The sequence below is a fragment of the Patella vulgata genome, chromosome 1, assembly GCF_932274485.2.
Source record: "Patella vulgata chromosome 1, xgPatVulg1.2, whole genome shotgun sequence".
In the NCBI taxonomy this organism is placed as follows: domain Eukaryota; kingdom Metazoa; phylum Mollusca; class Gastropoda; family Patellidae; genus Patella; species Patella vulgata.
This window is the reverse complement of record NC_065879.2, coordinates 78,412,527-78,534,422: the sequence shown is the minus strand read 5'-3', so window position 1 is coordinate 78,534,422 and position 121,896 is coordinate 78,412,527. Positions and strand designations below refer to the sequence as shown.

At 36.9% G+C, this 121,896-nt stretch overlaps 9 protein-coding genes across 11 annotated transcripts in view; 5 read left to right on the top strand and 4 right to left on the bottom strand.

Annotated features, from left to right (window-relative positions):
* Positions 1–16,678: 16,678 nt before the first annotated feature.
* On the top strand, positions 16,679–19,909 carry LOC126810839 (zinc finger protein 436). The gene is made up of 2 exons (XM_050536146.1): positions 16,679–18,438; positions 18,616–19,909. Exons 1-2 carry the CDS (start codon positions 17,251–17,253, stop codon positions 19,501–19,503), a joined length of 2,076 nt encoding a protein of 691 aa, XP_050392103.1. The 5' UTR covers positions 16,679–17,250; the 3' UTR covers positions 19,504–19,909.
* A 5,297-nt stretch (positions 19,910–25,206) lies between these two features.
* On the top strand, positions 25,207–29,977 carry LOC126810766 (zinc finger protein 236). Its single transcript, XM_050536027.2, has 2 exons — positions 25,207–27,755; positions 28,962–29,977. Exons 1-2 carry the CDS (start codon positions 25,920–25,922, stop codon positions 29,964–29,966), a joined length of 2,841 nt encoding a protein of 946 aa, XP_050391984.1. The 5' UTR covers positions 25,207–25,919; the 3' UTR covers positions 29,967–29,977.
* Positions 29,978–36,614: 6,637 nt separating this feature from the next.
* On the top strand, positions 36,615–57,184 carry LOC126810758 (uncharacterized). 2 transcript variants are annotated; one of them, XM_050536014.2, is made up of 8 exons: positions 36,615–37,250; positions 38,875–39,294; positions 43,716–43,850; positions 45,565–45,858; positions 49,238–49,504; positions 50,416–50,658; positions 51,326–51,595; positions 52,540–57,184. In XM_050536014.2, exons 2-8 carry the CDS (start codon positions 38,962–38,964, stop codon positions 53,950–53,952), a joined length of 2,955 nt encoding a protein of 984 aa, XP_050391971.1. In that variant the 5' UTR covers positions 36,615–37,250; positions 38,875–38,961; the 3' UTR covers positions 53,953–57,184. The 2 variants fall into 2 exon arrangements, with proteins under 2 accessions (XP_050391971.1, XP_050391962.1); XM_050536005.2 differs by lacking the exon at positions 36,615–37,250 and having other exon boundaries at positions 37,987–39,294.
* A 2,727-nt stretch (positions 57,185–59,911) lies between these two features.
* On the top strand, positions 59,912–78,307 carry LOC126810731 (uncharacterized). 2 transcript variants are annotated; one of them, XM_050535960.1, is made up of 9 exons: positions 59,912–60,037; positions 60,871–61,255; positions 62,153–62,389; positions 63,337–63,606; positions 66,397–67,185; positions 68,159–68,593; positions 70,215–70,475; positions 72,460–72,759; positions 74,020–78,307. In XM_050535960.1, exons 2-9 carry the CDS (start codon positions 60,875–60,877, stop codon positions 75,925–75,927), a joined length of 4,581 nt encoding a protein of 1,526 aa, XP_050391917.1. In that variant the 5' UTR covers positions 59,912–60,037; positions 60,871–60,874; the 3' UTR covers positions 75,928–78,307. The 2 variants fall into 2 exon arrangements, with proteins under 2 accessions (XP_050391917.1, XP_050391925.1); XM_050535968.1 differs by lacking the exon at positions 59,912–60,037 and adding an exon at positions 60,180–60,237.
* A 2,461-nt stretch (positions 78,308–80,768) lies between these two features.
* Positions 80,769–85,341, bottom strand: LOC126811021 (zinc finger protein 260). Its single transcript, XM_050536488.2, has 2 exons — positions 85,230–85,341; positions 80,769–84,479 (listed from the first exon to the last, which is right to left on the bottom strand). Exon 2 carries the CDS (start codon positions 84,106–84,108, stop codon positions 82,735–82,737), a length of 1,374 nt encoding a protein of 457 aa, XP_050392445.1. The 5' UTR covers positions 84,109–84,479; positions 85,230–85,341; the 3' UTR covers positions 80,769–82,734.
* A 4,533-nt stretch (positions 85,342–89,874) lies between these two features.
* Positions 89,875–93,960, bottom strand: LOC126810895 (zinc finger protein 260). The gene is made up of 2 exons (XM_050536243.2): positions 93,677–93,960; positions 89,875–92,103 (listed from the first exon to the last, which is right to left on the bottom strand). Exons 1-2 carry the CDS (start codon positions 93,677–93,679, stop codon positions 90,334–90,336), a joined length of 1,773 nt encoding a protein of 590 aa, XP_050392200.1. The 5' UTR covers positions 93,680–93,960; the 3' UTR covers positions 89,875–90,333.
* Positions 93,961–95,205: 1,245 nt separating this feature from the next.
* Positions 95,206–101,210, top strand: LOC126810804 (zinc finger protein 260). Its single transcript, XM_050536087.2, has 2 exons — positions 95,206–95,368; positions 96,821–101,210. Exons 1-2 carry the CDS (start codon positions 95,366–95,368, stop codon positions 98,939–98,941), a joined length of 2,124 nt encoding a protein of 707 aa, XP_050392044.1. The 5' UTR covers positions 95,206–95,365; the 3' UTR covers positions 98,942–101,210.
* Positions 101,211–112,241: 11,031 nt separating this feature from the next.
* Positions 112,242–117,836, bottom strand: LOC126808694 (gastrula zinc finger protein XlCGF57.1). The gene is made up of 2 exons (XM_050533616.2): positions 117,704–117,836; positions 112,242–114,837 (listed from the first exon to the last, which is right to left on the bottom strand). The coding sequence occupies exons 1-2, from the start codon at positions 117,704–117,706 to the stop codon at positions 113,392–113,394; spliced, it is 1,449 nt and encodes a 482-aa protein (XP_050389573.2). The 5' UTR covers positions 117,707–117,836; the 3' UTR covers positions 112,242–113,391.
* Positions 117,837–119,830: 1,994 nt separating this feature from the next.
* Positions 119,831–121,896, bottom strand: part of LOC126811065 (zinc finger protein 239) — a 3,589-nt gene continuing 1,523 nt past the window's right edge. Inside the window, exon 2 of the mRNA XM_050536542.2 lies at positions 119,831–121,896. This exon is cut by the window's right edge and continues 3 nt beyond it. Coding sequence (XP_050392499.1) covers positions 120,874–121,896 — 1,023 coding nt within the window. The 3' untranslated portion in view covers positions 119,831–120,873.

Here is a 121,896-nt window from a genome sequence, read left to right as displayed (position 1 = left end):
TAACCGAATGTCATTAGATAAGAGAACACGAGGAAAATAGAAACAGTCCGTACATTCCCTTGTTTTTATTCATTCTATACTTTTTCTATTTTTCTTTCGTGTTCTTATCTGAAATGAAATGAAATGAAATGGGGTTTAACGTACTACTGTTCTGCTCCTATACTGGGCTAAATGAAGACGGGCATACGCCATGCAGTGTGCGATGAGGGAAATTTTGCCCGGGCAGCGGCACTATCACCTACTATTATATCGAATTCCAACTGCCAAGGGATCTGTTACGTGCATTCCAATGTATACACGGGACCTCGGTCCTGTGTTCTCTTATCTAGTGACAGCCAATTCTTTTAATGAATTGTCAGATATCCCCCCACGGTGTCACACAACAACTTTTAGTCTTCCAAGAAATTATTAGTGAACAGACATTCGCCCGTATGTCTGTTACACTCGTTACTTCAGTCAGTTATATAGAGGGAGAACTCGTATTTTCCTTTTGCGTTCGTCACTTCCGATTGTCTATTGTTGAAACCTGCATTACGCATTTATCGTAGCCATGATCTTTGCGCTAAAATTATAATTATTTTGAACGTGTTTAACCAGTTCTTTCACATATTTCACATATGTGATAATGACTGACACCAGTATTGTCCTTTAATTGATCATGGCCATGCAGCCATTACTACACCAGTTTGGATGAAACTAAATGGTTAAACGTCCTACTAGAAAAGTGATTTCAATATAAATTTCAACAGCATGTTCATTTGTTAGAATATAAATTTCAGTTAATGAGAAAGGTGATCCGATGGTAAGGCTTTGTGTAAAAATTTAATATTAATATTTTATTCTGCAGATATTTGATGTCAAACTATCCAATATATTGGGAAATAAAAGGAAAGGGAATGAGGTATGACATTCTAATTCTATGCCCTAGATCGGCTATCGAAGACGGACATCCATTATGATATGCAAAACATGTGCCCGGAGAGCGGTGGGTCCGCCATGCTATAAAGGAGATCTTCATCCGAATGTAATTACGGAGGATTTGGACACTTAACGTCGTACGTTACTCACGTTCAAAAACTAAATAGTAGCTATAGCTGCAGGCAGGTTGGGTCTGGTGTTTACGTAACGTGGTTTATATTTTCCCCTTTCTCAATCTAAATATATATCTCCGAACAGCAGTATTCTTCCAATTCTAATTACCAAGATTCTACGCTAGTGTGTAAACAGGAACTATGCGCTTCTCGTCCCATCCCAGTTACCAAGCAGATAAGCAAGAGGGACGCAATGACGACCGTTGCGTCATGTTTTTGAGTTTTTGCGCCCCTTGAGTTTTGGCGGCCTTCTCAAACGGCAAAAAGTCACGAGGTTTCAATGCAGTTTTCGACATTATAATTCTAATCATAATGCTCAACCAGTTCCAAACATATACGTGGGCGAGATATGCTACAAATCGACTCTAGCATGTTCTACACAGTCTAATATTACCCGGTGGCACAGGGAGGGACTGCCACCCCACCCCTTCCCCCGCACGTACATATGAATATTATTTTGGGGGGGGGGGTCCGGACGGGATCTTGTTCTTATGCAAAATAATGGTCACCACGCCCCTGCAGCTACCGGACACTGTACATAACGTGGTTTATAATTTCCTCTTTCTCAACAATAGTGGAGGAGGGCAGACGCAGTGAATGTGTGTGGGGGCGGATGGGGGGGGGGGGGTGAAATCGCGCCGTTGCGGCGAAAGGAATCGGTCAGAATTCGCGAAGATATCGCGATGAATTTTCGCTTGATTCCGCAGATATTTTCGCTAAGATTCGCTTGGAGGTCATCGTGTTTCCCTCGGAATCAACAGTGTTCCGTTAAGAAACCACCGTGTTTCGCCATCATGCTTCCCACAAGGAATTCCCGAGCCTTTTATTGGCTTTTCCCGTCGGGTTTTATACGGTAACTATAGTGTTATTATTTCTCGAAGTATTACTGAATGTTTTATTTATCGAAATATTCGTGCTGGGCGTTATTCACGCTAGGGAATAGCTAATGTTTCGTCTAATTTTTCTGTGGTGTATTTGTTTCTCGAAGCTTTTCACTTATTTGTATTTTCCGATGGCCGTGTGGGTCTTTTTACGGCATTTATACGGACTACTTTACTACGTAAAGAAGCAAGTAAAGGAACGTTCGAATATTTTATAATCAGCAATAGATCTACATGAACACACAAACTACACAATCTACCTGTTTTGCCCAAATTAAGGAAGTGTATATGCAGCACATTGTGTGATTGTGAAATTCTACACACAACACAGTAAATTCGCATGACTCGGTGATCTTGAAATGTTCAATGCCTTAAACGGAACTTATTTAATTTTAGAGCGAAACTCAAATACAATCTAATGGTTACACCTTTAAAAAATATATTGGCAAAGAACAATAGCGTAAGAATAAACTTGTATTCACCAAGCTGATTCATTGGCTAGTTTTGGCGAGTAATATGACACGTGACATAATATGATTTAATATGCGTGGAATGTTTGAATTAAGACTGTAATTTAGTATCATGTTAAAGCCCATCGAATGTAATTTATTTATTTTAATCAATAAAACATTGTGATGTATTCGTGAAAGGTGGCCAAGCCATAATATTTTTTAAAAATATATGAAATATAATGTTTATGTTGAATTATATTTGCTCTTGACTAATATGGAACGTGCCGTATCGGTCCCCCGTGATTTATAAAATGAAATGAAATGGGGTTTAACGTCTTACTGTTCTGCTGCTATACTAGGCTAATGAAGACGGGCACAATACATACAGTGTGCTATGAGGGAAATTTTTCCCGGGCAGCGGCACTTTGACCAACTCTTATATCGAATTCCAACTGCCAAGGGATCTTTTACGTGCACGTCAATGTATACACAGGAACTCGGTTTTTTGTCCCATCCGAACGACTAGACAACTGTCCTTGTCAGCCCCCCCCCCCCGTCTTGCATCACTGAAAAGGGAGAAATTAAACCACGTGTGAAGAATAATGTAGTATTATATTCAAGTCCATCGCATTCAATTAATTTATTTTAATTTAAAGCATTGTGATGTGTTCATGCAAAGTTACTCAGTCATACAATTCTTACTCAATTATGAAATAATAAAGTTTGTGTTTAATTATATTTACTCTTGATTAATATGAAAAAAATATATATATTTTCTTAGAGACGGAGATAATGTTTTTATAGAGAATTAGTTTGCTTAACATTCATATTGTGTACGATAATAGAAGATTACGTTGTATTCATAACCTTAATTGGTTAGAGGGAAATGGGTTCCTGTAGATTTATCAAAAGCCTTTGTCTGTTAGCTTGGTAGTTGAGAAGTGTTAACGTTGTTTTTAATATAACATAATTGGGGTAATTGGAATCAAAGAACATTTACCGATAATTTGTACTCGTATGTATTTTAAAATTGGTAGGGGCAAGTATAAATAACAGGTTAGTGTTAAGCGGTTATATTTGGACAGGCGGCGGGGCCCTTGGGCCCGGCTGACAGTCCCACCTACCCCTACCCACCCAAAACAACGATCGAAATATTTATGGCCAAGCGGACCAGACTGCGCCCGCTCGCCACCCCTTTTCTACCCCAAACCTTTCTCCGCTCCTTTCGATGAGATTTTTAACTTGGGCATTCCCTGCTAAGACACTATGTCTCAAATTAAACTGGACCAAAGCATAATCCATACGGCTTCCTCCAGTAAGTTTCTTAGGAAACATCCTTGTCTACGATATCACCTTAGGTGGAAGTGGACGTAAAACCCCAGAAACGAACGAACGACGAAGCGGTTATCATTCAGGACAACATCATTTAAAGAGATAAGACTAAAGAATATTCCCAATACCAGGTAAAGTTTGACGACAGTGGTTTATTGTTTGTGCCCAGGTGCAGAATTTTGAAAGAGGGCAGGATAAGATAAACTGTGAAATACAGGTGCAGTACGATAACCCGGAAGATATATCAGAAGCTATGGTGATACTAACAGGCGATTACCCGACCATGTCAAGGGTGCAGAGGGAGAGGACACAGAAGAAAAACGAGTCGAATATAAAGATCCCCAGCAATGACACCGTTTCCATAATCCAGACACCAAAACGGACATTGTCTACAAGTCGGTTACCCCAACCTAAAAGAAAGGTAAATATTTTTCACAAAAAACAACGTAACAAAATAGTTATGATAAGACAATAATTTAATCTTTGACATTATTGTAGGCGTTTCCTAACAAGAGGATGTCTTCTTAGTTTTTCATTGAAATGTTTTATATGCTTCTCGAACGTTCGGCGGCTCTCCCACCAATCGCCAACTCAACAGGAACAACCCTGTACATGGTCTATGAACCTATTTCATATGTCACGCGTAAGAAAGGACATTATTACTATACAAACAGTAGTACTTTTGTAGTAGGGTTGTTTTTAGACACGTGACGCTTCAACGTGCTCCACACCATGTCGATGGGATTCAAGCCGGAGCTTTCGGGAGGAGTATACCACCAGTTAATACTGATGGCTTCCGTGAATTCTTTTTGATTGTTTAGCGGGAAGTATTTTTAGGGTCATTAGCCAACTTTCCTTTGTGATTAATATTTACTCCAACATTTCATTTGACCCCACCCAATGTATTCTATTGTTTTGTATTTTCAGAAAATGGCCCCTACAGTTATCCGCCGAACGACACTGGCCAGTATAAGTTCCAATAGTCCACAAGATCCGTCCATTTCAAGTATATCTCTTAGCACTTGCTCGTCTCGCTCAACACCATCTCCCGTGTCCCAGGCATCCAGAATACCAGTACCGGTACGTGTACCACGCTGTGTGGAATGGCCCCCAACTACTGAGAGATTCATACACACAGTGATTAACCAACAACATGAGCTGCTCCAAGAAATTAAAGAGGTGAAAAATCTGGTACTTTTACTGATACAGAGATTTCCTCCACTTGATGATTTGATGATGCACAAGACCCACACATGTAGATCGTATCTCGATGAAGAGTAATTTTATCCAAGTGGACATAACGTTCATGTCACATTACGATTGTTATTGATTTTGTTGTTCATTTTTGTCAACCTTAGAGAAGTGACTATAAAACCGAGCAACCTGCAGGGACGCGGGGATATTCACTATAACTGTGAATATGATAATGACCAGAGAGTATAAGACCACATATCAGGAGCCAACAGCTACGTATAATATTTATGTAACCGATTTATGTAAATTCCATGTAATTTGTGGCAGGGTTTGAGGGGACTTTGTCACACGGAGGCGCTTGTTTTCTTCCCCGCCCCCTCTAAATCCGCGCCTGTTCCCAAATCTAGGTCTATCAAAATATATAACACTTGGTGGAAACGCTGTTGACGTATTGATTTACCTATAAATAAACATAACTAGAAATTCCACATCCTCAGTTTGCATCAAATATTTTTGTATGGTTGGATATCAGATCCGATAAAATGAATAATATAATATTCTGTATACATGAAACATGACAACATGGGTTTTATTTATTTAAGTTAATGAGGTATAAGACCTGAACAATATTAGATGTCTCCAAAATAGTTGTTTACAAATAAATATTAAAGTTTTTATATTCCTAAAGAGGCATTTAACAATTGATTTATGAATGGTACTAGAATACCTAGTGATTATATCCATACGAAGTGTTCAAATATTATATTAAAGTATTTATATATTGCATTATAAATGAAATTGGGTTTGTTTTATAAATTCATCGGATCATCGTTTTCTTTAAATAAAATCTGATAATAACATGCTGTTTATCAGCCACAACTTCTACATTCATTGAAATAAATGTTTAACGTGCCAAGCATCCCCTTCGTTTTCGTCTCATTCTACAACAATGATATACACGTATGCAACTAAATGAGCAAAAGTCAGATCTTGTGATTTTATAAAATTCTCGGCTAATCCCCGAGACCTCATACAAAACTCCATGCTGCCGTTAGCCTGGACCCCCTACTGCTAAAGTTTAAGAGCACCTCCACCCCAGTTTATTTTTGTCTCATCCCTATAGGACGATAAACGCCGTCTTCGTTGACATTTCGAACACTCTGAGAATTACCTGCCAACTAAAATGGGGTTCATGTTTTCTTTCCTTAAATGACAATATTGATTGGTGTCAGTCATTATCACACATGTGATAGAACTGGTTAAACACATTCCAAATATAATTTTAACACAGAGATTATTGCTACGATAAATGCGTAATACAGGTGTCTTGAATCGGAAGTGACTAACGCCAAAGGAAAACACGAGTTATCCCTCTATATAACTGACTGAAGTGACAAGTGGTAACAGATATACGGCCGAATTTCTGCTCACTAATAATTCCTTCGAAGACCAAAAGTTGTTATTTTGGGCTGTAAGAGGATATCTGACAATTCAATAAAGTAAATGAATGTCATTATATATATATATATATGTGTGTGTGTATAGATTGTTGTATTTTGTCCATCTGTTTGAAATGACATCATTATGGAACAGTCCCAAGACAGACGAAAAAAAATATTTTCAAAATGTTATTAAACAAGTGTTGAAATCAGGTTGTGTCGGCATACCTTTTATCTTTTCATTGTTTACCGTGAAAAAAAAGCAGTGCAGCTTTACGGTTGTGCTAATATTTCTGGAAAGAAAGGGGGGGAGGGTAACGTCCATTCAACACAGACTGGGTCATTTCGGCACTAACATATGGTTTAATTTTATTTCAATAATTCGCTGTATAATTCGAGGTGTATAATATGGTTATCTTAGGAATAATCCTCTCGTCTTATTTATTCGTCGGATAGCAAGGGTAAATCTTTTTCAATTCCTTAATGGCTTCCCGAAACAAAGAAGATTCGTACTACATTATGTCGATCGAGGATTTGGAACCTTTACCAAACAAAACATCCCGAATCTGGCCTTGATTGCTTAAACTCACACTGGTCCAAAAGCGTCCAGAAAATGAGAAACGATACTCTGTTAGTGGACTGTGCTACCGAATTACATGTTACTTCATTATAATTATTGATACACAACTTTAGCCAACATTTGGATCAAAGTTGACAATGGCAGCTGTCTAGTCGTTCGGATGGGACGAAAAACCGAGGTCCCGTGTATACATTGCCATGCACGTTAAATAATCTTAGCAGTTGGAATTCGATATCAGAGTGGGCCATAGTGCCGCTACCCGGGCATACATTATTGGGGGTATATCTCGATATCAACACAAACTTCAAATTTTGGTTTCATACACTTCTTTCATTTTTTATTTTCTCATGGCGCCGTCTCCCGGCTTTCTTTACAAATCAATAGTCACTGACCTCATTACTAATGTATACAACATCCGCCCCCTCAAACAAAATTGGATGGAATTTAATTTAAATTTCTGACAATTTTTATGAGTTCAGTGAAAAGCAGCACAAATCAATAAAACTAAAAACATTCTTAATATGTAACTTAACATAAAACATAAGATATGAAAAAAAATCTCTCTTTGAGACACCAGTTTACTTTAATCTAAAGTCAAAACAATGGACTACTAGCTGCTAAACCAATTCTCAAATGGTACCACTAAAATACTAATCACTAATAGTATAGAATAAAACATTTGACACTGTATTCATAGTTAGTATAGTGGCAATCTTAGTCTAATCAAATGTAATACTATGTTGGTACCAAACAGTGTTAGCATACACTGATATAACAGGTGAAAAACCTATATAACCTCATGAATAATATACCAAAATGTATTCACAACATATAAAGAAACTCTTAGCTTTAAACTCACAAATACCACATTTTACAAACTACTTAAAAGTAAGAGATTGTATAGCTCAAATAAATTAAAATAAACGAAATCAAAGATGTCATCAACCAAGACTAACGTATGTGACATACAATGTTCATAAGATTATTTAGTTACTATGAAACTATGCAAAATTTGCTCAACTCAGAACATAATTATCAAACTATTAACATATATTATAGGTTTCAAACAAATCAAAATATAAACTAGTAAAAAAACCCAAATATAACAGACTTAATCCTGGTAAACACTTAAAGGGACAGTTTATCGGAGTGAATGAGGGCGAACAGACGCAGGGGTCGGGTTTAAAGGAATAAGGGATTCGTTTCCCTTCAAAGGGAGCACATTTGAAGGACCAGGATTTGACCCGTTATCAGGTGATTTGAAGGAATCTGCAGTTTGTGTACCTGCTGAATGGAATGTTTTAGGAACAACACGATGAATAGCTTTAAAAAAAGTTTGTGGGAGTAGGTTGACGAATATGTGCAGGCTTTAATCGATCAACATGAATGGGTTTGGGTAATTCCTTATTGGTCACCGGATCAGCAAGAATTACCATATGCGAGGTAGGTGCATCAGTAACAACAAATGGTCCATTATACTGATGTTTTAGTTTTTTTTCCTTGCTTATTTGTGTTGTCTGCTATATAAACATAATCACCCGCAGATAAATTCACAACTTTTTTTATCACGATTATCAGATGTAAGCATAGTCTCTTGGGAAACTTGTAGATTGTCGCGAACATTTTTTCGGATTTCATCCAAAAGTAACTGTTTACTCCTAAGATATTCACTCACATCAGTGGGAACTTTATCCAAAACAACATTTGAGTTAACAAGAGGAAACTTTGGTCTTTGGGAAAATAAAATCTCATATGGAGAATATCCAAGACTAGAATTAACCGAGTTATTCATCGCAAACACAACACACGGGAGATAAAATCCAAATTAGTACACATCCTGTTCATATAGGGAGTTAAACGTGATGTCAATGTAGAATGTGCCCTTTCACATGCTTCGAAAACATGTCCACAGCAGTAAAAATATATATACTATTCAAAAAAAGTAGGGGATATTTGATTTTTAAGTGTTATTAAAGTCACCTAATGAAACTGACGAAGAAACAAATGACAAAATGAAATGAAGTTCACATTCATCGATTTATTCCAAATGATCGTTAGACTAAGTAAGGCACAGACTGACCATTATAAGGGTAAAATGATACCCGGGGTCAAACAGCAAAGTTACCACAGCATCACAACCAAGTCAGTAACGGGTAAATCCTCCTCTGTTTGCCAAACAAGCATTGATCCGACGTGTCATTCTCCTAATGAGACGTCTAAGGTCATTTTGGTCCAGATTGTCCCATTCCTGTTGCAACGCAGCAGCAAGTTCTTGGACATTGGCAGGACGTTGTTGACGTTGACGTAACCTCTGTCCAAGCATGTCCCAGACATGCTCGATGGGGGAGAGGTCGGGACTCAGTGCTGGCCAAGGTAATGTGGTGATGTTCTGTTGTTGGAGGTAACCTGTAACGATCCTGGCCCTGTGACATCTTGCGTTGTCATCCTGGAAGATGAAACGGCGGCCATGACGTCGTGCGAACGGCACAACATGGACTGCCAAGATGTTGTCCCGGTAGTACTGGCCTGTAACACGCCCTGCAACAACATGTAAAGCCGTTCTTCCAGCAACAGTGATGCCTCCCCACACCATAACAGAACCACCCCCAAATCGATCATGTCTGATGACGTTAACGTCTTGGAAGCGCTCGTTTCGACGACGCCACACCCTCCTACGTCTGTCAAAAAAATCAACAGTGAACCTTGACTCATCTGAAAACATCACATTGCTCCAGCGTCGATTATCCCAGTGTTGACGATCCCTACACCACCGACGTCTTGCCTGAATGTGATGATCTCTCAAACAAGGGATCACGCGAGGACGTCGGGCGCGAAGGTGACCCCTATGCAGTCGATTCCGAATCGTCTGGCCACTCACTCTCACACCAGTGTCTGTTTGAAGACGAGCGCTGATCTGATTTGCTGTGATGACACGATTTCTCAAGGCCAAGGTACGGATAAATCGATCCTGGGCTTGAGTTGTCGCCCTTGGTCGACCTGAGCGTGGTCTGTCCTGTACAGATTGTGTATCACGGTATCTGGACCATAGCCTGCTTATGACAGACTGAGAAACATTCATCGTCCGCGCCACAACCGCCTGTGTTGCGCCGATCTGTAGCATGCCAAGGGCACGTAACCTTTCATTTTGGGTAAGCCGACGCATATCAAAATTTGTTTTCTGGTCACTAAAACAATTAAACTGACGTTTCCATCCTGGAATTCAATGCCACAATGACTGTAACATTCAAAGTCAGAGTCGTGCAAATCTTGGGTTGGACCCCCATGATGATCCCAAGCATCACCTGCATTCCATGCGGTAGCTATTGGTGCGTTTGGGCGTCACATGTAACTGGAAATGTTTCTTCTGTTAGGTTCTATGGTGACTTTTTTCGTAGTCATTTGCATATTTTAGTATTATGCCCCCAAAATCAAATATTCCCTACTTTTTTTGAATAGTATATGTTATTTTTATCACTACGAGTTAAAGGACAAACAAATCGATTTGCCACACCAAAAAGGGTTTAGCTGGTGTTGGATATGCGGTAATGTTATTTTTAAAATGAACCTTGGTAATCTTCCGAGCTTGACACTCATGACAAGAGCGAACATAATCACTGACAATTGATGCTAAACGTGGGAAATAGTAGTGTTCCTTTATTCTGTCAATTGTGTCTTGAATGCCACCATGAGCTCCTAAGGGTGAATCATGAAAAAGTTTTAACACATGTGGAATCAAAATGTCTGGAAGAGCTATTTGGTAATTCGTAAGATATTTGGTTCGTTTCGCTTTGGCTACGCGTGAGTGATACAAGATGCCCTCAATAATGACAAATTGTTGTTGATGTAAAATTAGTTTTGATTGTTGGTCCGAAACAGGCAATGTTCCACTTTCCAAGTACTCGATAAGATGCTGAAAATTGGAATCTTGTCTTTGAGTTTCCTTAAGGCACTGAGGGGTCATGTCAATATGTTCAAGAGCTGGAGGCATACAATTATTGTTCTTTGATTGATCGGAATCGCTAGAATCGGGTGGATTGGAGTGATCTGTGTCACTATTATGATTAGATTGGTTAGTGGAAAGACCTGGAACTAACGCAGATACCTGGTGTATGGGTTTACAACTGGTAGGATGGTGTGGTTGGTGTTTACCAGGGTATATAATCTTACTCGGAGCACGATACCTGCAACGGAACTTGCGTTTTCTTGGTAAATCGGTTGAAAGACCATCTTCAGTATCAGCGTCGTATTCAAAAATATCATCATTAGCCAATGGTATACCAGGTTGAAGATTGTGTACTACAGGCAAAATTGTATCAACTTTATCATCGTGAAGGAATCGAACAAAAGTGGGCTTTTCAGGTACCTAAGGGAAAAAAGGGTCATCTTCTGTAGGACTTCCAGATAAGTTCTCTTGAAAATCATCCATGCGAGACAAAGCATCTGGAACACACATCTGCACACCTGGTTTATGTACGACATCATACTCAAAAGATTGTAAAATTGTTAACCATCTCTCATAGATAGCGCCTTTAAATTGTTTTTGGTGTAAGGATTTCAAAGCTTGGTGATCCGTTTCAATAATAAAGTGTCTACCCCTTAAATAAGAACTACAATCAATTACACTTGTGACAACACCAAGAAGTTCTAACTTAGTTGGTCCATAAGAGCGTTGCCACTTAGTTAACCCTTTTGATCCGAACCGAACAACGCGCTCTCTGTCATCTTCATGTTTCTGTAGTAGCATGTATCCAATACCCTTACAGCTGGTATCAACTGACAATTTAAAGTCTAAATCAAAACGAGGGAATGCTAAAGCATCAGATGACTTTAATGTATATTTTAGATTTGTAAACGCAATGTCCTACTCATCTGTCCACTGATATGGTACTCCTTGCTTAAGGAGATGATATAAAGGTGAAGCTATAGCACTATAGTTACAAATAAATTTTCTAAACCAGTTAAATAGTCCTAAAGCCCGTTGTAATGTCTTTCGAGATTTGGGAACACTATAATTCATAATTATATCTAACCGATCACTGGGTGGTCGAATTTCATCTTTAGTTATCTCATGTCCCAAAAAAATACATTTGTTTTGAGCAAAATGACACTTTTACCTATTAAAAACATTCTTAATATCCTGTAAATGTTGTTCAAATGTACTAGAAATTATACAAATATCATCTAAATAGCATAACACTGAAATAAATGTATGGCCAGACAAAACTTTGTCCATTAATAATTGGAATGAATTTGATAGGTAATCTGAGAAACTTAAAAGTCCCAAAACATGTGTTAAATGCAGTATATTTAGCTGACTGCTCTGATATAGGCATCTGAAAAAATCCCGAGGATAAATCAAGGGAGGTAATATAATTAGGCGTATTCTTGCCAAACGATTCTGTCAAATCCTGTAAATCAGGAATAGTATACCGAAATTCCTTAGTCTGTGAATTAAGGTATCTGAAATCAACGCAGAATCTAAATGATGACAAACTTGACTCGCGGGTTATGTTATTCGGATCTAATTTTGGCTTATTACGTTTGGCTACTAAAACAATAGGACTAGTGATAGGCACATCCTCTGACTCCGAAACAGGGATAATAATCCCCTGATCTAATAATTGATCTAATTGGTGGCGCAAAACCTCTTTTTGTCAGGAGTCAATCTATAAGGCCGTTGATGTTTTGAAACAAAGTTTGACTTTAGATGAATTTCATGTTGAACAAGTTGAGTCAAGCCCAGTTTTGGATTTTCCCCAGTAACAAATAAATCACTAAATTCAGACAAACAACTTTTGAGCTTGTCACTCTCATTATCAGACAACTCAGGATTAATATTAAAAAGAGACCAGTCTAACTCAACCCGTTCAGCATGTGAGCTGTCTGAACAATCAGATATTAACTTACTATTTACTAGATCAGAATTAGGTGTACTGATAGGACTATAACGTGGCTTTATGTCTAAATGAGAACAGGAAATAAAATCAAAATAATTATCAGCCAGTTTAAAACAACCTAAAATATCGCCACTTTTAATAGTGACTTTTGTATTACCAGGATTCAAAATTTGAATAGGCACAATGGAATCTAAATTGCAAGTTACAGCTGCTTTTGCAACAAATAATCCTTTATGCAATATTTCAGAATGTCCTTTACACACACCTTGAATACCTATCGGTACACCTTCACATATTTTACCGGGAATTATACTTTCTGATCGTGGCTTAATGTCAATACATACATTACTTTTGACATTAAACTGTGATTTTACACTATTAAACTGAGCTGCTTTCCTAAAATTAATACTTATATTATTAGCCTTCATATATTCTGTACCTAGCAGTAATGGATGCAAAGAACTTTCAAATATATACACAAAAATAAAAACATTATTAGAACCTTTAACTAATATCTCAATCTCGGCAGTACCATACACAGAAATAGTTTGACTATTGGCCAACAAAATATTCTCATTGCAAAATTGAAAATTGCGAACAGCTGACTCAGGTAAACAATCATAAAAATTCTTCGACATTACATTTACAGAACTGCCACTATCTAAAAGTGCAGCAACGTGATAGGTTGCAATAAAAACATTTAGATACATAAAATTAGTTGTTCTATCATAACTAATAGATTTCTCATAGTCACATACATTGCGCTCTAAGTGATTAACCGAGCCTGAGAGTGGCGCTGTAGGCTCAGGCTTATTTAGTTTAAATAGGACAAGTCTGAGCATTATGCGAGGGATTGCCACATATTTGACAGTTAACTTTGGTTTTTTTTCCTGTGTTCTAAAACAAGACAGTCTTTTGCAATATGTCCATACTGTAAACAAAGCTGACATTGTATATCGGATTGGGGTTGATTCGCACCATTCCAGACAGTCATAATGAAAAACAACCAATAGTAAACAAAGCATGGAAATGGTAAAACATTAGATTTAACTAATTAAATAAAGCTGATATGAGTCTTTGGCCATACTTATCTCGGTGCATATCTATTGCACAATAACACCTCGCTAAAATCTTAAATGTATAGGCCTACACGCATACTAAACGTAGTAACCTGTCTACAGTTAGCTCCGCTTGAGAAGAGACACTAAGCTAGTTGAAAGACATTTTAAGTCCTATATCGACGATTTTAGTCGAAAACACTAAGCATACTTCGAAAATTTTGAAATATATTTAATGGAATTGAATAGGTTTATTTAGTCTGTGTGTGTATGCTATAAACGGAGTACAACCGAATGACAAAACAATACTAAATTTTGTATATGACGGCCATTCAAGACAGATTCATTCTCGAAGTATTAGTCCGGGAGCTAGATGGGTTTTGTTCAACATGGAAGGTGCGGAAGGTTTGGGTTGCTAGTGATGTATGGCTAGGTTAGGAGACCCCAGAAACCCAATTCTTAAGTTGCGGCAGTGGTGGGTGTGGTAGATGGAGCCACCCATAGTACCCCCCAAAATTGGTTTATTCAACATGGAAGATGCAAGTTCCACTTCAGTGGCATTTGATAGAGGAATGTGCTCTGAATTAAGAAATATAACTTAAGAATGGGATTTGTGGTGGAAAGGCCACTTAAGAAGAGGTCAAAGGTCATCAATTAGCAATTTTTCGATTTTATTCTGAACGTTTTTCCCGTTATCTGGTGACCTATTCCAGGTATGTTACACAGAACTACATGGACATGTTTCATACTGCTAGGAGGACAAATATGAGATATAAAATTAATGACCTAATCTCCAAATTAACGAGAATATCACTTGACCCCCCCCCCCCCCATCGATAATTAAAATTTAAATAACATGAAAGGTGCGAGTATGAAACCAAGCCTAAATTGTGCGGAATAATATCAGAAATCATTATCATCAACTTAAGAATGAAATTCCTAGTGGTCGGTGTAATTAAGGAGAGAATAATGCTGGTTTGCCCCGAGTGACCCCTTAGAAATTTAATTAACATGAAAGGTCGCACCCCAATCTGTTTTACAGAGTATGACGAAAGCCTTCCAATATCTCTGTAAAAGATGACTGCCTTCAACACATGACGTCATATCACGCAGCGTCAATCATTGGCTCAATGGCGCGTGCATTGTTTACATAAGACGTTTCTGATTCGAGCAGAATGGGGCCTTTTACTCATTTTAATACCCATTTACACTAACATAGGAAATAATTTTTTACCTACAAAAACTTCAAACGTCTTTATTTATTTTTCTAATACATAAAAAAATGTTTTGGAATTTAATTTGTCGGAGGAAAAAAGTTAATATTTGTGGCTCATTAAGTCGCATCGATGTCATCCTTATCAGTGATTGCCGTGGCCTAGCGAATATTCACTGCGGGTCAGTGTGGTTTGCCCCAAGATACAAGTATACGGCCTAATACTGATAAATGCAAGAAAGGGAGAGATTAGATATGTAAAAATGGACAAAATTAACTCTTTATTCAAATTAAAGGTCGACCATAAAAAAACCCAGATCCAGATATACAGTGTCCGTCAATTTTATAGCAACCTTGAAAACACTTCCCCTCCCCCTCGTTGCTCTGAGCTAGTTATAATGGCCTTGGGTTTAACATCCTACTGTTCTGCTCCGAACTGGGCTAATGAAGACGGGCATACTACAGCCTACTCTTATATCAAATTCCAACTGTCAAGGGATCTTTTACGTGCACGCCAATGTGTACACGGGAATTCTGTTTTTCGTCTCATCCGAATGACTAGACAGCTGTCCTTGCCAGGTCCTCCGTCCTGTACCACTCACAAGGGGAATCTACGTCGGAAAATCCTGATGAACTTTCTCGGCCAATATAAATCTGAAAGTATCGCTTTAAAAGTTACATGTCTCTATTCTTTGGAACTTTAAAATAGACAGAAATGGGTTTAAAAGCACATATTAATGTAATGTGTATGTACAAATGACATAATTTATAATACATGAACAGTCAAAATTGAATGAGTCATTGAAATGGACCTGTTTAGTCCATTCTACACATTTTTTGTTATTATTTTGAGGTCCGTGAATCAGTCATTACCAATTACTTCCGGATTTGTCTTGTAGGATAGGCCTATGTTTTTCTTTGTTCATTACAAACAGCGCCCCAAACCATTGAATACATGACTCATGTACTGATACGTGATACAGTTTTCATTGTGTCTTAAATATTGCATGGATCCTATATTTTCAAGATAACATCAATATTTTTTTAAATGTACCAATATTGCATTCTAATTCGTGTTTTTTAATTTCAAATTTATGGAAAATATATTGAGTTAGAGGTTTAATTAGCTGCTTTAACCAACCAAACAGCCCAGTATGTTTGAACAAATCAAAGGTTTCAGTGACAGGGATTTTATGTAGTTTAGCTTAACTACGGCATGTGGTTTGAAAAATCGTTTGTTAATGTTTATGTTTTTTTTTTGTTTTTTTTCTTTTTTTCACATTTTTGGCTTACAATCGACGAAATGTGTTCAGATAGTCAAATTTTCTGCTGGTCAATGGCGAATTCAATAGTGACCTGGGGGCCCGTGGTAGGCATACATCAATAACGGCTTGATCTAAACACTATGTCATTATTAATTATTTATGAAAACCATCTCGTACAGTTTTCTGCGATTGTGAGTTACTCGCGTTAGTGGGATTCGCATCATAATTTATTTATTAAAACCGGATGTGACATTATTTGTAAAGATGGCTACCGTTTTCTATAGGGAATAAATTGTGCAATAAATACTGCATAATTACTTGAATATAAATTGAGGCCAAATGCATGTTATTGTGGCAAGTAAAACTCCACGACTGTTTTTTTTTTAAGAAAGAATGCAGAACATTCCTGCTTGCAACTGAAAAGAACACGAAATGAATCAGAAAAAGCCGCCTTTCAATAATCAATTCAACCATTCAATGACAGTTCAGTGAGAGTTTTGCGAGCAGCTGAAATAGGTGTACATTGACTACAAATAATTTGATAAATAAACATTAATATTTATGTAGTTTGGAATTCGGTTTGAAGTTAGTTGGCATCGTTTTCCAATGTTTTGTGTTTTTGTTTTTTGTCTGTTATTTTTTTTATGTTTTACTCCCTGGTAAAGTCGATTGAAACAAACTCAGTTCTTGTTTTTGTATGGCCAATGGGCTGCTCAGTACAAGAAATGTCTTATCTTGCCATAACAAAGAATAGGGCATTTGAGTCTGCAGATACATATGTCATAATACAGTTTTTTAGTAGATAGTAGAGGATATTATATTGCATAAAGAGAAAGAATTAAGAAAATATGGCGACACCCATAGCAAAATACTGTGATGTATGTCATGGCATTTTAGGAAGTAAATCCTACAGAATTCTAACCTCTTCCATGGTCAATGAATTTGATGAAGTCATGATAGAGATTGGAATGACACCCACACGAGAAAGGACCAATGCTTGTACCCAGTGCAGCTACAAAATGAAAAGACTTCAACAGTATGACCACATTTTGAAAACAAGGTTGGATGTGATTAAAAAGAAAAGATCGGAATTGTGTGAAGATTTGAGACGCATGCATGCCGAGAATAAGAGGAAAACTTTGGAGGAACACATGATAACTGTTCAACGACCAAACACCTTTGCACAATCTCAAGTTAAAGGTTTCCGATCTATTTTACCTGCGTCAAATTCACCCATTCTGATGAAGAGTAATCCTGTGCCTGTTACTGTCAACTTCGATAATAATTTAAATACTGTACCAAGTTCATCATCTGTCAAGCGCAGAAAATCAGCGAAAATATCAAAGGTTAATAAACCGTTAATACATAATATTCGACCAGCTCCGGTACCTGTGAATTTAACCATACAAAATGATTTGGATTCTTCAAGTTTTGAAATATCAGTACCAGTTCCCAAAGGACAACCAAATTTAGAAAGTGGCATAAAGAAAGAATTGCCAACACAAACAACTACTACTCAAGGATATCATATTTCTAGTCTAGAAACCAATCATCAACCAAATTTCGAACCCGACATATATGTAAAGGAGGATATCACATATGAAGAAGACGATATACTAACGCCAACAGATCAGTTGAGTCATTTGGCAAAGAATACATTGTCTGTCAGTCCAACTGACTCGCGCTCTATTATGTTACAAGTGACCGAAAGATCCCAGAGTAAGTTAAGACAATCTATCTCATCTCAAACTCATTTTCTGTTACCAATGACATTAGCAGCTTCAACTGCTGTAGTACAACCAAGTATAGAAAGCACTCCAGAACATTCTGGTACAACAGAAGTGTTGACTCAAGGACAATTGGTTGTACGATCAAACATAAAAGAAGGTCTGTTAATACCGTTGACTCAAGGACAATCAGATACAGGAATTGACATACATGTAAAGGAAGAAATGAAAGTAGAAGACGATGATATTCTAATGCCTAAAGTTTATTTCAGTGAATCCAGTGATAATAAAATAACTGGTCAAGTCCAGGTAAATAGAAATCAAATTTATGGGGATACATGTATGGTCACATGCTTAAACAGGCAACTAATCATGTTATAACTGTTATTTGTTACAACATTTATATATTATAGAAATCTTATAATGCTATAACTTTTATATATTACAGGAAACTAATAATTATGTTTTAAATTTTATATATTACAGGAAAGTAATAATGCAATAACATTTCACCAGTGTGCAATATGTAACAAGATTTTTCAACAGTATGCTGATTTAGTAGACCACAATAAAATACATGTTAAAGAAGAGAAAACTGATGACACAGATGAAGAGTGCGATACAGTGGAGAAATCTAATATTGATACATTACAGCAGTGTAATTTTTGTGACAAAAACTTCCAATCTTGCACAGATTTAGAGAAACACCTTGAAGTCCATGTACAGGATAAAGCTTTGCAACCTGATGGTGGTTTTCCTAAAGATAATGGACAGACAATAGAAGAAGATATACTTTATAAATGTGATGTTTGTGGTAAATCATTTAGTAAGCGTAGGTATAGATATAATCACATGAAAATCCATACTGGGGGAAAACCTTTTAAATGTGATGTTTGTGGTAAGTCATTTACACACAAATACAATCTAGAGGCACACAAGAAAATTCATACTGGTGAAAAACCCTATAAATGTGATATTTGTGGTAAATCTTTTACCCATAAAGGCAGTCTTCAGAGACACACCCCATCACATACTGGACAAAAACCTTTCAAATGTGATGTTTGCGGCAAATCATTTACCCGAAATACGATTCTTCAGGACCACATGAGAACACATACCGGAGAAAGACAATTTAGATGTGATGTTTGTGGTAAATCATTCTATGACAACAATGGTTTAAAACGACACTTCAGAATTCATACCGGAGAGAAACGTTACGTATGTGATGTTTGTGGCAAGGCATTTATTCAAAGCGGCGCTCTTCGTGTCCATCAGAAAACACATTCAGATTTGAAATCACATGAATGTGATATTTGTGGTACAGTATTCCGGATGAAAGGAAATCTGGAGAGACACATGAAATCACATACTTAGTGCTGGATATTTATAATGATGATAATAAGTGATATCTTTAAAGGGCATTTAGTGAAAGTGATATACAATAACAGATAGCATTATGGATAACATTCACTAGGTTTATTAATGGTGAGATTATCCTCATTGAAACTGTGCAGTTAAACACACATTATGTAAGAGCTAAATCTGCCTATTGTAGGTCTTTCTTTAGGCCTGAAATTTTGTATAAATTATTAGACATTAACTCATTTCTCAATGCCATTGGATGCCTGTGATATTTAGTGGGTTCAAATACGTTTTGTGGTGGATGAAATAATCATACGGCCGTGTAAAATTGATACCTTGTTTCTTCTCCCCTTGCTCAGGGTAAACCTAAGAGGGTGTGCAATAAAGACAAACTTTTTCAAGGCCTTTACACTATGAATTTGGTATGCTTTCTCATGTATGATTTTTCACTTGAGTTATTTTCATGCAAACAACTACAATTTATAAAAGACTTAAACATACATTATGCAAGTGATAAATCTGCCTATTGCTGCAATAGTATTGTAGGTCTTTCTTTAGGCCTGAAATGTTTTCTAAATTATTAATTAGACATTAATTAACTGATCAAAAACACACTTTTATGGATAACAATTACTATGGTTTATTTCACTGCGACGTTTCAACAAGGTTTCACAAGTCGTTATCAAGCATATATGCTTGATAACGACTTGTGAAACCTTGTTGAATATGCTTGATAACGACTTGTGAAACCTTGTTGAAACGTCGCAGTGAAATAAACCATAGTAATTGTTATCCATAAAAGTGTGTTTTTGATTATGTTCCAATTACTAAATGCCATTCAAAGAGAATAAATTAATTAACTGATCCAGGCCATTAGCCTCGAACAATCAGTACGGTGGTTGAAATTATTGCACACGTCTTGTCAAACCTTCACAGACTAATATCTTCGCTCGCAATAGAGTAATTTGAATGAAATTTTCAAATTATTCATGTTACATAATCTTTTTTTGAACTATTATAGCAAGAATAGCTAGCTCTTTATCTAAATCTTACATAATGTATCTTTAATAAAGTAAAATGCATCTAAATTTATGTCTTTTATTTTGGCTTAAATAAATTTTACGCAATCTGAGAGATATTTTGATCTACCTTTGATTTTCCTACGAAAAATTTATGGCAACAATGGGCTGCTGGCAAATCTGTTTTAAACCAGTTTTGGGGTGCTATATATCATAATTTTGCTGAATGTCGACTCGGCAATGTCATCAAAAGTAAAATTATACGGCACACTACTGATTATCCAGTCAAGAAATACAGTTGCTTTCTTACAGATATTGTGTGAAACTGTCGGTCCATATCCACCATGATGATTTTTCGCAAGCCATGACTGACATGAGAGTCACTTTGTCATTGGTTAATATCGATGAGATTACCTGTTTCGTGCCACTTTCATCCAATAAAAGGTATTCTTATACTTTACAATGTAGACGTTAGCATGCCGACATTGATTTAAGATCTGAATTTTCATTGGACGATATTATCAAAAACACACGTCTCTGGCTAATGAAAGGTATTGTTACATTATCTATGGTATACCAAAGCCGTAACTATGTATGGCTATCGGCAAAATATGAACTTGTAAACATTCAGAGATAGCTTATTCGGTTAAAAATTCATATTTTTTTGTATATTTTATTTTGTGTTGAGAAGCTGTGCAGGTGATTTTCATTGAACTGAAATTACACAAGACAAGACAATTAATGTTTTGCTTGTGGACGCTCTAGAGGGTTAAGTTAATATTCAATTGACACTGTGTTTAAGGCCATGAGACGAAGATGCCTGTTCATTTTCAACGAATTCCAATAACTATCGACAGAAACGAAACAAATTCTAATGATTACCTTCTGGGTAGTTACTGGTAATCAGATTTTAGTGTGTTGTCAATGTTTTCATTACTGACAAAAGAAAAAATATGCAACAATCATTGTTGACTGCCCAGACGACTTAGCTGCTGTGGGCGTATGTTTCAATGCCTGGCAACCTATCTTAAAATTACTGAGCAACTTTACCGCTTTGATTCTCCAATACCCCCCCCCCCCTCCCCCCTACAATGTTTTTTTTAAGACTCTATGCATGATTTTAGAGCTATAGAATCCCTTGCAAACTACAATGTTGTGAACACTGATTATCTTATACGAATATCAGTCCAAATATGATTCTGATTCAATTCCGTTCAGTATATACAAAGATTTGACGAATTGAAAATTTGATCAATCCATGCTGCTCCCATATTTGACGTGAACCAAACTGTTAATTTTGGTATACAAATGTGGAAATACGACAACAAATGAAGAAATAAGAATTGAGGACTATGAAGAGCTGTTTGGTGTTCCATATAAATATAAACCCTCGACAATTGGAATTTGAAATAAGAGTAGGATGTAGAACAGCAATTGGTGCGAATGTTCCCTCATAGCACACTGTATGTCATATGTTAAATGAAATGAAATTGAAATGAAATGGGGTTTAACGTCCTACTGTTCTGCTCCTACCCTGGGCTAATGAAGACGGGCATACGCCATACAGTGTGCTATGAGGGAAATTTTGTCCGGGCTGCGGCGCTACAGCCTACTCTTATATCGAATTCCAACTGCCAAGAGATCTTTTACGTGCACGCCAATGTGTACACAGGACCTTGGTTTTTTGTTCCATCCGAACGACTAGACAGCTGTCCTTGTCAGGCCCTCCATCCTGCATCACTGACAAGGGGAAACCACGCTGGAAAATCTGAATGAACTTTCTCTGCCAATGCAGGGATCGAACACCCGACCTCCAGGCTAGCGAGCCAGCGTCTTACCCACTTAGCCACGTGATCCCCAGGATGTTAAACCCTATTTCATTTCATTTCACATCTGACACATTTGAGGATAAACCTTGACGTGGATATTTGGCAGAATGTGGTTAGCTCACACCCGACAGTTGCTGGTTTACTTTCAAAAAATTTCATAATCCTGTCTTGTCATTATTATAAATGAAATGAAATAGGGTTTAATGTCCTACTATTCTGCCCTGACAGATCATTATAATATCTGTTGGATGGCTAAACTTAATCCATATACCACACCTATTTGAAATAGCTGTATTTCTTCTTCTGCCATGGATTCGGCATCCTTGGTTACCCAGTGTACTCATTCCGTTCTACTCCACTATACCCAGGGTTAATCCATAGGGTTTCCACGATTTCAAATTATCTGCCCTGGCCTAGAATGTAGCTACAGTCTACGAAGCAATCAGAAAACAGTTTACAAACCAATCGTTTCGCCTTCGTTTTTATAAGGGTAGATAACCATATTCATGCCCATTTACTGAATGATTTATGTAATAATGTATATATTTATAATTTATTTATATTTAATTGTATTATCAAAATCTGTAGTATGTGTTGTTGATTTTTTAAATATGTATAACATCTATATGTTTGACTTTTGTTACTATTATTACTATTCGTTCTTTGTCTGAAATATGTTTATTATTATTGAACTTATTCTTGGCAATTTGATTCACAATAACTTGTCTACAATATCACGTGGACATAAAATTCCGGGAAAGAACGAACGATTCTAAAAAACTAATGACCCTACATTATTAAATGAACTTCTGGTCTTCATTAACATAATATATAATTGGTTGTTAATAATTACGCATTTAGAATAGGCCAACTCCTAACATTGTCCGATGAGATTTACTTACCTTTTCCAACTTCCTTTTCAAATAACAATTTATGGGATTGGTCGATAAAAATAGCACGATCATCAAGGGCGGATAACTTGAAAACGTGTCTCCCACATAGATTAACCCAGGGTGTAGTGGAGTAGAACGGAATGAGTACACTGGGTAACCGAGGATGTGGATTCGGGTGCTGGCATCTATGGTGGTTTGGGTGGCCTAATGGTTAATATGTGCGGGTTTGATCGTAAGGTCTGTCATTGAGTCAAGTGGTGTGGTTTTGATTCCAACCTTGTATGTGACAAGGAGTAGAGCTGAGTGGCCTGTCCAACCATGTGGGTTTTCTCTGGTTCCTCTGGTTTCCTCACACTGCCACAGCTATAAAGACCCCTAAGAACAAGCAAATTATTGAAATGAAATTGATCCATGTTAGTCCCAAAATGACTCTCTCTCTCTCTGCGAAATATTATGGGTCTCTTATACATGTATATGAAATTAAAAACAAGCGGTTGCTATGCAATACACACCCACATTTTTCAAGAGGTGGGCTAAAAATTTGATTTTACATACAATCAGGGGCCATGATCAAGGATGCTATGGTCCGACATGTGTTGATATGGAAAGGAACTGAGATCATAAACATATCTTTTGAGTTTCATCAAAATCGGATAAATATTATTGCCTCTAGGGGGCCATGTGATTTTTCGTACAATCAGGGGCTGTAATCTGTGAACTTACGGTCCGATACATTCCAATATCGAAAGGTACCAAGATTTTGGGGGATATTAACCTATATTTCAAGTTTTGTCAAAATCGGATAAAAATGGTAACGCCTGTAGAGTGTCTACAAACAAATTGTGAATGGATGGACAGAAAGGGGCAACAACATTATACTTGAAATTGTATATACATTGTAAGCATAGCTCATTCATCAGTGATTTTTGGTTCTATTTCAGGAGTTTGATGAAACATGTCTATATTATTGTAAATGTAATCAACAAAAAAGTTGTATTGAGACAAAAACAAAAACATAAATTTATAAATATTTCTATAATAATCTTCTAATATATTTATTTTCTGTGGTGGGTTCAGGACTTGTGGTTTAATGTCTATTTTATTTTCTTAATTACATTAGCAAAGTCTATTTATCATTATTGAGCGTGGTCTCGATTCCATTAAGATTGTACGTGACAAGGAGTAGAGTTGTCTGTCCAACCTCGGGTTTTCCCCAGGTAATCTTTCCTCCCATTGTAAAAGACCCCTACTCGCAAACAAATTATTTAAATAAAATTGAACCATGTTAGTCTCAAAATGACCTAGTTTGTGTCAAGTGGAGTTAAACCTCATTCTTGTAAATTTTATACACACAAATTCCCTGAAAAGTCATTTGTTAGGTAACTGATTTATTCAAAGTATGCCGATATCCTGCAGGTCATACTCTACCTAACCTTTTTAAATTGTTCAAGCAACATCCACTTATTTATGGTTTTAAGTGACTTTAATGGAATTCAATGTGTTGTAATGATATATTATTAGAAATGACCCTTTTTGTTGAATTTATTTCACAATTTTTAAAGTGTAAATAGGCCTAGGCCCTATTCTGATATTTTGTAATGTGTTTTGGAATATGATGCTATATTTCGGTCTACTTCTCGATCACCCCCATCAAGATTTTGATTGTTTAATTGTTCACTAATTGTTTTTAAAAAATACTGCAGGTTCAGATGGCATCAACCAGTCCTGGATGCAGACTGTATCCCAGTTTAAGATAAAACAGTGACCTTTTGGCCTATCAGTTTTTCTACACAGAGATTCATAATACTTATTAGTGCCTTAGTATTGTTATTTATTTATTACCCCCCCCACTTAATACTTTGTGACGTCCAACGGTTTTATATAAACATGAGTTACTCGCGTTGGTGTGATTCGCATCAATTTATATTACACGTTGATACCGGATATGTCAGATTTTCTAAAGATGGTTGCCGTTCTTTGACTGGGTCTAAAATGAAAGACGGTATTTACTTGGTATTCATCCAAAATAAAGTAACAAGCAATGTATAAAACGGTAAGAAAAAAACCCCTGCGACTGCGTTGTTGAAGAAAGGATATGTAACTTATATCAATGTGTAACTAGGATCTAACGTCTACCCGAAGCATACATTTCACATCGATCAACGTTTTTGTTTGTCATTATTTAATTGTCGACAGTAAATATTCCAGACTACGATATGAACATTAACATTGAGTATAAATACAGTGTTTTGCTGAGGTTTTTTAATCTTAAACTGTACAAGAACCAGAATATTAATTCTTCAAAGTAGATATTTAAGACTTAAGACAAAACTCTGAATTTAGTGTTGAATCCTAATGACTGGAAGTGGAAGTGCACTTACCACTGGATTATATATTTCATGTATTAAATATTTTGTTCTGCAGTTTCCTTCCATTCCTGAGTTGTACCACCATACAATAACAAATGATAGATAGTCCTACAGTGTGTACTGCCACACAATAAACAATAAAACGTATAGCAAATATAGATAGGCCTATACTGTGTAGCCTACTACTCTACAATAAGAAACAATAGATAGGCCTACAATATTTACCATTGTACATTAATAGATAGGCCTACGTGTGCCACCATATACCATAACACAGTTTACATAACAAAACATAGCTTAATTATATAAAATAAAAGAATGGACACGCTCACTCACACAACAAGATACTGTGATGTGTGTTATGGCGGTTTAGGAGACAGATCATACAGAATAATAACCTCATCCATGGTCAATGAATTTGATGAAGTTATAATTGCGATTGGAATGACGCCCACACGGGAAAAAAACACTTATGCTTGTCAACATTGTAGCTACAAAATAAAAAGAATCAAACATTATGATCAAGTTTTGAAAACCAGGTTGGTTGAGATAAGAAAAAAGAGATCAGAAATATGTGAAGATCTCAGACGCATACATGTAGAGAATAAGGGAAAAACGCCAGAAAACCAAATAATTACTGTTCAGCGACCAAATACCTTTGCACAATCTCAAGTTAAAGGTTTCCGTTGTATTTTACCTGCGTCAAATTCGCCCATTCTGATGAAGAGTAATCCTGTGCCTGTTACTGTGAACTTGAACAATAATTTAAATACCATACCATGTTCATCGCCTGTCAAAAGTACAAAATCCGCAAATATATCAAAGCTAGGTGAAGAGTCACAGCGCGAAGTCAGTCCAGGCTCAATAAAAAATTTGAATTCATCAGGTTTGGAAATACCAACATCGTTGCAGTCTCAAGAACATTCCAGTTCAAAAATTGGCATACAGAAAGAGGTAACATTTCGGTCAAAAGCTACTCAAGGACAATCAAACCTAAAAACAGGAATAAATGAAGCAATGACATTACCAACACAAACTGTTCCAGGACATCAAAATCTAGGAATTGGTATAAAGGAAGCAATGACATTACCAACATATCTAAAAATGGGTATAAAGAAAGGGATGACATTACCAACACAAACTAAACCAAGACAACAAAATCTTGAAATTGGTACAAATGAAGGAATGACATTACCAGCACAAACTACACAAGGAAAACCAAATCCAAAAATGGACATAAAGAAAGGAATGACATTACCACCTCAAACTAAACCAGGACAACAAATTCTAGAAATTGCTATGAATAAAGGAATGACATTAACAACACCAGCTACTCAAGGACAACAAAATCTTGGAATTGGTTCAAATGAAGGAATGACATTACCAACACAAACTACTAAAGGACAACAAATTTGTGGAATTGGTACGAATGAAGGAATGGCATTACCAACACAAACTACATGTGCTCCGGGACAACCAAATCCAGGAATTGGTATAAAGGAAGATACGGATATGGAATGTGAAGAGGATGATATCATAATGCCAAAGAGTATTATACATGTACCTGTGTTGGCATCAAGCTCAATTAGCAGGATGCAGAATATTTTACCCTTCTCTCCACCTGATCCCCAAAACACAACTAAGAATAAAACAGTACATTCAGTTACTATGAACCTCAAAAACAGTTCAAATCAGCCTTTACCAATTTCTCCACCCACGAAAGGCTTAGAATCTTCAAACCAAATGCCCATGAATTTTGCTATAAACAAAATTTTGAACTCATCAAATTCATCTGCAGTTGTGTTTCAAGTGACAGAAAGAACACAGACAGAAAATGGACAATCTACATGTATTTCATCTCAAACTCATTTTCTATTACCAATGACATTACCAGCGTCAAGTGCTGTAGGACAACCAAGTATAGAAGAAAGCACCCCAGAAAATTCTGGTATAACAGAAGAGATGATTCCAGGACAACCGGTTGTAGGATCAAACACGAAAGAAGGTCTGGTAATACCGTTGACTCAAGGACACTCAGATACAGGAAGTGACATACACATAAAGGAAGAAATGAAAGTAGAAGAGGATGATATTCTAATGCCTAAAGTTTGTTTTAGTGAATCCAATGACAGTAAAATATATAGCCAGGCTGAGGTGAGTAAAACTGAAAACACATAATTAAACAGTTTAAGGAATTCTCACAATTCCGAAAAAATAGAATCTCCAACATTCTATTAGAAATGCCATGGGGTTTAACATCCTACATGTACTTGTCTGTGCTAACCAATACCGAAATGTGCTATTAGGGGGATTTTGCCTGGTTAGTGTCATTTCTATACTCTTGCATAGGCCATGGGTTCCTTAATGTGCATGCAGTTGGGTTATGTGGCCAAATGGTTAATGTGTGCGTGTTGTATCAGAAGATCTGTCATTGATACAATGAGTAGGGTCACCTAGCTGTTAACCTCGTGGATTTTATCCATGTCCTCCGGAGACACTTACACGCAAACAAATTATTTGAAATAAAATTGAACCATGTTAGTCCCGAAATGACCTAGTTTTTGTTGAGTAGGCGTTAAAACCCCATCTCTCCATTCCTCTCTTTATGTGAACTCTCTTGTGTACACTGTGCAATTTTTCTAGGTCTTGGTTTTATTTAGTTTCTTTTATGGTTTTATTTTGTACATTGTGACATTGTAAAGCACCCATGAACACAAAGTGAAGGTTGATTGGGTGGGGGGGCTCTTTAAGTTTTGTCATAATAATACAAAAGTGAATAACTCATGGTTATTAACAGTCCATCCAATGACAAACATTTTTCGCTGCAGTCTGTGCATAAGTGCACAAAGGAAATTAATGTGCACTGTACACTGTACACATTTTGGACTATATATAAAAAACTATCATTTAAAGATACTTTCCCACAAAAATATTTATTGGGTGGTTATTTGCAATAAAAGTATGCCAATATTGGTGTGTAAGGAAAGTAGAAATATCCAATCTTACTTAAAAAATACTGGATTCCCTGAAAAACACCCATGGAGTGCATACAGGACAAAAATGTAAGGGTTTCCCTAACTGGCATCCTGAGTGAAGTCAAAGGTTGCATGCGAAGATTGTCTGATCTCTTAGCACTAATGAGCACTTGATGTATATGTTGATAAACTTGATGGTGAGCTTTAACATGCAACAGTTTCTGAGATAAAAACCACAGAAAAAAACGTAGGCAGTGGATAATCCGAGAGTTTAATCAGGCTTTGATATTTATGGGTAACTGTTATAGATTACAGGAAACTAATAATGTTATAATTATTATAGATTAAAGCAAACTAATGATGTTATGACTTTTATATATTACAGGAAACTAATAATGCAATAACATTTCACCAGTGTGCAATATGTAATGAGATTTTTCAACAGTATGCTGATCTGGTACAGCACAATAAAGTACATGTTAAAGAAGAGAAAACAGATTATGACATTGACAAAGAGTGCCATGCACAGGGTAAAGCTAGTGTTCATACATTGCAGCAGTGTAATTTGTGTGATAAAAACTTCAAATCTTCCACTGATTTAGAGAAACACTGTGAAGTCCACATGAAGGACGAAGAACTGAAATCTGTTAATGATAATTCCACATTAAACAGTTCAATTTTTTATATTGGAGAAAAGCCCTATAAATGTGATGTTTGTAATAAATCTTTTCTTCACAAAGGCAGTCTTCAGAGACACACTCCATTACACACTGGAGAGAAACTTTTTGCATGTTCTGTTTGTTGTAAATCTTTCACCAGAAATTCTATTCTTCAGGACCACATGAGAATTCATACAGGACAAAGACAATTTAAATGTGATGTCTGTAGTAAATCATTTTATGACATAAATGGTTTAAAGCGACATAAGAGAATTCATACTGGAGTGAAGCCTTATAAATGTGATGTTTGTGGTAAAGCATTTATTCAAAGTGGTACTCTTCGCACCCATCTGAAAACACATTTTGGGGAGAAATCACATAAATGTGACATTTGCGATACATCATTCGTTGTGAGAGGAAATCTCCTGAGACATATGAAATGTCATGATCGTACCGAGAGAGATAAACCTTATAAATGTGATATTTGTGGGAAATCTTTCATCTTTGATTGTTATTTAAATGAACACATGAAAACTCATACTGACCATAAACCATATAAATGTGATGTTTGTGGTAAATCTTTTTCTATAAACCGCTACCTTCAAACACACGTTAAGATACATTCTAGTGATAAACTTTTTAAATGCGATGTTTGTAGTAAACTATTTAAATCTAACCGTAGCCTACAGAAACATATAATTACATCACATACGGAAGACAAACACCTTTAAAGCAATCTGATTAAAATACAGATCTATATTTCATTTCGTTATTTTTTTTACTTTCGATGGCCTCTACTACATGAAGATCTGACCAGTTGTAGTGGGGGGTTGCATCAGGGGTCATACGAGCTGCTTTTAACCTGATGGCGTCATAGGTCCTGTGTACACATTGGCGTGCACATAAAAGAACCATCAGCAGTTGAAATTTGAAATAATAGTAGGCCATAGTGTCAAGGGTCAATATCGGCATGGAAAATTTAGTCTTCACTGGCTACTAAATGCTAAAAATTTACTAGCCAGCACCAAAATTTTAGTAGCCAGAAATTACAATGCTATTAACTGTAGTCTGTAACGTAAATCACTACTAAATATTACGCGTTGTTTTTTTTAATCTGTGTCAGAGAGGAATCTTCCTTTTTTTTTAAAGAAAGAGCTTAAAAGATTTTGTTTTTTATTCATTTTATTAATATATAGGGAATAACTTTAATGTATGGGTTAGAAAAATGGGTCAACAACATGCGTAGTCGGACATTTTGTATACATTGCCGTAAGTTAGAAGTTAGAATGATTTTCGGCACATGGTAAGAAAATATATGAATGTCGTAAATATTGTCGTTAAATTGGAGTTATTTCCCCTAGTAAGTTCCGGTTTTACGAAGCGCTGAATAAACAAATTCAATTTTGTAAAAAAAAACTTTGTAAAAAAAAACTTTGTAAAAAAAAACTTTGTAATTATTTAAAAAACGAGAAAAAAAACTTACAGTCGCTAGCTGGCGACTCAAGTGAAAATTTTAACTAGCCAGAAAATATATTTTGTCGCCATGGCGAGTGTTTTAGTCGCCATGTAGAGCCTTGCATAGTGTTGTTATTCGGGCTAAATTTCCCACATAACACACTGTATGGCGTATACCAGTTTTCATTAGCCCACTTGGAACAGAAAAGTAGTACGTTAAAGCCCATTCAGTACAGAAAAATAGGACATTAGAACCCATTTAAGAACATGTACCAGAAGTAGAGCTCAAATCAAACACTTATTTTACTATTAATAAAATAAAACCAAGTATGAACAATCCAAACCATTAGACAAAATTCGAAGTCCTAAAAAAACGGTATAGGCAAAATAGTGTAATAAGGCAAAATAATGTAATCAGCATATGGACTGTTCATTGTGTACAAAATACATGACAAACAGTGGTAACAGGTGTCCGGAATAGTAAGCTTACCCTGCCTGGCGCCACACCGCCATAGCTGCATCCAAACTATTAGGCGAAATTTCGGTAAAATAGCGTGATTGGCCAATGGACTATCGGTATGCAAAATGCACGTGATGAACAGTGTTAACGTTATAGGCAAAATAGTGTATTCAAGCAAAATAGTGTAATCAGCAAATGGACTGCTCCTCGTGTACAAAATACACGACAAACAGTGGTAACAGGTGTCCGGAAGAGTAAGCTTACCCTGCCTGGCGCACACCCGCCATAGCTGCATCCAAACTATTCGGCCAAATGTCGGTAAAATAGCGTGATTGGCCAATGAACTATCGGTATGCAAAATGCACGCGATGAACCGTGTTAACGATGTAGTATCAGGGAGATAGTAATAGTATGTCAATTAAATATATCTAGAATAATAGCCGAGAGAGACACGTTATATACTATTCAAAAAAAGTAGGGGATATGTGATTTTTAAGTGTTATTAAAGTAACCGAATGAAACTGACGAAGAAACAAATGACAAAATGAAATGAAGTTCACATTCATCGATTTATTCCAAATGATCGTTAGACTAAGTAAGGCACAGACTGACCATTATAAGGGTAAAATGATACCCGGGGTCAAACAGCAAAGTTACCACAGCATCACAACCAAGTCAGTAACGGGTAAATCCTCCTCTGTTTGCCAAACAAGCATTGATCCGACGTGGCATACTCCTAATGAGACGTCTAAGGTCATTTTGGTCCAGATTGTCCCATTCCTGTTGCAACGCAGCAGCAAGTTCTTGGACATTGGCAGGACGTTGTTGACGTTGACGTAACCTCTGTCCAAGCATGTCCCAGACATGCTCGATGGGGGAGAGGTCGGGACTCAGTGCTGGCCAAGGTAATGTGGTGATGTTCTGTTGTTGGAGGTAACCTGTAACGATCCTGGCCCTGTGACATCTTGCGTTGTCATCCTGGAAGATGAAACGGCGGCCATGACGTCGTGCGAACGGCACAACATGGACTGCCAAGATGTTGTCCCGGTAGTACTGGCCTGTAACACGCCCTGCAAAAACATGTAAAGCCGTTCTTCCAGCAACAGTGATGCCTCCCCACACCATAACAGAACCACCCCCAAATCGATCATGTCTGATGACGTTAACGTCTTGGAAGCGCTCGTTTCGACGACGCCACACCCTCCTACGTCTGTCCAAAAAATCAACAGTGAACCTTGACTCATCTGAAAACATCACATTGCTCCAGCGTCGATTATCCCAGTGTTGACGATCCCTACACCAACGACGTCTTGCCTGAATGTGATGATCTCTCAAACAAGGGATCACGCGAGGACGTCGGGCGCGAAGGTGACCCCTATGCAGTCGATTCCGAATCGTCTGGCCACTCACTCTCACACCAGTGTCTGTTTGAAGACGTGCGGTGATCTGATTTGCTGTGATGACACGATTTCTCAAGGCCAAGGTACGGATAAATCGATCCTGGGCTTGAGTTGTCGCCCTTGGTCGACCTGAGCGTGGTCTGTCCTGTACAGATTGTGTATCACGGTATCTGGACCATAGCCTGCTTATGACAGACTGAGAAACATTCATCGTCCGCGCCACAACCGCCTGTGTTGTGCCGATCTGTAGCATGCCAAGGGCACGTAACCTTTCATTTTGGGTAAGCCGACGCATATCAAAATTTGTTTTCTGGTCACTAAAACAATTAAACTGATGTTTCCACCCTGGAATTCAATGCCACAATGACTGTAACATTCAAAGTCAGAGTCGTGCAAATCTTGGGTTGGACCCCCATGATGATCCCAAGCATCACCTGCATTCCATGCGGTAGCTATTGGTGCGTTTGGGCGTCACATGTAACTGGAAATGTTTCTTCTGTTAGGTTCTATAGTGACTTTTTTCGTAGTCATTTGCATATTTTAGTATTATGCCCCCAAAATCAAATATCCCCTACTTTTTTTGAATAGTATATTTACCAATCAAATCAATATGACGGCCATAAAACTTTTTAAAGGTTTTAATAAGTTTAGTGCGCAAGTATCCTTGTAGTTGAAGCTTAGATGACAAATGCCTCGATCTACTTAAAAAATCAGAATAAAAGGAACAAGCTCTCGCGTAACGAATTAGCTGAGACACAAACACTCCATAAGCAGGTGATATTGGAATGTTACTACTAATAAATGGAAAGTTAACAATCGGAAAGTCAAAGTCATCACGTTTATCGTACAATTTAACACTCAGTTTATGGCAATTGTCAAAAACGAGACGCAGATCCAAGTAGGTAGCGTAATTGTCACTGTCATTGGTGTTTTTATACGCCCACATTTAAATGTGGTCGTATATTGTTGTCGCCCCCGTCCATCTGTCCGTCGGTCCGGCGTCCACAATTGCTTGTGGACGCTCTAGAGGCTAAAGTTAATATCCGATTGACTTTAAATTTATACACAGTGTTTAAGGTCATGAGACGAAGAAGCCAATAGATTTTCAGCGATTTCCGATTATTACTGCCAGAGTTATGGCCCTTGATCACTTCAAAAAATCTTGTTGACGCTCTAGAGGCCAAAGTTAATATCCGATTGATCTTAAATTTATACACAGTGTTTAAGGTCATGAGACGAAGAGGCCTATTGATTTTCAGCGATTTCGATAATTACTACCAGAGTTATGGCCCTTGATCACTTCAAAAAATCTTGTGGACGCTCGAGAGGTCAAAGTTAATATCCGATTGACATTAAATTTATACACAGTGTTTAAGGTCATGAGACGTAGAAGCCTATTGATTTTCAGCGATTTCCGATAATTACTGCCAGAGTTATGGCCCTTGATCACTTCAAAAAATCTTGTCAACGCTCTAGAGGCCAAAGTTAATATCCGATTGATCTTAAATTTATACACAGTGTTTAAGGTCATGAGACGAAGAAGCCTATTGATTTTCAGCAATTTCCGATTATTACTACCAGAGTTATGGCCCTTGATCACTTCAAAAAATCTCGTGGGCGCTCTAGAGGCTAAAGTTAATATCCAATTGACTTTAAATTGATACACAGTGTTTAAGGTCATGAGACGAAGAAGCCTATTGATTTTTAGCAATTTCCGATAATTACTGCCAGAGTTATGGCCCTTGAACACTTAAAAAAATCTTGTGGAAGCTCTAGAGGCCAAAGTTAATATCCGATTGACTTTAAATTTATACACAGTGTTTAAGGTCATGAGACGAAGAAGCCTATTTTTTTCAGCGATTTCCGATAATAACTGCCAGAGTTATGGCCCTTGATCACTTCAAAAAATCTTGTGGATGCTCTAGAGGCCAAAGTTAATATCCGATTGACCTTAAATTTATACACAGTGTTTAGGATCATGAGACGAAGAATCTCATTGATTTTCAACGATTTCCGATAATTACTGCCAAAGTTATGGCCCTTGATCACTTTGCAAAATCTTGTGATGCTCTAAAGGCTAAAGTTATCATCCGATTGACTTCAGATTGATGCACAGAGTTTAAGATCTTGAGAGGAACAAGTATATTGATTTTCAATGAATTTTTATGACTTGGAACAGCTAAATCCATGATATTAAAAGTTTTGTATACAAAACGTTAGCATGGGGCAGAACTTTATAAAAAAACAAACAAATTCTAATGGTTTTCTGAGTTGTTGCTCTTAATCAGATTTTAGTGTATTATAAATGTTTCATTACCGAAAAAAGTAGAAATATGCGACAACTCTTGTTGACTGCCCAGACGATTTAGCTGCTGTGGGCGTATGTTTCGTTGCCTGGCAACCTATCTTTAATTTCGAGCTCATCAGGATATATGAATTCTACATAATCACTAAATTTAGGATTATTAAGTGATAAAACGTCATCGATATATGGATAAGTGAAATTAAAAAGTCTGACGATAGTACGAATTATATGGTCTTTATGGGTGCAAAGGACACAATGCTGAAGATAAACCTATTGTTTACAATCTAACATGTTGTTGACCTCATGACCCATTGATGTTAATGTCATGACCTGTGATGTGTATATCACGTGATATGGATATCATGGCTATTGACTGTGTCTGAGATACTTCTCCGCAGGTAGCGTGTCTCAGATGTTCAGAATGGTTACAGTGATGATGATTATTATGAAAGCAGAACCCTTTTGTAAGCTCAGACAGTCATCTGCTTCCTTCAAATAAGACCTTGGGATTGAGATTCGTTGCACTTCTCATATTTTCTGATGTCATCCTGTGTAGCTGTCCAACAGATGTACACAATTACATTACTGTTTCAAAATGTTGTATTTCTCTTGTTGTATTCCCAATAAAAATTTGGAAAATTGTTGTTATAAAGAAAATGTTGTTATTCCTAACCATTACATACTAATTTGTTCCGGGAAGCTTCTGTATGCAAGGTGAGTGTTCCAGAAATTCAATTGAGTACCCCTCATTGTGATTACTCCATTTTTTGCAGCGAACAATTACCATCTGTTATCTCTGGATTGTAGTTTGAAGACAATCACACATCATATTTGTGGTCAGCTCATATGTGGAATTAGTCATCTGGGATGTGCTCTCATGTTTATTGGTCAACTGAGGATGTTCTTGCATGTTTATAGGTCAACTGGGGGTGTGCTCTCATGTTTATTGGTCAACTAGGGGTGTGCTCTCATGTTTATTGATCAACTGGAGATGTTCTGCATGTTGGTTGGCTAAGGAGGAACTTGCAAGTCTCTGCTGAAAATGTAGATTGAGATTGTCGATAAATGTTGTGCATGTAGTTTGACGAATTAGAGATTAAAAAAATGAGGGAACTAAGTTTGTTTGGTGAGTGTAAAACAGTGTTACCCATGAGTGACTAATGGTTAAATTACATATAATAGGCCTACTTATTTTTACCTGGTCGAATTAGATCGTTGGTTCAAGTGGCACATCTGCCTAACCTTATGTGTTTTCTCTCTGTCAGTGTGCATTTCCTTCCTCTGCTCAGGACCCCCATACACACAAATGCATTATTGAAATCAAAATTGTACCATGGTCCCAAAATGGCCGGGTTGTTTTGAGTGAACATTAAACTCACATGTATATTATTTCAATTAGTGGTGCGACATTAGCAATATGGTTTCATTTTCGTTTCAGATTATTAGGCAGAAATTGGTTATATTTCTAATTTTAGTTTCATTTTTTATTCAAAATTTGTCAAATAATTGACTGATTTTGATCATATATAGCATTTTCCCAAGCTGCTGCTGATGTTTTAAAAAACCACAATAGCCACCATCAGTATACTGAAACAAATAATAGTGATGAATTCCCATCCAGCTGGGGAATAAAATAAAAAAATATTACAATTAAAACCTCGGTATGCATAATATACCGCAAATCAACGTGCGGCAGTGCGAATCAACTTCAGTGAATTTGCTCTGGCACGAAACGTCCCAAATGTGGAGTTATTTCCCTTTAAATATAATTTTAGTTGGATAATATTATTTTGTTGTAACTTAGTGGAATGTTTTGCTTGCTGGTTTAAATCATAATACCCGTAGGCCCCTTATACCACAAAGGTGAAAGACAGTCGTGGTAATTTTTTTGTGAATGTCGAAGTTTAGACTACCGAGAAACTTTATTACTAAATCTGTGTACTGTACAGAGCAAAACGTGGTAGTAAAACTGGTCGCCCCCTGACCCGTCCCGTAGATCTTTCGTACATAACAGAAAAGTTTAAAGGAGCTAAATCGCTAACATTTGGGACCTAGAAATAGACAGAAGTGGGTTGCAACGCATATAATACTGTAATATGAATGTATATAAACTGATTTACATTCAATGGTTTCCGTTTTTACTCTAATTTCAAATCAGTTATGTTCCACGAAATAAGCCAGCAGTCTCAATCGAATTCAAATTTCTTGCGTCTGGTTATTCCAGTCTACATACGCCGTTTGATTTGGTGCAATGTGTCTAGCCTCGTTCCCCGAGTCTCTTGCTAGAACTGGGGCTGAAACGCATTATGGTACATGATTTGTGTACCAATGGTAAAATGTTTATTTTGTCTTAAATATTGGATATCAGAACTTGACAGAAGCCCATCTTTTTCCGGTAAGATCACAGCATCAGTGTTGATTTAAATTGACAAATAATTCGTGTTTTCAAAGTTGAAGATTTTGGATGATATTGAGTTAGAGACTTGGCTACTTTAAATAAAGTTTATTTGTTATTATCACAGTCTAATCTTGTTTTTGTTCCCTGACTTTCCTGAATACTATCTGCGTATGGAAGGAAGAATGTACGATGTTTCATCTACATAGCTTATATCTGTCAATTATTTTTTAGGCAATGGTTATTTTCAAAAGAGAGCTTAAAAGTGAAAATTCACAACTTCCACTTATCATTTTCCATACATGTTAAGCAGTAAAAACTGCTTAGCCTAGGAAATTCTTGTACTTACAATCAGTTGATATAATATTATATGTCTAATTATAATGTACAATCAAGGTAAACGAGGGCTTGATCAATAGAGGGCGTATTGAACTTTTAAAAAGTTTTAATCATGAAACTGTAGCCGGGGCAGATTGAACCAATGTCAATGGGGTACATTGAACCCCCAGTGTATTATAGACTATATATCATTTAATAATTTGTTTAGCCTAGGAAATTCTTGTACTTACAATTAGTTCATATATGTCTAATCTACAATCCAGATAAACAAGGTTTTGATCCATTTTGAATTTTTTTAAATTTTGAGCATAAAAATGTGATGTGGCAGATTGAACTGAACAACTGTCAATGGGATACGTTGAACCACTGGTTCAATGTACCCCAGTGCATTATAGTCTATATATCATTTGATAATTTAGACAGAATATTGGACAAATTTTGGTTTGATTCACTTACGTGCGATTTACAGTGATTTATAGGAGCCTAGGGAATCTAGACTCCTGCTTGGTTTAATCGTTGCACAGAAGTCAAATATGTGGATTTTTGTTCTCAACTAAGCACTGATTGTTTGCAAATTCATTAGATCACTACGAAACAAGTGACTGGGTTTGTGATCTTTATCCAGATTTATGTTCAACATGGAATTTTTACCACTGTTCAATGTGCCCCATTATGTGGTTAAACCTGCCCCGACTATTTTGTACAGCGGGGTACATTGAACCATTACAGTTCAGTATATTAAAATGTGTTTTTTAAAAAAGGTTTAAGATTAAATTAATTGAATATGATACACCATAGTAACTATGATATGTCTTCAAACAATACAATAAAGTAAAGAGATCTACTTTTAAAAACTTATAATACGGAAGGAGGACAATCATTTATGTGAAAAAACTGGTTCAATGTGCCCCGGTCTCCCCTACATCCAGGACCAGTCTGTGAGCTGTTTGTTTAGGATTGCCATAAGAATTTTGCTTATTACGTTGAACAGATCGAGTGATACCTTTTGTACATTTACACAGCACAGTGAGGCACCCTTTTTGTGCACCGACATAATCTTGCCCTCTGCCCCACCTGATCAGGGGAGTTGTACATGACAGGGAGTAGGGTCCTCAGGTTTCCTCCCACTCCCCAAAACAAAGCGAATTATTGAAATAAAATTGAATCATATGTTAGTCCCGAAATGACCTAGTTTGTGTCGAGTGGTCGTTAAACCCCATTTCTTTCTCTCTTTATGCAACGACATAACCTATCCTCTGTCCCACCTGATATTATTATTTTACAGGAAACCTGAGATGTGAATGCTGCACGTCGATGGGCCTTGTGTGATAAGATATTTTCAAACAACATTGACATTCAAAACCACAGAAAAATGGATGCAAAACCCAGCAATAAAACCATTCATCATTGTAATTTATGTGATGCAAAATTCCTTTCAGCAGCAATGCTGGAACAACATTGTGAACTACACATTAAAGAAGAACCAGTGGAAGGTGGCGCAGATGTCATTGGGATTGAAATGAATGTGTCTACAGTTGGAACGATGACCACATCGCTGTTAAATGATTTGACATCGACCATATTTGAGGACGTGAAGATCGAGGTGAATCTGGACGAAGAACCCGAAGATGATGAAATCAGTGAGATGGAGGAACGGAGTAGAAGTACGGGGAGATACAGTGCCAAAGGTCAGCATAAGCGTTGGGTGAGTATAAATTTAATGAAATGAGGTTTAAGAGCGTGTCCGCGAGTAAACCATGCAGAAGGTGCTAAGGCTTCAATCACAGATTTTGACCAAATTTGGTTTATAAGTTGGGATAGTCCCAAAACACATAAATGTGCAATATTAGATAAATCTTTCAATTCCTGTATGAGAAAATTGAAAAAACATTTTTCATATGGTGAAATTGCCAAAATCTGTCTTTTCTCAAATACCAACTTTGGCAAGTCCTTACACCTTTACTATACGTAGCAGAAAGACCAAACTCACACAGTTTATCGATGACTCAGTGCTGTTACCACAATATTAACTTCAGACGATTCTGGCGAACGAGATCTGTATACGGACTGGATATCAAAGCCTGTCTAAATTCCCCATTTTTCGTCACCCAAAGTTTGACGCCCTATAGCTACTTCTTTCATGGGGTGGGTTTAAAAAATTTATGCTCACGTGAACAAGCAACCTCCCAACATTTGATACAAAAAATAAAAATGGCTGGAATCGACTTGACAAAAACTAGGTAAAGGAAACAATAACCCATGAAATTAACCTGTAATTTCCCTATTTTTGAGATAATTAACCGTAGTAGATAAAAAAAACTAACAATTTATTTTCCTTTTCATTCATATGGTGTTTACTACCAGCACTAAAATACATTAGTATCTGTTTTATAAAAATATCTTGAACAAAAATACTTTCAAAGGCAGGGCTCTATAAAAGTTGAGTGTGCCTGCGCACACACTTGAAAATGTGCCTGCAGGGTCATACTGAAACAGAGTGGAACACTGGGATGTAGCCAGGATTTGGTGAGTGGTGCAAAAATATATTCGGGGAGCGGAGCGAGCCCAAAAATTTTTTGGGAGGGGGGCGTGGTCTTTTATGAAAATTAAACCCTTCTTGGTGTATTTTCAGAGCATCTGCTGCCTTTTGTATTTGGTTTAGTGCAAATAAAATTTCCATTTATATATTCAAATTTTACCAAATTCACTTAATTTTCATCAATGATACAGGGATCTAAAAACTTTTTGACACCACCCGACCGAGCATAAAATTGTCCCGCCCCACTCTGTTTCTCTGGATAGATAAGTTGAGGACCTTTAGGTATTTGTTGTTTTGTTGGTTTTTTTTTCAAATATTACTTTATTACTTTGAGATTAAAAATCAAAACGATTCTTAAAACGGTGTTTGTGTTTTATTTGAGTACAACGAATTATGACAACAGTTGGATATTGATAATTAAAACACGTGGTATTATTTGACTTGTTTGTAAAGTTGTTGTACGTGTCTCACGAATATTATTATTATTATGGTTGAATGAGAATCAGGTCAGGCAGAAACTGAGAAAGCTCTCATCGTCCTCCTAGTCCTACTCTCGGGCCGTAGCAAATCCACGGTCAACACAGGTATGAAATAAAATAAGAAACATGGTGAAAATTTGCAGGCACGTGTTGGACAATTACGACATTCAAACCTTTAACATTGGAGTGCCGTAAATTGGTCTGGGTGACCTATTTACGGCAAATAAACAAATATAAAGACCGTAGAATAATTGTAAAATGAATAGACCTAGGCCTACACATCTTCTTAGTATAAATAAACAAAATACCAATACATCTTTCTTTAAACTAATTTGGGATGATAGGGTCTACTACGGCACACAAAAATAAATTATGCAGTGACAGACATGGGTTGCGTACGTCGGCTTTTACCATGGCTTTGCCGTCTAATTGCAGTGGTAAATTTCGAGCGCCGAGTTTGTGTACAGAGAAGGACGATGGGGTTTAAATACGACTGTGCGGCTTTCTTTAATTTTTTCTTTGTGCCTGCAAAAAAGTTTTTTTTAAAGCAAATGTGCCTGCGTGCGCATGTGCGCGGAAATATCGATGCCTGTTCAAAGGCCTGTAATCGTTCATGGCTCATCTGGCGTCAACGGGAATTGACTTCTGCAGTTGTCCACGACCTTCCATTAGAGTTTCAACGTGCTCAATCTTAACAAACATATCCATTACTCTCAAATAGACATTATTTTAAATAAAATAATCCAACGAAAATGAAAAATTCACCTAAAAGTGAGATTCGAACCACCAACCGCATGACTTCCCCCGACCCACCCTCTCACCGAGTTGCTTGTCCCAGGGCCCCAAGGTCCATGTCGTGGGCCCTGTTCAGGGGGTTTGCCTAGGGCCTCTCTTATTCTAAATCCGGCCCTGAAGGTGCAGCTGACGGTGCCCGAGAGCTGTAGCTACCATGCTACACTGTTCAATGTCACCCACTTCGACGCAATTAGGCTTTGTTGCCGTTAATATTTAAGCTTCCACATTTCTGTATTGTAGAAATCAGTGGATGTGTCCCAAAATGAATAGTGGAAACATGCTCTGAAATTAAACATTTTGTAGCCATTTTCGGTAACTTGTTTGAAAATGAAATCTTAAAGAGACAATACAACAAATATGTTAAAGGGACAATATGACAATACCAAATATACAATAAATACAAATACACACTTATATAGAGTACAACATGGTACAAATAATGGCTATGGATATGATGAAAACGTATAAAAGTCAAAAAATTTATTTCTCTAATTAAATTTGCAAAAAAATGTATCACAAAAGCTTATTTTTAGCACTTTTCAATAAGCTGTATATTTTAAGTATGTTGCATTCCGGTCATTTTTTTTACACCTATGGATACTATGTGCTTAGCACTTCAAAACCATCCAAAGAAATTCTACTTGTGACCATGAAAGAAAAAGTTACAGTGTATCTTTTTCTGCACTATAAGGACAATGTGAATATGGTACCCTAAAACAAGTCCACACAAAACTAGTATGTACTGATTTTTTTTTTTCAAATTAGTGCTGGGGTAGAAGTTGACCACCCGCTTTATCCGACAGGGTCAAAATTAGAAGGTTGCTATTCCACCATAGAATGCAGTCTGTGCTTAAAAAGGGTGATAAATACACATGTGAAAACCGCAATTTTTCCCATAAAATGAATAATTCCTGTACAGTCCTTTAGAGCGACATCAGACTGTAACCACTTCAGCATGTTACCTCTTGCCCCTAGGGGGTGTCATACCATAAGTTTGATCAAAAACTTCTGAACTCCCATCTTAGCACTTTTTGCGATTTTTGCATGGTCTTCTCGTGGATACACTCTTAATGTTCTATTTCTTTGCATAATGAGTGAGAGAGAGAAATGGGGTTTAACGTCCACTCGACACAAACTAGGTCATTTCGGGACTTACAAGTTTTAATTTTATTTCAATAATTTGCTTGTGCGTAGGGGTCTTTAGCAGTGGGAGGAAACCTGAGGACCCAGAGAAAACCCACAAGGTTGAACAGACAACCCTCGTCCTTGTCACGTACAACTGGGGATTTGAAACCACGCCAGATGACTCAATCAAGTCATTGACAGACCTGATGCTAACCATTTAGCCATCCAACCCCGCTTTGCATTTAGCTGGTTATATGCTGAAAACTCCTTAATTATGCAAAAGTCAAAAATGGCGACCCTAGAAACGCTCCAACAGTTTGGACAAGGTGAGGAACTTAGTAAATAACGAGCTAGAATTATGATAGGCGATTCCTTTCGTTTATAAGACAGAAGTACTTCAAAGTATAAGAATTAGAGTCTTTAGTCAGGAGAGTCAACTGGCGGGGTTTCGATTCCCCGGTTGTACGTGACAAGGAGTATGGTCGCCTGTCCAACTTCGTGGGTTTTCTCTGGGTCTTCCGGTTTCCCCCCACTGCTAAAGACCCCTATGCGCAAGCGAATTATGTAAATAAAATTGAACCACATGTTAATCCCGAAAAGACCTAGTTTGTGTTGAGTGGACGTTAAACCCCATCTCTCTCTCTCTCTCTCTCTCTCTCTCTAGTCAGGACTTGATTCTGTAATAGTAAATGCAGGAAAATCATACTATGCGCAAAACAAAACTGATAAGACAAACCTGCGGACAAGACAAAGTACACAGACATTGCAAGAAATAAACAACAAATATCAAATCCAGTGAATGGATCCGGGGGGGTCAGCCGTGACCGTCCACGACACTGTACTGTAACAAAACAGGCATCACTCAAAATGAACAGGAATTAAATGGAAATTAAGGTGCACATTCCAGCAGTAATGTGCATGACCAATTTCTCTTCTTGAGATTTAGGTACGGTGCTTGATTGAGATATAGGTACTTGATTGAGATTTAGGTACAATGCTTGATTGAGATATAGGTACTTGATTGAGATATAAGTACTTGATTGAGATTTAGTTTTTGGTTTGAGGGTATTAAGAATAAAAGACTGAGTGAAATATAATAGTAATTATGTTTGGATGACTTTTAGAAACCTATATTCTATTCTCGTATTGTAAATTTGTCTTGTAAATCTCTGTCTTACTTTTACACAGAAATCTGTTCGGGATCTGGTGTCTACAAGTTCGAACACGTCTGAGATGACACGCTCTCGCAGGTTTAATACAAGATGGCTGACAAAGTTTCCATGGTTACGTTTGGATGATTCAACACGGACTATGTTTTGTAAGGTAGGCTTTTACTTCCTGTCATTTTTTGCACATATCTATATTAATATTTGTAACTGTCGTTTGTTTGTCTGTCTATCTGTTCAGGGTTGGTGGCTACTCTAAGACTGTCCTGAGACTGCAATTTCGTGTATAGGGGTAGCTCGTACTGGGGGGGGGGGGGGGGAGGGGACATAGGGCTGAGAGCCTTTGAGTAGGTTTTGAGTTATACTACTTTTGATTTCGGGCACAAACCTGTGCAGCTCCAGGTCATCCGCTAGTATATCATACTTTCTCTCCATATCAAAATTTTACCAGTCTGTTAATTTTTCATCAAAATTCCGACTGTCAAATGTTCTTTTACGTGTGTTGGTGACTTCAGTTTTATGACTGATCCGAATAACTAGACACTTTCCCTAGTCACACCCTCCTCCCTACTGCTCCATTGATAAGGGGAAACAACATTGACATGTGGAAACCAGGCTGGAACATCCTGAGGAACTTTCTCAGCCAATACCTGGATCTAGATAATGAGCAAGCTGTAGCCCTGTACGTAACTAACGTACGAAAATTAATTGGTGGCTAGCTTTTTTTTCACACGTATACAGTGAATGGCCATTTTGCTCAGTAATCCCAGCCAGAATTTGGCTATTTTCTAAATTTGCGTTAAAGTTTAAAATATATGTTTTAGAACTGAAATAAATTAACTATTAGTCAATCCCAACGCTAAAATCATCAACAGAATTGATTGTGTATATCTGAAATAGACACAACGGACGCACAAAATAGTGCCAAGATGGCAGCCTCTATGAACAACCATTCGCAGACGCTGTCATTGAAGATAACGTCAATTATATGAGTTGTAGATTTTATTTTTGTGAAAAATCATTGGAAGAAGAGAGAACATGTTGGGACAGTAGTCACTGTACAAATTATATAGTCTTTATGAGTGCAAAGGACACAATGCTGAAGATAAACCTATTGTTTACAATGTAACGTGTTGTTGACCTCATGACCCATTGACGTCAATGTCATGACCTGTGATGTGTAGATCATGTGATATGGATATCATGGCTATTGACTGTGTCTGATATACTTCTCCACAGGTAGCGTGTCTCAGATGTTCAGAATGCTGTAGCCCCTTTCAATTAGAATTGTGAGACAGCTGTTAAAGAATGTTTTGCCTAGTCGTTGAGATGGTATGAAAAACTGTGGTCCACCTGTGTAACAATTGACTAGCATATAAAAGAAGCTATGACAGTTTGAAATTGTGGAAGTTTAGGTATAAATACTGGTGCCTTGACAAAATACTCCTTCGTCACATTCTGCTTGTAACCATAGAAAAATGACCAAAGTATTGTATTGACATTACTATTCCCTTCCATTCACGAGAAAGTGCAGTGGTGTGGTACTGTGGTTCCCCCTTGTCACTGGTGCAGGACAGAGCGCCCGACAAGAGACAATGTATTGTCATTTGGATAAACATAGGTCCCCTGTACACATTGGCATATACGTAAAAGATTTCTTGGCAGTTGGAATTTGATGAGTAGACTATATAGCACAGCTGTCCAGACAAAATTTCCCTCAAAGCACACTGTATGATCTATGTCCATCTTCATTAGCCCAGTCGAAGCAGAAAAGTAGGACGTTAAACCCCATTTTATTTCATTTCCTTCCATTCACACAAGCCTATACACATCAAATCAAGGCTCTTATTTCATTCATTCTTTTGTTACAGCTGTGTGAGAAACATAAAGTCAACAATGATTTTGTCAATGGTTCACAAGATTTCCGTGAAGCCATTTTATCCAATCATCAGGCATCAACAGATCACGAGGTGGCTGTTGATAAAGAAGATGAAGAGAAAGTGAAAATAGAACAAGAAATGGTAGAAAAGAAACAAGATGATGATGAAGATTACAATGAAGAAGACAATGCTACAAATTCTGTCATCAGGTCCCTCTTTAAAAAATGGCAGCCATCGATTCCATGGTTACGATACGATAAAGTAAAAGATAAAATCTATTGTCAGGTTTGTACTTCTTTATATTTAGATCTACAGTTGTCATTGTTTCGAGGAGAGATGTGGTCTAGTCCCAATTGTCCAGTTAATGTTAGTAAACTTAGATCTGGTTAATCCTGATTTAATAAACGTTCACATTGTCATCACCCCCGTCTGTTATTTACATTTTTATACGCCCACATTGAAATGTTCTCATATATGTGACAACCCTTGTTGACTGCTATGGGCATATGTTTCTTTGCCTGGCAACCTAACTTTAATTTTATAATATATCTGTGACAACTGCTTTAAACTCCCTATTCCATTCAGTTCATATTTAACATTTATTTTCAGATTGGTTCGAAAAATAGAGGGTTAAATGTGATGTGTTCATTTTGATATGTACAGCTCATTTGTGTTTGGGGGGTTGGATGGCTGAATGGTTAGCGTGTGCGCGCTGTATCATAAAGTCTGTCATCATTGAGTTGATTGGCGTGGTTTTGAATCCCCGGTTGTATGTGACAAGGAGTAGGGTCGCCTGTCCAACCTCGTGGGTTTTCTCCGGGTCCTCTGGTTTCCTCCCACTGCTAAAGACCCCTATGTGCAAGCGAATTATTGAAATAAAATTAAACCATATGTTAGTCCTGAAATGACCTAGTTTGTGTCGAGTGGACATTAAACCCCATTTCTCTCTCTCTCTCTCATGTGTGTTTGGAGGTTGTGGGGGGGGGGACTTGAGATCATAAGATCATAAGGTCTGTCATTGAGTCAAGTGGCTGGTACATGACAAGGCCCTCCACTTCTGCCCACTGCGAAAGACCCCTACACGCAATCAAATTATTGCAATAAAATTGAACTATATTTTACTCCCAAAATGACCACATTTGTGGTGAGTGGACATTAACCCCATTTATCTCGTTTTGTTTGGCTCAAATCTTTTTGGATTACTTACATGTAGTGGGTGTGTGTTTCATTGCCTAGCAAACCATGTTTATATTTTGTGATCTTTAAATCCACAATATGTCAAACAGGGTTTTTTTTTTATCCATTTTCAAATGAACTGACCACTGGTAGTACAAGACACAAGTTGATAGTCGTCCTATCAATGGCAGACACCCTTTGTTTATAACATACTTTATTTACGACAATAATTGCACATAAACTGGTTTGTAAATTAGCTGAAGAGTAGATCGATTTATGGTGATCAATTTGAAAACATCAAACATCTGCAACCAAAAATTGCCAGTACAGACATTCTAACCAGTCTTGACATTTTAACCACGATAGACATTCTAACCGGTTTAGACATTCTAACCAGTATAGACATTCTAACCACTATAGACATTATAACCACTATAGATATTCTAACCAGTTTAGACATTCTAACCAGTGTAGACATTCTAACCAGTGTAGACATTCTAACCAGTTTAGACATTCTAATCAGGATAGACATTCTAATCAGGATAGGCATTCTAACCAGTGTAGACATTCTAACCAGTATAGACATTGTAACCAGGATAGGCATTCTAACCAGTATAGATATTTTAACCAGTTTAGACATTCTAACCAGTTTAGACATTCTAACCACTATAGACATTCTAACCAGTATGGAATTCTAACCAGTTTAGACATTCTAATCAGGATAGACATTCTAACCAGTATAGACATTCTAACCAGTTTAGACATTCTAACCACTATAGACATTCTAACCAGTTTAGACATTCTAACCAGTATAGACATTGTAACCAGTATAGACATTCTAATCAGTTTAGACATTCTAATCAGGATATACATTCTAATCAGAATAGACATTCTAACCAGGATAGACATTCTAACCAGGATAGACATTCTAACCAGTATAGACATTCTAACCATACAGTGGCTTGGTAAATCTGTTGCTGGTTCACTAAACAGGTCTCAAGTTCAATCCCAGTGTTGGTCAAGAAAGTACATCATTTTTTTTTCGGGGGGGGGGGGGCAAATTGTCACCAAAACTATTATTTTTGTGGCTTCCAGATAAATTTATTCACAATATTTTTATTCAGATTTGTATCTGAATAGGGAGTGGAGAACAGGCATAGCCTATATTGTCATCACCCCATTCGTCCACCTGACTGTCCGTCTAGAGGCTACAGTTATCATCCTATAGATTAATATTTATGTTGAAGCCTATAGATTTTCAACAGTTATAGATACCTGGTAACTCAAACAGCTAAAGTTATCATCAAAGTATTTCGGATATTTACTTATGACAGATTAGTTACTCCTGATCAGAATAAACAATAATAAAATGAAATGGGGTTTAACGTCCTACTGTTCTGCTCCGACTGGGGTAATGAAAACCGGTATACACCAAACAGTGTGCTATAAGGGAAATTTTGCCTTGAAAGCTGCACTACTGCCTACTCTTATATCGAGTTCCAAATGCCAAGGGATATTTTACATGCACACCAAAGTGTACACAGGACGTCAGAATGACTAGACAGGGGAAAACCATGCCGGAAAATCCCGATGAACTTTCTCGGCAAATATCAGGATCGAACCCACTACCTCCAGACTAGCGAGCCAGTGTGTTACTCACTTAGCCACCATGGCTCCCAGAATAAACAACCTTAGCTGCTGTGGGTATATGTTTCTTTGCTTGGCAACCTATCTTAATATATACTCTTCAAAAAAGTAGGTGATATTGAAATGCAAATACCTATGCAGGTTGTGATATGATAAATAGTCATGGATACTTGACATGCTTTGAGAGTATGTTCACAGATGAAGAACTTATCGCCCCAACAGAACCACTGAGCTGCACATGCAACACGCAATAGCGCATTACACGTGGGGGGGGGGGGGGGTCATTGTCAAATTTGACACTTCAAGGAAGGGTTGATGAAAACTGCCGCTTGCTGGTTTATCCTATCCATGTTTGTTTTCCTATCGGTTCTTGCTTAAGATTTACTGTTAGCGCATCTTTGCTTTAGTGTGTTACATTTAATTTGATCGGGAGATGTGTTCGTCGACGTCGACGTCAACCGACAACACTGCTGTGGCACTGCAAGAGGAGAGGGTCAGATTGCCCCAAATCGTGATTGGATGGTTGATTAGGAGCATGCCACGACGAATTGCTGAATGTCTAAGGATTGGTGGAGCAATTACACATTATTAAGACAAAAATCAAAAACGTCCATTTTCACTTTTGACAGTGTATCTCTTTGTGAGTGAAATGGGGCCGTCAGATAAGCCGCCCATTTGAACTTTTTATGTTCACGTGTATGCAGTTGGCCAATTATTAACATACACTGGTTACCTCTAATAAAAACAGCAGTGCATTTCTGCAGTTTTGTGTTGTTTCTGAATATCCCCTACTTTTTTTGAAGAGTATATTTTGTTAAGATGTATTTTTATCATTCATCAGGTTTGTCGGATACATAGAGGTGACAAACATAATGGATTTGTTATGGTTTCTTGTTGGACTCGGATAACAGATCTTAAAAGACATGAATCATCTGGTATTCACAAATCAGCTCTAATAGCACAGTTAACACTAGATAGTAAGAATGACTATAATGATGGAGGTTTGAACGCAGCTGATGACTCAGACTTGCGTCAATTTATTGTTAAATGGTTTCCCTACTTTCCATGGTTGCGATGTGATGATTTTACAAATCGTCTTCATTGTCAGGTAGGTTTGGAATACAAAATATTATAAAATGTGTTAGCTATGTGAACTTACGAGTAATTTGTGGCACATTGAGGCAAGTCCTGACCAGCTACTTGTGTCTAGTCTTCAGATTGGATAGAAAATCAAGGTCCCATGCACATGCATGTAAAAGATAAGTTGAATTTGATGATGGGTAGATGGTAACGCTAATGTCCTGGCAAAATGTCCTTCATAGTACGCTGCATGGCTTTATACCCGTCTTCCATCTTCCATAGACAGCTTGATCTAGATTTAACTCCATACATCTTATCAAGGCTGTCATGTAATACTCTACATTTTGTCACTGATTTCGATTGGTCTTGGACCTTGCTCTAGACCTTTCAGATTCCTTGATAGAAAATATCATCGCAAATACCATGTCTTACGCTTTCCAATTTAAATTTCTCCCTGTGAAAATTGAGTTTCAAAGTTCAAGGTTCTTTCAATGTCATGAACAAGGCTTGTCTTCATTATCCCAGAGTGTTAAACCCCATATGATTTGATGACCCCATATCACATGATAACCCCATATCATTTAATAACCCCATATCATTTGATAACCCCATATCATTTGATAACCCCATATCATTTAATAACCCCTAATCATTTGATAACCCCATATCATTTGATAACCCCATACATTTAATAACCCCATATCATTTGATAACCCCATATCATTTATTAACCCTATCATTTAATAACCCCATATCATTTATTAACCCTATCATTTAATAACCCTATATCATTTAATAACCCCATATCATTTAATAACCCTATCATTTAATAACCCCATATCATTTAATAACCCTATCATTTAATAACCCCATATCATTTGATAACCCCATATTATTTGATTTTGTATGTGTGTGTTAAAAGTCTTTTGTCCTTTTCAGCTTTGTGAGCGACATAGTGTAGAAAATGATTTTGTCACAGGATCACAGACATTCACAGGATCAACATTGGTTGAACACACAACCTCACCAGAACACAAGAAAGCTCTCAAAGGGGAAGATAACTTCGTTAAAGACTCGTCCCAAGATCGCGCTGATTCGATTTCTGACACGTTTGATCCAAAATGGCTGCCTATGTTTCCTTGGTTACGATATGATGATGGTTTGGATTTGATGTTTTGTCAGGTTTGTTCACGGGGCTGTTCCATTATTTAAGTTTATGCGAGGGTGTAGGGTGAAATGGAGGGAATGGTGCGAAGAAAGCTATTTTTTGAAAATGATCTGATGGGGAAGACAATATTGAAGGCTGTTGGTGTCTTATATAAAGTATAATATAAATAAGCACCACTGTTCTATGGGCCAGGACGCCAGGAATTGACTACGACATCATCATAGCAATCTTGGAATTGTGCCGCTATATCAAAAATTGAAGTCCGTCAATAGATGGGGAATTGTCCAAGGAACAGGCATGTCAAGTTCATATTGATTGTACATGAATTGGTGGCACCTTAGTCTTTTTTTGAGGAGCATCGCCCCCATGATCAACAAAAAGAACAAGATTAGTAGCACATCAGTATTCGACACAAAAGTCATTGAAATGCACATGCAGGTAGTGTCTGTATTTTAAGTTGTTTAATGATCTTGAGCAAGACATTGTGTATATTGAAACAACACTCGGGCTAACATCCTCGTGCTGTATCAATATATTACTTAATGTCTCACTTTCGACCTTTGAGCCACACATAAAACTGCAACTACAAGTCTATCAAGACAAGTTTTTTAAATATGTTTTTTTTTTGGACTGCCATTGAACAGTTTACTGGAGAGTTATTTCCTCTTGTTTTTTTTTCAGCTTTGTGAGAAATATAAAATGTCTACTGATTTTGTGAGCGGTTCAAACATTTTCATATTATCAGCTCTATTCAAGCACAATGTTTCCACAAGTCACAAGCAAGTGGATAGAATGGAGAAAAATCTTGCCAGAGACACAGTAAATGTTAGCAGAGTTTGTACTGATGTGGTGGAGGATAGTGCAGAGGTTCGTCATGAGTTCAACAAAGAATGGCTGTCAATATACAGCTGGCTACAGTATAATGAAACTGACCAGAAGATACTCTGTCAGGTTTGTAACATGTTCTTGGGGGTGGGGGGGGGGGAGAGGGTCTAGTGGTTTAAGGTCTGTCATCGTGGTTTTGATATCCTGCTTCTACATGAAAAGGAGTAGGGTCACCTGTCGAACCTCGGGAGTTTTCTCCGGGTCCTCAGATTCCTCCCAGTACTTAAAACCCCTTATACGCGCTAGTAAATTATTGAAATAATATTGGACCATATATTAGTCCCGAAATGACCTAGTTTGTGTTGAGTGGACGTTAAACCACATTTCTCTCTCTCTCTGTATTATGTGATGGTTAGCGTCTGTTTCTGAGGCTGCATTAAGGTTGAAAAGTATCTGCAATGTTGACATTTACTTGGATCAACTTTTAGTTGGATTAAATTCAAATAACCCCTTCCAAGCACTACCTTGAAAGATCAAATTCTAGTTAACCCCTTCCAAGGACTACCTTGAAAGTTTCAATTCTAGTTAACCCCTTCCAAGCACTACTATACCTTGAAAGTTTCAATTCTAGTTAACCCCTTCCAAGCACTACCTGGAAGGTTTCAATTCTAGTTAACCCCTTCCAAGCACTACCTTGAAAGTTTGAATTCTAGTTAACCCCTTCCAAGGACTACCTTGAAAGTTTGAATTCTAGTTAATTAACCCCTTCCAAGCACTACCTGGAAGGTTTCAATTCTAGTTAACCCCTTCCAAGGACTACCTTGAAAGTTTGAATTCTTGTTAACTCCTTCCAAGCATTACATTGAAAGTTCGAATTTGACAAAGAGTAAGTGGAAAATGACCTGTCTGGGCAGTATTTCAATCATAGAATACTGCATGACGCATGCTTGTCTTCATTTTCCCGAGTGGTGCAGAACAGTAGGACGTTAAACCCCATTTTATTTCATTTCTTGTTGAAAGTGATAATGCCTCGATAAAATCTTGCATTCAAATTATTTCTCTAATTTCAGCTGTGCAAAAGATACAGAATGGAAAATGAATTCGTAAACGGTACGCAGAATTTTAGTCAATCATCCATATTAGGTCATCTACAATCACATGACCATCAGGTGGTCAGTAATCGGGGTGACGAGAACCAACAAGATTTGAAAAGTAAATGTGACGCTCTAGTTAAATATAAAGGTCGCACAGAAAGGTTCAATTGTGTCTGCGGGAAAACTTTTGTCACAAGCCAACATTTCTGGTCTCATCTATATAAATCTCATTTGTCTTTGAATGAGAACGGAAGACATTATCAATGTAAAATTTGCAATAAAGAGTTTGACGTTCATTATCGTGCAAAAAGTCACATGAAGCATGTTCATGTAAACGTGAAGTCACACCACTGTAAAATATGCAAAAGAGCTTTTAATACCCGGAACGCGTTAATCACCCATAGTGCTTTGCATGTCAGCAACGAGACAACAGAAATACATGTATGTGATATTTGTAGCAAATCGTTTCTCACAAAAGAAGCGATGATACTCCATAGTAAAAGTCACAGCACCAAGCCGTTTGAATGCGATGTTTGTAAGAGGACATTGTCCAGTTCAAAGAGGTTGATGCTACATATCAAAACACATAAAGCGTGTGAAGTTTGCGGAAAAACGTACGAAAACAAAGCAGCGCTAACTAAACATTTAAAGCTTCATGCGCCGGTAAGTTCTGAAAAGCCATTTAAATGTGATGTTTGTGGTAAATCTTATAAACTAAACAATCAATTACAGTCTCATATATTGGTGCACAGGCTAGAAAAAACTTATAAATGTAACCTCTGCCCGTGTACGTATTCCAAAAATGGGCATCTACGGTTACACAAGAAACGTCATCATAATATCGTTGAAGAAGCAGAAACGAGTCTCAAGTGTGAAATCTGCAACTTTGTGGTCAGTGATCAACATGCCCTTGAACAACATCGACTACAAGTAAGTCACACGGTTTGCTTGTTCAGTTGTTACATCTGTAGCCAAGAGTTCTTCACCTCCAAGGAACTTCTAAAACATGTTGAAATGCACCATGGACTTAAATGTCCGTTTTGTGAGAAGTCGTTTCCGACATCCCAAGAAGTCGAGCAACATAAAGGAAATCCAGATTGCGAGAAATTGGCGAAGGGCATTCTACAAAATCTTCTCAATGACATGCCACCGGACACATTGTCATCATGTTGTATTTGTGGAAAGTTGCGAGACATAGATCAAATACTTGTGGATATCGAGAACTCTTGTGAAAATTCGATCTACAACAAAGTACAGACCAATCTGAAGGAATATTTAGCCAAGGCAGTGGTGGATGGTAGCGAGTATAAATGTGTTACATGTAGTCATCCTGTAGATATAGAATATCTGCGAATGGAACATTCATATACATCTATTGCTAAAAATTAAAACTGTATAACTACTAGGATTGTGTATTGGAGCTCAAAACTACAGTGGACTCTGTGTCACATCCGGCTTTGGAATACTACAGCATTATGTGAAATCTGTCATCAGTTTCATGTCTCGATTTATCTCATTATTTCAATCAAAAAAGTTTTGAGTAATCCGTGTTCTGAATATTACGAATTATGACATAATCAGCGGTTACGTCACACGATTTGCGTTGAGTTAATATTGGATAATCCGGCGTTCAATCAGTGGTCCTGTCACACGATTTGCATTGAATTAACATTATATAATCCGGCCTTCAATCCGTCGTGAGTTCACTTACAAAAGATTGACAAGGTCAGATCAATACTCGTGTCAGTCTTTGTTGATTACCTTATGCATGATTGGTTTTGTTGATTACCTTGTCAGTCTTTGTTGATTACCTTATGCATGATTGGTTTTAACATCAAAGCATTTAAACATTCGGCACACCTCGGCCAATTCCACGAATCTAGGGTACCGGAGTATGCCGAGGTTTGTCGAATGAGCCTTTAAAGATAGTGGCGAAAGTGCGGGTGTTGATCTTGGTACCGTTGAAGAATTTTGTGTGCGCATTCCGTCTATTATTGAAGGGTATTCCCCTGAAAACATTTTTATTGTGATGAAACCGGTTTGTTTTTTAGAGCATTATCCGACGGATCATTGTGTGATAAACATGCGAGCACTATAGCAACGTAAATATTAAATTCTTGCCACCAAATACAAACAACCAAAGGAGGTTATGCTTCCGGTATTCAAAGGTTCCATAATACTTCCAATATTGAGTATTCCGTCGTGCTGTGTAATCTGGCATATTTGAACGATCCCATACGATGTCGGATGTACTATGATTGTGTATTGGAGCTCAGAATCATTTTGAAATATCCTTGAGTGGCATTTAGCAATTGAGCACATAAACATAAACATGATTTATATGGAATTAAGAATGCAACGATAAATACAAAAATAATTGTGATTAATCAGGATTATTTCAAAATGAACAATTGCGATATCTTGGATTATCATGATGAGATCATTTATCGTGATAATTCAAATGTTCATGGGTGAAGGATTCATTATCATGATTATTAAAACATTTTACAACGTCTTTGTCACTCATATTTATTAGACTAAAATGATTCAAAACCACCTAAATAATGTTCTTTTTGAAGTTAGAAGGATTTGTTGTCATTATTGTCCACAAGATATTGTTTATTGCCAAAATCAGTGCAGATTCAATGTTTTCTTTTTCTGCAACCAATGTTTCTAACGGAAATAAAGGTCACCTGTCCAACTTTGGGGGTTTTCTCTGCGTTCTCCAGTTTCCTCCCGATTCTAAAGACCCCTAATTGAACCATATATGTAAGTCCCGAAGTGATCTAGTTCGTGTCGTGTGGACATTAATCCCCATTTCTCTCTCTTTATAGCGTGCTTTCTATTCCCTTGCCTGAATGTGACATGGAGTCTATTTGCCTGTTTAACCTCGTGGGTTTTCTCTGGGTCTGTCATTAAGTCAAGTGTCGTGGTTTCTATTCCCAGGGGGGGTTGGATGGCTGAATGGTTAGCGTGTGCGCGCTGTATCATAAAGTCTGTCATTGAGTCGACTGGCGTGGTTTCGAATCCCCGGTTGTATGTGACAAGGAGTAGGGTCGCCTATCCAACCTCATGGGTTTTCTCCGGGTCTTCCGGTTTCCTCCCACTGCTAAAGACCTCTATGCGCAAGCGAATTATTGAAATAAAATTAAACCATATGTTATTCCCGAAATGACCTAGTTGTGTCGAGTGGACGTTAAACCCCATTTCTCTCTCTCTCTCTTTTCTATTCCCAGCTTGAACGTGACAAGGAGTAGGGTTGCCTGTCCAATCTCCTGGGTTTTCTCCGAGTCCTCCGGTTTCCTCCCACTGCTAAAGACCCCTACATGCAAGCGATGCGATTTATTGAAATAAAATTTAACCCTATGTTAGTCCCGAAATGACCTAGTTTATGTCGAGTGGACGCTAAACCCCATTTCTCTCTCTTTCTCTTTTTTCCTTGCCACAGGAATAAACCATTTGTGACCTGAATCGGCTTGCTGGAAACCACAGGGATGTTCTAGACGTCACGAAATACACCTTGTATCCACACGAGGGTTAAAAGAGCATATTGACTAACTAAATTTTTTTTTCTTTCGGTTTGATCAATATGCCAATATTGGTGCCATTACAAAGCCCATGCGGGTGTTCTTTATGTTGGAAAAAATGGTTGCTTATGTGCCAAATAACATCCAAGATATTTTGGGGTTTTCTGTCTGATAATAAATATACCAATATTGGTGCCATAACAACAGATATATTTTTGGTGTTTCCATTTGATAAATATATCAATAATGGTGCCATAACAACAGGAATATTTTGTGTTTTTCTATTTGATCAATATGCTAATGTTGGTGCCATTACAAAGCCCACATGGACATCTTATTGTTGGGAAAATGATTGTCTGACAGATAATAACAGAGAAAAAAGACATTGAAGAAGAGAATTCTAATTAGTAGGACTACTAATCTGATTAAAATACAGATCTATATTTCGTTTCGTTTTTTTATGCTTTCGATGGCCCACATACACTACATGAAGATCTGACTGGTTGTAGTGAGAGGTCACATCAGAGGTCATACAAGTGGCTTTTGACCCTATGACATCAGACATTGATTAATTGATTAATCAACCAGCGTTAATGTTTCTAGAGGGATACCCAAAATTCCGTACACCATACGCCAAGAACTCGCTGTAGCAGACCGTTTCATTGGCAAATCCCTCACATCAACCAGAAGGCGGGTTACATAACAACTCTTCCTGATCCTAGTGTAGTAAAGACAAGTAAAACGGAATTCTGAACTATAAAAAAAGGAACAAAATAGGATCTGTGTTTTAAACAGACTGTAGAACTACCTTTCAAGGTGGTTGAGTTAGATGCGCAAATGACCCGAGTGAAGAACTGTATAGAAGTTGAAAGGCTTTTGTTTACAGAACAAATACTGTGAGACAAACTATATTTCCTGGCTACCTGATGTGGGATTTCTAGGGGAAAAGGCACTATTTGTGTTTTAGACACACTCTTTTTCAGACTGCAGAATTGTCATGCACTCTCTTTTCCATGTGCAAATGCCTACAGCATCGGTAAGTCAGGTAGATCTGTTCTTAAAACTAGACCTTTACAGGTAATTCTCAACTGTCTTAGCTCAAAATCAACAGTTTCACGCTCCTTTAAAAACATGTTTTTCAATGTGTCCTTACCTTTGCATTTATCTATTAATTAGTTCACATCTAACAGCATTGATTTTTTGAGCAAATTGGTAATATATATAGAGAGAGAGAGAAATGGGGTTTAACATCCACTCAACACAAACTAGGTCATTTTGGGACTAACACATGGTTCAATTTTATTTCAATAATTCACTTGCGCGTAGGGGTCTTTAGCAGTGGGAGGACCCGGAGAAAACCCCAGAGGTTGGACAGGCGACCCTACTACTTGTCACATACAACCGGAGATTCGAAACCACGCCAGTTGACTCAATGACAGACATTATGATACAGCACGCACATGCTAACCATTCGGCCATCCAACCCCCCTGGTAATATATAAAGTCACTGATCGTCATTTGAATTTATCATACAATATCAAATTTTTCATGGCTTAATTCATGCTAACATTTGTATAAGAAAACAACATATCAATGGAAATGAAATAAAATGAAATGGGGTTTAACATCCTACTGTTCTGCTCCGACTGGGCTAAATACACCATATGGTGTGCTATGAGGGAAATTTTGCCCAGACAGTGGCGCTACAGCCTACTCTTATATCGAATTCAAACTGCCAAGGGATCTTTAACGTGCACGCCAGTGTGTACACAGGACCTTGTTTTTTGTCCCATCCGAATTACTATGCCTTGTTCTTTGCCATGCACTCGGTCATGCTCGCACCACTGACAAGGCGGAACCACGCTGGAAATTCCTGATGAACTTTCTTGGCCAACGCAGGGATCGACCACAGTACCTCCAGGTTTGCCAGCCAGCGTATTATTCACTGAGGCTCCAAATATCAATGGTAGATCTCCTGGTTTGGACTAATCAGATTAAAAAGAGGCCCATCAAAACATTTCATTGAAAATCAAAGGTGGCACGGGCTTGTATTGACTATAACTTCTATATGATCTGTGGTGGATTCTGAACTCTGGATTAAACCAATTTTGGACCAATATTATTCTTAAGAGATTCAGGTTTAAGAGAGAGTATGAAATGGGGTTCAATGTCCACTCGACACAAACTAAGTCATTTTGGGACATGGTACAATTTTATTTCAATAATTCGGTGGGAGGAAACCTGAGGACCCAATGAAAACCCACAAGGTTGGACAGACGACCCTGCTCCTTGTCACATTCAAGATAGGAATCGAAACCACGCCACTTGACTTAATATCAAGCATGGTGATTTTACACGCACATGTTAAACCACAAAACCACTAGACCCCCACACCCCCACTTTAAGAGACTTTAAGAAATGAGAAGATCATCTGGCTTATTTAAATAAAAACCATCAGATGACTACTAACTTAGTGTAACCAATACAGACTTAGGGCCTACCATAGTATTCCAATGAGACAAAAATTCACATTTGCTAAAAAAAAAACCACCCAAAAACAACAGAAGAGAAATTTATACAGAACCTTGGTTTTGGCCTAGGTGCAAGTAGTGGGTGTGTAATATACAAGGCAGAGTTGTACTTGCTTTCTTTGGAACATTTGAGATTTGTGTGAGGTAGGCCTACAGGGGCGGATCCAGGATTTTCAGAAGTGGGGGGGTGGCGTGCTGCCCCCACTTGGGAGTGCGAAGCCTGGCCCTCAGTGGGCGGACTGACATTTATGACGGGTATCACTACCATTTTTAAGTATTTTTGTTCTTTCCTGCAAGAATATATGGGCTAAAAAATTGTTCGCCACTGCAAAAAAAAGGGGGGGGGGGGCGTGCGACGGGTGCGCCCCCACCCCCCTGGATCCGCGCCTGAGGTAGGCCTATGCTCAGTTTTGTGTTGATCTTGAGAGTTATGCTGTCCTCTGCCCACATTTGGAACTCACAGATACTTTCCCACAAAAGTATTTATTGGGTGGTTATTTCTAATAAAAGTATGCCAATATTGGTATATAAGGAAAGTAGAAATATCCAATCTTAATAGAAAAAATATTGGATTCCCTGAAAAACACCCATGGCCTCCAGTGCATACAGGACAAAAATGTAAGAGTTTATGATAAATGGTCAGCGAATACAGACAACATCATCTTGTATGTGCAATGAATTCTGCTCCGGTTTCGTACCCATTGCAAGGTAGGCCTACCATGTCGGCCAAGTCATATACAAACATAGCTTCTTTTAATATATATTTATAGCAGGGTATTCCTTCGCGAATATAATGTCTTCAGAAGGATTTGAAGAAAAATTTTGATAAATTAATTAGTCCAAATATATCATCAAATCACCCAGTTTGTATGCAGGAAGTATCTTTAAAGGCTTGAAAACCTTTTTGATTTAATTCGAAATAAAATCTTATTCATATTCAATATGATTAATCTTCAGAATATTAAGCTATAGCCCAACTGTGTAAATTTGTAAATATAGACAACTTTACTACAGGTACTTTATAAAACAAATCAGTAGGCTATAGTCCTACACGACTAATTAAATTGAACCTATATCAAAGATATCTAGTCATTTTATATAAAATAAATTAAGGTAGTCTTTTAAATTCATTTTGTAATTTCTTTTTAATTAAGTACTTGTTAAAGGTTGGTTGACCAAAAAGATCAAATATTTCCTCGAGAATTCCAAGTGTTGTAGAAATGGCACGAAACGTCTCCATTATATGCGTTCCGGTACGTAACGTCTCCAAATAAGAGTTGTCTTTCTTTGAATGAATCTGGGCCTCCGTGCTTTGTTACGGTGTTGATTTTGCTGATTATGGATTTCATATCAATATTAGAATTAACAATTTCGATATAGTTAAATCACTGATGTCCCAAGACAGTTAGATAGATGGTAATTTGTGTGACTTATGAATGTCATCTTATTAAATATGTGTTTAATATAAATCGGACATGACCGATTAATATGGCGGACAAAGAACCTCGGTATCGAAATGGTTGATTGACAGAACGCGGACTTGTACGACAGTCAGTCTTCAGGTCACAAGAATTTTCAAGTGACATTATGTTTTAAGGCTGCTATCCGACATTGGGGTTAGTCTCCCAGATAATTGGTCTGTGATTAAAAAAATTATTAAACCAAAATCCAAAAAGATTTGAAAATAAACAAAACAACCTAACATAACAGAATACTGGTAACTTACCGGTAATCTACTACAGTCTAAGTCTCATTTTTAAAAAAAAAAATCAGACCTGAATAATGTCTCTAAATCTATGGAAGAAAAAGCCATCCGCAGAAATCGGTGGTGCAGGACAAAATGAAGGCCTGGCAGGCTACACAATGGCAATTATACATGCACGTAAAAGAAATTAACCCTTGACAGAAATAAGAGTAGGCCCTAGTTTCTTTAGGAACGGTCTCTGATCGGACACTGTCCATTGACCATACCTGTCCGTCCCTATATGGGCTATAAAGGAATGGTCTCTGATCAGACCCTGTCTGCTGACCGTTCCTATCCGTCTCTATATATAGCTGCAATATGAAAATACCACTCTTCCCTACTTTATTTATCCTTAGAACAGAAGTGAGGAAGAGTGGTATTTTCATATTGCTCTAATAGTCAAAAACCACTGACAGGTCCCATCTGCAGCTGGTGCAGAAACGTATGACATTAAACCCCTTTTCATTTCATTCCCATAAATTTCAAATATTTTTTTATCTTCCAGGAAGATGGATATTTTACGTGAATGTGCGATCTGTAACGAGATTTGTTATAGCAAGGCAGAGTTTATTAATCACAGTAAAACACATGTCAAAGAAGAGCAGACAGACTTTGTTAACACAATTCATCAATGTCGAGTCTGTGGTGATAGCTTCACGTCTGCTAGTCTGTTAGAGGAGCATGTCAGTACAGCGCATAAGCATAAACTGGAGAAGACTGATAATGATGACACCAAAGCCACCCACAATAACATCACAAACCTAGTTGTAGACGTCGTCAGTAATACCCCAACCAACCACGTCGTTCGACCACGTAGATTCAAACTCAAATGGTTGACCAAATTTCCATGGTTACGATTTGATGATGATTCACGAAAAATGTACTGTCAGGTATGTTTTCATTTTATTGTGATTTAATAATAAGTACCGGAGGACCACATTACAAATCAAGTGAATGGATCCGGGGACCAACCGTAAGTGTTCACCGCACTGTACATTCTGGGCTTGTAATGGTACAAGCTTCATTCAAAATTTTAAAAAAAATATATATATATGATTTACAATTTACAAGAAAGACATAACAGAAATATTGCAACCGATCTTGATGGTGGTAGTCTCTTGAACAGCGATAGTCTGACAGTTGACGTCATCAGTTAGAACGTCAGACAACTATAAGAAAAGGGTAATAATCCGGATAGAATCTTGGAAAATGTTTAAAAAAGATTAATAAAGTGTAGTGAGCAAAAGGGAACAAAGCCAAACAACGAGAACATTCTGCAGTACAAAGGACTAAAACTCTACTCTAATAGTGAGTGCAGAGGTACGGCACTACATGCAAATCAAAACCAACAAGACGAAACCTGCAGAAAAGACAAACTATAGACATTGCTAGAAATAAACTATATAAATTTAAAATGGATCCAGGGGCCAGCTGTAAATATCCACTGAGTGGTTGGGGTGGGGGGCCCATGAGCATAGGGGCTCTCTGCTAATCTATATATTTTTTGACTTCTGGCTAATAAATAAATACTATGCATTTTTATTTGTGAACTGTGAGTGGTTATGTTGGTAGGGGCTGTAGTGCAGTTGCTTTGCTTGTGTTGCTATAATGCTGTTAGAAAAGCCTTGCAGATATATTTTACCTTGGTGTATGTATATTGATGTACATGCTAATCCCCCTTGAGTCTCTCTCTCTTTACATAGAGTATATTTATCTCACCCATACAGCAACAGCCACTAATCAATTTAATTTAAGTTTATAAATGGTATTTGTGGTTAATATTTTAGCTATGTGAGAAGCATCAAGTAAAGAATGACTTTGTGAGTGGATCACAAGATTATAACGAGGAGGTTTTAACTGATCATGAAAGATCAACAGATCATGAAATAGCTGTAGACAACGAGGAGGATGACGATGATGATCATGTTGCCAAGAAACCGCAAAAATCTAAATTCTGCTACCAATGGTTACGCTTGTTTCCGTGGTTACATTTTGATGATTGTGTGGATAAAATGTTTTGTAAGGTGAATACAGTAGTATAATACCCATTAATAGTCATTGTTGGACAGATATTGCTTTAACTTGAGAGATTCAGGAGCTGCAATTGCTCTCTAACCAGAAGGTCTCGGGTTATTTCCCTTGTTGGATTTTTTCTGGCGCGGTCTAGTCGTTCGGATGGGAGGAAAAACTGAGGCCCAGTGTTCACCCCTGGCAGTTGAAATTTGATATAAGAGTAGGTCGTAGCATCACTGTTCGTGCAAAAATCCCTTATAGCACACTGTATTGCGTTGGCCCAGTCGGTTCCGAAAAAGAAGAATGTTAAATTACATTTCATTTCTTTTAGATGTCCACAAAAATTGTAGTTTGCAACAGATTCAAAGTCCTTCAAATGTTGATTAAAGGCTTTAACCCATTTGCTTCTGATACTTGCAAATATTGACTGCTCTGATAGCCCATATCCCTAAACAGCCTGCTGTGCTGTTCCGTAGTAACCTGGGGGATTGTATGGCCGAATGATTAGCATGTGCGCGCTGTATCATAAGGTCTGTCATAACAACTGATGTGGTTTCGATTCCCTGGCTGTTCGTGACAAGGAGTTGGGCTGCATGTCCAACCTCATGGGTTTTCTCCAGGTCCTCTGGTTTTCTCCGGGTCCTCTGGTTTCCTCTCGATGCTAAAGACCCCTATGCGCAAGCATATTATTGAAATAAAATTGAACCATGTGTTAGTCCCAAAATGACCTAGTTTGTGTCGAGTGTATGTTGAACCTCATTTCTCTCTCTGTCTCCGTAGTAACCTCAAACTGCCAGAAACTGATGTCCTTAGACCGCCTCAACATGCAGGAGATACAGAAATAGCTTTCCATAGCGTAGGACCGTCTACTAATTCTTATACTAAGGATCACTGGTTACGGGCGAGCGAACCAAGTGCTAATGGGTTGATGTGAAAATGAAATTTATTCTTTTAACAGGCATGTTGTAAATATAGTGGAAATGTAAGAAACAGTTTTGTCAGTGGATCGCAGAATTTTAACCGGAGTGCGTTACTTGATCACGAGATAAAAAATTACCACAAACTGGCCATCAACAAGCTGGAAAACCAGGGTGATCCATCTGATATCGAGGCCTGTACCACCACACCACCAGCACCTAGCCCGAAAGTTCGCACATTCAGTATGAAATGGTTACAGATGTTTGCCTGGTTACGGTATGATTACAAATCACACAAGATGTACTGTAAGGTTAGTTTTCATTTCAATTTTTTCCAGTATACCTGGGGGTTGGATGGCTGAATGGTTAGCATGTGTGTGCTGTATCATACGGTCTGTCATTGAGTCAATTGGCGGGGTTTTGATTCCTCGGTTGTACATGAGAAGGAGTAGGGTCGCCTTCCAACTTTGTGGGTTTTCTCTTGGTCCTCTGGTTTTCTCCCACTGCTAAAGGGGGATCACAGTGGCTAAGTGGGTAAGACGCTGGCTCGCTAGCCTGGAGGTCGGGTGTTCGATCCCTGCATTTGCCGAGAAAGTTCATCCCGATTTTCCGGCGTGGTTCCCCTTGTCAGTAATGCAGGACAGAGGGCCTGAAAAGGACAGCTGTCTAGTCTTTCGGATGGGATGAAAAACCGAGGTCCTGTGTACACATTGGCGTGCACGTAAAAGATACCTTGACAGTTGGAATTCGATATAAGAGTAGGCCATAGTGCCGCTGTCCTGGCATAATTTCCCTCATAGCACACTGTATGGTGTATGCCTGTCTTCATTAGTCCAGTTCGGAGCAGAACAGTAGGACTTTAAACCCCATTTCATTTCCCACTGCTAAAGATCCCTACGTGCAAGCGAATTATTGAAATAAAATTGAACCATGTGTTAGTCACGAAATGACCAAGTTTGTGTCAAGTGGACGTTAAACCTCATTTCTCTCTCTCTCTCCAGTATACAGGGATATATCTTTTAGGTCCACATTTAAATGTGTGAGAGACTTCCAATCAGTAGGAATGGAGAGCACAAAACATTTACAGAAGGCTTGATGGAATAATTGAACTCTATATCTAACTGTATTTTTATACTCCCATATTTTCATGTGTATATATATTGTAGTCGCCCCTCTGCGTCTGTCTGTGTATCCGTCCGTTCACATTTGTTTGTGGACCCTCGACAGGTCACTATTTTTATCTGATTTTGACAAAACTGGAAAGATAGGTTTATATCGCAAAGAACATATTGGATAGAAACTTCATGAATTATTGTCCTTGATTATATGAAAAATAGAGTTTTTAGCTTGTAGATCCTCTAGAGGTCACAATCTTTATTTAACTTTGATGAAACTTATCATGTATGTTCTTTTGATGTTGGTGCATACCTTACTGTGACTACGTGGGTTATGACCCATGATTGTACAAAAAATCGTGTTTTTAGCTTGTGGAACCCTCTAGAGGTCACAATTTTATTTGGTTGTAAAAACCATTAAATACATTGTGTTACACCATAATGACAGTTGTGTTTGAAATGGCCACTCCCTGTAAGCAAATAGTGTAAAAGTATGTAATACCAAGGTTGTGGACCCTGTGACAACTTGTATCTGATTTTGAATGAAACTTAAAATGTGTGTTTATATCCGAAAAATCTTAGTTCCTTTCAATAATAGGGCATATCAGACCGTAACGTCCTGGATTATGGGCCCAGAAAAATAGAGTTTTCAGCTTAAGGACCCTCTAGTATGACAATTTTTAATTCGTTGTCATGATTCATGTTTTTTATCATAATTCATGAACCAAGTGAATTGTGCAATTTATTTCGAGAAGGGATGCAACTCTTTCTTGACTTTACCTAAAGAAAATTCCATTGACCTTGCATAACCAGTTGGTTGGTTATTTTTGGGGTTGATTATCCAGTCACATATCGACATTGTGGACAACAGATCAAGATCCTCAGTATGTTGAAGACTTGGATGTTCTGGGTTACTTGGACTAAGTTATTTAGAGACTTGGGATTTGTCGATTTTAATTATTGCCATCCCGATACTACACATCTTAAATTGTTAACATGACTATATAGTATAGGCTTTTAAGAGTCTTCCACACTAAACTTAATGAGACGAAGAACCTTTTTGGTTTTCAACAATTTCTGAGAATTATTGCCAGAGTTATGGCCCTTGATCACTTGAAAAATCTTGTAGACGTTCTAGAGGCTAAAGTTAATATCCAGTTGACTTAAAAATTTTAATACACAGGGTTTAAGGTTATGAGACAAAGAATCCTATTGATTTTCGAGTTATGGCCCTTGATTATTTAAAAAAAATCTTGTTGATGCTCTACAGGCCAAAGGTATCATTTGATTGATTGTACTTTGAAAAATCTTGTGGATGCTCTTTTGGCCATTTTTGAAGTTATTATTCAATTCTCTTTAAATTTATACACAGAGTCTTGAGACGAACAAGTATATTGATTTTCAATGGTTTGTGTTGTGATAACTTGAACGGCTAAATCCATAATATTAAATGTTTTGTATACTAAACGTTAACATGGGACAAAACTAGAAGCCAAACCAATTTTACTGATTTCTGATAATTACTTAATGAGTTGTTACTGTGAAACATATTTTAGTGTTTTGTTAATGTTTCATTACAGAAAAAATTAAAAAAATAAGTGACAACCCATGTTGAATGCCCGGAAGACTTGGCTGCTGTGGGCATGGGGGGTTGGATGGCCAAATGGTTAGCATGTGCATGCTGTGTCATAAGGCCTGTCATTGAGTCAACTGGCGTGGTTTCGAACCCCCGGTTGTACGTGACAAGGAATAGGGTTGCCTGTCCAACTTCGTGTGTTTTCTCCGGGTCCTCCAGTTTCCTCCCACTGCTAAAGACCCCTGTGCACAAGTGAATTATTGAAATAAAATTAAACCATATGTACGTCCCGAGATGACCTAGTTTGTGTCGAGTTTGCCTGGCAACCTAGCTTTAATTTTATAATATATCTGGGACAACTGTTTTAAACTACCCATTCCATTCAGTTCATATTTAATGTTTATTTTCAGATTTGTTCGGAAAAGAAAAATGGACGCAGAAAGAATGTTTTTGTTACGGGTTCGTTGAATTATCGTATATCGGCTTTAAGAGACCATCAAAATTCCAAAGACCATCGGAAGGTAGTGAAGATGTTCAACAAAGATCATGACAGTGAGAGTCAGAGTGAATCAAATTCTAACATCAGACTGGAAGATGCAGGTGACAGTAGTGCACCAAATACCAGTACCGTGGAACCAATGGAGGTAAATGATGTAGCCAAGTTAAATGATGATTCATCAGAGGAAAACGTATCGTTGCAGAAAAGTAACGAATCATTGCCGAAAACAAAGGAATCTTCTAAGAAAACAAGCGAATCATTGCGGAAAAGAAACGAATTGTCAGAGAAAACAAATGAATTGTCAGGGAAAACAAATGAATTGTCAGAGAAAACAAACGAATCATCCAAGAAAACAAACGAATCATCCGAGAAAATAAATGAATTGTCAGAGAAAACAAACGAATCATCAGAGAAAACAAATGAATCTTCAGAGAAAACAAATGAATCCTCAGAGAAAACAAATGAATTCTCAGAGAGACCCAACATATCCTTAGGAAATAGAGTTGAATCCTCAGATGAGAGAACATTGCGGACATCAGAGAAGAGAAAGCGGTTGATGGAGAAAGCAAGAGAATCTTCTAAAAAAGTAAGGGAATCCTCTACACCCAGGCCAAGAAACACCAGATATTTTAAATTGCAATGGCTGACAAAGTTTCCATGGTTACGATATGAAGAGAATAGCAACAAGATGTATTGTCAGGTTTGTTATTATTGATGTAAAACTAAAACTTCACTATAAGTGGTTAGGTCTAAATATTAAGGCCACTTGCAGATTTTGTCAAGGTCACGAGATGTAAACAGGGCTAGCACTAACCTTAACCCTTTCCCTAACCCTAACTAACAATCTCGTCAACCATCAAGTGCCTTTACCATAGTTACATCTTGCGACCATGATGAAATCTGCAGTTGACCTTGATATTTACCCCTATAACATTGATCTGTGCTATACATGTATACACTGGTCCTTGTTATAGCAATACCCTTGCATACCCTGGCGTAAATCTAAACTTGAAATTAATCGGGACTTTTACAAGCAAGAAATAAAACTAATAATCTTATCACTTCGTCAAAACGCAGTTACATTTCCAATAGTTTTATCCAAAATAAGAAAACCCCACTAGTTTCCTAAAGAACCAAGGTCACAGATTCCAAAATACAAGTAATACTAAGTTAACCTTAGAAAATGACCTAGTTTGTAAACGTTAAACCCCATTTCTCTTTAGATATATTGGGAGCCATGGTGGTCACAGGTCAATCCCGGTTTTGGCCAAGAAAGTTTATCGTCAGTGGTGCAGGGCAGTGAGCCTGACAAGTATAGCTGTCTAGTCATTCAGATGGGATTAAAAATCAAGGTCCCATGTACACATTGACGTGCACATAAAGGTACCTTGGCTGTTTGAATTTGATATAAGAGTAGACCATGGCGCTGCTGTCCGAGCAAAATTTCCCTCCTAGCCCACTGTATGGCATATGCAAAATTTCCCTCCTAGCCCACTGTATGGCATATGCAAAATTTCCCTCATAGGCCACTGTATGGCATATGCCCGTCTTCTTTAGCCCAGTCAGACGAAAACAGGAGGACGTAACACTCTATTTCATTTTCTAGATATATTCTTTCTTAACCTTTATTTTGGCATAATGGGGCTTTAAAAGTATATTATTTTATTTTGTAGGTTTGTGAGAAACATGAGCTGAAATATAAAAGTGAATTTATCAGTGGAACTCAGACATTTACCATTAGTCGTTTATATCTACATTCAGCATCAATGTATCATAAAGTAGCCATGGATAAAGATGACCGTTTCAATAAAGACAAACACGAAAAATATTATTCTAAAAAAGGAAACAAATCTGGGAACATATCTTCAAAAGTGTTGATGAAGGATACAAAGTCTAAACCTTCATCCGCAGGAATGTCCCCGAAATCTTCCCAGGATTCCGAGAAAGTGGTTCAACCTGAACTAACTTCATCTACGACAGCCTCAGCTTCGACTGTATCCAATGATGTTTCCATGTCGTCGAATCTTCCTGAAGATTTCAACTTTGATTGGCTGACAATATTTCCATGGTTACGATATGACAATTCTATTAATAAAGTTTATTGTCAGGTTTGTTTAACTTGAATTAGTCAAAAATTTTGTGGTTTTAATATTACCTATGATGATACTCCATTTTGTTTTTCTATAATAATGATAATAATGTATAGCTTAGATCGTAAGTATAGAAGGAATTGTCCTACTTGTCCACACCAACTGGGCTATTAGTCTCTAATGAATAATGTAATGCTGGTACAATATATCGTTGAATTGAATAGCAAGACACTGAATTGATTATTTACGATTCTTTTTATGTTTTTTTTTTATGGCTACAATAATTAACTTGTCACTCTTAATTATCCACGTCACACATTATCAATAGGTACACAAACAGTCTTAAATTGTTTTGGTCCTTATTTTGATCCACATCAATATCGTGATAAACACAGTTTATTTCTACGTCATCGGCAGGGCTTAAAATATCAATTATTCATTTATCCTGTTGTTTTCTTGGTAAATATTGACCTGGTTATGAATCGTGAGACAAATCGTATCGTAGCCCCTGAATTCCAATACCTGCAGTGGCAATACCCAGCACTACAAGATAGGTTATGCACGTGTCGAACGTATACATGAGACATCAGTTTTCCAGTCAGTATTAATGATTAGATGCTGTTCCTTGCTAGGCCGTCTGTCCTGCACCACTGATAAAGGGAAACCACACTGGAAAATCATGACAAACTTTCTAAACAAATGGCGATAAATATAAACTAAGATCTACTTGTTAGCAACTCTTTTTGAGTAATCAACCCCAATCGATGGGTGATGATTTTTCAATGTTTTGTTTCATGTTTGACATGATGGGAAATAATAAAAATGGTCGACACTTCTTTCCCAAGAGAATTAGACTTTGCAATAGTTGAATGTTGTTTACTGTGGTTTTATACATATGCAGGCCTAAATTATTTATCATTTTTAGGCTGTTATTGTTAGTTACTCAGCAGTTCTTGTGAAAGTAACAGTTGTAAACTGAACACTGATTATCTAATCTAGATGGACTATTTTAAACTACGCAACAGTAGGAACTAAATATGGTTTGATGATTCTAAACAAATTTGATCAATTTGCCAACTAAACATTAAATACAGAAACTAAACAATACCGGTAACCAAGTTGTAGTGTATCGTGTTTAAATAGATCGCCAAGGCCAATTGGACAGTGTTAATAATTATGGTTGTATGGCCGAAAGGTTATTATGTGCGCGTTGCATCATAAGGTCTGTCATTGAGTCAGCTGGCATGGTTTGGATTCCCCGGTTGTATGTGACAAGGAGTGGAATCGCCTGTCCAACCTCCTGGGTTTTCTCTGGGTCCTCTGGTTTCCTCTTACTGCTAAAGATACCTATGCGCAAGCGAATTATTGAAATAAAATTGAACCATTTTTAGTCCCGAAAGCACCTAGAATGTGTCAAGTGGAAGTTAATCTCTCTCTCTCTCTCTTACTAATTACATAACTACTTATTTCCATTCTAATTAATTAAAGAACTAATTATTTCCATTCTAACTAATTAAATAACTAATTATTTCCATTCTAACTAATTAAAAAACTACTTTTTTTTTTATTCTAACTAATTAAAGAACCACTTATTTCCATTCTAACTAATTAAAGAACTACTTTTTTCGATTCTATGTAGGTTTGTGAGAAGCATGGGTTAAAGAATGAGTATGTCAGTGGTTCTGAGAATTATGGAGAAGGTGCGTTGTTAAATCACGCTGTTTCAGATGACCACGAAACTGCTATCAACGATGATCCTGGTAAAAAACGTAAGCGGGATGATGATGAAGATGAGTCAAGAGCTACGAAACGGCCACAACAACGCAGGTTTAATCCAAAATGGCTGAAAGATTTTCCATGGGTACGATTTGATAAATCGACACAGAGCATGTTCTGTAAGGTTTGTACATTTTCTTATCGGTGTGGAGCTTGACGTAAAATAAAATCAAAATGAAATGTGGGTTTTCTGAATAATGGGATCGCAAATTTTTCGACCATCTGCTATATGGGATCATGATAGAAGGTTATTAGATCAACACGATATTTCAGTCATTTTGAGACAAATAGGAATCTCGGTTTTCATTCCATCCGCGCGATTAGGCAAACTTTTTTTTGTCATCCCTGCAGACGCCACAACAGGAAGGTGAAATCCATTCTGTAAATAATTCAAGGTTACTTTTTAAATATACTATTCGAAAAAAGTAGGGGATATTTGATTTTTAAGTGTTATTAAAGTCACCTTATGAAACTGACGAAGAAACAAATGACAAAATGAAATGAAGTTCACATTCATCGATTTATTCCAAATGATCGTTAGAATAAGTAAGGCACAGACTGACCATTATAAGGGTAAAATGATACCCGGGGTCAAACAGCAAAGTTACCACAGCATCACAACCAAGTCAGTAACGGGTAAATCCTCCTCTGTTTGCCAAACAAGCATTGATCCGACGTGGCATACTCCTAATGAGACGTCTAAGGTCATTTTGGTCCAGATTGTCCCATTCCTGTTGCAACGCAGCAGCAAGTTCTTGGACATTGGCAGGACGTTGTTGACGTTGACGTAACCTCTGTCCAAGCATGTCCCAGACATGCTCGATGGGGAAGAGGTCGGGACTCACTGCTGGCCAAGGTAATGTGGTGATGTTCTGTTGTTGGAGGTAACCTGTAACGATCCTGGCCCTGTGACATCTTGCGTTGTCATCCTGGAAGATGAAACGGCGGCCATGACGTCGTGCGAACGGCACAACATGGACTGCCAAGATGTTGTCCCGGTAGTACTGGCCTGTAACACGCCCTGCAACAACATGTAAAGCCGTTCTTCCAGCAACAGTGATGCCTCCCCACACCATAACAGAACCACCCCCAAATCGATCATGTCTGATGACGTTAACGTCTTGGAAGCGCTCGTTTCGACGACGCCACACCCTCCTACGTCTGTCCAAAAAATCAACAGTGAACCTTGACTCATCTGAAAACATCACATTGCTCCAGCGTCGATTATCCCAGTGTTGACGATCCCTACACCAACGACGTCTTGCCTGAATGTGATGATCTCTCAAACAAGGGATCACGCGAGGACGTCGGGCGCGAAGGTGACCCCTATGCAGTCGATTCCGAATTGTCTGGCCACTCACTCTCACACCAGTGTCTGTTTGAAGACGAGCGCTGATCTGATTTGCTGTGATGACACGATTTCTCAAGGCCAAGGTACGGATAAATCGATCCTGGGCTTGAGTTGTCGCCCTTGGTCGACCTGAGCGTGGTCTGTCCTGTACAGATTGTGTATCACGGTATCTGGACCATAGCCTGCTTATGACAGACTGAGAAACATTCATCGTCCGCGCCACAACCGCCTGTGTTGTGCCGATCTGTAGCATGCCAAGGGCACGTAACCTTTCATTTTGGGTAAGCCGACGCATATCAAAATTTGTTTTCTGGTCACTTAAACAATTAAACTGATGTTTCCACCCTGGAATTCAATGCCACAATGACTGTAACATTCAAAGTCAGAGTCGTGCAAATCTTGGGTTGGACCCCCATGATGATCCCAAGCATCACCTGCATTCCATGCGGTAGCTATTGGTGCGTTTGGGCGTCACATGTAACTGGAAATGTTTCTTCTGTTAGGTTCTATAGTGACTTTTTTCGTAGTCATTTGCATATTTTAGTATTATGCCCCCAAAATCAAATATCCCCTACTTTTTTTGAATAGTATATATGACATTAATCTCTTACTCTTTTGATGTAAAGATGGATAAAGGCTGCTGTCCGGCAAACTTTCCATCATAGCACTCAACATATTATATGTATTTGGCCAGTTGGTGCATCCATATCAGACATTATGCCCCATTTCATTTCAATCAAAATATATTTATTTATAGATCTGTCGGAAGCACTGTAACGGTGATGGAGCTAAAAGCAAATGGATAACCGGATCAACAAATTTTCGAACGTCTGGTATGTGGGATCACGAGTTTTCGGGCGAACACAAGAGTGCAGCATTGAAGGAAGGAGACATATCACCAGATGAGGAAGAAGAAGAAGAGGAGGAGGAGGAAGAGACCCCTCCAACACCAGATGGTAGCACGTTATTTCCATCAAAACGTAAATTCAGTCCCCATTGGTTAGCTTCTTTCCCCTGGTTAAGATATAATGCAACTCGTAATATAATGTTCTGTAAGGTTTGTACGATTTATTTTTATAATTATGCATATCATGAATCGAATTTGATGGATGTAAACAAGGGAAATTTAAAAATGATATTCTCTCCCTTGTATATTTAACAGTAATCTGGTTCCAAATTTATTTCACGGGGGTTGGGTCAAAGAATGGTTCAATGTAAGGTCTGTCATTGAGTTTAGTGGTGTTGTTTTGTTTCCAGGCTTGTACAGGTTTTCTCCTGGTCCTCATGTTTCCTCCCACTCTTAAAGACCCCTGAGCGCGCAAGCCAGTTAAACCTGAAATGAAATGGGGTTTAACGTGCTACTGTTCTGCTCTGACTCGGCTAATGAAGGCGGGCATATGCCATACAGTGTGCCATGAGGGGAAATTTTGCCCGGGCAGCGGCACTATGGCCTACTCTTATATCAAATTCCAGCTGCCAGGGGATCTTTTACGTGCAAGCCAATGACTACATGGGACCTCAGTTTTGTTCCCATCCAAACAACTAGACAGCTGTCCTTGTCAGGCCCTCCTTGCACCACTGACAAGGAGAAACCACGTAAATTAAACCTGAAATGACCTAGTTTGGGTCATTCAACCCCATTTATCTTTCTCTCCAAATTTATTTCTCACTTTTTTTTTATTGCATCTCCTAATTAGCTGTCTCATGATGAATACATCTATCAAATGTTCCTTGTATTTAAGATGTTTTAATTTCGAAATATCGATCAAACCTCTGCCGCCTTTTAGCCTAGTAAGTGGGTTTGCTGCTTTATGACTGAAGAAAAAGAAAATTTCAAATACTCTGTGAAACAGTTATGTATGAATTGATAGATTTCGGCCTGTAGAAACTGTCTTATGTACTAAATTTCATACATTAGAACGTATACGGGAAGGTGGGTGGTGGGGGGGGTCAAAGTAGAGAAGGGCTTTAAAGGACAATATTAGTGTTAGTCATCATTACATATGTGATAGAACTGGTTAAATAATTCAAAATATAATTTTAACACAGAGATCATTGCTACGGGAGATGTGTAACAAGCACGTGAAGAAACGGGAAGTGACGCCAAACATGACAAACACGAGTTGTCCTTCTATATAACAGACTGAAGTAACGAGCGGTAACAGACAAACGATCGAATTTCATTTTACTGATAATTCCGTTGAAGTTGAAAAGTTATTATATGGGACGGTGGGAGGGGATCTCACAATTCAAAATTAACTAAATAATTTATAACTCACTCTATTATACAACTAAAAAGCTTTTTCTTCTGTTTTAGATTTGTGAAGAATTTGGTAATAACAAAAAACTGACTTTTGTCATTGGATCCCAGAATTTCCGTAAATCCAATTTGTGGGAACACAAGATGTCCTCTGAGCACAACTATGCTTTAGACAGATCGGAAGGAAAAAATACACCACAGCCACTTACAAAAATAAAACTAAAACAACAGAATGAAGAACTTTTAGATGAAGTAGATCAAGCTATGTTGACCATTATAAGAAATCTCTATTTCATCTCGAAGGAAAACATTGCCATCGATAAATTTGAAAGATTAAATGAACTATCGGCGCTAAATGGTAGTCCAATGACGTCTAAATTATATCGTCATTATTACACAGCGTCTGAATTCGTGAAATTGATATCTGATGATATTGAAGATAGCATTATCAATGACGTCCGTTCGAGTCCTGTCTTCGGTATTCTGCTGAACGACAGTCTAGTTTTACCACCCGACAAACATCTCATCCTCTATATCAGCTTTATTAAGGACGGAATTTTACAAACTAGATTTGTCAGATTATTAGAAGCCGACTGTTCATCCGCGGAGTCCATTACGACCAGTCTCTTAGCATTTCTACATGACTCTAAAATAGACGTAAAGAAATTATTTGGGATTGGATCAGACGGAGATGCAGTTATGATTGATCAAGATGTTGGTGTTTATTCATTATTTAAAAAACAGAACCCGCTTATCGTTGACATAATATTATGCAGTGATGTCATCAACAGACTTGCGTCTGCTATCGTCGACACAATCAAATCATGCAATGATGTCTCATCTTACGAAAACATTCTTGATTCATTGATCAGCTATATGCGGAAATTGCCTGATGAACTTTGTGAGCTCTGTGGGTTCCAGGACTTCCTGGATGAATCTAAAGTCAAACCGTCTGAAGTCAATCGTAGCCGTCTGCAAATCTTAACAGGTGGAGTACTTAAATTAGAAAAGAATTTTCCGTACCTTATAAAAATCTTACAAACACGCAGTGATAAAAAACATGCATCTGAGTCACTTTATACGAAACTTACAACCTACAACTTTGTTTTCTACACAACCTTTTTGCACGATTTGTTAATTAGTATCGAGAATCTAAACACCATGTTGAAAGCGACTGATTTTCCGTATACCGATGCCGTTTACAATATCGACAAGTTTATTCAGTCTCTTAAAAACACTTATTTCGGTGAAGTTCCAGGTTACGGACCGAAGTTGACACAGTTTCTGAATGAGACGGAGCAGGCACATATTTACTATGATTTGCATCTGACAAAGGGTAAGAACGATCATTATCTTGGTATTCAAGTCAGACAAACAATACAAACGCTTATTGATAACATAAATGATAAATTCCCTAACAACGATATCATGGCTGCATTTTGTGTTTTTTCTCCCCCAAAAATTCCGGAAATGGAAGAATTGGAGAATTATGGATGTAAGGAGATTGGCGTTCTTTTAGACCATTTTGGGAATTCAGTGCCAAGGGGCAATGACAGCATGATTATTGAACGTAGTAGTGCTGAAAAAGAGTGGCCGACGTTTCGGACATTTATGGCAGAAAAGTCTCCGGGTTTATCATATTTGGAACTTTTAAGTAAAGTAAGTCAAGAGGGATTATCGAAACAATTTCCGAATATGACCCGTTTAATGGAAATAGGTCTTGTGATACCGTCCAGTAGTGCTGTATTTCAGCAAGGTTTTACACGACAAAACGTCATCAAGACCAAACTACGAAGCTGTATGACTTTAAAAACATTGGATGAACTGATGCGGATATCAATGGAGGGACCAACTCTACAGAACTTTGATCCGACTTCTGTGCTGTTGAAATGGAAATCGAAACGAAACAGACGCGTTTATCAGGGCAATATAGCCGATAAAATAATATGTTCAGTTACAAACTGAGCATACAGATTTCTCCATTCCTTGAATTTTGTATTTTAATGTCTAGTCAGAAGCCGAGATCTCCCAGCATGTTTTCATCTTGTCAGTGGTACAAAATGGAGGACCTGACAAGGAACATTGTCTAGTCGTCTGGATCAGTCTGATTAAAATACAGATCTATATTTCGTTTCGTTTTTTTATACTTTCGATGGCCTACACTACACAAAGATCCAACTGGTTGTAGCGATAGGTCGTGTCAGAGGTCATATGAGCTGCTTTTGACCCTATGATGTCAGACATTTGATTAACCAATCAGCATTGATGTTACTAGTGGATTACCCACAGTTCTGTGCAAAACGCGCCTAAAGATCACCGTAACAGACCGTTTCATTGGCTAATCCCTCACACCATTCAGAATACGTCAATGATAACAACTCTTCCAGATCCTAGTGTAGTAAAGACAAGTAAAACGAAATTTTGAAATATAAAAACAGAGGAAATAGGATCTGTGTTTTAATCAGATTGCGTCTGGATGGGATAAAAAAAAACAGGTTCTGCGTACATGTAAAAGAATCTGGCTTGCTAGCCTGGAGGTCGGGTGTTCAATCCCTGCATTGGCAGAGAAAGTTCATTGGAGAATTTTCCAATGTGGTTTCCCCTTGTCAGTGGTGCAGAACGGAGGGCCTGACAAGGACAGCTGTCGAGTCCTTCGGATGATACGAAAAACCGAGGTCCCGTGTATATATTGGAATGCACCTAAAAGATCCCGTGGCAGTTGGAATTCGATATAAGAGTAGGCGATAGTGCCGATGCCCTAGCAAAATTTCCCTCATAGCACACTGGCGTATGCCCGTCTTCATTAGCCCAGTATAGGAGCAGAACAGTAGGACGTTAAACCCCATTTCATCATCATCATGTCAGTTTGAATTCAAAAAAAGAGGAGGCTACAGTGCCGATGTCAAGGCATAATGTCCCTCGTAGTCTTAGCACACTGCATGGCGTGTGACCATCTTCATTAGGTGCAGAACATGAGATGTTAAACCCCATTTCATTTCAATTGTCTAGTCACAATAGTTAATCTTGTGGCTTCAATCACTAACCAGGTTTCCTGATTGATTCTGGTGTTGGCTGCAGATATTCCCACCTGTATCTCCCCTTGTCAGTGGTGTAGGACAGACGAAGAGAAGTATTTTAGCATATTATCAAGACAAGATTTTCAAAGAATGTCCCAATCAGTGATGAGATTTCACCCGTATATTCCGGACATGTCCAACGCTATTTTCCAAACACCCTAAATTGTCCGACCAGGAATATGCCCAGCCATCAAGGTATGTTGAATAATATTCAAAATTCCATAAATAATATAGTGTACTGAGTGTATATTTACCACTCAACCCGATTATCGTTGATAATAGGCTGGATTAATTAGGTGATCAAATGTACAATCGTGTTATACCGCCTATACACTACCTTGATTGACTAGTTAATCTGCCTTGATAAAAATGTTTGACAAGAAAAATTTTGAAATCCCATAAAATCTATAAATTTAACTGTATTTATTGTGTTTTAAGGCTAGATTCTTTGTACTTTGTTATATAGTAAGGGACAGACTCTTTTGAATTGTTTATAAGCGTTCTTATATTTCATGGTGTTTCTCTATAGTTTGAGGATCATCTCCCTGTATTTTGTGGGGGTTTCCTTATGTTTTGTAGGGATTTCCCTTTATGTTTTGAGGGCCATATACTCAATTACTCGTATTCCATTTGTAAAGAATCACCCTGTATTTTGTAAGGAATCTATAGACATTTTGAGAGTCATTCCCCGTTAATTTGTATGGAAATTCCCTATATTTTGAAGTGGATTCCACTGCATCTCAATCTGTATGTCAAATTGTGTATTATTCTTGTTTCTGTAAACACTATCATTTGAACTTGTTAAACCTTACTGTAGTATATATATTGTGTAATTATAATTTTTGGGACTCACAAAATTTCAACACCTGCATCCAAATGAATAACTTGTGAATAGATCTCGACCCACCCACACATGTTTATAGAGAAAATAACTGTTGATTTCATTCATAAATGAACTTTCTAAAGTAAAAAAAATAACTTTTAGTAGTCAGATACCAAATCCCATTGACTGATTTCTTATTTTGGGGCAAATTTCCTGTTCAGGCAAACCTTTGACTTGTGGTGGAGTTGCGAGATCAAAGTTCACAAAGTCCAGTTAACAGACAAAGATGGATTTTGATGTGAAATTAAAACTAAATAACTAACATTTAATTTATTGGTTTCTCTGTGTCATTCAACCCTCCCAAGAGGTGAAATTTTGTGATGGTCCCTTGCTGTTATATTTGTATTTGATGGAATTTTAAATGAAATAAAATGTGTATGGAACAGTTGATAACCATTTTTCCTAATCTAAATACTTAAAACAAAATATGTTTGTTAGATGTCATTTGGAGCTTGCTGTTGATGGATAAAAATGGTGCAGGATGGAGGGCCTGGCAAAGAACATCGTCAAATAATCAAAGTCACAATCACATGTGCACATAGTAGAACCCTGGACATTTGGAATTGGATGAGAGTAGGCAGACATGCCACTGCCTGGGTAAAATGTATGCCCGACTACCTCTCTTCATTAGCTCAGTTGGTCCACATTTACTTATCAATTACTCAAACACCTTACAATATTCAAAATAATTCCCAGGTAATTTTTTTTCTGGAGGTTAGATTTCAATCTAATATTTGACACCAATTTGAGACATAAAATGTTGGATTAAGCTCTGGCCCCAAGTTCACAAAACATTCTCAGACTTAACTTAAGAATTTACTCAACTTTCAATCACTTTCATCCAGAAACACAAAACTTTGCACATAGTTTCTTATTGATTATTATTATTATTATTATTGTTCGATTTATATAGCGCTTCATTACACGTGAAGTGTTTCTAAGCGCATATCACAAACATATACTTCAAACACACAGAAACAATCAAAATCAGGAGAACATAATTAAACACAGCTGCCTGTTAGGCGCTATTATTCAAAGGTTTATATCCAACAAATCAACCGGCTAATCTCAATATTGAACTCAGTCGAGGTATTACCTGATGAACACCTACACCAAGTAGAGTTCAAAAATAAAAACGAAGTTTAAAAGAATCAACTTCATTAACAAAAATTAAACAATCAAAAACTAAACAGATAAATCAAATTCAAACGAAACAAATAAAACAAAGAAAATGAAAAGAGCAGTTCGTTACCATTCTACATTAACAAAATAAAGGAAATCAACTTGTGAAATTTTTTTCAAAAAATAAGAGCAAAGTAACACTAATGTTAATAATTATCAAAAGGAACCAAGATCTTAATGATAAAAACATATATTTAAAGTTTCATCCAAATTGGATAAAAACTGTGGTCTCTAGAGGGTCCACAACCTTGATATACCATATCTATCTATTTCTTAATTAATTACAGGTATGTAAATTATTGTACCGGTAACCTAAATTTTATGAATATTGTGGTGATGTTATGACGATGTGCAATGCATATTGATATTGTGTTTACCTGTTGAAGATGAGTCAATAAAAAATCTTTTATTAAATATTTAGCACCCATGCCATTTAATTGGACGTACGGTATCTGAGACTTTGTTTAATATTATCATAGCAATCCAATAGTACATGTACCTATGCCTATTTAAAGATACATTCCTGTGTACAAACTGGGTGATTTATGGTATTATAATAGGACTAAACACATATTCAAACTAATTAATTTGTCATAATTTTGCTTCAAATCCTTCTCAAAACATTGTAATACGATCAAGTAACAGTATATTTTTTTTTTATGAATTTACACCAACAATTTTTTTTAAAACTTTACGCGGCATACCGGACCCCTCTAGGCTCCGGGCCCCTGAACAAGTGTTCCAGCGTCCCCCTCCCCTCTCACGGCCTGCTTACCATAAAGCATATTATTATATCGCGGTTATCACATACTTTACGGCCTTGATGAGGTTTGCCATGTGCAAAATGGGGTCGCCTCTTAACTGTATTTACAACTACCTGATATAATCTGATAGTAAAAAATTGGAGGTCGGGTGTTCGATCCCTGCATTGGCCGAGAAAGTTCATCCAGATTTTCCGGCGTGGTTCTCCCTTGTCAGTGATGCAGGACGGAGGGGCTGACAAGGAAAGCTGTCTAGTCGTTCGGATGGGACGAAAAACCGAGGTCCCGTGTACACATTGGCGTGCACGTAAAAGATCCCTTGGCAGTTGGAATTCGATATAAGAGTAGGCCGTAGTGCCGCTGTCCGGGCAAAATTTCCCTCATAGCACACTGTATGGCGTATGCCCGTCTTCATTAGCCCAGGTTAGGAGCAGAACAGTAGGACGTTAAACCCCATTTCATTTCATTTCATTTCAGTAAGCCATAATATGATTCAGGTTATACAGTATGATAATCAGGTCGTAAACAATTTGAAATTCATATATTACATGTATATAACACGGTGGAAGCCGACCGATACTGATCAAATTACAACAAAGACTATAAGAAAACACTACAGGGAACGACTGTCATTGAAATACATGTATAAACGTATTCATTAAAATTCAATGAGCATAAATATAAATTATGAACGCATTTTAATGTGAAAGACATTAAACAATCGTATGTAGGTGTAAATATGGGAGCGCTGCTTTCAGTTCATAATACAAGGAATGATGTGTTCTTTAAACATGACACGTCCTTAACCATACAATTAATTTTATATTTTAGGTATAGTGCTAATAGGTTTCTACATAATAGACATACATTTATAAAGAAATGTATTTAATACATAAAAACAACAAAAGTTAAAGATACATTATGGGAGATTAGACAAAGAGCTGGCAGTTCTCACTATAATAGTTAAAAACTAGATAATTTGCTGAAAATTTCAGTCAAATTGATCCACTTTGAACAGAGAATTGAATTTTGGGCCTAGCCTCGATCATGATTTCTAAAGTCGGTAAGATAAAATACATAGTCTCGATTATCCATTTCTTGAGTTAATCATGAATGAGCATAGAGCAGCAAATCTGATCCTAATCCAGTAAATATGGCAGGCTAGCGATAACATCGAGAGTTGATTATGGTCTGGATCAGTTAATTAATGTCTAATTAATAATTTACCAAACATTTCAGGTCTAAAGAAAGACCTGCAATAGCCAGATTTAGCTCTTGCATCATGTATGTTTAAACAAGATACGTGGATTTCTGAAAACATGTACATGTATACATGTATGTAGACTGTAATCAAAGAGTTGTACTAATTCGTTCAATCGTTAGATTAAAAGACAATTACTGTTAGATAGTATTTTTATGCATTAATCTTAATCTCAACGTGACAAATGGCAAACCAAACAATGGCCTTCAAATAATCTTTTCCTTTTATGATAATTTATTTAATATATATATATAAAAAAAGTATATATTTTATTTTGTTTTACAGTCCTGCTGAATAATAATTTCCCTGTTACATTTTACATGTATACCAATACCATGCTTATAGACAAACTATTGGGATTGATTAACCAATTATATTTATTTGAAATCAAATGCAGTGAATATACATGTACATAATCTTTTAAGTGGCATAATTTAGCGATTCAGAAACACATTAACAGAACATAATTTTTATGGGAATCGATCACTAGTTTATTCTATAAGGACACAATTGTTATAGGAAACAATCACTGGTTTTATTCTGTAAAAACAACATTTCGATATCGTTTCCCATAAAAATTGTGTTCTGTTAAAATGTAGTGAACTATATTTTCAGTTCATTTTTCAAAGCATTACAAATAAATATTCAGACATGACAGGTTATTATCATACAGTAACACGTTGACACACAATAAATACATAGTATAGACATTACTAGTCTCTATCATACAACACAATCTTGCCCTTATTGCACTGTAACAAGGTGTTAACTTGTGATGCTTCGGGTGAACATGAATTCTAATTACCACTGATAAACTATTACATATTCCTGAAGCGATGGCCCGAGAAATCCCTCTCTGGCCATTGCTGGATTGACTTCTGATACTTGAGCTTTTCAGGGAGTGTGTCTATTCTTCCCGTTCAATCAAATCTCCCCTAAGTACAGCAACATCACAGCCCTTGTGTTTAATCTGGGGTCTTCCCTACTTTGGACAGTGATTTAAGATATTAAAAACGGGGAAAGTATTGTTCGTCTCCAAGCAATATGGTTTGTAAACATTGTCACGCAATTAGTTTTTCTGCAATATTCTGCTAATTTCATGTGTCATGAAGTAACAGTCATAACTTGGAACAGAAATTTGCTTTCATTACAGCAGTGTTTGAGTGCCATTAGGTCCAATCAAACGAAACACTGCAAGGAGTATGGATATGGAGAGTCATGATATACCATTTGATTGAGAGAGAGAGCGAGAGAAAAATGGGGTTTAACGTCCACTTGGCAAAACAAGGTCATTCCGGGACCAACACTTGGTTCAATTTTATTTCAATAATTTGCGTGCGTGTAGGGGTCTTTAGCAGTGAGAGGAAACCAGAGGTTGGACAGGTGACCCTACTCCTTGTCACAGTACAACTGGGAATCGAATCCACGCCAGTTGACTCAATGATACAGACCTATGGTACAACGATTCGGCCATCCAACCCTCCCATTTCATTGAACAAATGTGGCAGGGAATGAGATTGTTCAATAATGTGCTTGTGCAATTATGTGCTTGTTCATTCTAGTTCAACATGTCATCAACATTTACAGAATAGTTAACAAAGAGGATGTTTAATCATGTACCCCCGGTGATCCTGTGGTATGAGGGACAGTACCCCCATGTGAGCCAATGGTGTTGGGGACAGTATCCCCCAGTGAACCTGTGGTATGGGGGAGAGTACCGGAAGATCTACCAGTATTTGGTGAGGCCTTGATCACACCACTGCATCTGTTCATATGAGCTTTTAAATTACTTTGTTGACTAAATGACTTGTAACAGATTTCACACATGTATGGTTTTTCCCCGGTATGTGTTCGCTCGTGATTCTGTAAACCACATTTCTGTATAAAACATTTTCCACAAATGTCACATTTGAACGGTTTCTCTCCAGTATGTCGGCGGATGTGAGTTTTAAGATGGCTGCTGCAGCTAAACGACTTGCTACACAGATCGCAGCGAAATGATTTCTCGCCATTGTGCATTTTGATATGTTTCTGTAGACTGAAACTGTAGCCGAACGCTTTATCGCAGATTGTACAGATATAAGGTTTTTCACCGGTGTGGATGCGACTGTGTTTAAACAATGACCCAGAATCGCGAAAAGCCTTGTCACAACCCGTGCAAGGATACGGTCTCTCATCCGTATGAGTTCTAGTGTGTTTCTGTAAAGTACTATTAGCACTGAATGATTTACCACAAAGTTCACAGGTGAAAGGTCGTGACCCTGAATGAATAATCAGGTGTTTCTGTAGATTGCTATTCTCTGTGAAAGCTTTAGGACAGATGTGACACTTGAATGGCCGTTGGCCTGAGTGTACTTTCATGTGAGCTTTGAGATAATTTTTCTTCATGAATGATTTGTTACAGACTCCACAAACAAATGCTTTATCCATGTCATCAGCCTCCGAAGTAGACGTTCCTGGATGTTTTACTGATTCATCCACCTCAGCTATTGGTGGAATTTCCATGGTTTCATTATCCTCAGAATTGGCTATAGGAGGAATTGTCATTGGTTTACCTCTTGCATCCACTAGTGGGGGTATCTTTATTTTTAAATTACCCCCAGCATCAGCAGTTGGGTGAATTTTGATAGATTTACTGTCCTCAGCGTTATCTAACTCTACAACGGGTTTTTCAGTACTATTATCATCTGTTTCCATTGACGACTTAATAAGTTGATTTCGAGAACTACTAGGAACAGAGGCAACATTATGTCTTTCTGTTCCATTTCCTGGCGCTTTGCTATTGTGATCCAATTTATTTAAACTAGCAGCTGTTTGATTCTTGGAATTTCCAAGATCATCAAACATATTTGACCCAACACTGTGGTCATCAGTTTGTTCAAGTTTGATATGTTGCTTACAATGTTCGACAAACTCTGTATAAACCACAAACATTTCTTCACACACAACACATTGATGAAAGGAATTTCCACTTTGTGACATTTTTGAGGAGGCTGATTTGTATCACTGTTTTTTTGTTTGTCAAATGTAATGGTTATTCATATATTGCAAATCTACTGTTGTTTTTAAAATTGTATGCGGTTCTGTTTTGTTTTTTTTCTACTGTGTGGTCCTAGTCAATTTACTTTTATTATGATCCCATGAATGGAGATCATATCCTTCAGTACCAGTAGGCAATTAATTGTACATGTATAAAAACAATTTACAATTTCCAATTACTATTTCGCCTCCCAGCAATGTCAGACACCTCTTGCCAGTGAAAAGCTGACCTCTAAAAAAGAGAACTACACAGAGATTGGGGAATTTTCTAATCCCATTCGTTTTTTGTTGGCCACTGGGTACTTTACATTAATCTGAAAAAGAATGAATGGAAATTAACTCATATCAGTCAATTAATTTTATACAATTACATGTAGGGTCTACCAGTAGCCTACGGTACATGTATATATATAAACAGTAAATGACTGTTGGACGCATCAAAAGTTTCAAATACCAATTTTTTAAAGACACCTTTTTTAATGTTATAGAAGATCTTGAAGATCTTTCATTTAGCTTGCCGGTAAATAGCTGATTTAAAAAAATTCACTGACAGACCTAAGGTACATCAGTGCATGGTCTTTAAATCAGAAGGAATGCAAAGAATAAAACAAACACTTGAATTTAAGTTGTCTAGTTTGGGTTTTTAATGATCATAAAGATTATCTTAGTTATGATAACTGTTCAAAATCAATTAAACTGATTTTATGGATGAAAATGATAATGCTTCTAAAGCTAATTAACTAACATTGTAACGGATCCCCATTGTAACAACCCATAATACATGATGTACAAATTGCAAGCTGATGATTCTAATTTTAGAATGAAAAACAAAGCCAAAAATCTAAATATTGACAACGGCTGTAAAATTCCACTTACGAATTGATATTAAGAGGAGTTGGGAATTAACCACGATATTCCCACTTACTGTAAGAACATGTCATAGCATGTTTGGTCCACAATAATAATCGTCTGTTAAAAATAACAGTTTACCGATACTAAATTGTTTATTTAATTAATGTCGTTTAGAACAATCACTTTTCATTAATCATAATGTCGGTACGTACCCCAGAAACATGTACAACATCAAAACACGGTATTTAGGACCAAACCTATAATAAATAATGGTACAAACAATAAGGCCGGGTCGATTTCTAAAGGACAATAAAGGCAGCCATCTTGAATAATTTACACCTTCATCGCGTGGCTGATTTTAATCTCTGGATTTGGATCGAACAAACCCAAGTAACTCACTTGGTTTTTTTTTTGGTTTTTTTATTAATATTATTATTATTATTTATTATTACTAATGCACTTGACTTAATGCACTTCAATTTAGTAACTCCAGTGCCATGTCCAATGTTTGTCAGTTAATCATTTTCAAGTTATGCCACCAAAATCAATCTGCAAATTAGGTTGTGGATAAGATAAGATAAGATAAGATTTTATTATATCAAAACATCCATTAAGGACAGCATACAATATGAACATGTATATAAAGATATAGTATGACAAATAATAGATATATACATGTATTTACAAACAAGACAAATGATAATTTTACATAATTACACATTTACTAACAGGACAAACAGTATGATAATCATCTCAGAATACATATTTACCTCAAACTGGTCTGATAATGACACAACATTCAACACGAATGAGATAGGCCTACATTACATGAATCGAGTGAGATACATTGTAGGCCTACGATTCGAATTGTATTAAATTGACGATTTTTTTTTAATCTCACTAAGTTTACTCATGTGATTGTTGCAGGGATATAAATGTTTCATGTGCTGGGAAGCCTCTATTGTTTTATCCTGTGGTATCTCGAGTTCGCATATACCCTCACCCCACCCACACACTCATGCACTTGGCTGAGGGGAATCCCTTTGCTCACTTGGTGTGTGGATTCCATTCCAGTGGGGCACAGATCAGATTCGACTTCCGAAAAGATCATACTGCCACATGATTGTCAGTACGTACTGGTTATAACATGTCTATGTGCAATCTGATGAAAATATGTAGATTTATATTTTGTTTCGTTTTTTTTATACTTAAGAATGGCCTACATAAAGATCTGATCAGTTGTACTGGAAGGTTGCGTCAGGGGTCGTACGAGCAGCTTTTGACCCTATGACATCAGACATTGATTAATTAATCAGCGTTGACGTTTCTAGTGGTTTAACCACAGTTCCGTGCATGGCCGTAACAGATGGTTTCATTTGCTAATCCCTCACGCCATCCTGAATGCCTATTATGTATAACAACTTTTCCAGATCCTAGTGTAGTACAGACCAATAAAATGAAATTTTGAACTATAAAAACAAACAAAACGAAATAGGATCTGTGTTTTAATCAGATTGGCCTATTGTTCCATGTAAGCACGATAATCATGGAGCTTAATGTATTATAAGGTCCACAGCTCTACCAACAAATTCCTGGAAAAATATTTTTAATTAAATTCAGAGAAAATTCAAAAAAGCGGTTGCCATGCAAGATACACCCACATTTGGCAAGAGATGGACAGAAAACAAGCTAAAAAAAAAAAAGCGATTTTTTCATACAATCAGTATGTTATGGTCTGATATGTGCGAATATCAAAAAGAATAGAAATCTCTGGGATATAAACATATATTTTAACTTTCATCAAAATCTGACCTCTAGTTGATCCACAACCTTGGTATTACATAATTTACACTAATTGCGTACAAGGAGCAGCCATTTTGTCAGCCAATTTCGGTCTGCTTTTCACGAATTCAAACTCAACCATCATTAGGATGTAACACTGATTAAACGTTTTTAAAATCTGTTAAAAATTTTGACCTCTAAAGGGTTCACAAGCTAAATCTATCGAAAGAAACTGAAATCTTTGGGATATATTTTAAGTTTCATCAAAATCGGACAAAAATTGTGACCTCTAGCGGGTCCACAATCTTGGTATTACATACTTTTACACTATTTGTATTCAAGAAGCGGCTATTTTCTCGGGCAGTTTCGGTCTGATTTTTACGAAATTTGAACTCAATCATCATCAGGATGTAACAGTGATTATATATACCCTATAGAGGGTCTACAAGCTAAAATCATGTTAGGGGGCCATAGTCCAGGAAATTACACTCTGATATGCATAAACATGTTTGGAACATAAACACGTGTTTTAAGTTTCATTAAAATCAGATCAAAATTGTGACCTCTAGAGGGTCCACAACCTTGATATTACATCTTTTAACACTATTTACGTACACAGAGCGGCCATTCCAACTCAACCGTCATTGTGTCTTAAATCTTGGATATTAGGATTCCATATTTTCATGGTAAGATGATAACATCAACTTTGATTGAAATGGATCAATAATTCGGGTTGTCCCCGCTGTTCAGGAGTACAGACAGTGGCAGAATAAGAGAGAGAAAGAGAGAGAAATGGGGTTTAACGTCCAACCCCCCTGTGGCAGAATAAAGTGGGTATTTAAAGTAGTCAATTCTTTAACTCAATATCATCCAAAATCTTCGACATTGAAAACACAAATTATTTGTCAATTTAAATCAACATTCATGTTGTGATCTTACCGGGAAAAGATGGACTTCTGATATCCAATATATTTAAGACAAAATAAACATTTTACCATTGGTACACGAATCGTGTACCATAATGTGTTTCAGCTCTATGAAGAAGGAGGCTAGACATATTCCACAAGTCATGTCAAACGGTGATGACATATTCTTATCTGGAGAGCATGCGCAATAAATACTATCGGTGTAGACTGGAACATTAGAATGCACGTAAAAGATCCCTTGGCAGTTGGAATTCGATATAAGAGTAGGCGATAGTGCCGCTGCCCGGGCAAAATTTTCCTCATACCACACTGTATGGCGTATGCCCGTCTTCATTAGCCCAGCATAGGAGCAGAACAGTAGGACGTTAAACCCCATTTCATTTCATTTCATTGTAGACTGGAATAACCAGATGCTAGAGATTGCCATTCGATTCAGATTTCTGGCAAATTTCGCCAAACATAACTGATTTGAAATCAGAGTAAAAACGGAAACGATTGAATGTAAATCAGATTATATACATTCATATTAAATTATTATATCCATTGTGACCCATTTGTGTCAATTTCTAGGTCCCAAATATTAGCAATTTAGCTGTTTTAATTCATGAAATTTTTGGTCTAATGCCCCTTACATAAATTTTGATTCAGCAGCTACACAGATTTATCAACATGTCCCTGTCTTTGCTGCTCTATCAAGTGAGTATTGCCTATCCCTGACCCATATTAAGACTGTAAAATAATTACCTGTATAAATCATTTCCCTCATACCACACTTTATGTCATATTCATGTGTGTGGGTATATTATCTTTAAGACAACAGGGGGATCATGTGGCTAAGTGGGTAAGACACTGGCTCGCTAGCCTGGAGGTCGCATGTTCGATCCCTGCATTGGCCGAGGAAGTTCATTCAGATTTTCCAGTGTGGTTTCCCCTTGTCAGTGATGCAGGATGGAGGGCCTGACAAGCACAGCTGTCTAGTCATTCGGATGAGATGAAAAACCAAGGTCCCGTGTACACATTGGCGTGCACGTAAAAGATCCCTTGGCAGTTGGAATTCGATATAAGAGTAAGCCGTAGCGCCGCTGCCCGGTCAAAATTTCCCTCATAGCACAACGTATGGCGTATGCCCATCTTCATTAGCCCAGGTTAGGAGCAGAACAGTAGGACGTTAAACCCCATTTCATTTCATTTCATTTTAAGACAACACCCGAACATCAGTGAGATAGCCCTAAAAAATGGGGTTAATCCCATGTTAATCCCATACTATCTTTTGCAATAATGTTGCATTTAAATGTCATCATTGTCAAGAGGGATTTGAAAGGTTGGTATACATGTACCTATGATACCTCTTTCTTTATCTCTCATCTCTCTCCCTGTCTCTCATTCTCTTCCTCTCCTGTCTCTCTTCTCTCCCCCTCCTGTCTCTCCTTCTCTCTCCCTCCTATCTCTCCTTCTCTCTCCCTCCTGTCTCTCCTTCTCTTCCCCTCTTGTCTCTCGTTCTCTCTCCCTCCTGTCTCTCCTTCTATTCCCCTCCTGTCTCTTGTTCTCTCGCCCTCCTGTCTCTCCTTTCCCCCTCCTGTCTCTCGTTTCCCCCCCTCCTGTCTCTCTCTTCTGTCTCTCTTCTGTCTCTCATTCTCTTCCTCTCCTGTCTCTCCTTCTCTCTCCCTCCTGTCTCTCCTTCTCTCTCCCTCCTGTCTCTACTTCTCTTCCCCTCCTGTCTCTCGTTCTCTCTCCCTCCTGTCTCTCCTCTTCCCCTCCTGTCTCTTGTTCTCTCCCCCTCCTGTCTCTCCTTTCCCCCTCCTGTCTCTCGTTTCCCCCCCCTCCTGTCTCTCTCTTCTCTCTCCCTCCTGTCTCTCCTTCTCTCTCCCTCCTGTCTCTCCTTCTCTTCCCCTCTTGTCTCTCGTTCTCTCTCCCTCCTGTCTCTCCTTCTCTTCCCCTCTTGTCTCTTGTTCTCTCTCCCTCCTGTCTCTCCTTCTCTTCCCCTCCTGTCTCTTGTTCTCTCCCCCTCCTGTCTCTCCTCTCCCCCTCCTGTCTCTTGTCCCCCCCCTCCTGTCTCTCCCTCCTGTCTCTCGCTCCCTCTCCCTGTTTCTGTTCTCTCCCCCTCTCAAAATTCTAGCCACAACATGAAGAAATGTTAGTAACAAACTAGTGGCATTTATTTTGAATTTATGGCTCAAAAAAATTAAACATAACATACATTATACAACATATTTATTTATTACAGAAAGCCCTAAACAATGGGGTTAATCCCATACTATCTTTTGCAAAAATGTTCCATTTAAATGTGACCATTGCCAATTAAAGTGGTATTTGATAAGCCAATATACACGTACCTATGACACCTCTTTTTTTATTTCTCAGCTCTCTATTCGGTTCTTTTAACCTCTCTCAAATCTAGTCACAACATGAAGAAATGCTAGTAACAAACTAGTGGCATTTATTTGAAATGTATGGCTCAGCAAACATAACATACATTATACAACATATTTATTTATTACAGAGTGTACATAATCACACCACCATCACACACCATTGTGTGTATTCCTCATCTTTGTTGACTTCCTGTACAGCCAGTATATCTTAGGTGACTATATGTACAGCCGGTATCTCAAGTAGTACAATGTATTTTCATGTGATTATAAAAATCAGCTATGTTTGTAAATAATTCACCACAACTATCACACTTGCATACACAAGAAATATTGTCTTTTGTTACGACTTCTTTTGGATGGCTGATCATGTGGGTCTTTAATTCACTGTGTCTATTAAATGACTCACTACAAACATCACATTTATAAGCTTTTTCACCAGTATGAACTCTGCTGTGTGCCTTCAGATTACTTTCCAAATTAAATGATTTACCACAAACATCACATTTATAAGGTTTATCTTTTGTAGTATGTTGTGTAGCATGCTTCAGCATATGTTGAGAAAGAGTTTTACTGTGGCGAAACAATCTATTACAAAAATCACAATTATAAACATTTTCTCCTGTATGAGTTTTCTTGTGTTTGGTAAAAGCAGAACTGTCTGTATATGATTTACCACAAACATCACACTTGTGGCATTTCTCACCAGTATGGATTCTACTGTGTATCTTTAAATAAGAATTGGAACTAAATGTTTTACCACAAAAACCACATTCAAGGGATTTTTCTCCAGTGTGAATCCTCATGTGTCTTTTTAGATTACAAGTACGAATAAAAGACTGACCACATTCGCCACATTCATAGGGTTTTTCTCCAGTATGGATTCGACTGTGCTCAATTAGAGTCTGTCTTCCATTAAATGATTTATCACAAACATCACATTTAAAAGGTTTCTCGCCTGTATGAGTTCTCATGTGGGATTGGAGATTGTGTTTTAAATGAAATGATTTACCACAAACATCACATTCATGTGGTATATCTCCAGTATGAATTTTCATGTGAGTCTTGAGATCATAACTTGATCTGAATAATTTACTACAAACATAACATTTGAAACATTTGTCTTTAGTGTGTGTTTTCATGTGTGTTTTCAGAGAGTAGCTCTGAGTAAATAATCTATCACAAATATCACATTTATAAGGTTTCTCCCCACTATGTGTTTTCAAATGCTTTCTTAGGGTGCTTTTCAGAGTAAATGACCTACCACAAATGTTGCACTTATGAGGCTTCTCCCCACTATGTGTTTTCATATGCTCACGCAGACTACTATTCTGAGCAAAAGATCTACCACAAACATCACATTTGTAAGGCTTTGCTCCAGTATGAATTCTCATGTGCTTTTCTAGACCTTGTTTTACTGTAAATGTCTTCTCACAAAGATCACATTTAAAGGGTTTTTGTCCGGTATGAATTGTCATGTGGGTTGGGAGACTAAGATATGATTTAAATAATTTACCACAAACATCACATTTATATGGTTTATCTCCTGATTGAGGTTCAATTTGTGAACCTACATGTACATTACTATCACAGTTTGTTTTGTCAACTTTAACATGTGTTTTACAATGTTCCTCTAAATCAGCGTAAGATTTAAATATTTCATTACAATCATCACATTTGTATGGTTTTTCACATGTTTGAGGTTCAGTTTGTGCATCTTCATTGCTATCAATATCATCATTATTTTTGTCATCTTTAACATGTATTTTACAATGTTCTTCTAAATCATTATAAGATTTAAATTTTTGGTCACACAAATTACATATATAACATTTTGTCAAGTTTGTGTCTTCTCCTTCAAAATGAACTTGGTAATCTCTATCTAAGGCAATATCATCAGTTTTCTCTTCTTTTACATGAATTTTATTGTGTTTTTCTAAATCATCATATTGCTGAAACATCTCATCACATACAACACATTGGTGAAATGTTTTAACATCATTAGTTTCCTGGAATATATAAAAAGTATAACATCATTAGTTTCCTATAATATATATATAAAAGTTATAACATCATTAGTTTCCTGGAATATAAAAAAAGTTATAACATTAGTTTCCTGGATTATATAAAAGTTATTACATCATTAGTTTGGCCATAATATATAAAGTTACAGCATTCTTTATTATATCAAAGTTATAATTGGTAATGTCGTCCACAACTAATAGTTGACTCTTACACACATCAATTGTATGGAATAAATTAGTTTTACTGATTATCAGATGTTTTGGAGGTTTTTATCAAATAGTAAACAAGCTTGATTGATTGATCACCGATGTTTTCGTAAATGAAATGAAATGGGGTTTAACATTCTATTGTTCTGATCTGACCGATGTTTTTGTAATAAAGTAGATGAATAAATCCTAAAGCTGCTATTTTATATCTACTTTTACAATTACTTTACATTGAATCTAAATAAGCTGAGCTACAATATACATGTAGATTTGTTTTGGAAAATAAATTAAACCGAAAATAAATTAAAGTGAAAATAATCCAAAGCAAAATTTTTAAAATATGGGAATTATATAAACTGGGGGAAAAATTGTTTCAGGTCAATTGAAAGAAGTAGTCTCTCTCAGTGACTGAAATGGTTTTGACTTTATTAATTCATTTTTTGTTAGTTAAACATACATTATGCAAGAGCTAAATCTGTCTATTGTAGGTCTTTCTTTAGGCCTGAAATGTTATCTAAATTATTAATTAGACATTAATTAACTTATCCAGACCATAATCAACTCTAGATGGCATTGCTAGCATTTGACCTTTAGTGGATTATAAGCCGATTTACTGCATAAATTTCCTTCACGATTTAACGATTAAATGGATAATCGAAACTATGCTGTTTATCGTACTGACTTTAGTAATGATGATAGAGGCTAGGCCGAAATTTCAATTGCTTAGTTCTCGGTTCATAGTGGATCAATTTGAATGAAATTTTCAGCAAATTGCTTTTACATTATCTGTTTTTAACTATTATAGTGAGAACTGTCAACTCGTTATCTAATCTCCCATAATGTATCTTTAATGAATTTTGTTGCTTGTTCATTCAGAATTTAAATATTCTTTGTTAATGAATTTGTTTTGATAAATTCGTTAATGAATTTGTGTTTGTAAATAAATTTTGATGAGGTTTTTTATAGTGAAAAAAATTGTGTTACTGGTATTTTGTTTTTTGTTCCTTATTAAACACTTATAATCAAGACAAATGCATCCTTCCATAAACAATGAATTAACAAGCAAATGTACTTACAGCACAAGATTATAAACATATAACAAACTATGGGTATATATGATGAACTTAAAATCAAATAAATGTACTTTATAACACTCCGAATTAAAATCCTATCAAAAACTATGATTACGGCGACAAAACCAATAACATATAACCAATACAGTGTGGACCACTCAACCAACACATTTTGACATTTGTGACTGACTTAACCAAACTTTTCGAGGACAAGTTGTCCCGTATTCGTAGCCAACAGACGTAGGCTTACAGTGTGTAACCTTTGTTTACCCACTCACCATTTTTTGTGTACCAAACAAAAATTACTGTTTGTATAAATTACAGTTGATCTGTGAAATTCCACGAAATGATTACTCAGTTCATTAATTCACCAAACCTTTAAATTATACAGATAATTGGTAAATTATGATAATTTGAAAAACTACAGCCAGTTTAGGTTCTTTATTATCAGATCATTTCCGGTGCCAATGGTTGTAAATTACGTAAAGGCGTGGAGCTATCCATCCTTAGTAATTCACAATATATGTGATCGCTATAATTTACGCACACACGCAAGACAGAATACTACATGGACCAAAGCAATCTGGTGTTGTTGTTGTTGTTGTTGTTGTTGTTGTTGTTGTTGTTGTTAGTTAGTTGTATTTTACGTCCGCTTCCACCGAGGTGATATCGCAGACAAAAAGCAATCTGTTTCACAGAGATCTTTTAATATCTCTGTTACAGATGACTGTTTCGACACGTGACGTCACATCACGCGGCGTCAATCATTGGCTCAATAGCGCGTGCATTGTTTACATAAGACGTTACTGATTCGGGCTAAATTGTGAATTTTACTTATTTTAATACCCATTTACACTAAATAGGAAATGATTTTTACCTACAAACAATTCAAACGTCTTTATTTATCTTTCTAATAAATGAAAAAAATGTTTTAGAATTTAATTTGACGGAAGAAAAAACTCATTAAGTCGCATCGATGTCATCCTTATCAGTGATTCTAGCGGCCTAGCGAAAATTCACTGCTGATCAGTATGGGACCAAAGCAGAAGACCACTCGGACCAATATTCTGCATGGCTTATTCGTTTCAGTTTATCCTTACGTTATCATCTAGGCCTATAAATGGGTGACACGATTTACCCAACTCCATCGTTATTTAAATTTATAAGGCAATACTCTATATGAGTTGAAACATGGTGGATTTGTGTGGGATTGGGTAAATCATGCTACGCCTATAAGTTTCAATCCATGAAGATCGTAGTCAATGGGTATCCAGACCAATCGGAATAAAGACCACTCGGGTCAAGACTAGTCGGACCAACCAAAGGACCAGTCGGACCAAATGAGGGACCACTCGGACCAACCAAAAAGACTAATCGGACCAAACCAAAAGCCCACTAGTTAAAACAACGATAACTGAGTAGTGATCACTACTCAGTTATCGTTGTTTTAAACCGATTTTCTTTGATGTGCTTCCCGATGAAAAAATACCACGGGTAAATACATAGCAATTATCAATTTATTAAAACAACACTTTATTATTGGTCCGAGTAGTCATATTAAAACAAACACACTAATTAATTTTTCATTAAACCAGGGGCCATAGTCATGGTCTGAGTGACATCTGTTTTGCTCCGACTGGTCCCCTTTATCGTCCGACTGGTCTTAGTCCGAGTGGTCTTTAGTCTGTGTTTTCTGGATACCATTATGAAGTACTCGGGTCGAATTGATCTGCGTCTGTACTCAATTTACAACTATCGCTTTCATCACCGGATGTTATCGATCGTATAATATTATGATAATGAAGAAACGAAATTCTTTTCTCTCGTTGTTGCGTTTAAAATGATCATACAAATTAATAGACTAGTGTGCATGGCACAGTACAGTAAAGTAGCTAATTTCTTGTAGAACGAATCGCGAGTCGTATCTCACTGTGTGTCAAGGTCAACAACAACAATAAAAGAAAATTATGGTGAGTGATAAACATAATAAAACAATGACATTTTGTGTTTTATGTCCTCCAACACGTAACTTCTGCTCTTACGTATTAATTATATGATATTGTAGGATAGAGTAGCTGTAGTTCCTTGTTCGATTAAAATGCATCACCGATATTTTCACTGATTTACAGCTACTTTGATTGTTTTACAGTATGGGAATTAATTTAAAGAAGTCAACAATGTATATATGAATATTCTGAAGCTGCTAAAGATCAGTGAAAAGCATTGGTGATGCTATTAATTCAAACAAGTTTGTATTCTGACAGTTCTTGTCCATCCTTATTAAAGTAGCTAAGTGTCTACCTCAATATCATCCAAAATCTTCGACTTTGAAAACAAGATTTATTTGTCGGTTTAAATCAACATTGATGTTGTGATCTTACCAGGAAAAGATGCCCTTTTGATATCCAATGTTTAAGACAAAATAAACATTTTACAATTGGTACATGAATCGTGTACCATAATGTGTTTCAGCGCTATTTGTAATAAGGGACTCGAAAAACAAGGCTAGGCATATTCCACAAGTCATGTCAAACGGTGACGCTATATTCTTATCTGGAGAGCATGCCCAATAAATACTATCGGCATAGACTGGAATAACCAGACGCCAGAGATTGGAATTCGATTGAGAATACTGCCGTATTTTGCCGAACCTAACTGATTAGAAATTACAGTAAAAACAGAAACGATTGAATGTTAATCAATTTATATACATTAATATTACATTATTGTATGCTTTGTGACCCAAATGTGTCAATTTCTAGGTCCCAAATATTAACAACTTAGCTCCTTTAAGCTGCAATATGAAAATACCACTAGGAAGTAACGAAAATCTCTGTATTTGATTGTTAGGGTTCTGTTTAGGGTTATGGTTAGGAAAAATAAACTTATCTTATACAATATGAAATATTGATTTTGGCCCGCTATTCCTGTGATTCAACTATTCAACCCTCCCAAAAGATTGCAGAATGGTTGGGAATTAATATTTGAAAGTATTCAATAAAAGATGTCTCACTCAATAATGTTGCCTATATGTATAAATTCTTATGTGAACACATGGTAAGATTTAAAAATGGCAAACTGTGTTCTGTTTTGATTTTATATATTACAGGAAACTGATAATGTTATAACTTTTATATATTACAGGAAACTAATAATGTTATAACTTTCATATATTACAGGAAACTAATGATGTTTTAACTTTTATATATTACAGGAAACTAATGATGTTTTAGTATTTATATATTACAGGAAACTAATAAAGTTATAACTTTTACATATTACAGGAAACTAATGATGTTATGGCTTTTATATATTACAGGAAACTAATAATGTTATAACTTTTATATATTACAGGAAACTAATGATGTTTTAACTTTAAATATTACAGGAAACCAATGATGTTATAACTTTATATATTCCAGGAAACTAATGATGTTAAAACATTTCATCAGTGCATTGTATGTGATGAGATTTTTCAACAATATGATGATTTAGAAAAACACAATAAAATTCATGTAAAAGAAGAGAAAACTGATGATATTGCCTTAGATAGAGATTACCAAGTTCATTTTGAAGGAGAAGACACAAACTTGACAAAATGTTATATATGTAATTTGTGTGACCAAAAATTTAAATCTTATAATGATTTAGAAGAACATTGTAAAATACATGTTAAAGATGACAAAAATAATGATGATATTGATAGCAATGAAGATGCACAAACTGAACCTCAAACATGTGAAAAACCATACAAATGTGATGATTGTAATGAAATATTTAAATCTTACGCTGATTTAGAGGAACATTGTAAAACACATGTTAAAGTTGACAAAACAAACTGTGATAGTAATGTACATGTAGGATCACAAATTGAACCTCAACCAGGAGGAAAAACATATAAATGTGATGTTTGTGATAAATTATTTAAATCATATCTTAATCTACAGACCCACATGACAATTCATACCGGACAAAAACCCTTTAAATGTGATCTTTGTGAGAAGACATTTACAGTAAAACAAGGTCTAGAAATGCACATCAGAATTCATACTGGGGCAAAACCTTACAAATGTGATGTTTGTGGTAGATTATTCACTCAGAATAGCAGCCTACACAAACACATGAAGATACATACATGTACTGGAGAGACTCCTCATAAATGTGATGTTTGTGGTAAGTCATTTACTCTGCGTGGCACTCTAAGGACACACAAGAAGATACATAGCGGGGAGAAGCCTTTTAAATGTGATGTTTGTGGTAAAACGTTTACCCTAAATGGAACTTTGACAATACACAAGAAGACACACACAGAAGAAAGGTGTTACAAATGTGATATTTGTAGTAAATCATTTAGATCTAGTTTCAATTTACGGACCCACATCAAAACTCATACAGGAGAAAAACCACATGAATGTGATGTTTGTGGTAAATCATTTACTGTGAAGCACAGTTTGCAAGCCCACATGACACTTCATACTGGAGAGAAGCCATTTAAATGTGATGTCTGTGATAAATCATTTAATGAAAGGCGTCATCTAATTGATCATGGAAGAATTCATACTGGAGATAAACCCTATGAATGTGGTGTTTGTGGTAAATCATTTATTCGTACTTGTTATCTGAAAAGACACATGAAAACACATACTGGAGGAAGACCTTATGAATGCGATGTTTGTGGAAAATCATTCAGTTCTATGTCTAGTCTACCTAGACACATGAAAATCCACACCGGAACAAAACCATATAAATGTGAGGTCTGTGGTTATTCGTGTAATCATAGCAGTTATCTACAGACACACATGACAATTCATACAGGAGAGAAGCCATATAAATGTGATGTTTGTGGTAAATCATTCAGACGAAAAAATACTTTACAGATTCATATCAGAACTCACACTGAAGACAAACCATATAAATGTGGCCTATGTGGTCAGTTATTTTTTCAGAATAGCAATCTACAGAAACACTTAAGAACACATACTGGTGAAAAACCATATAAATGTGATATTTGTGGCAAATCGTTTACTTCTGTCTCTTATCTACCGATCCACATGAAAATCCACACAGGAGAGAAGCCACATAAATGTGATGTTTGTAGTAAGTCATTTACCGATGGCTCTGCATTAAGGGTCCACATGAAAACCCATACCAAAGACAAAGAACGTGATTGTTTTGATTGTGGTATTTGTAATAAATCATTTCGTCATGTTAATTCTCTATCCCAACACATGTTGAAGCATGCTACACAACAAACTACAGAAAACAAACCATTTAAATGTGATGTTTGTGGTAAATCATTTAATTTGGAAAGTAATCTCAAAGCACACAGCAGAATTCACACTGGTGAAAAAGCTTATAAATGTGATGTTTGTAGTGAATCATTCAATAGACACAGTGAATTAAAGACCCACATGGCCAGCCATCCAGAAGATGCTGTCTCAAAAGACAACTTCACTTGTGCATGCAAATGTGATATTTGTGCTGAATCATTTACTAGCATAGCTGATTTATATAATCACATGAAAATACATTGTACAACTTGAAAGACTCATTGTTTACTACATATAGGATACATGTATATTCTAGTATATTTACTAGGAAGCCACAATACTGACATACAGAAAAAACTATTGTTATTTAATGAACATGGTGGGGGGGGGTCTAGTGGTTTAACGCGTGCACATGAAGTCACAAGGTCTGTCATGTGGCACAGCTTCGATTCTCGACTTCTACGTGGCAAGAAGTAGGGTCACCTGTCCAATCCGAGCAACCTCGTTGGTTTTCTCCGGGTCCTCCGGTTTCTTCCCATCGCTAAAAAACCCTTCATGTTCGTTCGTTCATGGAGTTACTGAAATAAAATTGAACCATATGCTAGTTCCTAATAAAGCTACTTTGTGTCAAGTTGATACTAAACGCCATTTCTCTCTCTTTTAATGAACATCCTTGATCTATAATTTATGGTGGGGTGGGGCATGTGGTCTAAAACTGTATATTACATCAAGGCATATCATCTATATGTTAGTCATGGGTTTGATTCCAGGCTTGTAGTTTAGAGGTTCAAATGGGTGATCTAAGTAACTTCTCAGTTACATCGTTTGTGTGCTGTTGCATCGTCCTGTTTTAAGCCCGTCACCTGCCTAACCTTGGATCTGTTATGTGTAATTGATTTATAAAAATTTGTAATCTCCAGCCACTGGGAGCCAGAGACACATTAATATTTATGTGATATGACTCCTTTGTGCCCCTTGTGATTTAAATTGTTTTAACTGCGTTAAGTAATTGAACTAGAGGATCTTAGTCGAAATGCCACTCAGTGATAAGCAGTAATTGTATTCTAAAGAATTGTGTCCTTGGTGAAGGTTTGCTTCAAAATATGTTAATGTAGAATAAATATGTTGGGCGCAATATTCACCGCTCGGACAGATTGCTATCAGCATGGCTGCTTTGCACGATCATATTTCTCTTTCTGTATCGCCTTGCTCATGAAATGAAATGAAATGGGGTTTAACGTCCTACTGTTTTGCTCTGAACTGGGCTAATGAAAACGGGCATATGCCATTCAGTATGCTATGATGGAAATTTTGCTCGGACAGCGGCACTACGGCCTACTCTTATATCGAATTTAAATTGTCAAGGGATCTTTTACATGCATGGCAATGTGTACACGGGACCTCAGTTTTTCGTACCATCCGAACGACTAGACAGTTGTCCTTGTCAGGCCCTCGCCCTGCATCAATGACAAGGGAGAACCAAGCCGGGAAATCTGGATGAACTTTCTAGGCCAATGCAGGGATCGAACACACGACCTCCAGGCTAGCGAACCAGTGTCTTAGCCACCGTGAGGCCCCCCTCCCCTCCCCTCTCTCGTATTTGTACCATTAAACTGACGGTCTAAAAATTTATCAAAATCAATTAAACTAATGCAGTGATCCATGGTGAATACCGAGTAGGATTAGGCGGATTATCGGTGTCTGTAAAATAGCTTTATTTAATGGCCGCTTCCATCAAGGTGATATTGCCGACAATTGCATTATTATGTGATATTTATTTACATGTGTGATGAAGGGATATAAAAGATTGGTAAAAATTATATCTATGTAAAAGACAAGAAAGGGCATCATGGTAATCCATTAAATACCATGGGCAGGCTTCAATCCATGTGCACAGATTAGTTAACGGAAATTAATCAGATATTCAAGCAAGTATTTATTGCACATGCTCTCCAGATAAGAATATGGCGTCACCGTTTGACATGACTTGTGGAATACGTCTAACCTCATTCTTCGAGTCCCTTGTTCCAAGTGGCGCTGAAACGCATTATGGTACACGATTCGTGTACCAATTTTAAAATGTTTATTTTGTCTGAAATATCGGATATCAGAAGCCCATCATTTCCCAGTAAGATCACAATATCAATGTTGATTTAAATTGACAAATAATTCCTGTTTTCAATGTCGAAGACTTTGGATAATAATGAGTTAGAGACTTAGCTACTTTAACATATATATAGGTCTACAAAAAATATATTCTGGTTGTCAGACAGTCCTTACCAAAAATCTTATTTTTGTGTTTTTATTTTGTCAAAGAATTACTACTTGGCTGAATGACTTCTATAAAGATCAAATTGTTGTTTATAGGAATGTATGATTATCCAGTAGCATTTATAATTGTCATTAACATTTATCAGGGTAGTGTACTTGATAAATGAACGCATGGAGTCATTCAATTTTTTTTATAGATTTACTTCCTGTAAGCAGAATAAAATATGTATGTGCAGTAACTAATGAGCCTGTTTTTATTTTTTTGAAGTGATGCAGAATTATCTGGGAACCAGAATATTTTTTTTTCATATGGCCTAATATAAAAGGACAGTATTGGTGTCAGTCATTATAAAATATGTGATAGAGCTCGTTAAATACATCCCAAATATAATTTTAACACAGAAATCATTGCTACGGGAGATGTGTAACAAGCATGTGAAGAAACGGGAAGTGACGGCAAACATGACAAATACGAGTTGTCCTTCTATATAACTGACTGAAGTAACGAGTAATAACAGACAAACGATCGAATTTCATTTCACTGATAATTTAGTTGAAGATGAAAAGTTGTTATATGAGACGATCAGAGGATATCTGACAATTCTAAAAAAGAATTGGCTGTCAGTAGATAAAAGATAACGAACAAATTAGAAAAAGTCTGTGCATTACCATGTTTTTATTAAGAACAGAATGAATAAAAACGGGGGAATGCACGGGATTTTTCTATTTTTTTCGTGTCGCTTATCTAGTGACAGCCAATTCTATTTTTGAATTGTGAGATATACCCTCTCACCCTCCCATATAATAACTTTTCAACTTCAACGGAATTATCAGTGAAATGAAATTCGATCGTTTGTCTGCTATCAATCGTTACTTCAGTCAGTTATATAGAAGAACAACTCGTATTTGTCATGTTTGGCGTCACTTCCCGTTTCTTCACATGCTTGTTACACGTCTCCCGTAGAAATGATCTCTGTGTTAAAACTATATTTGGAATGTATTTAACCAGTTCTATCACATATGTAATAATGACTGACACCAATTTTGTCCTTTAAGGAGGCATGACGTAAGATTAGATAAAGAGCTGACAGTTAAAATTAGATAATGAAAAGAGAATATTTTGAAAATTTTAAATCATTTCACTGTGAGTCTAGGAATCAGCGATATAATTATTGGCAAGCCTCGATTATCATTAATACCGTTGTTATGATAATACACAAAATCTTGATTATCCATTTCACGGTAACCGCATCCAGCACAAAACATATTTAAATCCACTAAATATTGCAGGCATCCGTTGGCACCGAGAGCTGATTATGGTCTTGGTAAGTTAACTAATTAATAATTCAGATAACATTTCAGGCCTAAAGAAAGACGTGCAATAGGCAGATTTAGCTCTTGCATTTAAACATACATTATGCAAAAGCCAAATCTGCCTATTGCAGGTCTTTCTGTAGGCTTTAAATATTATCTAAATTATTAACTAGACATTAATTAACTTATCCAGACTATAATCAACTCTCGATGTCATCGCTAGCCTGCACTATTTACTGGATTTGAATCCGATTTGCTGCACAACGCTCACTGATGATTTAATCCAAAAATGGATAATCAAGACTATCCTTTTTATCATACCTACTTTAGTAATGATGATCGAGGCTAGACCTAAAATTCAAAAGCTAATATCTCGGTTCAGAGTGGATCAATTTTTTCAGCAAATTCCCTTTACATTATCTAGTTTTTAACTATTATAGTGTGAACTGCCAGCTCTGCATCTAATCTCCCTGCCCCTTTAAGAGTTTATTCAGCACCAATGCATGTAGGTCTACAATTAGGATTTGGGAATGGACTTAAGCTTTTAAGGGCACAATCTTGGTTCACACAGAAGGGGCTTAACATCTTACTTTTCTGCTCCTACCAGACTGATAAAGATATGCAGTGTGCTATAACGGCAAATTATTTCCCTGAATAGCAATTGAATTCAAACTGTCAAGGGTTATTTTATGTGCTCATCAAGGTGTACACAAGACCTTGGTTGTTTTTTTTCATACCAACCGAATGACTTAACACAGTTCCTTGCCAGCCCCTCTCTGCCCTGCATCACTTACAAAGGGAACACACAGGAAAATCCTGAGGAACTTTTGTGGCCAACACCGGGTCGAACCTGGGACCTCAAGGTCAGCAAGCCAGTGCTCGACAGATTGAGTCACTGCGACTCCCTACCATTGGTCCAGTATAGATTTTTGTTCATTTAAAGGATTATTAATAGTTGCTGAGGGCCCAAATTCAATGGGAAGAATGGTGACTTAGTGGGTAAGGTCCTGGCGCACTAACAAGGAGTACTGTGGTTCGATCCTGGTGGAATGCACGTTAAAGATCCCTTGACAGTTGGAATTCGATATAAGAGTAGGCGATAGTGCCACTGCCCGGGCAAAATTTCCCTCATAGCACACTGTATGGCATATGCCCGTCTTCATTAGCTCAGTATAGGAGCAGAACAGTAAAACGTTAAACCCCCATTTCATTTCATTTCGATCCTGGTGATGGCCGAGATGGTTTTCCCATTGTTAATGGTATAGAATGGAGGGCCTGGAAAAGAACCCTTGACAGTTGGGAAACCATGAAGAGTAGGCAGAAATGCCGCTGTACAGGCAAAATTTCGCTCATAGCACACTGCATGCTATATGCCTATCTTCATTATATTAGAGAAGTTATGGTGGCTAAGTAGGTAAGATGCTGGCTCTCTAGCCTGGAGGTCGCGTTTTTGATCCCTGCATTGGCCTAGAAAGTTTATTGGGATTTGACGATGTGGTTTCCCCTTGTCAGTGGTGCCAGAAGGAGGGCCTGACAAGGACAGCTGTCTAGTCGTTGGGATGGGCCCAAAAACCAAGGTCCCATGTATACATTGGCATGCGCATAAAAGATCCCTTGGCAGTTGGAATTTGATATAAGAGTAGGCCATAGTGCCGCTGCCCAGGCAAAATTTCCGTCATAGCACACTGTATGGCATATACCTGTCTTCATTAGCCCTGTCGGAGTAGATCAATAGGACGTTAAACCCCATTTCATTTCATTTCATTACATCTTCATTATCCCAACAATGATAATGACATCATACTATAGCATTGATGTCATAACTGTATGTTAAGTTGACATGTAACTGGTGTGTAATTGGTGAAATATATATAAATATATATATTTGACAATTCTTATTCCACATATAATTGACATCTACAGACAGCTCATCATTAAAATGAAAGCTGTATTATTCTGTTTGATATGAATATTGTACTAATAATTGCTTTGTAAGATGTGATTTAGGTAAATAAAAGATCGGCAAATCGCTAACTCAATATCATCCAGTCTTTGACATTGCAAACACAACTTATTGGTCAGTTTAAATTAACATTGATGTTATTATCTTACCGTGAAAAGATGGGCTTCGGATATCCAATATTTATAAGACAATATTGATGTCTGTCATTATCACATAGAATTTGTTAAACACGTTCAAAATATAATTTTAACACAGAGATCATTGCTACCATAGATTAACTAATCCTAATAATTGTTGTAAATAAATAAACAATTGGGGGGGTCGGACCCCCCCATGTGTGACGCCCATGGTTCTATATAATTGACTGAAGTGATGAGTGATAACAGATACAAGGGCTTCGAAGACCAAAAGTTGTTATGTGAGGCTATGAGAGGATATCTGATAATTCAAAAAAGTAATTGAATGTCACTAGATAAAGGAAAACGAGCAGGGAGTTTTTCTATTTTTCTCTTATCTAGTGACAGTCAATTATTTTTTGAATTGTCAGATATCCTCCCACAGTCCCATATAACAACATTTGGTCTTTGAAGGAATTATTCTTGAGCAAAAATTTGCCCGTGTATCTGTTATCACTCGTGTATCTGTTATCACTCGTAACAGAAATTACTGAAATTCAATTGGATTTTTTGTCTCACTAATTTAAATGATGCATATAAATTTCAAACAGATGAAAAATTTTGTTCTGCAAGCATTCACAAGGTCCAGCAAAGTGAAACAAGGGCCATATCTCCAGAAGTAAGTAATGTAAATTGTTGAAATTCAATCAGCATCTTTGTTTCACTACTTTAAATGATAACTTTTGTTGTTCGAGAGTTCACAATGTTCAACAAAGTGAAAGAAGGGCCATTACTCTAGAAGTAATTAACAGAAAATGTTGAAATTTGTTTCACCAATTTAAATGATGCATATCAATTTCATACAGATAGAATGTTAACTTTTGTCGTTTGAGTGTTCAGAAGGTTCTACAAAGTGAAACAAGGGCCATAACTCTAGACGTCATTAACGTAAATTGCTGAAATCCAATTGACTTCTTCGTTTCACTAATTCAAATGATGCATGTATTGTTAGAGCTTTCACAAGGCGCAACAAAGTGAAACATGGGCCATAATAGGATTCTTCATCTCACTATCAGATGATAAATGTAGTCTGTAGAGTGTTCACAAGGAATTGTGGACGACGGCCGGACAGGGGCGACGACAATATACGACAACAATTCCATGTGGCCGTATAAAAATAGAAACAATTGAATGTAAATCAGTTTATATACATTCATAATACATTATTATATACATTCATAATACATTGTTATATACATTGCGACCCATTTGTGTTCATTTGCCAAAGAATAGCAAATTAGCTCCTTTAAGGTTTGATTTTAGCCATTGTTTTTAAAACATTTTTATATTGTTGTTACCCTTATCTTTTGGTCCATTTTGATAGATTTGACCAAATTTTCATGTAGATGTATATATGTAAAGTTAGTATCAGGGTAAAGATTATCCCTATTGATTTTAGCATTATCTTAAAAGTGGTTTCAGAGTTATGGCCCCTGACTGATGTTGATCAAAATACATTGGGGATACTCGATTGAACGTTCTGGAATTAAATTCTCAATTCAAAAAATAGTGTTAATCGAGTGAGACGAAGAATATTAAGTACAACACATGTGCCAACTTCATACAAAATATCTCAACCAATCTTGACAACTGAAACATATTTGTTACTTAAAATACGACACGATTCTACTCACACATCTCAGCTGTTGGGACTGGCAGAACTGTGACTTGGCTGAATTCTGTTTCACTTGATTGCAATTCTGTCTATTCAGGACGTTCTGGACAGGCAATCGTGCACCGCCATTGCCATATCTGTACTCAAAATCTTTACGTGGCATTTAGCATTTGGGAAACACATTAACAAAACACAATTTAAATGGGAAATAATCACTGCTTTTATTCTAAAAGAAAAAAAAATATGTGACAACCCTTGTTCACTGCCCAGGCGACTTGGCTACTCTGGGCATATAAAAGAAAAAAATATGTGACAACCCTTTTTCAATGCCCGGGCGACTTAGCTTCTGTGGGCATATGTTTTGTTACCTAGCAACCTATCTTTCAACTACATTGTTTATGTGTATAGTTTGGGATATTGATCTTGACCAGATTTCAAAAGATTTCAATAAATTTGTAAGGTACTATAGGAGTCTCAGTTAGTATGGTGTTAGTTTGTTAACCCCGTCTTATAATAATAATAATTGATTTATATAGCACCAACAATTCAACTCGGCGAGATGCTCTCGAACACTTTACATGAGTACAACTAATATAAAATTATGACAATCACAACACATTAATCCATAAAAATGTCTTGACTATAATCCACTTTTAACTTTTGTCCGATCTAAACCACTAGTCGTTTTTCTTTGGCAAGCATCCATCCTGTAACATTGAAAAGGTTTAACCTTATCATCCTCGGGACCTTTAGGTTAGTGAATCGTCTCCATAAAACATAATTCCATGTGTATAATATGGCATTGTATTCCCAAATATTTCGGTATTTGGCAGTATGAAGTTAAATAAGTTTGCTGCTAACTTTTTCTCACAGAGCTGTGTGGTCAACCTAATTTCACTGAGCTCTTGGTAGTGTCAGTTCCTATTACTTGATCTTGGTCATAAATTCTTGTAAATGAAATGAAATGGGGTTTATTGTCTTACTTGTCTGCTGTGACTGGGCTAATGAAAACAGTCATAAGTATGCTGTGATGGAAATTTTGCTTGGACAGCGGCGCTACTGCCTACACTTGTATTGAATTCTAACTGTCAAGGGTTCTTTTACGTGCACACCAATGTGGACACCATATACAACAACATATCCACGTGGTTGAAATCAAAGTCACGGGTATCACAAAACCATCTTATATAGCATCTTAATGTGCTTCAAATATCATTTGTGTAGTTGTGTTCTCTGAGGAGAGAGAGAGAGAGAGAGGTGTTCTCTGAGGAGAGAGAGAGAGAGAGGTTTAAGTTCATTCAACACAAACTAGGTCATTTCGGGACTAACACATGTATTAATTTTATTTCAATAATTCGTTTGCCCGTAGGGGTCTTTAGCAGTGAGAGGAAAACGGAGAAAACCCAAGAGGTTGGACAGGCGACCCTACTCCTGGTCATGTACAACCAGGGATTCGAAACCACGCCAGTTGACTCAATGACAGACCTTATAATAGTTCTCTGGGGAAGTACGTTTTTACACTTACGAAATGTTAGATGCTGTTGAAATGATTTCTTTATTAATGTTTTTTTTATCACAGGTTAAAGGTCACATGAATATATTAAATAGTTCCCTCCATTTTCCCATCATACTAAGCAACGTGACTCCATTTTTTTTTTTTTAAGAATTCCTTAGTACTTTTTTTAAGTACTCTTGAATACTTTGTAGAATTAATCAATAGCAATTGAGTTGAAAATAGCACCATTAGTTTGAATCACAGTTTACCAATTACCAGATTTCATAGTAGAAATTTTTTTGTAGAAAATACAAAGAAGAACAAAATCGATCACCAATACAAGTGTTATGTTGAAATTGTTACAGCCTATTGATCCTATTAAGTTTTATGGTAAATATGCTGATTACCCCGTGTTTCGAGGAAGAAAATGCAATCATCTTGAGGATGGTTTGTTAGATGATGCTCAAAAAATAGAATTTTTGTCGAAATTTGTAGCTGTAGAAGCCCGTGACAAATTACATAGAATATCTGGCTGCTCCTACTATTCAGTCATTTCTGCCTTGGAAGGAAGATACGGTCATCCAGCAACAGAAGTTGGGAAATTATGATTTGCTTAACAACTAGAAGCTGCTACCTTAAAATTATCTGCAGGCCTGGAAATAACGGTTTTAGATGTACCTGACAAAATGTCAGGCACTGATGAAATAGTATCTGACATGTTCAACTTAGTGCTGGACATGTATTAATAATATCAATCAAAAAGACAAATCAGTGCCGGACAAAATAACAGGCACCACAGATTTTGTGCCTGACAAAGCTTGAATCTGTGAATGACATTGTCTGTGACAGGTGCCTTATTTCCAGGCTTATCTGGAGAATATGAAGTGGAAGTGAATATTTTATCAAATTTAAAAATGATTATCTCTAGACTGCCCTCATACCTGATTAATAGGCTAATTGGGGCGATTTTTGTTATTCAGTAAGGCAGAACAACGCAGAAATTGAATTCGTTTGATTCTCAGTTGGAAGAGGGAAATGAGGACATAGGCATGTCAGTTGAGGATAGAAGAGCTGTAACCCTACTTGAAAATCACACAAAATTAACAAACAATGGCCACTTTAAAGAGAAAATTTAAGGCAGATACAGAATACAAAGATTTTTATTGTAAGACCATGGGGGAATATATCTACAATCAATTTGCAAGAAAGAAATCTGATTAAAATAGAAATGAAATGAAATGAAATGGGGTTTAACGTCCTACTGTTCTGCCCCTATGCTGGGCTAATGAAGACGGGCATACGCCATACAGTGTGCTATGAGGGAAATTTTGCCCAGGCAGCGGCACTATCACCTACTCTTATATCGAATTCCAACTGCCAAGGGATCTTTTACGCGCATTCCAATGTATACACGGGACCTCGGTTTTTCGTCTCATCAGAAGGACTAGACAGCTGTCCTTGTCAGGCCCTCCATCCTGCATCACTGACAAGGGGGAACCACGCCGGAAAATCTGGATGCACTTTCTCGGCCAATGCAGGGATCGAAAACCCGACCTCCAGGCTAGCGAGCCAGCGTCTTACCCACTTAGCCACGTGATCCCCCTGATTAAAATACAGATCTATATTTCATTTCGTTTTTCTATACTTTCGATGGCCTACACTACATGAAAATCTGACTAGTTGTACTGGAAGGTCAAGTTAGGGGTCGTACGGGCAGCTTTTGACCCTATGATACCAGACATTGATTAATCAGTCAGCGCTGACGTTTCCAGTGGTTTACCCACAGTTCTGTGTACGGCAAGACGGCACCGTAACAGATGGTTTTATTGGCTAATCCCTCACGCCATCCAGAACTGACAATTAAAACAAAATTTTGAACTATAAAAAACAAAACGAAAGCTGAAACCGAAGGAAGTGGAAACAAACCCTCTAAAACCTGATATTTACCTCATTTTGGGGTAATTAATCGTAACAAACGGAAAAGTAAGAATAGTGTTTGATGCTACCGCTAGAAGAACATGGCCAATTTTTTTCGGGCCCTGAACAAACAAATAACTTAATGGGTGTTATGATCAGATTCAGGCTAGATAAAATAGCGTTATCTGCCGACATTGAAGGGATGTTCCATCAGATGAAAGTTGATGAAGAAAAACAAAACTCTCTTAAAGATTTTTATGGTGGAGTGGACCTAAAGAGGAACCGCCAGAAGAATACGTTTATGACCGTACATACATTCGGAGCGTCTGACTCACCTTGTATTGCCAATTATTGCTTAACAGAAAACTGCTGATAACAATAGGGAAAATTTTAGTGAAGAATCTATTAAAGCAATTGAGAGAAATTTATATATTGTAGATGATCTTTTGAAATCGTTACCTTCCACAGAGTCGACCATAAACTTAGGCCTGGAATTAATTAATTAATTAAGGTTTTAAACTTACCCAATTTCTAAGTAATAACAGAAGGGTGTTAGATGCCATACTAAATGAGAAGCGACTCTTACAGTCATTAAACTTGAACCTGTCTAATCCTGGGAATAAGATGGTAACGTCGAATCAGATGAATTATGATTTAATTTGGATAATCTTCAATACGAAAAATTGAATACGCTTTATCTCGCTGCACCAATCACGATTCGAGGTAAATTAATCACGCAAGAATTATAGCGACAAAAATATAAGTGAGACGAGCCTCTCATGGTTGAATTGGAAGAGGAACATAGAAACTCTGCAAAATATCCGTATTCCTAGGTGTTATTTTACATAATTTAATCCTGAAGATAGTATATCAGGAATTCACAATTTTTGTGAAGCTTTGGAAAAAGGATTTGGATCAGTGTCATATCTTAGAGTAGTATATCCAAACAGTGACATTGATCGCTCATACATTATAGGGAAGTGTAGAAATCCTCCTTTAAAGACAATTAGTATACCTTGGTTAAAATTACAGAGTTTCTTATTATCGGTAAGAATGTTTAATGCAAGAACTTGAATTGAACATTTCAAATGAAATGAAATGAAATGGAGTTTAACGTTCTACTGTTCTGCTCCAAATTGGGTTAATGATGACAGGCATACACCATACAGTGTGCTATGAGGGAACTTTTGCCCGGACAGCGGCACTACGGCCTACTCTTATATCGAATTCCAACTGTCAAGGGATCTTTTACATGCATGCCAATGTGTACACGGGACCTCGGTTTTTATCTCCCATCCAAACGACTAGACAGCTGTCCTTGTTAGGCCCTCAGTCCGGCATCGCTGACAAGGGGGATTTTGGTAAGAATGTATACATGTTTAATGCGAGAACTTGAACTGAACATTTCAAGGGTAATAATTTGGTCAGATTCCATGATCATCTTGAACTATATAAACAAGGAATCTGAGAGATTTAAGATTTATGTTGCTAACAGAATCACTGACACCCGATCATTGGTGACATTGTCCATGTGTGTTGAATCCTGCAGACCAATGCACACGTCCGGTAAATAAATTTGAAGATAGAGGTCGCTGGTTACAGGGTCCAGAATTCTTATTTGAGACAAAGGATATGTGGCCGAAGATAAAAGTTGAGGTAATGCGAATGCCAGCAGATCAACTTGAATTGAAGAACGAGATGAATTTTAATTTGTTTGAACCGGTCGAATCGTTGATAGAAAATTTAGTAAACAGATTTTCAAACTGGAACATTCTTGTTCGTAGTGTCGCTTGGATTTTGAAATTTGTAGATTGGTTGAAATTACCAAGGCTGGACAGGAAAAAGATGGAAAAATCTGTTACTTTGGAAGAAAGCGAAAGAGCTAAGAGAAGAGTTATATCCCTTGAACAAAGAAGAAATACATGGTTGGGGAAGAAATACACACCTTAAAACCAGTTATGATAGGTGAATTATTTCGACCAGGTGGAAGAATTTCAAAGGCCCCAATTAATGAAGATGCCATGCATCCAATCATACTGCCAAGAAAGTCACATTTAACAGACCTTCTTATTAGAAATGTGTATTAAAATATCGGACATTTAACAGAAAAATATTGGATCGTAAAGGATAGAATTGTAATTAAGACAATACTTGGATCATGCATAAGGTGGTCCTTTATTAAACCACCAAATGGCTGAATTACCACAAAGTCGTCATATACCCTATGAACCGGCTTTTACCTACACAGGCATAGACTATTTTGGTCCGTTCTTGGTTAAGAGAAGAGTTGAGAAAATATGGGGAGTAATATTTGTATGTTTAAATTCCTGTGCAGTATATCTAGATTTGGCGATGTCAATGATTTTATATTGGTTCGAATGAGGTTTTTGAACAGAAGAGGACATGTTCCGGAAATAAGAACTGATAATGGTACAAACTTTAAACGTGCTGAGAGAGAAATTTGCGAAGCTATCCGACAATTAAATAATAAGAAGATCAGTGACAGTGATTAATTAATGCAAAGTGGATGTAAATAGTTATTTGGAACACCAACTTATAAACGACCAATCAACAATATGTGTTTGTTAGAAGCCAGTGATTGTGAAATTTAAGAAAACTTAAAATAATTTAAAGAAACTGTTTGATAAATCGAAATTAACAAATAATGGCATTTCTTGTGAATTGTTATGAACAATTTATTTTTTTTATTATAATTGTTCATGTGGGAAGGAATGTTGAAATGATTTCTATATTAATGATTTTGTTATCACAATCACAGGTTAAAGGTTACATGAATGAATATATTAAATAGTTCCCTCCATATTCACATCATGCTCAGCAACGTGATGCCATTTTTTTGTAGAATTTGTTAGTAATTTTTTTTTTAAAGTACTCTTGAATACTTTGTAGAAATGAAATGCAATGGGGTTTAACGTCCTACTGTTCTGTTCCTATACTGGGCTAATGAAGACGGGCATACGCCATACAGTGTGCTATGAGTAAAATTTTGCCCGGGCAGCGGCACTATCGCCTACTCTTATATCGAATTCCAACTGCTAAGGGATCTTTTACGTGCATTCCATACATGTTATGGATCTTTAGCAGTGGGAGAGAACAGGAGGGCTTGGAGAAAACCCACGAGGTTGGAGAAGCAACCCTACTCCTCGTCACATACAAGCGGGAAATCGACACCATGCCATTTGACCAAATATTCATGTATATGAATCACTAGCTGCAATTTGTAGCCGTGATAATTACGGCTACAATGGATACACTATTCGAGGCTTTGAACAAGTAAAATTAGGCTCAATTGCAAAATATCATCACAGTTTGCATGGAAATAAGTAATTATGTTACAAATAGTGAAGAGTGGAACACTGAAATCATAATCTTATCTTACCAAACAGTTTTTCTGTATTTTCGAGTGACATGACACCACATGATTCTGGTTCGGCGGCCATTTTATAATGAACAGAAATTTTGCATAGCAGTTGGGTTTGATCAAATCATATAATTATATGGTAAGGTTTTCACCTTTAATTCAATGGGAATTGGTTTATTATAATGTTTAGCTATGTACAGTACAGTTTGGGCTCAGTGTTATTGGAAATTAAGGGAGGCCAGTAACTTTTTTGTAATAAACTGACTACAAAACATGCTCAAAGGAAGGCCTTGGAACGGTCCACTACCGTCGCTGGAGCAAGACGGAAGACATCAGCAGTGGAACCATTTCTAATGAATCACATGTTTTAGTAAATGAGGAGTTGCTCAAGTAATTGGGTACATGTATTTCAATGTGATTATATCCTAATAAGTGAGGAGTGTCTCAAGCACTAGAATATATCTTGTTAAAATACAGATGTGATGCCATCCTTTCATTTTGGCGTACCATTATTTCAGTATACAACCATTAAGCCACACGTAATTGAAGAGTCTTTCAGTACTAGAATGTATATTCATGTGTGGAGTCTTTCAAATAGTACAATGTATTTTCATGTGATTATATAAATCAGCTATTCTTGTAAATGATTCACCACAACTATCACATTTGCATGCACAAGTAAATTTGTCTTCTCCATCTTTTGTAACAACATCTTCTGGATGGCTGATCATGTGGGTCTTTAATTCACTGTGTCTATTGAATGATTCACTACAAACATCACATTTATAAGCTTTTTCACCAGTATGAACTCTGCTGTGTGCCTTCAGATTACTTTCTAAATTAAATGATTTACCACAAACATCACATTTAAACGGTTTATCTTCCGCAGTTTGTTGTGTGGCATGCTTCAATATGTGTTGAGATAGAGATTTAGTGTGACGAAAGGATCTATTACAAACATCACAATTATAAACCTTTTCTCCAGTATGAATTTCCATATGCCTCTTCCTCGCTGAACTGTCAGTAAAAGATTTCCCACAAACATCACATTTATAGGGTTTCTCCCCTGTATGAATTTTCATATGTGTCTGTAGATACGTATTCGAACTAAATGTTTTACCACAAAATCCACATTCAAGGGATTTTTCTCCAGTATGGATCCTCATGTGTCTTCTTAATGCAGAGCCATCTGTAAATGATTTATTACAAATACCACATTCAAAGGGTTTCTCCCCGGTATGGAATCTTATGTGTGTCTCCAGATAAGTACGTTGATTAAATGATTTACCACAAACATCACATTTAAAAGGTTTCTCCCCAGTATGGGATATCATGTGCTGCTTTAGATTACCAATCTGACTAAATGATTTACTACAAACATCACATTTATATGGTTTCTCCCCAGTATGAGTCCTCATGTGAGATTGTAGCTGACCTCTATGACAGAAACATTTACCACAGATATCACAATCAAAGGGTTTCTCTCCAGTGTGTGTCCTCATATGTGTCTCTAAACCTTGCTTTACAGTAAATAACTTACTACACACATCACACTTAAAGCTTTTTTCACCTGTATGAATTTTCATGTGTGTTTGAAGGTTGCCCTTCAACTGAAATAATTTACCACAAATGTCACATTTATAGGGTTTATCTCCGGTGTGGCCGCGTATATGTGTTAACAGATTACACTTCAGAGTGAATGATTTATCACAATCTTCACACTTGTACGGTTTTACACCCTGATCAAGTTTAATCATTGTCCCTTGATTACCATCGTGATTTATTTTTTCTTCCTTGACATGTTTCTCTAAAATAGTGTCAGAACTTATTTCTTCTTGACTCAAATTACCTTGATGATAGTCTTCATTTTTTTCTACTTTAAAATTAAAATGAACTTGGAAATCTCTATCAAAGTCAGTATCATCGGTTTCCTCTTCTTTAACATGTATTTTATTGTGTTTTTCTAATTCATCATATTGTTGGAAAATCTCATTGCATATAGCACACTGATGAAGGGTTTGAACATCATTAGTTTCCTGTAATATATGAAAGTTATAACATCATTAGTTTCCTGTAATGAATAAATGTTATAGCATCATTAGTTTCCTGTAATAATTAAAAGTTATAGCATCATTAGTTTCCTGTAAAATATAAAAGTTATAACATCATTAATTTTCTGTAATATATAAAGTCATAACATCATTAGTTTCCTGTAATATATAAAGTTATAACATCATTATAGTTTGCTGTAATATATCAAAGTTATAATATCATTAATTTTCTGTAATATATCAAAGTTATAACATCATTATTAGTATACTGTGATATATAAAAGTTATAAGATCATTAATTTTCTGTAATATATAAAAGTTATAACATCATTATTAGTATACTGTGATATATAAAAGTTATAAGATCATTAATTTTCTGTAATATATAAAAGTCGTAATATATACTGAGCGCGATGGAAAACGCATCACTTTTTTTCCCAAATATTTTATTACTAGGTGGTTTAATTATTATAATATTATGCAATACTATGAACTATTGTTTCACACAATGCTCCCAAACGCAAAAAATATTGGACCCTGTGCAAAAAAAAAAATTGCACGAGATGCACATGAAAAACCCAATATTCATGTGCAGCATTGTGTGTGAGCCCTTTAAAAGCATGTCTTCAACTTAATGTGCAGTACATGAACTGTGAAACGTCAATCTGTCGTAATTTGTTGTTGGACGTATGAAGGAATCGAGCTAGAGATGCCGAGACTTACTGAAAATCAACGGAATGAAGCCATGGGAATGTCCAGGGCTGGCATGTCTATACGTGCTATTGCCAGACACTTCAATTGTCATCAGTCCACTATTGTAAGGTTGGTGGAACGTGTTCGAGTTACTGGATCAACATGTGACCGTCAACGTCCTGGTCCACAACGCGTTACACCCCAGGCTCAAGACCGCTACATCCGGGTCATTCATCTGCGTGACAGATTCCGCCCAGCGACTCGAACAGGTGCAGCAGTCGTTGGAAGATAAGGACCAGTAAGTGCCAACACCGTAAGACGTCGTCTAAGAGAAGTAGGACTCCGTGCACGACGACCTTATGTTGGAGCTATCCTTAGGGATCATCACCGTCAGCGGTGTTTGATGTGGGCTCAAGGACACCAGACATGGAGAAGAGTAGACTGGCAAAGTGTGCTCTTCTGTGATGAGAGTCGCTTTCATCTTTATCACGCTGATGGCCGTCAACTTGTGTGGAGACGTCTTGGGGAACGTCTTGCAGACTGCTGCGTCTTCGAAACGAATCAATGGGGTGGGGGAAGTGTAATGGTGTGGGGACGCTTCACATTTCATCACTGGACCGCCCTACACATTTGCAGGGGTCGCGTTAATGCTGTAGCCTACCGTGACGATGTCTTGCAACCAATTGTTGTTCCGATGTTTCAAGCGCATCCACAACTTCAGAACTTCCAACAGGATAATGCACGTCTGCATACCGCCCGTTTTAGTATGGACTACCTGGCAGCTAACAACATCAATGTCTTGGACTAGCCGATAGAACATGTCTGGGATGAGATTGGACGCCGTCTGTATCGGAGACCACAGATGCACACCATTACTGCTTTAGAAGCTGCTCTTGTCCAAGAATGGAACAATTTGCCCCAGGCCTTCTTTCAAACATTGGTAAATTCCATGCGTCGTCACTGCACAGCGTGCGTAAGAGCCTGTGGAGGACACACACGCTACTGACATCTGTGTCATTCTTTTGGTTTTGATCCCTCTGACTTTGTACCGTTCATTACAGATTTTACATATCCATAAGTGTACAAATGTGTTGTTATTGATGTGTTCCCATTTGAATATTGTTCACAATAAGAAGCAAAATAAATAAGATATGTTTACGGGATCATTTTGTTATACGAAAAACTAAGTGATGCGTTTTCCATGGCGCTCAGCATATAAATGTTGTCAATTTCATATGCACAATGTTTACTAGTCGGTTAAAATGGTTAGTAAGAGAGAGAGAGAGAGTTTAACGTTTGACACAATTTAGATCATTTTGGGACTAACTTATGGTTCAATTTTATTTCATTAATTTGCTTGAGCATACAGGTCATTAGCTTTGGGAGGGAACCGAACAATCAGGAGAGAAACAAACCACGAGGTTGGAGAGGCAGCACCTATCCCTGTCCTGAATTTTCTGGATGATATTTAACATAAATACTGGAAAAATGTCTTCCCTTTTATGTTATTTACGATATGATGAACAAATAATGTTATAAACTCCTGAGTGCTCATTCCACGAAGTTTGCAAATGCCGTTACAGAGCTTTGTTAACATCATGTGACTTCTCGCTGACTTCTCCACCCGAATGATACCATTAGAATTATCACAAAATTCTACTTGAAAATAGTGTTGAATTATTATAAATTTGTATCATGATATCAAGTGTTGCGAGAAATGATTCATGAATGATGTTTTTAATGGTATCATATATGTTAAAATAAGCCCCAAATTAAGCTTGTTTATTGTATTTTTGTACGGTATCATCATTCACACTATATGTGTTAAACATCTTAATTGATGTTGTTATCTTGCTAAGAAAACATGGCATCCTTATATTCAAAGGGAATCATTTCTCGCCATATCTGATACAAAATTATAATAATTCAACACTATTTTTAAGTAGTTGCCTAGGCATATTCTGTCCTTAATGGATACCGTATCTTGAACTTGAGGCAAGAAATATCTTATCTTATTTGTATTTGTATGCTGCCTCTCACAGGGTGATTAGATACAATAAAATCTTATCTATATAACAAGGTCACATCAAAAACAGATTATGAAAATATGATTATTATTATTATTATTTTTATTCTTCATGTGGAAACTGAACCTCACCATTTTCCCCTTTATTCCGTGTGTCAAAACAAACTAGGAATCGTAACAATTTTGACCTGGTTTTAAATCAAACCAATCAAAGAAAGTTTTAATTTGTTCAATATTAATAAGTATTTTAATTAGCAAACAGCCGTCAACAGGCGAGGAATTATAATTATGTTCTTTCTTCTTTACGGAAGGTCATTTCCGGTGATGGTTGTAAATGTATTTAAGACGTGGATCCAGCCAACTCTATTAATTCATGAATGGTTTTATTAACTTTTTTGGTTGCATCCTGGTATGGAAATGGAAAATAAAATAGGGTTTAACGTCCTACTGTTTTGCTCCGACTGGAATAATGAAGATGGGCATAGCCCATACAGTATGTTATGAGAGACGTTTTGCCTGGACAGTTTTTTTCAGGTGTGATTAAAAACTGTAATCATAGCATGTACCCAAAATACTTTGTTGAAACTTGTGAACACCCTATCGACAAAAGTTATCATCGAATCTGTATGAAATTTATACGCATTATTTAGATCAATAAATCAAAGAATTTTTAATCTTAACAATTTCTGTTCATTACTGCTAGAGTTATGAGCTTCCCTTTGTTGAACCTTATGAACACTCTATCGACAAAAGTTATCATCCGATCTTGTGAACACCTGATCTTTATGAAATTGATATCAGTGTCTTATAAATGCCCCCATTACCTACAAAAGAATAAATATGTGACAACCCTTGTCGACTGCCCGGACGATTTAACGGCTGTGGGAATATGTTTTGTTGCCTGGGCCCTGTTTCACGAAATTTTAACTAAAGATAAAATCCAGATTTTAGTAGATACTTCAACTTTGATTGGCTAAGCACTAAAATCAATCTTATATCAACCAATCAAATTACTAAAATTTGGATTTTATCTTAGTTAAAATTTCGTGAAACAGGCCCCTGGTACTTTCTAGTAAGATACAGTGTCTACTTTCCATATATACACCAAAATTACCATACTATAATTGAAAATAACAACCCAATAAATACTTTCGTGGGAATGTAACATTAAATTAAAGCTACAATTTCATATTTTTAAGTTATATTTTTAAAATGTATTAAAATAAAGCCTTAAAATCGATGCTATGTATAAACAGTCTTACCTTGATAAAGAATAATCCCATTAATCCTATAATTCAGTATTGCCAGTTGAGAAATTGGCAAAAATATCATTTTCAACTTCAAATTCAAACGTTTGAAGATAGAAAAACAAGGGAGGTAATTAGGAGGTAATTGTGTTATTATTTCCAGTGGTAAACATGTTTGAGTGTGAGAATGATAACTATGATCTATAATAGTGAGTTGACAACCTATTGAGCAAAAGACATAGAAATAATTATGTTTTGACTTTCTTTGAAAATATGAATTTCTAGCTTTAATTAATCAAAACTGTCCTGTAAAATATAAAAACAGAGCACACGTTAGATGAAATGAAATCGTACTTGTAAACACCATGCAGTGTGCTATGAGGGAAATTTTGCTTGGACAGTAGCGTTTTGCCTGGTTTACATTGGTTTCAGCTGTCCACAGGTAGATATCTATTTTTTCTTTGCCAATAAATATCGCAAGCTAACGTTGATATTGAGAGTGATTATGGTCCGTCTAATCAATAATTTAGATAACATTTCAGGCCTAAAGAAAGACCTGCAATAGGCAGATTTAGCTCTTGCATAATGTATGTTTAACCTTCCTGAGTGCTTATTGATTAGAACATATTTCTAATAAAAGAGTAGCACAAACTGGGAAAGTGAAAAATCCAGTCGATAAAGTTTGTAAAGTTGAGAGATGACAAATGGACTATCCAGACAATTTATTCATGTTGGATAGTGGAATCAGGTTTTAAAAAAGTAAGCTCATCCTGTCTAGAACACCACATCCACCTCTGTTATCAAAACATCCCAGAAGTAAATAAAAATATTTGATTAAAAATGGAAATGAAATGGGGTTTAATGTCCTACTGTTCTGTTCCAGACGGGCATACGCCATACAATGTGCTATGACATGAGGGAAATTTTTCCCGGACAGCGGCGCTATGTCCTACCCTTATATCTAATGTATATTTCCATTGTCGACCAGATAGGGAATGAATGAAATGGAGTTTAACGTCCTACTGTTCCGCTAATGAAAACCGGTGACCAGGTAGGGCTTTAAAAAAAATAACACAGTTATGCATGTACATTGTATAGGACAACAATCACTGGTTTATTATACACAGGCACAATGTTTCAATAAATATCCTCTAATTGTTATCAAGCACAAAATAGAGTTGGGTGGTCATTGATTTACTACAAACACAACATTTATGTAGGCTTTACCTGACTATTACGGGTGGGAGAAGGGGGGGGGGATGGTTAGCATGTGCACGCTATATCATAAGGTCTGTCATTGAAGCAACTGGTGTGGTTTTGATTAATCGGTTGTATTTGACAAGGAGTAGTGTGGCCTGTCCAACCTCGTGGGTTTTCTCGGGGTCCTTCGGTTTCCTCGCACTACTAAAGACCCCTACAGACAATCGAATTATTGAACTAAAAAATTGAACCATGTGTTAATCCCAAAATGACCTAGTTTGTGTCCAGTGGACGTTAAATCAATCTCTCTCTACTCGACTATTAATTCCCATGGCATGTGAAATGAACCTAATTAATTCTTAGAAAAGTCATTTGCCTAATTATTTGCCTAGATGTTGGTCCTACTTCTAATCACCAGTTGAAATGTTTATATTGTCACTAAAGACTAGGGCAGTTCCATTCTTCACACAGAAAACTTACATGTAGAACAATCTACTTTGAGAACAGATCTCTGCACCATGAATGGCTGCCATTGGTGTAGGGCTACAGGTCTGTCATTCAATTATAATCCAGTTTACATCTTTCAAACACACAAAGACTAATAAACAATTTTCAATATCATTAGATATAATATGAAAATAGAAGCAGAATAAATACATCTCGAAATTCTCGAAGTAGTTTTAGTGTTTTTAACTAAAATCCTTGATGTATGAATTAATATGTCAGTCAACTAGTTTAGTGTCTGTTTTCAAGTGAAGCTAGTTGTAGACACACAGCGTATGATTCGTATATTATAAATATACATGTAAACATTGCAATTCAAATACAATAAAATCAACGATTGACTTCAAACATTCATGTAGGTTTTAATTGACTATGAATTCCTATGGCCATGTGCTTGTTCAGATAAATCCGGTCGGTAAAAGACTCATCACAGACAAAACATCTAAAATTTCTATCTCTGGTATGAGTTATCACATGTCTCTGTAGATGACCGTTACGCTTAAATGAATTATTACAAATATCACATTTGAAGGGTCTGTCTCCTGTATGACTTCTCATGTGATTCTGTAGATTACTCTTTTCACTGAATAATTGATCACAAACATCACATTTAAATGGTTTCTCACCAGTATGAATTCTAATGTGTGTCTGTAGATGACTATTTTTGTTAAAATATTTACCACAAATATCACATCTAAATGGTCTTTCACCAGAATGACTTCTCATATGCCTCTCGTGAAGAACAGATTGATTAAATGATTTGCCACAAACATCACATTTGAAGGGTTTTTCTTCGGTATGTGTTTTCTTGTGCCTTTGGAGACTAATGAAATGACGAAATGATTCATTACAAACATCACATTTAAAAGGTGTTTCTCCAGTATGAGTTCTTGTGTGTGACTGTAGATGTTGTCGTTTATGAAATGACTTATTACAAACATCACATTTAAAAGGTTTCTTTCCTGTATGGATTCCCACATGATTGTATAAATAGGAGCGCTTATTAAATGATTTGCTACAAATATCACAACTAAAATATATCTGTTCTGAAATCTTTTGTTGATGGTATTCAGGAAAACTCTTTTCTGTAATTTGTTGTGAAATATTTTCTATTACTTTCTCTTCTTTAACATGTATTTGACAATGTTCCTGTAAATCTGTGTCCGATTTAAATTCCCGATTGCACAATCTACATTGATGAACAGTCTCAACATCCTCGGTTTTCTTTCCTGCAGAGTGTACTGGACATTTATCAGTTATGTCATCTGTCTTCTCTTCTTTAATATGTATTTTGTTGTGTTTTACTAAACAATCATATTCTTGAAAAATCTCATTGCACATAACACACTGGTGAAAAGTTTTTACATCATTAGT

What these genes read in the sequence shown, in the direction of transcription:
- LOC126811021 (XM_050536488.2), bottom strand. Translation starts at nt 84,108, where the DNA reads ATGTCACAAAGTGGAAATTCCTTTCATCAATGTGTTGTGTGTGAAGAA.
- LOC126810758 (XM_050536014.2), top strand. Translation starts at nt 38,962, where the DNA reads ATGGATGCAAAACCCAGCAATAAAACCATTCATCATTGTAATTTATGT. An exon ending in AAGATAAAATCTATTGTCAG is followed by an intron (nt 45,859 to 49,237) that starts GTTTGTACTTCT and finishes ATCATTCATCAG; the next exon opens with GTTTGTCGGATACATAGAGG. An exon ending in CAAATCGTCTTCATTGTCAG is followed by an intron (nt 49,505 to 50,415) that starts GTAGGTTTGGAA and finishes TGTCCTTTTCAG; the next exon opens with CTTTGTGAGCGACATAGTGT.
- LOC126810731 (XM_050535960.1), top strand. Translation starts at nt 60,875, where the DNA reads ATGGATATTTTACGTGAATGTGCGATCTGTAACGAGATTTGTTATAGC. An exon ending in CACGAAAAATGTACTGTCAG is followed by an intron (nt 61,256 to 62,152) that starts GTATGTTTTCAT and finishes TTAATATTTTAG; the next exon opens with CTATGTGAGAAGCATCAAGT. An exon ending in TGGATAAAATGTTTTGTAAG is followed by an intron (nt 62,390 to 63,336) that starts GTGAATACAGTA and finishes TTCTTTTAACAG; the next exon opens with GCATGTTGTAAATATAGTGG.
- LOC126810839 (XM_050536146.1), top strand. Translation starts at nt 17,251, where the DNA reads ATGGCGACACCCATAGCAAAATACTGTGATGTATGTCATGGCATTTTA. An exon ending in AAATAACTGGTCAAGTCCAG is followed by an intron (nt 18,439 to 18,615) that starts GTAAATAGAAAT and finishes TATATATTACAG; the next exon opens with GAAAGTAATAATGCAATAAC.
- LOC126810766 (XM_050536027.2), top strand. Translation starts at nt 25,920, where the DNA reads ATGGACACGCTCACTCACACAACAAGATACTGTGATGTGTGTTATGGC. An exon ending in AAATATATAGCCAGGCTGAG is followed by an intron (nt 27,756 to 28,961) that starts GTGAGTAAAACT and finishes TATATATTACAG; the next exon opens with GAAACTAATAATGCAATAAC.